Here is a 138,528-nt window from a genome sequence, read left to right on the forward strand (position 1 = left end):
CATTGAGAGCAAGTCCAGGACTTTAGTTTGACTGTAGTGGGCAAGAAGTTTTGTATCCATACAGGCATGATGCTCTTCACATGAAGGAACCAGGACACCTGCCTTGCTCTTCACCTTCTTCATTGTGGCCTAGGGTCCTCACCTGAGTCATTCAGCCTCCACAGGACTCAGTCTCTACATCCATTAAATGGAAGCAGTAATGGACATAATTTTCCAACACCTTTAATGAGGCAATTTCTTATTCCTACAACGAATTGTGATCCTATAAGGAACTTGTAGGTTCTAATAGCCCAAACCAGCAGACATCATAGTTCCCTCAAAGGACAGAGGCCCAACCCTCACTTCCTGTACCCCTTCCTCCCTGCCACGTTTCAAGCATTCCTGTGAGATTACCAGGCTGCTGCCACGGGACAGTGGCATAAAGGCCTGTCACCTGGGCAGACCATAGACACAGCCCCACCTTCTCAGGGTTGGTATTTTTAGACAAAGTCCTTGGCCCTCTTATCTAAATGGCCTGACTGGAGACCTTGACTTCTCAGCTTTCCCACCATCCAGCTCCTCCTCTCCCCAAAGTGCTGGGCCGGTTCCCAGCTCCCTCCAGTTCAGTGTCCAGGCCCACCTCCACAACTGTCTTGACAAAAGCCCCCTTTCATCATAATCCTTTGTTCAATGAGCTCTCTCTTTTTTTTTTTTTTTTCTGTCTTGCAGCAAGTGCAGCCAAGCACTCACTGCTAAGAAGAGACGTTTTCTTCCCGAAGACTGTGAAATCCCTACACAGAAGCCATTTCCTGTATGCCAGGCGCTGAATTTCCTAAGCAACCAGAGAAACCTCTTGTCCCAGCTCACGCCGGGTAAAAAGAGGATCCGTAATTTTAAAATGTATCCAATTACTTTCGGAAAGGGCTGGGGCGCCGGGGTGAGAGAGGAGAGAGGGACACGGGGCCGTACATGTGGTAAATGGAGAAGGGGGGCCCTGGCCACCCCCTACCTCCGCGGGCAAAGGTGCGTTAGTCACAGTCACGGGACTGCCTCCTGTGCGTGGGCGGGCGGGGCGGCCTCCACAAAGCCAGGAGCCCCCGCGACACTCACCTTTGGCCAGTGTTCAGGGAGGTCGCGGGGACGCCGCCACGCCCGCCCCGCGCCCATAGGCCCAGGCATCCTCAGCACCACGGACAGGGAAACTGAGGCTGCAGAGGGTTGGGCCGGCGGCGCGGCCTTGAACCTGTCTTCCCCCCTTTCGGGCCTCGGCTTCTGACCCAGGGACAATAATTTCTCACGCTCCAGCTTGGACGGGGCGTGGCCACGCCTCGCGGAGAGCGGAGCCGGCGCCGGGAAATGTTCTAAAAACACACGTACGGAGCTGCAGAAGGAGGTGCCTCGCTCCAAGGTCGTGGGGAAAGAGAGGCCGGCCTCCGGGCACCCGCTTCCTGCCTGCCCGCCCCCTGCCAGGCCTCAGCCTCTGCTGTCCTGCAGGTTTCGAGGGGAGTCCAAGCAAAGTTTCAGCCCCCAAAGCCGAGGTCTGGCTCTCCCGAAGTTCAAGGGCCGCCCGGCCCCCGGCCGCCCTCGGGGAGCCCCCAGCGGGTTTACTAGCTTTCTGCATCCTTGAGACCCCAGGAGCCGGCTCGACGCTCCGCCCCCTTGAGGCCCCGCCCCCTCGAGGGCCCGCCTCCTTCTCCCACAGCACCCGGGAGGCGGGGCGGGGCCGGTGTGCTTCCGCAGCCAATGGGTAGGCGGCGTGGAGAGGGCGGAGGCGGTTGTGATGCGCCGGGGCCGGAGGGCGGCGGCCAATCAGCGGCGAGCGCGAGGGCGGGCTGTGACGCGGCCGGCGCTCCTCGTGCGGCAGCGGTATAGGAGCGAGCGCCACGGCGAGCGGGACCAGCGGAGTGCAGCCGCTGCCGCCCGCGCTCGCTGCCTCTGCGCCGCCGCCGCCCCGCACCCGTCCGCCGCGCCCCCAGCCGCCCGCGCCCCGGGCCTGCCCGTCGGCGAGGGGGCGAGCGGCCTCGGCGCCCGGCCTCCGTGAGGGGGGCGTCCGGCCGGACCCTGAGCTTCGCCCTCACGCGCTGCGGCCGACCGCGCCTCCTCGGCCGCCTGCCCGGCATGAAGACCAAGTTCTGTAACGGGGGCGAGGCGGAGCCCTCGCCGCTTGGGCTGCTGCTGAGCTGCGGCGGCGGGGGCAGCGCGGCCCCGGCGCCCGGCGTGGGGCAGCAGCGCGACGCCGCCAGTGACCGCGAGCCCAAGCAGCTGGGCGGGCGGCAGCCGCCGCTCGCGCTGCCCCCGCCGCCGCCGCCGCCGCTGCCGCTGCCCCCGCCGCCCCCGCCGCCGCCGCCGGCGGACGACCAGCCCGAGCCCCGGACGCGGCGCAGGGCCTATCTGTGGTGCAAGGAGTTCCTGCCCGGCGCCTGGCGGGCCCTTCGCGAGGACCAGTTCCACATCAGTGTCATCAGGTCGGTGGCACGGGGGCGGGCGGGCGGTCAGGTGACGCCGGCCGGGGGCGGGCCCGACCGGGGGGGGCTCTGCGGCCGGCTAAGCCTCCTTTCACTGTCCCTTCTGAAATAGGGGCCAGATCCAGTAAAACGGACCCCGCGGCCTCTCAAGGCCACCCCCCGACCCCCCGCCTAAGGCAGGCTGTTGAAAACATACCGGCGTCGTGGGAAAGCAGGTCTCTTCTAAGGAGAACAATATTGTTCAGTCACAAAGTACACTTTGTACAGAAGCTTAAAATAGGTCTGAAAGAAGTGAAAGTGTTGGTCGCTCAGTCATGTCCGACTCTTTGTGACTCCATGGGCTGTAGCCCACCAGGCTCCTCCGTCCATGGGGATTCTCCAGGCAAGGATACTGGAGTGGGTTGCCATGCTGTCCTCCAGGGGATCTTCCCGACCCAGGGATCGAACCCGGGTCTCCTGCATTGGCGGCGGATTCTTTACCTGCTGAGCCACCCGGGAAACTTGAAATATGTCTAGCAAGTCCCTTTGGGTTTAGGGCCTTGAATGAAGGAGGCATATTGTGGCGCTTAAAAAAAATCACTTGGTGACTTTTGCTTTTCGTTTCTCTAGTCCAAGATTAGATCTCTTTCATGCTGAAAGAGACATTTGTATGTGGTGAAGGGGTGGCCTCTGTTCATTCCTCACTAACCTTGCAGACATGTTGGTGGGTGACAAGCCAAAATTAGGATGTGTGGCTCTAAAAATAGCTACTAAGAGAAAGGTAAAAAGATTTTGCCCCCTTTTTTAAGCTTAGAAAACACAATCATAAGTTTAAATTACAAGAAATGTATGTGTACGTATTCAGGCTTAACCAGAAAACATAAATTTGGTTTTTGTCAATACTACGCCTTTGAGATGACCACTTACCGTTGAGTAGGTTTCCTTCTGTTGAGACATTTAAAAATGTGTGGTCTTTTACTGCTAATTTTCTTTTAACTGTTTGACCAGGTTGAATGCAGTGTCTAGAAGCTGGCTGGCTGGCTGCCACCAATAATGCTGAAATCCAGTTTTCGTCATTTGATTCCTTTTCTGTGCCCAGTGTTTCACCAGAGCCGCAAATGCAGCAGAATTAACTGACCTTCACTTTCTGTTTGTGCCAGTGGCCTTCCTTACAGATATGCTTAGGAGCAGTGAGAGTCGAAGAGAAAGGAAAGCCCAAGAATTGCCTAATTAAACATTTTGTTTTTTTTTGTTTTTTCTCCCCAAATGAAACTTTTTTCCAAGCTATCACATTTAGTTAGGCCTGAAAATTCTCTGTGAGAGGATTGTCCCATGTGATGCTCAGATCACCCAACTGTAAAATGGAAGGTGTAAAGGGGCAGCGGCTTGCCTGAGGTCAGTGGCTCTGAGCCGACCTTAGAGCAAGCTGCCCAGCCTCTTGAACCCACTGCCTACTCCAGTGCTCTCGCCTTTTGCCTCTGAAAACATTTGGACAGCCCGGATCCAGCCGTAGGTGTTTTTGTGGCCCCTTTCTGGCGAGTGTCACTCGTTAGCGAAACCTTTTGTGTTTTGTGCAAATCTGACAATATAAAAGCTTAGAGGATGTCGATGGAAAAACTAATCAATCGTCAATCTAAGAACGAAATGGGAAGTTTTATTTGAGCCAGGCTGAACCTCGTAACCTGGAGACAGTCTCTGAGAGCTCTGAGAACTGTTGGGAGTGTGGGGGGCTGTGTGTACGTGGCCAAGAGCGACCTTGCTAACAAGTACACGTGTCAGCAGAAGGTTCCTTCTAATCAGGAGGAACAGACATCTGTGTTAATGATCTCAGTGTGGGAAGGTGCAGGAATCTGGCTTTGTGAAATATTTCTCCTGGAAACAATCCGAGGGCCAATTTGGTCATTTTTCCTAGAGCAAGAAGTACCTCATCCTAATCTTTGCCCTGAATTCCTTTTGGGATGTATGCGAGTCAGTGACTACAGTGGCTAATGATTTGATGCTTATAGAACTGGATGGTGGGCAGGGTTCTCTGTAGTCCTTTCCCTTTCAGTCTTAATTTGACCAAGGTTTAGGAGGCATTTGGTGAGCAATTCCATGGTGCTAGCCATGCTGTTTCCCAGGTCAGGGGAGGATTTCCTTGATAAGCCCCTTGATGGGTTGTTGGTGGACTAGAGCCTGTGAACAGTAACCAAAGGCCTCTGGACCACTATCGTAGTAGTCTGTTATGCTCCAGGAAACAGCTGCCTCTTGTTGCTTCTTCCCACATGTGGAGCTATGCTACTATATTCACTGGTTTTACAGAGCTGTATACTTAGTCAATCATTTCAAGTTATCTAACGGCCATTAATTTTATTGGAGGCTTAGTCACACATTTGGTAATGCAGGAGAGAGTAATCTTATAAAATAGGCAGAATGAAAGTAATATAGCTAGTGACATTAACAAGGTCACGAGTGAGTATTTAAACTAAGAACTTGCGTTAGGTGCAGCCCAGTCTCTTCTGGGCCAATTGCCGTCTTGAAGGGAAATGATGTATTGGCATTGTAAACGTGACACATGCATGTATGATGTACTTTAAGGGAAACGATAACGCTGGCACTGCACAGATGTCTGCACATGCAGGGCAGTGACTCCTGAGAGGACTGAGGGGAAGGAAGGGTTGAGAGGAGTTTTGTGGTTGGCTCCAGAATAAGGAAAATTGATCTTTGTGGTTGAGTGGGTATTTCTGCCACCGGGGAGGGCTGGTTAACAATATAACACTCCAGGGGGTAGGGAGGAGGCCGAAATGGGCAGAGAAGAATTTTATGTTTAAATTTTTCTTGTCTTGCCTTAAAATAAAAATCTTTATTTCATCAAGAATGTTTTGTTTCTTTTCTCCAAGAATCAGTAATCTTGGAAGACACAGCTTTCCTACTGGCTTGGTGGACCTTTTAGAATGATGTTGTATGGTGTGGTGTTAGTCCTGTTTTCTGGAATAATGTAGTTATGGAACGAGTTGAATGTGGAGAAGGAGGTGTTTTAGGGTATGGAAAGCGGGTGATGTCTAGTTTAAAAAAAAAAGACAATTCAGAGTGGGGAGAGGGCTACACCTGTGAAATTCAGTGGCCCTCCACAGCCAGTTCCTTTATAGGTTCTGGTGATGGCGTCTCCCTGGCCCAGGCCTCCAGCCCCGGCTTTCTGCTGGGTGCTGGGCCGTCTTCAGTTTATGAGAGCTTGCTCAGCTCAGTCCAGCCAGTCTGTCCCACGTTTAACCCTTTTGCTTCTCCCCACCCTGGAATATGCTTATCCTGCTTTTTTTTTCCTTTTTCTTTGAACTGTTAATATTAACAGCAGCCGGCTGGTGCCCCAGGGTTATTTCTCAGTCTTCTCATTCTCTCTGGAAGCCTTTGTCAACACTCGATGGCAGCTAAACCCTGGTGCCCTGCTTCTGCGCCCACACCTCGCTTCTGCTCCTGCCCTGCTGTCCTGGCTTAGACCCTGTAACAGGAGGTGCTTGTGCTGTGGGTTGCCTCACCCCCGTTCAGTACACCATTGCCAGGGATTTCTCAAATATCCCAACTCCTTTGTTTGAAAGTTTACTGTGGCTTCTGTAGCTGAAGAATAAAATCCAAACTTGTTTGCATGTGTTACACTTGGGCCCCAGCCTTACTTTTTCAGAGTGGTTCTTTTTTTGTTATTGTTTTATAAATCTCTCCTTTCCTGTAACCAGCGACAACTAACTGAGCTAGTTAGACTTGACCTTGTATTTCTTGAATGAGCTTTGTGTTTTCAGTCTCCAGGCCTTTCTTTGCTCCTACACTCTACTTGGCAGCCCGGTGTCTGCTTTTAAAATACCTCCTTCAAGCCCTAAGTTAGAGAGCCAGAAGAATTTCTTCCTCACTTAGGTTTCTTCTAAAGCACTTTCTGCATAGACACCTTTGTGTCACAGCACTTACCGTATTGTGTGTTTATTCGTTCAGCTGCGTTAGATTGAATGTTTAGAGGGAGGTCGTGTTCATCTTTACATCTCCAGCTGTAGAAAAGCGCTTGACTTTAGCCCCTGGATTTTAGCTTAAATTGGCTTCTTTTCTGTCCTTCTAATGTGATGACGGGGTCTTTGTCATCAGACTTCTGGTTGCCGAAGTCCCTCTAGCTGAGAGTGGTATAGGGAAAGATAAAAATGACTGTAACATGACAGTTGTCCATAATGAGCTGACCACTTGGGCGTTTTCTCCGTGCCTGGACATCGTAGCTGAACACCAGCTCATACCTCTGCCCATCAAATCAATGTCACTGTCACACTCAGCGCTGCCTGGTAAAGCAGCCACGGTCGTGAGTGTAATTGTTAATCTTGCAAAAGATGCACAATGTCTTTTAAGTTTGAGGAAGAAAATGTTTGAGGACTAAAAGTTTCACACGTGTCCCTCTACAGCCCACTACTAGTTAAGAAACGATGGGGTAGATGATACCACGAGCTCTTCAAAATTGAATCGTTTGAGTATCAAGACAGAGAGGCCCTTGAAAAAGACTGGCAAAATTCTACAGCAGAAGTTAAAGAAGGAGTGAGTTGTGCTTTATGCTGCCATCATAAATGTTTTTGGAAAAATTAAGCCAAATTCCCTACTTGGTTTCCTTTTTATGTCATAGTTCCATTTATAACCTACATTATGTTACATGTAAGAACATAAACGATTCTGTTTCATTTTTCAAGATAAAGTTTCATTTACACTTTGTTTTTACTACACACTGAAAATTTGGTCCCTTAATTGGCTTTACTTCTTTCAAAAAAAAAAAAACAGAATAAACTTTAGAGTAGTTTTGGATTAGCAGCCAAATTGGTCAGAAAGCACAGCGTTTGCTTTTTACCTGCCCCTCCCCCACAGCCCCCATCACTTGGTCGCTCTCCTCCCCGAGTGGCGCCCTTGGTACAGTGCGGGCCTGCACTGACCTGTCCTTAACCAGGGTCTGCAGTTTATGTTAGGGTTCACTCCTGGTGGTGAACATGCTGTGGGTTTGGACAAATGCATGATGACGTAGTGTATCCACCACTGTAGGATCCTACAGAAGAGCCTCATGACCCCCAAAATCCTGTGTCCTCTGTCTATCCCACCCTCCCCTCCACCCCTGATCTTTTTAGTGTCTCCATAGGTTTGCCTTTTCCAGAATGTCATATGGTTGGAATCATGCAGTACAGCCTTTGCAGATTGCCTTCTTTCACTTGATAAACATTTACATTTACTCCATGTCTTTTCATGGCTTGATAGTCTTAGCGCTGAATCATTTCCCATGGTCTGGGTGTACCACAGTTTTATCCATTAGCCTACTGAAGGATATTTTTGATTGCTTCCACGTTTTGACAGTTATTAATACAGCTCTTAGGAACATCCTTGTACAGGTTTTTGTGTGGACATAACTTTTCAGTTCGTTTGGGTAAATAGCAAGCACAGTTGCTGGATTATATGGTAAGAGTATGTTTATGTAAGAAACTGCCAAAGTGGCTGTACCATTTCTCATTCCCATCAGCAGTGAATGAGGGGGATGTGGAGCAGTGAATTGCTCCACACCCTCATCAGTATTTGATGTCAGTTTTCTGGATTTTGGCCATTTGAGAAGGTATGTAATGGGATCTGGTTTTAATTTGTGATTTTCTATAATGACAAGGAGGTCCACCAGTCCATTCTAAAGGAGATCAATCCTGGGTGTTCATTGGAAGGGCTGATGCTAAAGCTGAAACTCCAATACTTTGGCCACCTCATGCGAAGAGTTGACTCACTGGAAAAGACTCTGATGCTGGGAGGGGTTGGGGGCAGGAGGAGACGGGGACGACAGAAAATGAGATGGCTGGATGGCATCACCGACTCGATGGACATGAGTTTGAGTGAACTCTGGGAGTTGGTGATGGACAGGGAGGCCTGGCGTGCTGTGATTCATGGGGTCGCAAAGAGTCGGACATGACTGAGCCACTGAACTGAATGACAAGTGATGTGAAGCATCTTTTCGTATGCTTACTTGCCATCTGTATATCTTCCTTGGTTAGTTGTTTGTTTAGGTTTTTTGCCCATTTTCAATCAGGTTGTTTTCTTATTGTTGAATTTTGAGAGTTCTTTGAATATTGTAGATAGTAGTCCTTTATCAGAGGACTTCCCTGGTGGCGCCAGTGGTAAAGAATCCGCCTGCCAGTGCAGGAGACACAAGAGATGTGGGTTCATTCCCTGTGTCGGAAAGATCCCCTGGAGGAGGGCATGGCAACCCACTCCAGAATTCTTGCCTGGGAAATCCATGGACAGAGGAGCCTGGCGGGCCACAGCCCGTGGGGTCGTAGAGTCGGACACGACTGAGTGACTGAGTACCACCTTTATCAGATTTGTCGTTTGCAGATATTTTCTTGCAGTTTGTGGCTTTGTCTTCACATTCTCTGGATAGTGCCTTTTGCAGAGCAGAATTGTTTAATCTGAATGAAGTCCAGCTTATGAGTTATTTCTTTCATGGAGCCTGTCTCTGGAGTTGTATCTAAAACCTCATCACCATACCCAAGGTCTTCTAGATTTTCTTCAGTGTGATTTTCTAGTTTTCTAGTTTTGCATTTTACATTTAGGTCAGTCATTCATTTTGAGGTTCTTTTTTGTTTTTCTCTCACTGCACAGCTTGCAGGATCTCAGATCCCCAACCAGAGATTGAACCCAGGCCCATGACAGTAAAAGTGTCAAATCCTAACCACTGGACCACCAGGGAACTCTCTATTTTGAGTTAATTTTTGTGACAGTATAAAGTCTGTATCTAGAGTTCATTTTTCTTTTGGCTGGGCTGCGAGATTTGGGGGATCTTAGTTCCACAGCCAGGCATTGAACCCATGCCCCCTGCAATAAAAGCACAGAGTCCTAACCGCTGGATCACCAGGGAATTCCCAGGGTTTCATTTTTTTCCTTGTGGATGTCCAGTTGTTCCAGCGCCATTTTTGAAAAGGCTGTCCTTTCTCTACAGTTTTGTCTTTGCTTTTTGTCAAGATCAGTTGACTATGTGGGTCTCTTCCTAGGCTCTGCATGCTGTTCCATTGATCTTTCTTTTTTTTTTGGCCAGTATCATAGTGTCTTGATTACTGTAGCTTTGTAATAAGTCTTGAAGTCTGATAGGATTAGTCCTACGACTGTTCTTTTTCAATATCAAGTTGACTATTCTAGGTCTTTTGCTTCTCCGTATAGCTTTAGAATTAGTTTACTGACGTCCGCAAAATAACTTAATGGGATTTTTATTGGGATCATATGAATGTATAGACCCAGTAGGGAAGAATGGACATCCTGACAGTATTGAGTCTTACTCTTCACAGACATGGGTCATGTTTCCATGTATGTAGTTCTTCTTTGATGTCTGTCTTTAGAATTTTGTAGTTTTCCTCATATGGATTTTGTACATATTTTATTAGGTTTATACCTCAGTATTTAATTTTGAGGAGTGCTAATGTAAATAATATGTTTTAAATTTCAGTTTCTTTGTTCATTATTCATATATAGGAAGGCGACTGACTTTTGCGTATTAAGCTTGTCTCATATAACCTTGTTGTAATCGCTTAGTTGGTTTTTTTTTTTATCAGCCTGGTCTCTGGCTTGCTCAGCTCTGACCCTGATGCCCATGCTCTCCTTTCCAGTTTTCTTCTCCAGTGGAGCCCTGGCCACCAGCCTAGACCAGCCACCACCCCCCGATCTCAGCGTCCTCCGCCCACTGGCAGGGAGTCTTGTACTGCCCTAGGACAGCCGTTGTCTTCAGTTTTACATCAGCCTGTTGTGCATCCATGGCTGGACTGCCAAATCCCTGTGTATCAACATTCAGTCGTCTCACTGCGCCTAGCCCTTATGGCACCCCACTCCAGTCCTCTTGCCTGGAGAATCCCATGGATGGAGGAGCCTGGTGGGCTGCTGTCCATGGGGTCGCTAAGAGTTGGACATGACTGAGCGACTTCACTTTCACATTTCACTTTCATGCATTGGAGAAGGAAATAGCACCCCACTCCAGTGTTCTTGCCTGGAGAATCCCAGGGACAGGGGAGCCTGGTGGGCTGCCATCTGTGGGGCTGCACAGGGTCGGACACGACTGAAGCAACTTAGCAGCAGCAACTGTATCACAGTAGTCCAGGGGCTGGTGATGAAACAATAAAGTGTAAGGCTGGGAGGTCTGGGTGGGCTGGAAGGGATGTGGGCACTTTGTAGAGAAAGTGAGAGCATCCCTGAATTCACTCTGAAAGTTGGAAGGACCTAGCAGGTGGGAAGAGAAGGCAGAGACGGGCTGTGTCCCAAGGATGCTCGGGTTGGTGGCTTGAAATGGGTATCTTCAGAATACTTTTTGAGGGACACCTAGTCATGTCTGGACACCTTTTGATTGTCATGGTTTCGTGGTGGTGGTGGTGACCCTGGCGCCTGATGGTTATCCTGGTAGAGGGCAGGGACACTGCTGAACGTCCTACAGTGCACAGTGCAGCCCTCTCCTCTCTGCCCCCAGTAGCGATGGGGCTGAGGATTGTGCAGCCTGGGGTAGAGGACTGCAGATGGAGCTTTCTCCACCCGGCACGCCCTTAATAAATGAACTTTTGGCGCTTCCACTGCAGGGCACACGGGTTCAATTCCTGGTCAGTGAACCAAGATCCCACATGCCATGCAGTGTGACCAAAAAAAAAAAAAAATTAACCTTTGCTTTGAAATTGGTGATGGTAACCAGCCGACGTCATCCCGCACTGACGTCATCCCGCACTAGATACCATTACACTGTTCTACCTGGCAACGTGCCGAAGGTTCTGCAGCCGTCTGCAGAGCCAGCAGCTCGCTGGGGACAAAGCTTCTGCCTTAACTGTGCCCGCAGACTCGGTGCTGAGAGGGCTGGGCGCTCAGAGGCCTGTCCCTGATGACAGCACAGCCGTGCTGTCACTGGGCTGAAGTGGCTTTTCCCCCTGAGCTGTGGTTGGTTCACGTTAAAATTTAGATGGTTAGAAGAAATTTTTCAAAAATGCACTTTTTTCCCCCTTGTGTTCTAAATTCAGGTATTTAGGAATTTAGATATTTAGATTTCAGGAATTTAGATATTATCTAAATATGTTTCGATATTATCCTGTCTTCCATCTTCTCTGCTTACAGCCCTATGGACTTAAAGATACTTTTTTCTGCTTAGGTATTGGTTATGATGTTAACTTTTTTCTAGTCATCTTGACTTTTATTTATTTTATTCTTTATAATTTTATTTCATTTTTTTCTTTTGGCCACACCGTGCATGCAGCATGTGGGATCTTAGTTCCCCAACCAGGGATCAAACTTGTGCCCTCTGCAATGGAAGCATGGAATCTTAACTATTGGACCATGAATGAGGTCCTTTTGACTTTTAGATGGTGCTCTTGCAGCTCCTGGGTGCAGGCCCTGAGCCTTAGGGAGGCAAAGTCCTGTGTGTGCTGGGTTTTGCAGCAGGTTACTTGTGGACAGTTTGCAGAGGTTTCAGTAACTTTTTGGTTTTCAGCAGAGTACAGTCGGTTTGGTGCAGACCAGAAACTAACCACTGCAGTTTAGCAGGTGAAAGCCTTTGTATTAAAGGCTTCCCTGGATCAGGCAGTATCTTGGGTTTCTCATTATTTAAGCTGACTTTTTACAAGTGATTAAAAATTTTTAGATGTTTTTGAGCAGAGTGTGGCATATACATAAAATCAGATATTATCCAGCTTTGATAAAAAGGAGATGCTGAAATGTTACAACGTGGTGAACCTGGAGGACGTTATTCTAAATGAAATAAGCCAGTCCCCAAAAGACAAATATTGCCTGACACCACTGCTGTGAGTTCCCGAGAGGAGTCAAGTTCGTGGGGACACAGTATCCTGGTGGGTGCCAGGGACTGGGGGGTGGGGAATGGGGAGTTCCTGTTTAAAGGCAGTCAGCTTTATGAGATGAAGAGCTCTGGAGGTGGAACGTGATGGTTCGCAGCAGTGTGAATGTACCTAATGGGCAGTCACAAATGGTTCAGATGGCAAACTGTGTGTTATGTGTATTCTACCTCAAACTTACAAATTGGAAAGGAATACACTCTGGATGTTTGACATTAGGAATGGCGTATTGCAGACCTTGGGCACTGCACCAAAGTGCAGTATCCCCACAGTGTGGATTTTCCCCAAGTAGAACGCTATAAAATCAAACCAATAACCTCATTAAGACTTGGTTAAGTCTACAGATTAAGGATACAAGCCATTTGTAAAGCTACTTGAACACACGTTGCTGGAACAAAAGCTGTGTTACACAGTGAGCCGCTGTCTAGTGAGGTGACTTTATTCCAGAACTTGCAGATTGTTCCTCTGGGATGGAGCCCACACGCTGGACACAGGCTCTCCCCCGCGCTCTCTTTGTCACTGTAGGAAACACTGCCAGCCACTTCCTGTCGCCAGTGAGTGCTCACCGTTCCGGGTGCGACAGTCTTAGGTGCCCAGCGCCTGCCCCGCGTAGACCAGCTTTCTGCTGCCGCGTCAGTGACTCACACAGCACAGCGCGGATGAGTCACATCTGCTGGGCTGTTCAGCCTTTACGGGCTTAGCGTGGACTCAAACTTGACCTCCTTTCTACACGTGGAGGATATTTTCAATCTATGAGAACTTCCCAGAGCAACCAAACTTGACTGACAGTCTTAACAGCTGATACCTGACGGTACGAAAAACACCCAAAAAAACATTTCAGTGTTTTTTCACAAGGTGGGTGAAGAGTCAGGGAGGATTTGTGAAGCAGGCGTGCAAGCAAGATGCCATCTTGCCCTGCAGCTTCCTGGCTGGAGAGGGAGTGAGGAGGGCAGGGCTGGGCCAGGTGTCCACCTCGAGAACTGAGCCTTAGAGGGGCCGGGGGGCTGGGGGGCTGGTTTTTCCCGTTGCTGGGGCTGCAACTGCCTTCCTTTGCTTCCCGGTGTTCCAGTGGGGTTTCCTGGCTCTCTGTGTTGGAGTGGTGAGTGCTTCTGCCACCTCTGGCCTCCCGGGGAAAGTGCAACAGTGCTATAAGTGGTGAAAGTGAAGTCACTCAGTTGTGTCGGACTCTTAGCGACCCTGTGGACTGTAGCCTACCAGGCTCCTCCATCCATGAGATTTTCCAGGCAAGAGTACTGGAGTGGGCTGCCATTTCCTTCTCCGTAAGTGGTGAGCTGATAAAAAGTCAGCAGTTTTTTCCTCATTTACCTCATGGCAGGGAAGTGTTCATCTTCTTCTCCCTCCTTAAAAATCTCCACTGCCACTGGAAATTAATTGTACTTTATCCCAAATATGACAGTAACCTGTTTGAAATGTAGTGACCTAAGCAGGCGACAGGATGAGACGGTTGGATGGCATCACCGACTCAATGGACATGAGTTTGAGCAAGCACCGGGAGTAGTAAAGGACAGGGAGGCCTGACGTGCTGCAGTCCATGGGGTCGCAAAGAGTCGGAGAGGACTGAGTGACTGAACAACAGCAGCAACAACAATTAGCAAATTAAGGCGGTCTTGATTAGTTTTGTGCCTTACCAGGTTTGGGGGCTCTGCGCTGTGTGTAGGTAACATGTAAGTTTCCTCGGGCCCTTTCATTGTGTAACATGGTCGACTTCCATTGGAAAGGGTTATGCTATAGGTTCTGGAACAGGGGGGCTAATGTAGAGAAAGACGAGTCAGAGAAAAATCAAGTTGGCTGAGTCTTGAAGTGGCTCTTGAGTTGAAGGTTAGAAAAGTGACCAAGAAGCAGATTCATCATTATTCTTATAGAGTGCCATCAGCGAAAAATACTTTGTTTTTTTTAAGGACTCTGCCAGGAAATTGAGGGCTGAAAATGAGGCCTGGGCCTAAAAATCCTGAAACATACCCAGGGTCTTATCTGTTATGTGACTCGAGAAAGGAAATCAGTGGGAAATGTTCAGTTAACTGGAGCCAAAGTTCCTAAACATTTCCTTTAATTTTCTAAAGCGAGAGTGTGAAAATGAGGAAAAGCGAGACTAAGAATTGAGAACGTCTCCCGGCCTGCTTCGGGAGCTGCTCACAGCTGAGCTCCTCTGTGTGCGCGTCTCCCTCCTGGGACTCCTCAGCGATGTTTCATGTTCCTGCTCAGGGCCGCAGGCCAGTGAGGGGCTCAAAGCATCAACAGGTACCTCGTATTTGCCGCCCTAGATTTAAGGCAGGAGTGGAGGGGAGGTATGAAGAGCTTTTAGATTTTACACAAGAATATTTCATTTGTTAACTTCTGATTATCTTGTGGTTAGGATGGTACTTCATTTGAATTGGTGATTAACCAGGAAATTCAGTTGAGTGGGATAGCTCCCTTCTTTTTGTTTGTGCAGTGATTAGAGAAGACAGTTGGAAAAAGAAAATAAAGATTATTTTTGTTTATTATATTAAAAAAAGTCTTTGAGTAGGTAATCGGTGTACTGGTTTTAACATTCAGACTTTCCGGAAGGGCGTCTTTCCCACCGCTGGCCCCAGCGCCTCTCCCTGGAAGCAAGCATTGTCCTTCCTTCGTTATCCGTTCTTCCAGAGAGACGTCAGGCATAAGGCAAGTGTGGGTATACCTGTTTCTCCAGCAAACCCAAGAGCTGCAGTGTGCCAGGGGCTGGGAATGCCTGGCTTCCCCTCCCGCTTTAATGCTAATGCTCACAGTAGGTTACTTTTTTGCGCTAAAAGCAGCACTGTATCTTAGAGATTGTTTTGTGTTGGTATTTATTGAGCTGTCTTACTCTCTTGAATAGCCATATAGTGTTATATTTTAGTTGAAGTATTTTGATTTTTTTAAGGACGGTTAAAGACTAGAGCTTCTACTTTCTTAAGTTAATCATGATAATAAAAGATTCCATTCGTTAAGTGCCTACTGTTGCCAGGTACTGTGGCAGTTGTGCTTATCTCAGTTAACCTGGGCACCAGGAGAAGTGTTATTCTTTTATTCTTTCTTGGCCAAGCTACATGGCAGGCGGGATCCTCCTTCCTGGACCAGGGATCAAAACTGTGCCCCCTGCAGTGGAAACACGGAGCCCTAACCACTGGACGGCCAGAAAAGTCCCTCGAGGAGGTATTCCTTACCATAGGGGCCCAGAGAGGTTGAGTAACTTGCCAGAAATTAAAGTGTTAACAGGTGGTGATTCCTTGCCAGTTGTAACACAGTAAGATGGTTATTTTAGCTGTTTGCTCAGGCATGCACTTGAGTTTTGGCAGAGATTACATACACCTGTCTGTATTTTTTTGCCCATTTTTTAGTGACAAGCAGTTCTCTACAACAGTACCTACTGCTTGTGAGATATGTGCAAAAGTATGCTGAGACTATGATGTCTGGCAAGAACTTCAAATGAACTTGAGTGTGCTGATGAGTCCTGTCTTTCAGGTGAGAAATCCAGTCAAGGGACAGGTCTGCCCTCAGGCCCAGTCAGTGCTCCCGTGGGTTAGAAGCCTATGGATAGGCCTGCTGTCCCAGTCCAGGGCCATGTGACATTCGTATGGACGCGTCACATGGAGAAGGCGGGGGTGTCTGACCTTGCCAGGGGCCCTGTTTTACCAATGAGAACTGCAGACAGACCGCGTTTGTGAGTCGCCTTTGTCTGTTTGTGGATTGTGGATAAGGATGCTGAGGGTTCTGTTGGGTACACATATGATGGTGGATAATTAACACCAGAAGCGATGGTGGGGGCGTTTTATTTGTTCTCCCCTGCACATAGGCTGTTGGAAATTTCATTTCTTCCAAGTCTTCCTCTCTTAGTTTTCCTGCACTGCATTTGTCCTGGCAGCGCAGGGGTGGAATTCAGGACACCGCATTAAAGAGTACTGTAGAAGTACTGCCCCCAGGGCAGAGGTGGTCACAGCTACTAAAGCATAATTTTAAAATTTTGAGAAGTCCAGAGATTATGAACACATGGAAGTATGCCAGTCAGCAGGAGGAAGGCAAAGGGCAGAGGAGGCAGGTATTGGCAAACCTTCCCTCATGGGCTTGATTCTGAAATGTTTTCTCTTGAACAGTTTTTACAATGGCCTGGATACCTGGCTTGTGAAAGGTGACTGGGTTGTGGCAGAGAAGGCTCTGTGTGAGGGCGCTCCCTGACAGGCCTCAAACTGAGCAGGGGTGGGGAGGGAAAGGCCTTGAAAAGATACGTGGGGAGGAAAGCAAGAAGTTATGGCAGGACTGGAGGAAAGGACCTCTGGTGGTACTGGTGGGGGACAGGTGCCACCTCCAAACAGAATTACAGATCGGTGTGGGAAGCTGGAAACCCAGCGCAACCACAGAGGAAGGAACTTGGTAACTTTCCTCATTCCAAAACCCTTAGTAGCACTTCTTTCTCCAGACCCTAAAATCAGAGGCGTCTTCTTCATGGGCTTTCTCCTAAGCTCTGGCAGTTTCTTTGAAAGTGTTCAGTACTTGGGTGCAGATTTTAATCAAACAGTGATCGCCGTGGATCCTACACAGGGAGCTTAATATTAAAGAGGATGGTCATTCATAGATTCAGATAAATCAGTGAATGGTTGATCTTAATAAACTGTCTAAGGCAAGTTATCACTGGTTTAGAAAAGGAAAATATAACAGCTTTATTGAGATATAATTCACATAGTATGAAATTCATTCTCTTAAATGGTACAGTTCAGTGCTTGTTAGTATTTTTACAGTTATACAGCATTCACTGCGATTTTTCTAGGACATTTTCATCATCTCAAAATGAGACCCTGTACTGTGTTAGCAGTCTCCTCCCATCCTCCCCTCTCCCTAGCTTGACAACCACTGACTGATTTTTATCTATTTGCCTCTTCTGGACATTTCATATAGAAGGAATCGTACAGTATGTATGGCCTCTTGTGACCAGTTTCTTTCACTTAGTATAATGTTTTCTAGATTTATCCTTGTAGCATGTATTAGTACTTCATTCCTTTTTATGGCTGAGTAATAGTCCATTAACATGATATACCCCAATTTGTTTATTCATTCAGTAACTGATGGACATTAGGGTTCTTTCTCTTTTGGGGGGCTGTTACAAAATTCTGTGTACAATATTTGTGAGAACATATGTTTTCGTTTCTCTAGGTATATGCGTAGGAGTGGAATTGCTGGATCATTCAGTAACTCAATGTTTAACTTTTTGAAGATGTTCCCAGCTGGCACTAGTGGTAGAGAACCCCCCTGCCAGTGCAGTAGACGGAAGAGATACAAGTTCAATCCCTGGATCGGGAAAATCCCCTGGAGGTGGGCACAGCAGCCCACTCCAATATTCTTGCTTGGGAAATCCCATGGACAGAGGAGCCTGGCAGGCTATAGTCCATGGGGTCACAAAGAGTCGGACGCAGCTGAAGTGACTTAGCACCCACAACAACATGCACTGATTTTTTGAGGCCTGTGTCAGAGGATCCCCATGCTGCTGCTGCTGCGTTACTTCAGTCGTGTCCGACTCTGTGTGACCCCATAGACGGAAGCCCACCAGGCTCCCCCTTCCCTGGGATTCTCCAGGCAAGAACACTGGAGTGGGTTGCCATTTCCTTCTCCAATGTGTGAAAGTGAAAAGTGAAAGTGTGAAGTCTCTCAATTGTGTCCGACCCTTAGCGACCCCACGGACTGCAGCCTACCAGGCTCCTGCATCCCTGGGATTTTCTAGGCAAGAGTACTGGAGTGGCTTGCCATTGCCTTCTCCGGAGGATCTCCAATGGACCCCCACAAATACCCCTGTTGAGATCAAAGAGGTCATTGCTTTGACCCATTGTGATCCTTCACCAGCATCTTTTTTTCCCTCTTACTACTGGTGATCTTGGTTTTATACACATGCTAAATTGCCAACTGATTTTTGAGAAAAGTTCATTATAGCATATGCTGGTGATTGTGTTTTAGATGCCATGAAGTTTTATGCAAAATAACTTCTCTTTATTAAAAATTACGTTTGTAAAGTAGTGAAGACTAAAATTTTTAAAAGAATAAATTAGCTTTATCAAATCTGAACATTTTGCCAAATTGGCCTCGGGTTCCTTTCCTTTGTCTGTTTTACACTGATGTTAAAATTTGCTTGTTTCATTCTGAAATGAGTCTGATCTTTAGAGCAGACTTTTGAAATCTTTCATAACCTGTGTGTTTGGTGTAAGTGCTAAAGTGTTAGAGCATTTTGTGTGACAGGCGTACTTGTAATAGGATGGTTTGTCATAGGAGGGTTAATAATCTGTATGTTTTGAAACATTTTGGTTCCAGTTTGACTGAATGGAACTGGTTGATCTAGTCTTCTGTTTTAAGAAGACCTTTCATATCAGGAAAGCATAATGATATTTCCTGCTATGAGAAACCTTGAGATTTGTAAGTATCATCAGATGTCAGATCTTAGTTTCGTGGAGTGGCTTTTGTTTTGCACTGATTTTGTGGAATTGGTCTTGGTTCTTTTAAAGTCAGTTCTAAAGCCTATTGAGACACCGTTTCTTTGACCCATTTTTGGATCAACTACATTTTTAGATTATCTGCTGTTTTACGTTTTCCAGTTCTCTTTTCTCAATGATTCACAATTAATTGTATGACTTTGGTTGAGGGGAGTAATGAATTGATGTTTATCAGTTTGCTGCTAAGTCACTTCAGTCGTGTCCGACTCTATGTGACCCCATAGATGGAAGCCCACCAGGCTCCCCCGTCCCTGGGATTCTCCAGGCAAGAACACTGGAGTGGGTTGCCATTTCCTTCTCCAATGTGTGAAAGTGAAGTCGCTCAGTCGTGTCCGACCCTTAGCGACCCCACGTACTGCAGCCTACCAGGCTCCTCCATCCATGGGATTTTCCAGGCAATAGTACTGGAGTGGCTTGCCATTGCCTTCTCCGGTTTATCAGTTTAGGGGGAAGTTATTTAGCATAGATCACTAAGATGTTTCAAGAAATCCCTTTAGGCAGACGCGAGAGACGCCCGGCTCCCGGCGGCGCAGACGCGAGAGACGCCCGGCTCCCGGCGGCGCAGACGCGAGAGACGCCCGGCTCCCGGCGGCGCAGACGCGAGAGACGCCCGGCTCCCGGCGGCGGAGACGCGAGAGACGCCCGGCTCCCAGCGCAACCGACCACGTGTAGAATCGTGGCTGAGAGGAGCTGCCCCGCGCCCAGGGTTAGGGCGGTGGCCGAGAGGAGCTGTACCACGTCCAGGAGGCGGTGGCTGCTTGGGCACCGGAGGGCCGAGAGGAGCTGATCCACATTCAAAGCAGGAGGGGCAGCCTTGAGGAGATACCCCTCGTCCGAGGTAAGGTACAGCGGCTGCGCCTTGCTGGAGCAGCTGGGAAGAGGTACTCCACGACCAAGTGGAATATAAGAATCCAGTGTTCTGGGGAGGAAGGAACAAGATGGCGGAGGGATAAGATGACGAGACCACTTTCTCCCCCACAAATTCATCAAAAGAACATTTGAATGCGGAGTAAAGTCCACAAAACAACTTCTGAATACTGGCAGAGGACATCAGGCTCCCAGAAAAGCAGCCATTGTCTTCTAAAGGAAAGAGAAGAAATCAAGCTCCACCCACCAGAACACTGACACATGCCTCCCTAACCAGGGAACCCGGACAAGTCACCCGTCCAACCCCACACACAGCGAAGAAACTACATAATAAAGAGAACTCCACAAACTGCAAGAAGAGGGAAAGGCCACCCCAAGCAAAGCAATATAAGCAAGATGAAGAGGCAGAGAAATACCCAGCAAGTAAAGGAACAAGATAATTGCCCACCAACACAAACAAAAGAAGAAGATATAGGGACTCTACCTGATAAAGAATTTCAAATTTTGATGGTGAAAATGATTCAAAATCTTGAAAGCAAAATGGAGTTACAGATAAATAACCTGGAGAAAAGGATTGAGAAGATGGAAGAAAGATTTAATAAGGACTTAGAAGAAATAAAAAAGAGTCAATATACAATGAATAATGCAATAGATGAGATCAGAAACACTCTGGAGGGAACAAACTATAGAATAACAGAGGCAGAAGACAGGATTAGCGAACTAGAAGATAAAATTGTAGAAATAAATGAAACAGAGAGGAAAAAAGAAAAACGAATTAAAAGAAATGAGGACAATATTAGAGACCTCTGGGACAATGTTAAACGCTCCAACATTCGAATCATAGGAGTCCCAGAAGAAGAAGACAAAAAGAAAGACCATGAGAGAATACTTGAGGAGATAATAGTTGAAAACTTCCCTAAAATAGGGAAAGAAATAATCACCCAAGTCCAAGAAACCCAGAGAGTCCCCAACAGGATAAACCCAAGGCGAAATACTCCAAGACACATATTAATCAAATTAACAAAGATCAAACACAAAGAACAAATATTAAAAGCAGCAAGGGAAAAGCAGCAAATAACACATAAGGGGATTCCCATAAGGATAACAGCTGATCTTTCAACAGAAACTCTTCAGGCCAGAAGGGAGTGGCAAGACATACTTAAAGTGATGAAAGAAAATACCCTACAGCCCAGATTACTATACCCAGCAAGGATCTCATTCAAGTATGAAGGAGAAATCAAAAGCTTTACAGACAAGCAAAAGCTGAGGGAATTCAGCATCACCAAACCAGCTCTCCAACAAATGCTAAAGGATCTTCTCTAGACAGGATACACAGAAAGAGTGTATAAACTTGAACCCAAAGTAATAAAGAAAATGGCTACGGGATCGTACTTATCAATAATTACCTTAAACGTAAATGGGTTGAAATTTTCAAAAAGGCTAGGAAACAATTCTCATAGCCATCAATAGTTCAGTGTTGAGTTCATGAATAGTTTTTAAAGTTTGGGACAAACTGTAGTATTTGCTATTTGAAGTACTATTTGTAATTGGCATATTACGATGTAACATTGGTCTTCATTTCCAACTTAAAACGCCTAAAAATGCCTAACAGATTTTTAGATTTGTGAATTTTAGTTGAAATGTATTTTACGATGTTACTAAACCTGCAGAAATATTGAAATATTTCAGAGAACTTATTCACTATACATTTAATTTATTTTATTTATAAAAGTTATGAACTGTAGAAAGTTTTACTTGTTGGGTCAAATGCTTGTTGCTTCAAATGCTTGTTGCATTTGAAGTGCTAGTTACAAGAAAATCAAATACCTTCAGTGTATAAATGCTATTAAGTTTTTAAAGGACTCTGGAGTATAAGTAAGTTTGTTTAAAGAAATTTAGTCTATTCAACCTGAATCAGCTCTGTCAAACATTAATTAAAAGCCTCATTTTAAATAAATAAATAAATAATGGTGGTGGGAGGGAGGGTTGGGAAGCTGGCTGGAGGTGGAGGTGGTGAAGTTTATAAATCTAATTAAAAATGAAGTTGCATTTTCATTTTCCAAATCCACCCATCCACCAGCGTACTGTGTCACTAGACATTATGTACGATTTTACTTTGCGACAGAAACCATTACATTTAAAAATTCATTACAGCAAGGTGAGTTAGACACATGATGGATGCAGCTTTAATTCTGCCATATATTATTACAGTTAAAATGTAAATGATGAAAAATATTTTGTGCTTATCAGCATTTATGTGGAAATGTGTTTTACAGTGATATATGATGTTATATTTCTATTATTGTGATGAAAAAAAAAAGCAATACAAAAAGACGAAGTGTTTATTAAAACATGAAAAAAAAAAAAGAAATAAATGGTTTTGCAGCACTGAAGAAATTATAGAAAGTAAATAAGCTAGATCAGACCTGTTTTATGTAGTAATTTTATAGTTTATTTTAATTATTTCAGTTGTAAAATATTGTTATACTGTTAATTAGTTCTGATTGTTCATATTAAACTATTGTAATGCAAAAAAATAAATAAATAAAATTAAAACAAGAAAAATAAATAAATAAATAAAACAGGGGGAAAAAAAAAAAGAAATCCCTTTAAATTGGCTAACGTTCAGTATGTTTCATTATTTATTTGAATTTATGGTTTTCCCCATATTGATGTACTTACAAATATTCCCTTTGCAGTATTTTTTTAACTTTAAAGTATTTCATGCCATGTGTTAACTTTATATATATCTTTAAACATTAAAAAATTTCGTTATGTTCACTATCAATTTAATGTTTAAAAAAGTTATATTCTGCTATATCAGGTTTTAATTGATTAAAAAACAACAGGTCCATCTAGATATGAGAGGCATTCTGACACCACTGTTGGGTGAAGAGTGGCCTGGTGTGGCTCTTTTGTGGGGCACTGTGACAGCAGCCATCAGGAAAGTTTAAAATGGTAGTGCCCTTTGGCCCAGAAAACCCAGCTTTAAAGGATCTCCTCAGATTGCGCATAGAGGTTGACATGTAGGTATGCATTTTATAGGGTTGTGTATAGAAGTAAAAAAATAATGGAAAAACTGTTTTCTTCAGCAGTAGGCAGTTAGTTAAACCATGCTGTGTCTTTAAGGTGAAATTCTGTGCATAATTAAAAATGATGTTTTTAATACTGAATTGATGGAAAATGCTCATAATAGAAGTGGAAAAGCAACTTAACAGAGCAGTATATTCACCATGATTCCAACTTTAATAAAAAGAAAGAAACTGGGAAAAGGAGCTTGGGAAAATGACAAAAAAATATATATACCACAGTATTCAAAGTGGTTATATTTGAATAATAGAATTTGGGCAGGAAGTTATCTTTTTTATTTTGAGGAGGTCTTTCAGCTCCTTGTACGCACAAATTTTTGGAACCTAGATTTTAAAGTCTGAAAGTCAAAAAAATTTTAATACATGTTAAAACAGCCTACTTTAGTTGCTTCAACAACTGATAAACTTACTTGAGTTTTAAAAGCTATGCCTGGGTCACCCGGGTTCTTTGTCACTTGTGTGTAGGTGACGTTGAATGTGCCGGAAGCATCAACGCCCTCCTAAGTGCCTGCTCTGTGGCTCTGTGCTCACAGACTCCTTCTCTTTAGCATGTGATCCAGTTAGCCATCTGGGTCTTCGGTTAGCGCTGTGTCTTCAGTTTGTTTCTGCATTTTTTTTCCAGATATCATTTATGTTCTGTGTGTATTGTTTGACGCATCAAATTATTCTTAATTGTAAATTAATTCTTTTTTTAAATAGTTGATTGGCTCGTATCCTTTTTTCTTTTCTGTTTATTATCTATTCATTTATTTTTGGCTCTGCTGGGTCTCTGTTGCTGCGAGGGCTTTCCTCTAGTTGCCGGGAGCGGGGGCTGCTCCCGTTGGGCGCACGGGTTTCTCGCCGCAGGGGCTTCTCTTCTGGAGCGCGGGCTCTAGTCGCGTGAGCTTCCGGAGTTGCAGCGCGCAGGCCCAGTAGTTGTGGTGTGCGCGCTCATTTGCTCTGCGGCCTGTGGGACCTTCCCAGATCAGGGACCAAACCCACGTCTCCTGCATTGGTAGGCAGACTCTTTACCACTGAGCCACCAGGGAAGCCCGTAAGTTAATTCTTATTAATATCAAGAGAAATTGAATAGAGAAATTGTACATCTCAAGTGAAATCGAATATCAATTTCAAGAGAAATTGAGATGATTTTCCTATGTGATCAACAGTCTGTGAAAGCAGCTCTGTTCTCTCTTGTGGTCCCGTTGGTGCTGTTTGAGGGACCGTGGGGTGGAGATTAGGGGCCACACTCAGCTGGATCCCCAGGGTGCTGGTTAGAATTCCCACCACAGGGACCTCTCTTCAGCATCCTACCTGCCATGACTTGCTTACTTACATGTGTTGAATATGAAATAAAGGTGTTATTTTAATTTTATTTGATATTTTGCTTATGTGAGTATCTCTTTTACCTCCTAAATTGAATTATGGCAGATATGTTTATTATAAAGCACTTCTGCCGCTTGATAAAATGTATGGCGTTTCAGACTTCTCTGGAGTCCTCCAGCTTTCCTGGGGTTTTGTGCGGGAGGATATGTCTGACAAGTCACATGGTAAATTGACTGTTGTATTTCTGCTGCCGTTTCTGTGGCCTGTCAGGATTTCATTTGATTGTCACCCAAAAAAAAAAAAAAAACATTGGTTTACTTCCTCCCACTAGAGCATATTGTGCAAAAGGCTACAGAAAATACAAGAAATAAAGGATTTCCAGGTTGTGGGCCTGTTTCTGGCCAAGCTGGCCCGCCAGTCTTTTTCAGGAGTCTAGGGATAAACTTTGAATCGAGTTACACAGCTTAGAACAGTAGCTCATCTGTTTGCTCTCACTGTGAACTGAGCTTCGGAGAGTATGTGACAGGAAGGAAAACTAAGGCTTTTAGCTGATGTCATGCCGGTCCTGTTGCTTGGCAGCCAGATGCCTGTGGTGGCCAGCACTGGATGTGGCGGACCCTCGTGATGGAAGGTGGAGGCTGCTGTGCCAGCCTGTCTCTGGGTCTGTCTTCTCTCCTGTCTTTCAGGGCTTCCCGAACTGAGGTGCACAGCTAGCTTGCCTCCTGGAAAGTTCAGTTCAGTTGCTTAGTCATGTCTGACTCTTTTTGACCCCATGGACTGCAGCACACCAGGCCTCCCTGTCCATCACCAGCGCCTGGAGTCTGCTCAGACTCATGTCCATCGAGTTGGTGATGCCATCTAACCATCTCGTCCTCTGTTGTCCTCTTCTCCTCCTGCCTTCAATCTTTCCCAGCATCAGGGTCTTTTCCAGTCAGTCTGTCACATCAGGTGGCCAAAGTATTGGAGCTTCAGCTTCAGTATCAGTCCTTCCAGTGAATATTTAGGACTGATATTCTGAATATCAGACTCCTGGGAAAATTGTCCCTTATTCTTATAGAGGCTCCCAGATGCTGCATGATTGCTTTTCTTTAAATAAGCTGTTGAAAATATTTTAAAAATGACTTATTTATATCTGTAAAATGTTTATGTGGAAGCACATTCCAGTTTACTTGGTTCTGAAAAAATCATTACATAGGACCAAAGTTTTTTTTCCCTAAAAACACCTTTGTTGAGATACAGTTCACATATCATATAATTCACCGACTTAAATGATAGATTCAGTGGTTTTTAGTGTATGGTTTTGAATATTCCCACAGGTATATGCAGCCATCACCACGATCAATTTTAGAACATTTCCTCACCTCAAAAGGAAATCCAGACCCCTTCAGACCCCTTCTCCCTCGCCCTAGGCACCCACTCTGTAGGTCTCCTGTTCCGGACATTGCATATGAATGGAATCATAGTATGTGGTCTTTTGTGCTAGCTTCTTTCATGGAGGGTGTTTTTAAGGCTCATTTGTGTTACAGCATGTAACAGGACTTCATTCCTTTTTTAAAAATTATGGTAAAATATACATGGCGTAGTCATTCAGTCGTGTGTGACTCTTTACAACCCCGTGGACTGCAGCACACCTGACTTCCCTGTCTTTCACCATCTCCGGGAGTTTGCTTAGACTTGTGTCCGTTGAGTCAGTGATGCCATCCAACCATCTTGTCGTCTGTCATCCGCTTATAACAGTTACCGTTTTAGCCATTTTTACACGTACAGTTCAGTGGCATTAAGTCAGTCAGTTGTTGTTCAGCCATCACCACCATTCATCACATGAATGTTTTCATCTTCCTAAACTGAACCTTTGTGCCCATTAAATACGGACTCCTCATCCCAGCCTGTGACCCCTATTTGAAATTCATTTGTTGTTGTTCAGCTGCTAAGTCTTGTCCGACTCTTTTGCTACCCTATGGACTGTAGGCTCCTCTTCAATGGAGAGGAGCCAAGCTCCTCTGTCCATGGGATTCTCCAGGCAAGAATGCTGGAGTGGGTTGCCGTTTATTCTTCAGGGGATCTTCCCAACCCAGGGATTGAACCCGTGACTCCTGCCGCTCACTCCAGATCTGTTTCAGCTATGTTTTGTGTTCCCTGGAATGTGGTATGTCCTTTTGAAGTCTAGCCCTGCTGACTCACTTGATTTTAGCCCCGTGAGACCTATTTTCAGGCATCTCACCTCCGGAACTGTAAGATAGTGTGTGTTGTTTAAGGCCACTAAGTTTGTGGTCGTATGTGACCACAGGAACAGTCATTTGTTTTATGCAAGACTTCTGCAGACTCATTCTGACATCAGGTCCCTGTGAACCACGGTGGTGCCCAGACCTGCTGTGTGTCTGACGTGGCGTGTGGAGCCCTCCTGCTTTGTCTCCCTCCTCTCTCAGCATCAGAGTTAAACCCAGGGACTCTGGAGTCCGACACCTGCCTTCCCTCCTGGCTCGGCCACCTCCTTGCTTTGCACCTCTGTTTCCTCCTGTGTGCGATGGAGGCAGCCCAGCATCTGCCCTGAGGTTGTCGGGAGGTTGAGATGGTCCTGCTGTGTCAGATATGCGGAGCATCTCAGTCCCCGGGCTCCGTGACCTTGCCCCCTGCAGTAACTACGTGAGGTGCTGCTCTTTGACCGAGCAGTGGATTTTTGCGAGTCAGAGAGCTTTAGTGCTGTGCCCAAGGTCTCACTCACAGTGAGTGCAGAACTGGGATTTGAATCCCTGGCTCCCTGACTCTGAAGCCTGTGGTTTTTCTCTTAAATGACGCCCTCCCTCAGGAGAAAGGGACTGTCCCTGGGGGAGCTTTCAGTCTCATTAGAGAGCCGGGACAAGCTGCCAGCCTGTAGAGGACAGCATCTCTGTCCATTATGATGCGTAGCAGGGAGGAGACCAGTGAAGGGAGAGTGCCGCGAGCCTTGTCGTTTTCAGAAGGTGTCTGCTGAGTGTCTGCCCTTGGGGGCCGTGGGCCTGGAGAGCTGAAGCTAGACATGACCCCTGCCTTCACGGAGCTAGCAGGAAGATGGCAAAAGCTTCCTGCGGAGGTTGGGCTTCAACTTTGTTTTAAGTAGTAGGTAGTTAGAACAGCAGAGGAGAGTGAGGAGTTTTGACTGGAAGAACAGGAGTCAGGGGGTGAGGTGGTGAGTGGTATCAGTTAGTGCTGGGCTTAGCTGCTTGTGACAGAGGACCTCAGAGTCACAGTGGCTTAAACCACCCGGAAAGTCACTTCCCTCTTACATTGAAGAGGCCCAGAGTAGCCAGGCTGAGCCGGTGCAGCAGCTTCCTGGGCTCGGTGGGGATGCGCACCCCTCACGGCTGATGGCTGCGCCGTTCCTGGGATGTGGCCCTTAACCTCATGGTTTAAAACGCCGCTGCAGCTCGGGCCACTTGTGCTAGTCAGGATCCTGGCAAGAAAATGGAAACAGCACTGGGTATTTCAGCAGACCTAGAGAATTTAATATAGGAAATTGGGCGAACAGGCAGAGAACCAGAAAAGCAACAAAGGAAACACAAGTGAGTACATTAAGGAGTACTAAGTGTGCATGGCTTCCCTGTGGCTCAGCTGGTAAAGAATCTGCCCGCAATGTGGGAGACCCGGGTTGGATCCCTGGGTTGGGAAGATCCCTTGGAGAAGGAAAAGACTACCCACTCCAGTATTCTGGCCTGGAGAATTCCATGGACTATCCAGTCCTTGGAGTGCAAAGAGTCAGACACGACTGAGCAACTTTCACTTTCAGGTATGCAGGGGGCAGACTCCTGGGGCTGGGGAAACGAGGGAAGAGTGATACGATGCTGTGAGCTGAGAGGAGGGGCCCGCAGAGTTGGGACCCCGACCTCCAAGGGCACTGCTAGGCTGTGCCGGGGCCCTAGCCTCTGGACTGGTACCCTGGGGGGGACCACGAGGCTGGTGCTGAGGTTGACCAAAGAAGTGAGGACGGGAGCAGGTGGGTTGGTACCGCAGCCTGTGGGCAGGAGTGGCAGGCAGACCGCCTGCTCCCAGAACCCGGTGACACAGGAGCCGCTGCTCATGGAGGGGTGTCCCTGAAGACGCCAGCATCATCGCAGAACCGACCTGGGAGTCTGTCCACACTGCAGGATGGACCGGGGGAGGGCCCCAGCGTGTGAGCAGGCCCGTCGCTGGTTTCAGACCCTTCCTTTCCGTGCTCTGTGCTGGCACTTGGTCACACAGGCCTGGATGGCTGTAGAGGCGGCTGTAATACAATCCTGCTGTGAGGCAGGCTGCCCCCTGGCAAAGCCCAGCTTCTCTAACCCAGGAAGGGCGGAGAACGTCCGCCACAGGAGCGGAACCAGGCAAGACTATGCCACCGTCAGTGCAGCAGCGTTAATGCCTCCAGATAAAAGTTCTCCCAGTTATCTCTCTTCTGCACACAAACTGAACTCTCTCTCTTGGACTGGTTTTAGACGGTACGTTTCACCATGTGCCATGAGCCCTGTCTGGGCGTGTGATGGTTCCGTTATGGTTTGTATTTTAGCCTCTGGACTCTTGGTGGGTAGAGCAGGGAGAGAGGCAGCTGGCTCTGGAGACTGGGGGCTGTTCTGGAAAGCCGTGCTCCAGCTGGCTCGTGACTTTGTCTCCAGAAGTGGCACAGGCACAGCGTTGCTGTGTGATGCAGCTGCATCTGGCGGGCAGGTGTAGGTCAGGGTTTGCTGAGCATCTGGTTTAGACACTGTCCTGCAATTTTGCAATCTCTCTTATAGTTTTATGTCTGCTTTCTTCCCTGGAGTGGAAGTTTCTCGAGGCAGGACCAGAGCCTGTTTCATTTGTTATCTGAGCTTCCAGCATCGTGCTTCCCTCAGGTGATAGCTCTTCACGATCTATTAACTAGACTCTGAAGCCTACTACAGTTGAGGTGCCTTGGATCTTGAGTTCCTAACTGTACAGTCTCCAGTATCTGTACAGTCTCCAGTATCATTTCCAACCCAGGCAGGTGATTTGTCCCCAAAGCTACACTTTCCTGTTAAGTGTCCCCTGTAACGTGTTCCTCATCTTCGGTAGTCATGTGAGAGGTTTTGGGTGTTGAGGTCTCCCCTTTCCTCTGAGAGCTCCAATAATTCTTAATGTTGCAAATTGTTTGAAAGGGCTGTTAGTCAAATCTGGTTGAGAAGGGGTGGATCTTGCAACTTCAAGTGGAAAGCCCTGGGGGGATGGTTTAGGTATTGGTCCAAGGTTTAAACTCAGCAGTGACAGGAACAGGATGGGAATTTGGGGTCACAGATGAACATGGACTGGAAGGGATACATCTGAGATACCCCCACCCCCAGCTCCTGTGGCTAGGGCCTCTTTGCCTCTTGTCCCTCTCTGAGGCAGATGCTACATGCAAGTAAAAGCCGTTCTAATGAGGTAGATGAACCTGCAGCCTATTACACAGAGAGAAGTAAGTCCGGAAGAGAAAGATACTATATATTAACGCATATATATGGAATTTAGAAAGATGGTACTGACAGTCCTACATGCAGGGCAGCAAAGGAGACACAGCTGTAAATGACAGACTTTGGGCTTCAGTGGGAGAAGGTGAAGGTGGGATGATTTGAGAAAATAGCGTTGAAACATATACATTGCCATATATAAAATAGATGACCAGTGTAAGTCCGATGCATGAAGCAGGGCACCTAAAGCCGGTGCTCTGGAACAATCTAGAGGGATGGGATAGGGTGGGGTTCCGAATGCGGGGGGGCGGTTGGGGAGGCACAGGTAACCTATGGCCAATTCATGTCGATGTATGTCAGAAGCTATCACAATATTATAAAGTAATTATCCTCCAATTAAAAAAAAAAAAACAACACCTCCCTCATGGCTGTCCTAGAAGGACCGATGGGGAGTTTGCATGTGGAATTGATCTGAGAACTGTGGCGTTCACCTGTGCTGCAAGTGCCCTGAGAGACTGAGTGGAGACTCAGGTGCGGGCGGGTACCGTGGGCGGGAGCCGACTTCTCAGGCCCCGCTGCTCACGGCCCTCTTGTTTCCAGCAGAGGCGGCCTCAGCAACGTGTTGTTCCAGTGCTCCCTGCCCGACACCCTGGCCAGCGTCGGGGACGAGCCTCGGAAGGTGCTCCTGCGGCTGTACGGGGCGATCCTGAAGATGGTGAGTCCCTCGGCTGCCTGGGGCGGGGGGGCCTCGCCACGGTTCTCATCCTCTTGGCCTGATTACCTGGGAGGAGATTTAAGACATGTATGTGGTGTTGTGGGAACTAAAGACACTGCTTTTATTGTAATCGGGCTGCACCCCTGGGTTTTTTTCTTTATTATTCCAAGTGAATTCTGTCTTACTATTTGTTAGCAAACTAGTACAAGTACCACTTTTATATCCAGGAAAAGTACAGTGTTGGTCAAATCTGTAATAGTGCTTTGATGCTGCCTAGATTTTCCCCACACTGAAATTTTCAGCTCAGACTTAGGTGGTAAGGTTCCAATGTGGGGAAGGTATGGTTTGTTTAGCATCATTAGAAAGGGGCTACAGGATAACCCCAGTGCAAAGGAACAAGCTCAGTGAAGCTGAATTTAGTAAGTACCTCCCTTTGAGATTTCTTTTAAAACTTTGAGTTTGTTAGGTTCTTAATCTTTCTGAGTTTTTATATGACTTAAATAATTGAATCTAACTTTCAGTTAAAGTGCCTTATTTGTTGAATTGTCTTAACCGATTATATCCCAAATGTCTGGATGAAAAAAAAAAAAACCTATATATGAATTTATCATTTTACTAAACACATATATAAATGTCTGTATATTGCAATGGCAGAATTTTTATATCCATTTAAATCTTCCTTGGAAGGGCCCGTTTTGATCCTCATGAAATGGAAAATTAGTTTTCTCACTTAGTTTTTTTTCATAAGACTAGTCTCTCTCAGCTCAGTCTAAAAAGCAGGTCATGTCCATTATCTGTGATAATCGATTATATGTTTAGAAATAATAAAGTTGGCATTCTGGATGTTAACTCACTTAAAAAATTGTCATGATGTGATCAAATCTTCCCATTGGGTAGCTTCCCCTTAGAGGTGAGGGTCTGAGGTTGGAAACAAGCCCGCACGTCTGAGGACACCTGAGCTGCCATGGAGTTGGGTTCTCACACTGACCTGGCCCTGCCCGCTGACCCTGCGGTTCAGTTTTTTTATTCAATCAAGTTGCAGTCTCAGAGAAGTTCTTAAAATACTCAATTTACGTCCTTTTGGGTCTTTTAATGAAACCAACTTGGAGCCATTTTTCCCCCCTAAGGACTTTCTGTAACAGTGAAGTTCCATTTCGGCTCTCTTGTTTTGTACGCTTTCATTTAAATAACACTTTAAAAATACCTTAATAGCCACCTCCTGGAATCGCAGGCAATAAGACTATTATTTACCTCTGACTCCTGAGGCTCCTGTTTTAACTTAAATAGGAGCGTGTTCAGCGTGCACTGTGTGCTCCCCCTGGGCCAAATGGGGTCCTGAGGCCCTGTCCAGAGGGGGTGATGCGCTGATCCATGCTGTCCAGGATGCCGGCCACCAGCCACCTGTGGCCGTTAGGCACACTTGAAATGTGGCAAGGGGAGCCACGGAATGGAATTTTAAACTTTATTTAATTTTAATTCATTTAAATGGACATCATCCCATATAGCTGGTGGCTGCTGTGTTGGCCAACATAGCTCTAGAGCGTGCCATGTTAAGGGTGGGCAACTTAGAGAAAGCCAGCTGCAACATAGCCCATGTACGCTGAAATTTTCTTTTCTCCAAATAAAGATTCACCATCTATAGTTAATATTCTGCTTTTTAAAAAATTTTAGCAGTCTACAACTATTACCTTACAGTACTTAAATGCAATAGACATGTCTGGAAATAGAATTTAACAGAATTCTCTATCCCTATTTATTTTTAAAAGGAAAGAAAGATTATTGGGTAACTCAATAGAAAAATAGAGAATAATGGATGCCACTTAAAATGAATTTAACTTTTTACTGAGCTAATGGATCAGAGTGTGTTCTACACGCAGTTCTAACGGGGGAGGTGGGGGCAGCGCTCTGCATTTAGCTTCTCAATTCTATTTTTACTAGGCTGTCAGTTTCCATTCCTAAAACTGCATCTGCTGATGAAGCGCAGAAGCTATCCTTGAAAGCGCATGGGTAGAGAGAGAAACAGGTTGCTCATGAGATGGGTACTGAGCACACATCTGACGGCCTCACAGTTGACTCATTAGACAACAGACTTGCTTTTGTTAAGTAAAGAGCTGTTTCTTTGCTTTCTAGGTGGGACTTAATGTTTTCACATAATTACTCAAGTTCAAGTACACTTTTGATTGAGGCCCTAGTTCAAGTACACTTTTTTTGTTGAAGTATGAACTTAGTAAAAACTGTAAAACCTACAGCCTCAAATATTTTTGGTTCCCACGTTCTTCTGGGCTTGGCAGGGGCCCTTGCTGCCAGTTAAGAGTTTCAGACGTTAATGGCCCTTGTCAACTGCTGGCCATTGAACACTTGGGCAGCATGAGGAGGGGGAGAGATTCAGGATCTCTGAGCAGGGACTTCTGTTTAAGAGGGAGGAGGAGTGGGGAGTCAGGGGTGGAGACTCAGCGGCCAGTAAGACTAGATCCAAGTGCAGTGCCATGTGCTTTAAAAGCTGGCTTTCATGGCATGGGGCCAGGATTTTACCACAAATGTGAGTTTTCCTGTTCTCATATTTTCGAGTCAGATTTTAAAATGTCTATTACTTATTTTCTTGCTGGGTCATATTGCTGATCAGCTGTTTGCAGTGAATCTGGCCTCTAATGGGAGGAGGGATATTCATAGTCTACAGGTTATATTCCCACCATAACCAAAAAAATGGCCAGAATTGATAGTAACTTGTCAGGATTGCATTCATTAAGAGATGTGGCTGAGCAAATATGGAACCCAGATAATAAGTCACATTACTTTCATGAATGCATGGATTAAAGACAGAAATATCATACAAGACATACGTCATGCTTGCCTTATATTTTGCTCTGCCTTAGAGGAGAGCATATACACGTCCCTATACATGTATGTGCATTTATGGTATTTCCTGCCTTGGCCATATAAATGCAGTTCTCACATCCTTCAGGGTGGGTTAGAATAAGCTCCTTCCTTGAAACATGACAAATCATGACAGCATGTGATGATCAGCTTATGTAATATTTTCTCAATGTTTAGCTGTTTGGCTTAATAACATGAGAGCCTGGTTGAATTTCACACATCCCTTCTTTCCCTTTCTCCTCCTTGATTTCAGCTCTGGGACTTTTTACATCTGTGAGAATCGAATATTCAGTAATACTTTTAAAATTTGCATTTACAATCATTCAGAAGTAACTTGGTTTAAAATAATTAGATGCTTCTCGACTTTCTCATTCTTCATCTTGGTATTGCGAGATGTCCGACCTTGTTTCCATAGCAGCCCTGAGATGCTCTCTGGTGCAACTCACCACGGGCTAAACAATAAGACGACCAAGGTGAAGCCTCCAGGCGGGTTTAAAGCCAACAGTTCTGTCCCCACACAGCTGTCTCTGCCAGCCCCCATTTCTCCACGAGATGAATCAGAAGCAGACTTCCCAGCTGAACCCTGGAAGTTCTATTCAGGATTCGTGTTAATTTTAGGGTTGCATGAAAAGTCCTGCATTGGACAAGAGGAAAATGGGCCCTTTTGAGAATGAAACAAGATCAGGCACACACAGCTTGAAAAACTGCCACACCACACAATATTATTTGTAGGAGATTATTAAACATAAAAATATTGGTTTGATCTTCAAACTGTACGTCAATAGAATTTAGTGTCTATTTCCCTTGGGCCAGCTCTAACTTTAATGAAAAGGAGGTTATCCTCCTTAGCTGGATACACGATGGAAACTGAAATTAACCATAAGATCAACTTAACTAAAGCAGGTAGGATAGCTGAGTAGAAGCCTTGAGAAGTCCTGGTTTAGTCTTTGCCATTGTGGGAAGAGGTATCATTGCTAGAAGAAAGCTTGAACTGATGACGTCAGCTGCCAATGTAACGTGATTTTTTTCCTTTCTGGTTTCTGGGAAGGAACATGCGCTCTGCACCGTCCAGCAGCAGCCTTTTCCCAGAAGTGAGTTTGGCTGATTACAAATAACCAGTTTGCTTATTTATCATGAATTGTGGAAGACACAAATGTCAGTACGTATTGTTCCTTCAGTGTGACCTGTGCCAGTGGGCGGAAGTCTCAGGAGGCTTGGTCCCCGCCTCTGTCGGAGCAGTGACTGTGTGGAGCCGGCCCCTTCTCTGCATGAATGGAGAGGTTCGGCCTGGCCTTCCCCAGTCCTCACAGGCCTGAGCGCTTGTAACACACCCTGGGTCTCTCGAGTGTTGTCTGGGGAACTTTTGGTTTTGTTCTCTGAGTAATAGAAGGCTAATATTAGTGCTTGTTGGAGTACTAACCAGAATAAAATGAAAGACATCAAGGCACAACGCAGATATGTCTCGGGGACTCAAAGAGCACCTGGGGCACAGTCTTTTTTGAATCCAGAAAACCAAATCCACCGTCCCTGTCTTCTCTTAACCCCAGATTAATTGAAAATTCAGGCACGATAAAGTCCGGAGCCGCCCACAGGTAGTCAGCAGTAAACTGCTGGCCCCCCGAGAAGCCGCCTGATAGCAGCACTTGGCTCTGGAGCCAAGATGGGGTGGCCTCCCTGCTTCACGCAGAGCCCAACTTGGTCCCCAGTGGCTGGGCACACGTTCCCGCCAGAGGAACACGGTGCATTGGATTTTTTTTCTCATTGTATTAGGTCATTGTGACCTAATTTACTCTACTTTTAAAAACTCCCGTTATATGTTGAGCATGGTGTAATTATATCTATTGTAAAAGCAACTGAACTGAACTGAAAGCAGTCAAAACCTGCCTCCCAGAAGTGAAGCATCTTTCTAGTATTGCGTGTTCCCATTTGGTCTCACCTAGCATTTCTTCCATGAATCCTCTCCAAAGGCAGTTGCCAAATTACCCCCTACCATGGTACCACCTTCCATACCTGCTTTGGTGCCTTCTTTTGATAACGAAATAAACCACAGGCTACTGTGTCTAATTTTGACATATGCAAAGTGTCTTTTGTCTTGCTGGTCTTAAACGTTTGGGGTTTATGGCATGAAGCCAGGACAGATGTCTGGCCCCTGGAACGCTGGTGTGACTGCGGCCCGCCCTCTTGGGAAGGAATGTCTGTGTTGGGTGGCGTGAGGGCATGGGGTAATGTACGACTTCAGCTGTCTGTGCATGTGTTCTCTGCTGCAGGCTTGTCCATGCGATCGTGCCTGGAGCACTCTGGTTTCCAGGTGACAGACACGATTCACGGTATAGTATGAGTCCTCTGAAGTTGGAGCATTCTCTACAGCCTTAATTCTTTCTTTTAGTTCTTGGTTTCAAGAAATGTTTTTTAAAAAAACAAAGTTGTAATGCTTTTGTTAAGTAGCACCAGCTACAGTTTGTGCTTGCTTAAAAAGCTACAGTAATTAAGATTTCAGAATGTTATGTATTGAATATATCATTTTGGGGTGGTGGTTTTTTTTTCAGTCCCAGGCAAATCAGATCCCTTTCTTCTGTTTCCTCAGTAGAAAATGACATTTAGTAATTATAGACGTTTATGGGCCTCAGCTTGAAAATTCATTTCCAATATTCAGCTGCTGCTTCTCTCATGCCGTTTTCAGCCTTTAGGAAATGCCACGTACATATTGATATTGTGGTTGGAGTTGGAAGCTCCCTTTTCTGCCCTTATCATGTAGCGTCCTTCTCCCCACCCTGGGCCTTTACGAAGCTCAGTGGTGCTGCTCTGACGTGGGAAGATGCACAGCATCTGTCCCTGGAAACGTGCTGCCTGCAAGTCAGCCTTGGGGTGCTCGTGCTGGAGAAACCCGAGCCTTCAGAGTCCTGGGGTGGCAGGTCACCTGGGATCAGACCTGTTTTGAGAAAGTCACCTTCGGAAAGCCACCTTCTTTACCTGGCCTTGCACTCACCTGTCTTCCTCCTAGTTCAGGTCTGCCTGGAGGCTTTTAAAAGTTCTAGTCTCCTCTTGATGTTCGTCGCATCATCTGGTTTTGCAGAGTTCAGCGGGATCAGACTATCTTCGATTGGTCCTTGAGTAGATGGAACACACTCTAGAGACTCCAATGAAATGTTGGAAATCTTTGTCCATTTCAATTCTCGCTATCCCTATGTGTTCAGTAGATAATCACACAAGCTGCACTTTAGATCATTGGATTATCACCTCACATTTTAATGTGTTCTGTAAAATATTTTCAGAAAATGGCGGAAGAAGCCGTAAGAGCAATAAATACAGAATGTTTTCATAGAAATCAGGAAGCAGGAGGGTTAGGGTCCATGATATTGAGGAGAAAACATACTGCAAACGGTTACTGAAGAGCCGCATTCCTGCCGCCTTGGTTAACGGGGCCGGCAACAGGTGTAGCCCCCACACTGAGCCTCTTCTCTCGTCTTAGTCATCTTCACAACTACAGGCAGTACAGTCTGGAAGCCCGTGACCCTCCAGCACCTGACGAGCTTCGTGGCGACTGAATTCTCAGGGTGGTGCAGCTGTCCTGTGACTCAGGATGAAGCCTGGTGGCCCAGAGTCCCTCGGGGCTCAGTTCAGCAGGAGACCCTCTGGTTAGTGGAAAGAGGGAAGGTTTTCCCATACTGAATCTTAGATGCCCTAGAAGCTGAGTCTAGCTACCATTTGGCTTATTCTTTCTTAATTACTCATTTATGGATCCCAAAGCTCTTTTATTAAAAGGCTGCAGCCAACTTAATCTTTTTTTTTATAAGAGCCTTTAAAAGGGACGATAGCTGAGTGATCCTTGCCCTTATTGTGTGTAGATTCCCATTTGGATCTTTTTATCTCTGTAGCCACCAGCATATTTAACATGGTGCCCCTTCCTCCTTCTCACATTATCTGTAATTGATGATTTGATTTTAAACAGCATTTCCAACTTACTGTCCTGGTGATGGCGTGTCACTCTTCTTTCTCAGTTGGTTCATCACTTTGCCCCAGCCTACTGCACAAGCAGCTAATGCAACAGTGGGTCTTTAAATGCACTGTGAAGATAAACGTTTCAGGTTTTACACATGATATTGAAGTAGCTGTATGCCACTCTCGTTTATATTTACACACCCAGCCACACATACACAGACCAGGGAAAATCCAGATGCTGCTTTTGTTTCATCCAGCAAATGTGGCTTTATTAAAGTAGTTTAATCATTAAACTAGTTCCCTCATCATTAGCAGAATCTTTTATTAACAACTGCCCGAGCAATGAGAGTTTATTTGGCTTAAACAAATGTAAAGAAATAACCCTGTTATATTGTACAATATTAGGTAACTTACTTTCTTCATAGTCTTTAAAGTATGAAATCCTTTAAGTGTGATTTTGTCAGAAAAGTAACATTTGAAACCTTGTACCAAATATATTTACTGTAGAAATAGCATACCTTTAAATACTTTCTAAGTCTAGACGTATGTAAAGTGAAAAGTCAGAGTCCTATTTGGTCTCATTACCTAGCCAATAGTGTTCAGGCTTTTAGAAATTTAGGTTTTAAATTTAGAGGTGCTTGGCCAACCAAAATTCTGCTTCAGCTTTTAAATTCTTCCATGACTTTAAAACAAAATATAAACCACACCCCCTTTTTTATTACTACCACTTTAGCCTGTTTCCTTCAGGAGAGCTGGTGAATACTTAGATTATAATGGATACTTGTAGATTCTCTTGGAAACCAAGCCCAAACTAGGGAGAAAAGAAAAGAGAGATGGCAGGCAATCAGTGGCAGTGTGTTTTTATTATTACTGGATATCTTCTCTCTTTGTAGCATACAGTCACTTATTTAAGTGTACAATTCAGGAGTTTTTAGTTTATTCCAGCGTTGGGTGTCTTCTTTAGCATTCGATTTCTTAGGTCTTGAAGTTTCAGTGTTTATTTTGAAGAACGCTTTATTAAGGGGAATCTCAGAAGCATGGAGAAGTAGGCCAGAAGAGCAGCGAACCCCAGGTGCCCGATATTCGCCTGGGTCTCTGCCCAGCGTTCTTTCGTCCTTATCCTCATTTGTTCTCTAGGGTTCTTCCAGATTTCTTAGTATTTCTTCCATTCAGGTTTCAGTCTGTTCTCGTGTAAGCTGATTGTAAAAATCCATGACCACAATAGTGTTGAAAATGAACATTTTAAAACAATTATTTAATATTAAATAATGAGTTCGTGTCCAAATTTCTAATAAATGTGAAAACTTACCTTTACTTTATAACTTATTGAAAGCTAATTTTTATTAATGTACAAGCTAGTTGGTGAAGAACTCAGTCATGTTAAATATTTCTATATGGTATTTTAATATCTTCTTTGAGTAAAATCCCAGAGATTCCAAGTTAAGTTTTACCTCCTTTCTCCCTGGACAGAGAGTCCTCTTCTTCGGTAGCTCTCTCTGCAGAGGCCGCTTCCCTCACCTTTCTCTGACTGTTCAGCCTGCTTGGTTTTTGATTTCCTGCTCTTCTTACCTGCAGGATCGAGGGACCCTGAACATTCTGTACTGAGGAAACAGAACAGAGGGCTGGGTGTGGCACAGGTCCATCTTGCCTTCCTGATGGTGCTCTGATGGGAGGAGTAATGACTCACTGGGGGCAGAATGGAGTGGGCAGGGTGGGGAAATTATTCATAGAACTTATTTCTACCTAATGACGCTACTTTGTTAAAAAGAAATGGCCTTGGGAACTAAGGCAATTGGTAAGTCAGGTGAGGTGACTCGCTGTTATTGAGAGCACCATTAGGCAAGGGAGAGGGACTTGTGTTGGCTCAATAACTCCTTAACTGTATCTCCCTAAGAAGATACAGTTCAAGTAATAACAGCTTAGAAATAACCACAGTTGTCTAGAAGTGTGTACAGGTTAAATCCCGTTACTGCAGACTTCTGTGGGGTCTCCAAATTCCCTTTTTGTCTCTTTTTATGAAGTATCAATATGCAGAATATCAGATCATAGAACGTGTTCTGTTCTTAGTGTCCTTTGGGGAGAAGCAGCACAAGAATTTAATCTTTAGGGGGCGTTGCGGCCCACCGGGCATCCTACCTAATGCTGTAGCCCGTTTCCCCACTTCTGGGGTCACAGACCTGGGTCTGGACATACCAGGCTCCTTTTCCCTTGGTCACTCCTTGAGCTTCACGGCGCAGGAGTGTTTATTTAGTCCAGTCATCCACAAAGTATCGTGAGCACCAGGATTTGTTGGGAAAGGCCAGCAATAAAGAAAAGGTGGAGTCCCTGTTCATTAGGAATTTGTGGACCACTGGGGAGAGGGGACAGTTGGAGTGTAGGGCTAAGGCCGTGGTGTGGTCAGGAGGGCGTTTTGCAGTTAGGGAAGGAGTGACTGTACCTAATACTCCTCCCTAGGGTTTGTCCTGCCCCACATCAAGCCATCAGCAAGAGTCAAAAACTGTCTCTGTAGTACTTTCATTTTGTAGTTTTCATTGTAACGGGATTTAACCTGTAACATCTTTACATCAGAGAAATGCAGATTACACAAAAGAAAATAGCCTATATCCCCATTTGTACTTTCTGTACTTTGTACAAAATGTACTTCATTGTGTGCTAAGGATATTACCAAGTATGTATAAGTGCAAGTCTTTTGCAGATAACTTCATATGAACATTATTTTGTTTACTTTTTATATTGAGTAAACTGGAACATGTACTATTTATACATAACATACATTAAAATGTCTTTGGGTTATTATTTCTGTGTTGACGGATGGGAGTGGTTGCTCTGTATGGCTAGGTGTTTTGAATGGTGCTAGAGTAGCTGGTGGTACTTAACGTGGCATTTTTTTTCCCCTGTCCACACTTTCTACCCTTGGTACAGGTATTTTTGATAAAGCTGTGGAATGGAAAGGTATGTTTTTCATGGGATGTTCAAGACTCTTTTACCTTAAATTTCTGTAAGAGCTTGCTTTATGGGCCTCCGTGTCTGACTTAAGCAGACTTAGTTTAATAAATTAAATAATGTTTTTCTAGGGGCAATATTTGAGTATAAAATTGGACAGGACACGTAAGTTTCTTGCTTGCTTTCCCCTGTCTCCCGATACACACCGTGTGAAGGTTTTTAAAGCACCTGGGGTGGGGGATGCTTTTAAGAGCTCAGATCTGCCGTGAGGGGACGATGTGGGCAGACAGTGGCTTGCGGAAGGTCAGCGTCCGAGTGTGTCACTGATAGACTCCTGGTTACCGCTAACTTGCAATTTCATTGAGGAAAGGGGTGTAGAAGTCTCTCTCAATACATTAACAGATGAAGTAAGTTAGGGCCTGTATTAAATTGGCTTGGGCCTCTCTTGTGTGGAGGGACTCCATGCTGAGCTAGTGGCGGCCCGACCAGCAGGCCTCCTGCCCGCACGGGGCACCCTTGTCCACCCAGTGCTGACCTCGGTGGCCATGGGCCTTGTGCCCTTGGCCTTGTGGGACAGTTTCATCCTGGGCTGGCGCTGCCTTGAAAGACCCACCTGGCTAAACTGATGAGCCGGCTGAGCGCCCACGGGAATGCTCCCTCCACTGACTTTCCTCCAACGATGAAATTGTAAAAAGGTACCAGGGTGGTGGTGAGGTGGCGGCTGTGTGTACCCACAGCACCTCCCTTTTCTCGTAAAGCAGCGAGGCGCTTCCTCAGGTGTTGGTCCGAGTGTGGGACTCTGGTGGTGCCTTTAGACTGTGCGAGAAGCTCTCGTTTAAAGATCTGTGATGTCTTGTACACCCTGACTGTTCTGATGGTTGCTGAGTGAGTGTCTGCTCAGCGTTCCCCATTTCACCGGAAGTGTTTGCTTTTTCTCGTTCGTAGCGGTCCTGTAATAAAGAGGGATCCGAACAAGCTCAGAAAGACAGTGAATTTCAAGTAAGTAATTCAGCCCGCCCTGCGTCTGGTGTGAGGTGTGAGCTGGTGGTGGGCAGGGCAGCGCTGGGTGGACAAGGGTCCCTGTGCGGTCAGGAAGTGGGCACAGGGTCTCCGGGCCTTGCCCCGTGCTCCGGCTGTGCCCCTTCCTGTCCCTGAGTCCTGGTTGTGTCCCAGAGCGGGGGCTCCGGGTACTGGGAGTCACCTCAGGAAGAGGCAGCGAAGAGCCCGTGTTCCCGGCTCCTGCCGAGGGTGTAGGGAGGGCTGTAGGGAGCTGAACGACTCTTGGGCTGCGAGGAGACTGCGGCTTGGGTGGCGGGCGTGCGTGATGTTCCGACCTGGAGGCAGCCTGGCGTCCGCGCTGCCCTGACTGTCGTTGCCCAGGGGTCTCAGGGGCCACCCAGCCCCGGGCAGGCGGGAGTGTTTTTCCCTCTGCACCGCAGGTGGACCCTTTACTGTCTGAGCCACCGCAGTGGAAGCCCTCTCGGGGTGGTGCCCAGGTCCAGAGGCTGCTCCTGAACTGCGAGGTCTCACTCTCAGCAGGGCGTATGCTCAGAGGAGCTTCAGGTCAAGAGCACCTGGCCCTGAGACTCAGAGGCGGGGAGTCCAGTGTCGTGACCACACCGCAGGGAGTGACTGCTGTGGAGCCCACTCTCCCAGTGCGTCGAGGTGTGTGTGCAGTGCGTACACCCACACATGCTGAGGATGAAAGAAACACCAGCACGCTTGTGAATAAGCTGGCTTTGTTCATTGTACACTTACTTGTGGCATGCAGGATCTTTAGTTATGACATGTGGAATCTAGTTCCCTGACCAGAGATCAAACCTGGGCCCTCTGCATTGGGAGTGTAGTCTTAGCCACTGGACCACCAGGGAAATCCCTCTCTTATTGTCTCTTATTGTCAAAAAAGAAAAAGTGCTTTAAAAGTTAGTATTCAAAAAACGAAGATCATGGCATCCAATCCCATTACTTTATGGCAAATAAATGGGGGAAAAGTGGCAAGTGTCAGATTTCATTTCTTGGGCTCCAAAATCACTGTGGACAGTGACTGCAGCCATGAAATTAAAAGGCGCCTGCTGTTTGGAAGAAAAGCTATGACCAACCTAGACAGTGTATTAAAAAGCAGAGACATCACTTTGCCAACAAAGGCTAGTCTAGTCAAAGCTATGGTTTTTCCAGTAGTTGTGTATGAATGCGAGAGTTGGACCAGGAAGAAGGTTGAACACCAAAGAATTGATGCTCTTGAACTGTGGTGTTGGAGAAGACTCTTGAGAGTCCCTTGGACAGTAAGGAGATCCAACCAGTCAGTCCTAAAGGAAGTTAGCCCTGCATAGTCATTGGAAGGACTGATGCTGAAGCTGAAGCTCCAGTACTTTGGCCACCTGATGTGAGGAGCCGACTCATTGGAAAAAGACCCTGATGCTGGGAAAGATTGAGGGCAGGAGGAGAGGGGGAAGACAGAGGATGAGATGGTTGGATGTCATCACTGACTCAACGGACATGTGTTTGAGCAAACTCCGGGAGATAGTGAAGGACAGGGAAGCCTGTCGTGCTGCGGTCCATGGGGTACCAAAGAGTCAGACACAACTTAGTGACTGAACAACAGCAGCAATACTAATTATTAAAATTATCAAGAAACAGGAGTTTAAGAGAGCTGAGATTATAATGGAATGAAAGTATTGACCTTCTTTCTTGAGTTTCCATGGATCTTCTGCCTGGGCCCAGCTCCAAAGACCGTGGTCTGGAGGGTCTGGACTGGGTGCTCTCAGGGGAGACCCTGAATGAGCCGCTGTCAGAGGGAAGTAGCTGATGTTCTGTCTTCAATCTCCTGGGCATTTGTATACAGACCTCTGTCTATACTGGGATTGAAACTGTTGGGTTTCTAGGACCTCCATGATGCTGAACCTAAGTGTATTTTCAGTTCTCGTTTCCCCTTGACTTCTTAGCAGCCAAGGGGCCAGGACTCAGGGGCACCAAGCAAAGGCCCTCCCTTTACTCCATCCCATCGTTGTTTTCCTTCTGGGCTTGTTCTCCTGTTGTCTTTTTATTTTGCCCCAATATTTATTTCTTTGGCTGCACCGGGTCTTACTTGTGGCACACAGGATCTTTAGTTGTGACATGTGGGATCTAGTTCCCTGACCAGGAATTAAACCTGGGCCCTCTGCATGGGGAATGTAGGGTCTTAGCCACTGGACCACCAGGGAAGTCCCTCTCTTCTTGTCTTGAGTACGAGGCCTGACGCCCTATCCCACCCCACTCTTCCCAGACCACCTGATCCAACCCTGATCCTTTGTTTCTCCTGGAGGCCAGGGATCTGCGGCTCCTCCAGCCCATGGAGCTAACCCCAGCTGCTCCCTGTCTCCCGGGGTGTCTCGCCAAGTCCAAGACCAAACCCACATTCTCTTTCAGTCCGTCCTTTCTGGGCAGACCGGAAGCAGGAAGTCACCTCCGTCGCTCTTAGCTCCCCTCACCCTGTGTCCCACCCACAAGTCTGTTGGTTGTTTCCTTTGAATCAGACCTTGGATCTGTAAGTTTCTCTCCACCCGGCCTGTGAACCTGGCTAGTCCACGCTGCCCCAGCTCCCCTCGGGGCTCCCACTTCGACTCTTGCTGCCCACAGACCATTTCCTTCGTCATCACCAGAGCCATCTTTTTAAACTGTTCATCTCATCGTGTCGGCCTTTTGCTTACAGTCCTTTGGTGATTGCTTTCTCTCCTGATCCAAGTTAGGTGAGCTTTAAGAAAGAAATGGCAACCCACTCCAGTGTTCTTGCCTGGAGAATCCCAGGGACAGAGGAGCCTGGTCGGCTGCCGTCCATGGGGTCGCACAGAGTCGGACACGACTGAAGCAACTTAGCAGCAGCAGCAGCAGCAACCTGCCAAGTCCTGACAGCCTGACCCCACAGAGCTTCCTGGCCAGATTTCCACTGGGGCCAGTTGGTGCTGTTTGTTTATGATCCCCTTGGGTCAGAAGGTGGGCAGCCAGAACAGGGAAGGTGTACAGAACAGGCAGCCAGTACACAGTCAGAACAGGGAAGGTGGTTGGTCTTTGAGCCTCTTTGAACGGCTGCTCTTTGTCTCCTCTCCTCCAAACCAGCAGGAGGCCTGACTCCATTTCTGCTTAGGGGGCCTGAGAGTCTCTGGTGGGCTCACCTCCCCGGCCTGCAGTGGCAGTGTGTCCCACCTTCTTTCCTCTTCAGACTCCCCCTCCCCACCAGGGAAGTACTGTTGTATCTTCTCAGGAGGGTCATATTGTTGTTACAATCTGGGTATTATTACTGGATTTAATTTTTTTCAGAGATAAAGCCACATGGATAAAGTGTAAAGGCAGTCTCACACTTCCTCCCGCCCCCTGGGGCCCCTGTGGCCTCTTCTGCTCGCTCTGCCCCAGCTGCATTCTGAGCCCTGTCCCCGTGGCTTCCTGAACCACTCCTGGTTTTGTTACCAGCGACTTGTGTGGCCAGGTCCAGTGGCCACTTTCCTCTGCCCCCTGTTCACCGTCAAACACTGCTGCCCCATCCTGGCAGCAGGCATCTCCCCTCCCCCCACCGCCCCGTCTCCATCAGCTGTTCATGGGGTGGGCTGTAAACCTCCACTGGGGCGTCAGATGTCAGCCTTCTGTTGCTTCCTTAAGTGAACTGGAGTAGAAAACATTAGAAAGCATTGCACAGCTGTGAGCTTGTATGGTTTGTTTCAGACACGTGTGTACGTGTGTGTGCGCACACTGGGTTGCTGTGTACAGTGTGGAAGCGTTGCTGTAAACATGGGGCGTCCTCAGGCTCCATGCTGCTTCCTCCTCTTGGGCCAGTTCATTTAACGCTGTTCGGACGCTGAGGGCTCTCTGGCCTAGACCCCTGGGCAGCCCAGGGGGCCCCTCCAGGCTGGTTCCGTCCTCTTCCTGGGTTCCTCTGCTCCGTGCATCGGCCCCTCCCAGGGTCCCAGTCTCTACTTGGGGGTGGCCACCGCCCTCACACTCCATCAGGATGCCCTCTGCTTCTTCCCTGCGTGTGCCCCAGTCTGCCAACGGCCCTGCTCAATTCTGGCTGCTTCTGTCCCTGGAAGGCAGGCGCCATCCAGGCAGTGGCCACGTGTGTCTAGTTTTTGTTTCCCTGGGGCTGGAGTATATAAATGTATATTTCTGAAGCCAGTGTGAATCGTTTCCAGTGGAGGTATTGCCTTCTCTGCTGAGAAAGCAGGACCAGCTGTGGGTTGACAGTCAGAGTCCTGCCCAGGTGATGGGCACCAGACCGGGTCACGGCCCCTGCACCATGTTTCACCGGGCACGCTTTCCTTGAAGGTTTGGAGACCCGAGGTTACCTGCGCTCCTTCGTGACCTACCCACTTTCGTTCCGGGACTTGGTGTGTTCTTTCATTTTCCCCCTCTCCAAATTCTTCCCTCCGCTTCTCCCTGCTGTGAATAAATATTGACCTATGACATCACAGAAAAACAGGTATTTCTTGTTCACAGTGTGCAGAGCAATGCCAGGGAGAACTGGGACACTCCAGAGTCTGTTCGCTCTTCTCTCTGCCATCCTGGCGCTGGTTGACCCTGCTCAGGAGGGTCCTGACGGTGTGGGCTCAGCATGGGGCAGGGGCACTGGTGACAAGGGTGACGGCAGCTCCCACTCTCTGCACTGCCTGGGTGCCACGAGCAAAGCGCCAAACTTCCTGAAGTCAAGGCATGGGTTAAATCCGTGTCCAGAACTAGACATTTCAGACAAAAAGGGCCATTTCCGATTGGGTGCACGTGTCCCCAGTGCCCTCCAGCTTAGTCACTCTACACACAGAAAGTTGAAAAACCAAACTTTAATTCTGACAGAATTCTGGCTACCTAGGACAGAGGATGGAGAAGGCAATGGCAAGCCACTCCAGGACTCTTGCCTAGAAAATCCAATGGATGGAGGAGCCTGGTTGGCTGTAGTCCGTGGGGTCGCTAAGGGTCGGACATGACTGAGCGACTTCACTTTCACTTTTTACTTTCACATATTGGAGAAGGAAATGGCAACCCACTCCAGTGTTCTTGCCTGGAGAATCCCAAGGACAGGGGAGCCTGGTGGGCTTCCGTCTATGGGGTCACACAGAGTCGGACACGACTGAAGTGACTTAGCAGCAGCAGCAGCAGGACAGAGGATACCCTGATCCTGCTCTTGGAAACCGTTGGGAGTGGGTTGGATCTTTGAAGCGGGAGGTTGTACAGAGGGCAGGGGGCTGCCAGGAGCCACTGCCTGTGGACGGCCTGCTCCAGGCCTGAGCCCAGCACCCCCTTTCCATGATGCCAGCCTCCATTCACTTGCGGGGTATCTCTGAGGCTGAACTTGAGGTAAACAGGCCCACGCTGACCGTACGTACGTCCTGCAGAGGTTTGCTGTGAGGTCAGATGAGAGAGAGAAAACATTCTGCCAGTTCAGTAGAGCTGTTAGGAATTTGTTGTTATTCTCTAAAGGTTTAAGGAGTCGAACTGGTAGAAATCCTGTCTACCAGTAGACATCCTATAGAAATCCTGTCTGGTAGAAATCCTCCTCAGATCCATGAACCTGACAGATCAATGCTGTGTCTGGATGGTGTTGTCTCCATCTGCTTGGACTGCCAGGAAAAACTACCCAGGTTTATTGTTCATGGTTCCAGAGGTTGGCGGGCCAGGGTCAGGGTGCCAACACACAGCTGGGCTCTGGTGATGGTCCTTTCCTGGCTTGCAGATGCCGTCTTCTGCCTGTGTCCTCACATGGCAGGGAGAGAGAAATAAAGAGGCTGGGAGAGGGTGCAAGCTCTCTGGAGTCCCCTCTTAACAAGAATGTTGACCCATTAGGGCTCCACCCTCGTGGCCTCATCTAAACTCGGCATCTCCAAGAGCATCTCAGTAGGGGTGAGGGCGTGAACTGAGGAATTAGGGGAGGACACAGTTTGGTTCATTGCAGTTGTAGGTATAGAACTGCCAGGTAGTGAGATGGGGCCTCTCAAGGCGGTGATGGTCAGACCGGCAAGGTGGTGATGTCCTAACTCACAAGGCGGTGATAGTCAGACCACAGTCGTGGGGATTACACGAGTTAGTGGATGGATTACCCAGTCCCCCAAATGTGAAAGTGACTGAGTCACCTTTTACCTTAATGTGTGTCCCATATCCTTTGAAAGCAGTTTTTCCTTTTTGTTTTCTTCTCACCAGCTTCAGAATCCTGTCCCTGCCTGGTGAGTTTGTCCAGTGAAGTCTCTCCATCGTTTTGGTAAAATGATTATATTTTAAAGGACTGTGTTTTACGTGAACAGTGTTTCTCTGAGATCCTGTCCCCACAGCCCTTTTCTGAACAAGGGGTAACCTAGTGTCACCTGAGAGTGTTTTCAGACCACACCTGCCGCCCCTCCTGACACATCGACCCAGAAGCTCCACCTGCAGAAGCTCCTTTGGAGAACCGGATGTAGGGCTCCTTCCCACCCATCCACCCCAACAGATGGAAACTCTTAAGCTATGATTTGCTGCTGAAGGGAAGAGAACTAAGGAATAGATTTGAATTGAGAACAGAAGATGGATTTTGAAGGCAAAATGACTCTCGATCCCACTTAGTTATTAGGACTAATGGCAGAATGTAGCAGCGTCTGTGACTTGGGGTGTTCTTTCATTTTCAAACAAACATTAAATGACAGGACTGGGGGTGAAAGCAGGAAACAGCAACCTTGCTTGCTTTGTGCTCGCATGCAGGGCAGGTCTGAGCCAGTAATCCCAGACAGAGCTTCCCAGGCAGAGGCCCTTTGCCCACTTACTCTCACTGGGTGCTCTCAACCGAAAAGCAAATCAGCCTTCTCCAGGATGGGTGGGACTGTGTGGCCTTTGATGAGATGCCAAGAGTGAGACTAAATTGAAGTGGTAAACTATTGATGCTGTTCTATTTTAGGAACCAGTGACCTAAATTCAACCAGAATTTTGACTCATCAATAGAGTGTGATGCTTACCAGCATCCTAGTGTTAGTCATTCAGACGTGTCCGACTCTTTACGACCCCATGGACTAGAGCCCGCCAGGCTATTTAGTCCATGGAATTCTCCAGGCAAGAATGCTGGAGTGGGTTACCATTTCTTACTCCAGAGGATCTTCCCAACCCAGGGACTGAACCTGTGTCTCTTGTGTCTCCTACACTGGCAAGGGGTGTTCTTTACCACTGAGCTACTTGGGAAGCCCTTGCCAGCATGGATCCTGCAGTTTACCAATCTGTTTCTTCATATTTAAAGTGGGGGCGATGAGGATAATAACAAGTATAGTATTAATAACAGCAATAGTAGCAACAGCGCCCAATCATAGAGTCGCTGTGAGAGTAGATGAATGGCTCACATGGAAGGACTTGTGACACCTGGCACGTGGCTGACCCGGTAACCGTCTGGCGTGTCACCTTGTGTTTCAGGGCGCCGAGGCCATGGTCCTGGAGAGCGTCATGTTTGCCATTCTCGCCGAGAGGTCGCTGGGGCCGAAGCTCTTCGGCATTTTCCCCCAAGGCCGCCTGGAGCAGTTCATCCCGGTAAGGAGTGCAGGAGAGCTGGTAGGGGCTGGGGGGAGGCCCACAGAGGAGGTGGGGTCTGTGTCGTCTCCGTAGGAGCCCAGGCACCATGATCTGAAATATAAGTGTGGCCTGTGTTACCATAGAAGGAAACAAAAACAGAATTTCTGTTGAATTTGCATCAAAACCTCTGTCTTTCCTGCAGAGGTACATTCATCCAAATCAAAACACACAGGCAGACCTTGTTTAACTGAGCTTCACGGATACTGCGTATTTTACGAGTTGAAGGTGTGGGGTGGCTGTGCACTGTCAGACAATAATGGTTAGCACTTTTGAGCAATAAACTATTTTTTGATTAAGTCACTGTGGGACTCTTCGACGTAATGTCATTGCCACTTAATGCACTGTAGTATAACGTAAGAATAGCTTTTGTACGTGCTGGGAGACGAAAACATTCACGTGACTTGCTTTGTTGTGGCATCAGTGTGACCGTGGTGGTCTGGGACCGACCCCGGTATCTCCAAGTACAGCTGTTCGTGGAACCTGGCACTGCATCGCCCTCTAAAGCTGCTTGCCTTAGAACCAAGCCCAGTCACCGAGGCCTCATCTCCCTGGCCCTGGTCAGAGAACCACTGCAGGAAGTGGTCCTGACCACTCTGCCATGTGTCTATGCCCTGCAGGGGCGGGGCCGCCGCTGTTCTCCTCCTTGTCTCCCGCTGCCTGCTTCACTGTCGAGCCTCCCCTGCCCCTGTGTGCCCGTCAGATTCCTTCACATTGCCAGGCCTGGCTCAGATCCTGTTTCCGAGAGTCAGGGCTGTGCTCTGTTCTCACTGCGCTGGCCCGTTGTTAGTGTTGCCTTAACATCTGCCGGTGTGCCTCGCTTACAGTCACGTGTACATAGTCCCCACCCAGATCAGCCGGGAGCCAGGCTGCCCCAAGGCAGGAGTGGGGAACACTTCCAGTGAGCAGCTGCCTTGAGTGCCGCACGCCTCGTGGGCCAGCTGTGCAGGCAGAGGGGCCGAGCTGGCGGTAGAGCTGGGTGCGGTCCCGTCATAAACTGCTGGAGACCTGGCACGTTGAGCCTGGGGAAGAGGCCCCCTTCAGCATGGGGTGGGGTGACTGGAAGGCAAGCCCGGGGATGCTACGATTGTACGTGGAAGGACTTTCTCTCCAGGAAGTGGACCTTTGCAGGTGGCCTGCCCCTCCCTGAGCAGTGCTATCTGTGGGCACTGTGCCCTTTCAGGAGGAATTTTTCTCTGGACGAAACTGAGATGCCCCCAAAGACACTCTAGGTCTAGGGTCATGTGACCTCACGTGTCAAGGTTACCTGGATAAATGCCATCTTTTCACTCTTCTTTTATTTCAGAGCCGGCGATTAGACACTGAAGAATTAAGTTTGCCAGATATTTCTGCAGAAATAGCTGAGAAAATGGCCAGATTTCATGGTATGAAAATGCCATTCAATAAGGAACCAAAATGGCTCTTTGGAACAATGGAAAAGTAAGTGCTCAGGCGCTTGACTCTCGGGTGGCTTTCCCCGGGGTTCCTAGAGTCTCCGGAGCAGTTCTTATTTGCCCTGAGGGTCAGAGGCCTTTCTCAATCCACTGGCGCACAGGCTGTCTGCTGACACTTATGGTCTCGTGAATCATTCTATTCTAGCATGTAAAAATCAATTCCTGAACCAGAAAAGAAGAGTGTTTGCAGAAATGCTCCTGAACAGGCTGGGCGGGCAGAAAATCAACTTCCTACACTCTGGGGTTGGGGGCCCTGAGGATTCTGTGTGGTCCCTTGAGTGGGAGCCCCAAGCTGAGGCCACGGTGAACTGAGCCCTGATCCTCTGCTCCCCTCTCTTTCAAGATACCTGAATCAAGTTCTGAGAATTAGGTTTACGGGGGAGTCCAAAGTGAAGCAGCTGCACAGGTTCCTCAGCTACAACCTGCCTTTGGAGCTAGAAAACCTGAGGTGAGTGTCTGCCTCCGAGTCACCGCATCTGCTGCCAGTGACCATTGCAGGCATCATCTCGGGCCTGATAGCTCACGCTGGGGTGGTGGGATGAGTTTAAACAGGTTAATTCTGCCGTCTCAGTTTTACACGAGCAGCGTCACCTTCCTCTGATCATCCATGAAGTCTTCACGGAGGAAGTGAAGCGCCCAAATCCCAGGCCTGGTCAGTAACTCGGGCAGTAGGTTTTTCCTGAAACAACAAAAAGCAGGAACCCTTGGGACAGGCCAGAGGGCATCGACAGGGGGTACAGCTGAGCCCAAGCTTGGGCGGGCGGGAGGGCACGGAACAGGAAGCTTGACACAGGTTTCTGAGTTGAGACTGTAGGGCATCCCTAGGCTGCGGGGCGTGCAGGGCTCTAGACTCTCACCCACAGCCGAGTGTCGGCATTGCCACTTCTCATTTCTCACGAGTTTGAGCGTCTGCTGTACCAATGTCAGGAGTGGCTCTGAGCTGTTATGACCCAAACATCCTGCAGGGAACTTCTCTTTTGTTAGGAGAGAGAGGAGACAAGTAAATAAAATAATGTCAGGTTGTGATGAGAGCTATGAAGGAAACCAGAGGGCCAAACAGACCCAACACAGGGCTCTGCGGTCAGAGAGCTCCAAGGAGGAGGCCCCCCACTCCACCCCCGGGCAGGGAGGGCGTGCTCAGAGGCCCTGCCAGGGGAGGGAGCTATAGGTCTGAGAAGTAACAGCAGAACCTTTCTCTCTCAGGGCATTGCTTGAATCCACTCCATCTCCCGTTGTGTTCTGTCACAATGACTGTCAGGAAGGTAAGAAACGCTGCCCACGATGCAGAACCTGAGCCCTGTGTGTCTGCTTAGAAGGTTCCCTCCAGTGTGTATGTGATAACCGCCAGGGGCCCATGGTGGGGTGAGATACATGAATTTATGGCCCAGCCGTGCATGTGTGTTGTGCAGCTATTAAAATAATGAGGTTGAATTCTATACAGACCAACAGGAAAACCTCCAGGATACATTTAGCAGAAAGAGAAAGTTTTAGAAAGATGTGTAAGATCATCCCATTTCTATAAGAAAAAAACTTCTGAGAAGATCCACTAAACCGAGATCTGGGATCGACAAAGCTACATATTTGTGTAGTGTTTAACCCCTTTTGGTCAACATGTGAGCTTGTTGATCTGAAGAAGCATTAAAGAGCAAGATGGCCTCAACCAGCCCGGGGGCCCTGGCCCCTGCACCTTGCGTGCACTGCGTTGGCCAGAGCCCCTGCTCTCTCAGCGCTGGTTCAGATGCTTCTAATGACCTTGGGTTTCTCCGCTTTAAAAAACTGCAGGGACTTATCTGGTGGTCCAGTGGCTAAGGCTCCACACTCCAAATGCAGGGGGCCTGGGTTCGGTCCCTGGTCAGAGAGCCAGATCCCGCATGCTGCAACCAAGACACAATATAATCAAAGAAATAAATTTATTTTTTTAAAAACTATTAAATTTTTTTTAAAATTGCAATTCCAGGTACCTCTGACTGTAACCAAACTTCACTCAATGTTATTTCAAACCAAAACAGTTTACTCCGCGGCCCCATCTGGCAGGCTTCCCTCCCCGACACTGCCATGGCACCTGGCTTTGCCGTGCTGTCCTCATCCTGATCTTCCCAGGACAGCTGGCTGAGGTCCACCCTTGGGCCCTTTCCAGGCTCTTCAGGTTGTTTTTAATTTTGAGAACAGCCCCTGGTGAAGACTTGTCATCAAGATGTCAGTTTGAGCCAGAATACCTTTTACTAATTAGCTGATGATTGCTGGACAAGTCAGATCAAGCAGGGTGTGGGCAAGGCAGCCTCGTGTGTAGGAAGCCTTGAGCAGATCAGAACCACTCTTGGCCCAGCTCATGGAGGACCTGTGTCTTCGGTGACAGAACATGCCCAGAGTAAAGGTCTTGCCAAATCCTTTTGCAGGTAACATCTTACTGCTGGATGGCAGGGAGAATTCTGAAAAACAGAAACTCATGCTCATTGACTTTGAATACAGCAGTTACAACTATAGGTAATGTCAGATGTTTTTATTTCTGTGAGCATTTTAATATGTGTATGAAACAGTTGAAGGAGACCTTGGGTCATGGTACCACCCCGAGCTGCAAGTTTCCTCGCTGGGGGCTGGCACTTTCTGTCCCAGCGGGTGAGATGGGCGCCTACCCTGTTCTCAGTCGAGCTAGTGAGGAGCAGGCCCGGGCTCCTCAGAGTCCAAAGCTTGGCCTGACATTGGCTCCTCAGAGTGCTGACCGCAGGAGGGCTCCCGAGCAGTTGCTCCAGATGGTGGGCCCAGGTGCTGTCGTTGCTGGGGCTGCCCAGTTGGTGGTCCTATCGCTGCCACAGTCGTGTTCTTGGGACCCCCGGGTCCGGGGAGGGCTCATGGCAGGCCTGCTGCCTCATTCTCTGCCTCTCTCTCTTTTTCAGGGGATTCGACATTGGGAATCATTTCTGTGAATGGATGTACGACTATAATTATGAAAAGTATCCTTTTTTCAGAGCAAACATCCTTAAGTACCCCGCCAGGAAGCAACAGGTAGGCGCCCCGTGCGTGCACACCTGCTGAGGAGTGAGTGAGTCATACATGCATCGGTTTACCCGGTTAGAGCTGACGACAGCTCCACTTCTAACGGTGCTTGTTGTGGTTCAGCAGGTTCTTTTGCTTTAAAATGTTGTGTCAAGATACAGACAGTATTGGAATCCAGCCTTTTAAAGTCCCTTTGCCAAAGGTGGCCTGTAGCTAGTCAGAGACGATCACAGCCTCGTTGGTAACTCCTCCCAGCGTTTACTGCCCTGCCTTCTGGCCTTTTGGGGGTCACTGACTTCGCTCTGTGTTTCACTTGGTGCAGACAGAGGTGGTCTTGGGGGCACTGGCTCAGCAGCTGTTGCAGCACCCACAGCCCCCTTTTCTGTCCTGGGTGAGAGGAGTAGTCCAGTGACTAGAGTCAGTCCTGTGGGACTCCTCCCGGGAAGCTCTCTGTTCCATTCGTCAGCCATGGCCAAGCCTTGGGTTGAGGATGAGTAAGTTGTGATGTGGAAGCAAACAGGCTGAGTAGAGGAAACACTACCCCCGACTCTCCCAGTCTTGCAGGCCCTCAGCTCTGTCCATGCTGGGCAGCCCTGCTTTAGGTCAGCTTTCTCCCAGGAGCCCTGCCTGATCAGAGCATTGCCCAGGGGCTGGGAGCGAGGACACAGATGGTCAGTCACTGCGGTAGCTCACTCAGGAGAGGTTTCTTGAGTACCTGCAGTGTCTCTAGCAGGTGCCCATGCCCAGGGGCAGCCACTGAAACGCAGCCAGAGCTGACCCGCTCTCCTCTGGGCACATTTCAGGCCAACCTGATGACCTTGCATATGTCCAGAGTGACCGGGATGGTTTGGAACCTCAGGGTCATGCTATGTGGGCAGGAAGGCTGGTGAGCCCAGGGAGGAGAGCACATAGCAGGCTTCAGGTTCCTGCTGTGACACTGGGCAGGTGTCTCCAGAGAAGGAGCTCTCAAACCACTAAGGGGGGATTTTCAGTAAGAAAGATTTCATTCTAGTGGAGACAGAGCTGTGGGGCCACCCTCACTGCACAGCAGTGGAAATGTAAGGAAATGCCATTTCTGTTTTCTGAGAGGTTTTAATAATCACATACGGTGTCCATCTTGATTACCTACCCTGTCGCCATCTCCTGAGGTCATCTCATGCTTTTCTCTCTTTAATGCATTGAGGTGTTTTAAAATGTTAAATGACACTGGAATTCCTAAAATAAATTATTTGAATGAGTTATGTTATTTTGTGATGCTCGGTTGGATCCAGTTAGGCAGTTTCTTATTTCGCAGTTTTACATATATGAAACAGGACTCTAATGTTCATTTAAAAAATTATTCATACCTGCTTTTGGAATAAAAAATTATGCTAGTTTATAAAATGAGTGTCCCTTTTTATTTTCTGGAGCAAATTTTTATAAGATGGTGCTGTTTGAAAGTTTGGTAGACTTTGCCCATAAAACCATCTGGGCCTAGAACTTTTTTGGGAGGGAGCACCACTGATTACCACTTTGTTAGGGTTTCAGTCTCCAGATTTTCTATCTTCATTTGCTACCTTCAGCATTTAGAGTCTCCCAGAAATAGCCATCTAGGGTGGTGGCTCCACATGGGTTTTAAGAACTAATAGGCCTGATTGGAATCCCAGGTCTGCCACTGCTGGTCGCAGCCTGCTGTTTGCGTGCTTCAGTTTCCTCATCCGTGGAGATGACTGTGTCGTGGGAGTGAGTTGCTGTGCAGGAACGATGCTCAGCTTGGTGCCTGGCACACAGAGTTTAATAGGTGCCTCTTGTACCAAGTTTACTGCAGAATCCACGGCCCCCTGCCTGGAACAGTGGTAGAATGTGAAGGATGATTTCCGGTGGAGGAGGGGCAGAGTGTGGGAAGCAGATTTCAGAGCAGGAGGATGAAAGAGGGGCAGGTTGGGGAGGGAGAGGTACTGGTTACTTCTAGCCAGGTAACCAGTTAGCAAGGGTTCCTACCTGGAAGAAAGACTCTGATGGCTGTTTTCTCACAAAAACAAACAGGCAGTGGTTGGCCATGTTCTGTCGCCTTTTGATACAGTGTGAAATAGTGAAGCACAGGGACTCAGAAACGCTTATTCACACACAGACTCGTGGTGCCGCCTGGTAGAGCATCAGGGTAACCGTGTCTCCTCCGGACTGGAGTGAGGCGCTGCTAGTGCACGGACGTGAGTGTACAGTGAAGGCGTCTGATGTGCTCGCTTCGGCAGCACATATACTAAAAAGCATCTGAGAGGTGGACAAGGCCCCTTCTCGACGCCCGGGCCAGCTCCTGCCCTGAGGGAGTGTTTAACTGGTGAAGGTCAGGGTGCCCTGGCGCCTCAAGCCCATGCCACGTGGCGTGCCACCCCGGCTGGGGGTGTGCGGTAGGCCGGCCCTGCTTTGTGGGCAGACAGTGGGAGACAGGAGTGGGTGAGAGGAAAAGAGCGGCTCCACCTAAACAGCCCTCTGCAGAAGCAGCAGTGGTCTCAGCGACAGCACGGCCTGGAGAGGCCTTTCGTCCTCTGTCACCCCGGCACCCCAGCGGGGTGAGCGAGCTCCCTGGATCCCTGCCCCTGGGCCCAGGCGCATGCGGGCTTCTCTGATGTCTGGAAGAATCACGTGAGCTGTGCGCTTAGTGACAACTTCGACATCGTTTATTTTTGCCAATCGTTGATCCTAACGTCATTACTTTTTTTTAAAGCTCCATTTTCTTTCCAATTACTTGGCTGCATCCCAAAATGAATTTGAAAACCTCAGTAACGAAGAAAAGTCTGTTATAGAAGAAGAAATGCTCCTTGAAGTCAATAGGTAACTTTTCCTTTGTTGATCTGTTATGATAGCTTCCTTCTAACTTCTGTGATAGCGTGCACTTGGGATGCTTCCTTGCAAATAAGAGTATTTTAGGAGCTTCTTCATAACCCTACATCTCTGGGTCTTGTAGTTTGCCAAAAAAAGGAAGCGAGAACATTTGGTTATGGCCCACGTGGCTGAGTGTGTTAGGGTCCTTTGGCTCTCAGCACACGGCAAGTTAGGAGAGGGGTCTGTGCACGGGTCAACGCGTGGGGGTGGCATTCCGAACCGTCATCCCCGCCACAGACTCTGCTGCCCAGCCCCTGCCACCAGGGCTCGTGCCCTCCTGTCACTCGTGCTCCTGGAGTGGGGGCTCCATCAGGTAATACGAGGAACTAACTGAACGTCTGTGTCCTCAGCAGCTCTCAAAGCAAGGCTGAGAGACCCCCAGATTCCACAGAGGTCTCGAGCACGATGTGTTCACCCTCTCTCATCTCTTTAGTCGAGAGGCCTGAGTTACCCCTAGCCTCTGGGCTCTCCCATGAGATTCCGTGGTACCAGGGACGGCTTGAGTCCCTGTGACCCACCCCCCTCGGCATAGAGCCCCCTCCTCGCGGGCCTCAGAAGTGTCCACACTCTGCTCTCTGAGCTGCAGCCACCCTGGCAGCCCCTCAGCTCCTCCTGCGGCAGAGAGCGTCCCTCTCTGGTTCCCGAACAGATGGAAATAGGAAAGGGGGCATGGAGGAGAGGCCCAGACAGAATGGTGGTGCCAGGGGATCTAGTGGGTCAGGGGTGAAGAGTAGCAGAAGCCCCGAAGTCCTCGTTCTCCAGTGAGAGCTTGTCTTCGTTGTTGGAGGGGAGTATGGGTTCGCGGTGGCGGGAGGCACGGCACAGCCTAGAGGTGGGACCTGGCCGCACCTCCCCTCAGTCCGCTTCTGGGGCAGGAGGGGCGGGAAGGGCAGCAGGTCCTCCAGGCCCGGGCTGTCTGCCTGTCGCTGGTGTGCGCTGGGGGCTGCTGGTGCCCACCCACATGTAGAGGGTTTCATTCCCCGTGTGACCCCTGTTTCACCAGCACGGCTGCCAGGGCCCCCATGTGAGTCCCGTGAGTGTTGGCCCATGTGCCCAGGACAGGCTGCCGGGGCTTCACTCCTGCGGGGCCTCCAGCTGGGGGCGAGGACAACGTAGGGCTCCGGCCGCCGTCGCTGGGACGTGTTGTCCCCTGCACCCCACCGAGTCAGAGCGCCGCCGGGCAGGGAGTGACATCCTGGCCCCGTCTCACTGCACGTCCTGCTTGTGTCATTACAGGTTTGCCCTCGCGTCCCATTTCTTCTGGGGACTCTGGTCCATCGTTCAGGCCAAGATTTCCTCCATTGAATTTGGGTACATGGTATGTGTTGCGGGTGGGTTTTCTCTACTCCCAGGGGAAAACGCCTCCTTGTACACGAGCACCTGGCAGTAAGTGGCTCTTCCTTCCAGAGGGTCACCGTCCCTTCCACGTTCCTGCGCCAGGTGACCAGCACCAGGACAGCAGGCTCCCCCGGCTGCATCGCGGAAGCCTCCGTCACAGGTGCTGAGTCTGCCTCTGGAAGCTGCCCTCCCTCCCAGGGCCCGCAGCTGCCGCCTCCCCGCCTCAGGGGAATGCCGTGTGGTCCTGTGACTGACGGCAGATGTAGAAATCCGGACCCTCGAGACCCATCCCCGGCCTCAGTCCCCCTGACACAAAGGACACTGAGCAAAGCGGGAGGGGGCCTGTGCCTCCCACGCCTTAGTTTATCCATCTGTTCCCACCCGTCCTCCAGCCTGCAGGGCCTGGCGTAAGAGTGGAAGCTGGTGCTGAATGAATTAGCCCCCTTTTGCAGCGAGTTTGTATCATACTAGGCTGTCTTTTTATTCTAACCTGAGAACTGTCCTTGGCACAGACACTGCATTTAACTCCACTCCATAGTGCATGGTGGGGGTGTCCCGGGCAGGGGTGCTTCCGAGTGCAGCGAGCACCTGGCTTTGGGACTTGAGGTGGGAAACGGCCAGTTCCTCTTGTCCTCAGTCCACCGTGAGGATGGTTCCTGCTGCTGGGCAGAAGCTTTGGTAACGCACAGACACTCATAGACAAGAGAACATTCAGGTTTTTAAAGCTGATTTGGAGTCATGACTAGATGTTACTGTAAGACTGAGTGGACTTCAGAACAGGACCACCAAAGACAGAGAAAGGGGTCACATCCTAGAACAGGCATCAGTTCACCCGCAGGACACAGAGGTCCTGAGTGTGTGTGCCCCTGTCTCCTTCAAGAGACACAGGGCAGGGGCTTTCCTGGTGGTGCGGTGGTTAGGACTCCGCGCTTCCATCACGGGGGGCGTGGGTTCAGTCCCTGGTCAGGGAACTAGGATCTCACGTGCCTCACAGCGTGGCCAAAACGAAAGACATAGAGCAGAAACTGACAAAGCTGAGAGAACAGAGGGACACGTTCACCTGGTTCACTGCACACCTGGTGGTAGCGGGTGGAGCCAAGAAGCCCTGCCATAGAGGAGTCTGACACCTGAACATCACCCCAGCCAGCTTGACCTGACGAACGTGTGCGGAGCCCCAATGGCTGCGAGACACACACCCTTTTCAGAGAATGGGGAGCCTTCATCAGGATAGGCCATGTTTTGGGCTGTGAGACAGCCCTCAGATTTGCTGCAGAGTAAGTTCTCTGACCACGGTGCAATTTAATTGGAAATCGCCAACCACCGCAAAAATATCTGGAAAATTCTCAATTTGGAAATTAACTGTATACTTCTAAATAAACTCTGGGTCAAAGGAGAAAATAAAAGGACAATTAGAAAACATTTTAATTGAGTTAGACTGGAAACACCATTTTTTTTAGAAGAGGAAAAAGTAGAAGCAGTGATAGATTTTGTTTTCTTGGGCTCCAAAATCTCTGTGGATGGTGACTGAAGCCAGGAAATTAAAGAAGACGCTTGTTCCTTGGAAGGAAAGCTTTGACAAACCTAGACAGCGTCTTAAAAAGCAGAGACATCACATTGCTGACAAAGGTCCATATAGTCAAAGCTATAGTTTTTCCAGTAGTCGTGTACAGATGTGCATGTTGGACCATAAAGAGAGCTGAGCACCAAAGAATTGATGCTTTTGAACTGCGGTGCTGGAGTAGACTCTTGAGAGTCCCATGGACTGCAAGGAGATCAAACCAGTCCGTCCTAAAGGAAATCAGTCCTGAATATTCATTGGAAGGTCTGATGTTGCAGGTGAAGCTCCAGTACTTTGACCCCCTGATGTGAAGAGCCGACTCCTTGGGAAAGACCCTGATGCTGGGAAAGATTGAAGACAAAAGAAGGGGGCAGCAGAGCACAAGATGTTTGGAGGCATCAGCGACTCAGCGGCCATGATTCTGAGCAAACTGGGAGACTGTGAAGGACAGGGGGCCTGGTGCGCTGCAGTCCATGGGGTTGCAAAGGACATGGCTTAGCAACTGAACAAGAGAGGAAACACAACATCCTATAGTTTGTGGGATGCAGTTAAAACAATGTTTGGAATCTCTTGGTTTTGTATCTTAAACATTTGTACTGGGTAAGAGGAAAGTTCTCAAACTAGTAACATAAGCTTCTACCTTGAGAAGCTAGAAAGTGAAAAACCAGTTAATCCCAGAGTAAATAGAAGTAGAATAAAGGTAAGAGCAGAAATCATTGAAATATAAAATGTTAAAAATAGAGAAAAAAATCAATGATACCACAAAAATATTTATGAATATCTGGCTATACTGAGCAGGAAAGGATAAGGCAGACATGAACAAAACCAGGTACAGAGAGAGGCCATCATCACGAAGTCAGTGGGTGGTCAAGAAGAAACGTGCGACACCACTGTGTCTGGGCCCTGACAACTCGCTTGAAGCGTGCCAGTGGCTTGGAAGATACACATGGCCAAACGGCCTCATAAATGGCCGTGTGTTTATTAAACTGAACTGATAACTGAAAACCTGCAGACTAAACTTCAGGTCCTGGTGAATATTATCAAACATTTAAGGAAGCAACAACAGTCTCACAGAAACTTTTAGAAGGATCATTTCTCAGCTCGTTTGATGAGACTAGCGTGACCCTGACACCAAAACTAGATATTTCAAGAAGACTGCATGTCAGTGCCCTTTATGGACATCACACAAAAGCTGTTAGCACAGTACTGGCAAAAGTAAATCCAATATATATATAAAAGGATAATGATTTTATGACCAAGTGGCATTTATCCCCGAAATGCAGGACCAACAGTGACGCTTGAAAACCCATTAGTGTAAGTCACGATGGTAACAGAAGAAAGGAGAATCATGCAGCCGTCGCAGTGAACGCAGGGGAAGTGTTTGACAGAAGTCAGCCGTGTGGAACACCTGTTCACGCCAGAAAGTCTCAGCAGACTAGTAGCGGAGAACTTCCTCAGCCAGGTAGAGGGCTTTATGGGAGTCTGCAGGGGGCCGTGATGATCGACAGTAAAGGCCCAGACGCTCCTCCCACACGTGCCCCAGGTGGAGAGCACGGCCAGGGTGTGTGTGCTGAGTTCTCGCCCGTACAGGAAGGTGAGAAAAGAAAACTGCCTTTATTTTATGGGTGACATGATTGTGTACATGGAAAAATAGAAAAGAATCAATAGAAAAGCTGTTTAAATTACTGAGTTTATCAAGGTCATAGGTCACAAGGTCAATATAGAAAAGCTAACTGCATTCCGATGTGCTGGAAACAATTTGTAAAAAAAAAAAATAGTTTGGTGTAAAAAATGTGAAATACTTAAAATAACGTGCATGATCTATACACTGACAATTATAGATAGATACCATATGTATGGATTTAGACTTAAAATGTTCATTCTCCCCAAACCAATATATGCATCTCCGTGACCCCATCGAAACCCCACAGGCTTTTGATAGACATTGACAAGCTGATTCTAAAACTTACGGGAAAGTGCAAAGGCCGTGGAATAACTGAAACACCAAAATTATAGAACAGAGTTGGAAGGCATGCTACCTGATTTCACAGTTTACCAAGCACAATAATTAAGACCATATGGTGTTGGTGTAAAGACATACATAAATCAGATGGAATAGAATCGAGTTCCCAGAAATGGACTCCTTCATATATAGGCAACTGGTATTCCCCAGAAAGACCAAGATAGTTCATTGCAGGAAGGGTTAGATTTTCCAACTATGACATGAGAACAACTGAATAAGCCGTATGGAAAAAAGATAATGAACTTCAAACTTGTACCATACACAAAAATTGACTTGAATAGACCTAAATGGAAAAGCTGAAATGGGAGAAAAGCTTCATGACTGTGGCAAAGATTTTCTGAGGTTACATACAGCACTCACCATCAAAGAAAAAAGATACAATAAATTGGACTGAATCAAAATTTACAACTTTTTGTTTTTTGAAAGACATCATTAAAGTGAAAAGCCAAGCCACAGACTGGGAGAAAATACTGCAAATTTACATCTGACAAAGACTTGTGTTTAGAATGTCTAAGGAACTCATAACTCAGCAAGAAACCAAACAACTTACTTTATGAAAGGACAGAAGATTTGAACACAACGCAGAAAATAAATGACAAGTAAGCATCTGTTCATCTGCCGATATAGTCATGAAAGAGATGCCAGTTAAAGCCCAGAGAGATGCCCTCCACACCCATGTCAGTGGGTAGAACTTAAGCCGACAGTGCTGAACGTTGGCAAGAAGGTGATGTCACATACACTGCGGGTGGGACTGCAAGGGGGGGTGACCAGTGTGGAAAACAGTTGCCTCTCATATAAAGTCAAATACACACTTAACCATGCAGCCCAGCAGTCCCCCTCTTTGGTGGTGATCCAAGAGAAATGAAAGCCTGTTTCCACACCAAGACCCGAATTCACATCCTGCGATAGCCCCATACTGGACGCATCCCACGTGCCCAACATCAGACGAGTGTGTGAACACACTGCATTGGGGCGTGTCACAGAGAACTACTCCGCACCAAACGGACGAACACCACCCTCCCCGGCCGCACAGGAGTGTCCCTGACGCCAGAGGGGCCGGGTTGGATGATTCCGTTCACGTGGAAGCGTTCTGTCGCGGTCTGGAGGGCTTGACTGCGGAGGCCCTGGAGAACTCGGAGGGTGACGACGGTGCTGATGGTAGGCCGGCTGTGTGCTTTAGCCAACACCGCACGTTTTAGATGAGTTCGTTTGTGTTGGTTTATAAATTCTCCCTCAGTGTGCAGTTTTCTTCCGTTCCGTCGCTCAGTCGTGTCCGACTCTATGCGACCCCGTGGACTGTAGCCTACCAGGCTTCTCCGTCCATGGGATTCTCCAGGCAAGAATACCGGAGTGGGTTACCGTTTCCTTCTCCAGCAGTTTTCTTAGGGTGATGCTATAATCTTGGTGGTTGGCATGGCAGACTTCCAAGTGTGGAGTGGTCCTTCAGAAACTGCCCACACTGATGGACAGACAGGGAGCAGACCGAGCGCGCGGGGGCTGGCAGGTGTCCCGGTGTCCTCTCAGTAAGCATGCAACAGTGACCCCAGCACACACACACACACTACACACACACACACACTACACACACACTACACACACACACACTACACACACACACTCACTCACTCACTCACTCACTCCACCTTGGTGCAACACTTGCTGACGCCCAAGGGCCTTGGGCTTGGAAAGAGGAGCCTTTGGGGGCTGTCAACCTGTCTGTGAGGTGAATGAGTTGGTGCGCCGTGGCAGCGCCCGGTCCATAGACGTACGTCCCGTATCCTGTCCGGGTTGGCAGGGCCAGGCCAGCGCAGTAGGCCGCGGTGGGGAGCTGGGCTGCTGGCAGGCGAGGACGACCTGGGGGCAGCGCTGAATGGAGTGGCTCCGCTCTGTGCCAGGGGCAGGTGGGACCCTCAGTGAGGCCGCTCTTCCTTGTGTCTCCTAGGAGTATGCCCAAGCCAGGTTCGATGCCTACTTCGACCAGAAGAGGAAGCTTGGGGTGTGACCGTGTGCGGCCTTCCTGCCTGCATCCCTGGATGGCGTGGGGGTGGCTGAGCCCGCGGCCCCTCTGTGCTCCGACTACTGTACCCACGGCCGGAAGGCTCAGACGTCTCGCCGCCCAACACAGATGTGTATGATACGAAAGACTGTATTAAAATTGAGTAACATTTATTTCTTATCTCGTTTGCGACCTCACTAGGACTCTGACCTGAGACTGGGAAGCAGAATTAGAGTACACTAGTGCGACAGTGCAGTGTCTCAGACCCCTCTCACCGAGGGAAGGCGTTTCTGTCGCGGTCAGATGCGGCGCCCGGCAGTGTCCCTCCAGGTGCCTTTTGCGGTTAATGTTGGTCTTTACACGGTGTGAACGGCCATGCTGGCAGACAGTGCTGAGCGGGCCCGGTAGCGGGCATGCAGAGCTGCCCGCTCCCGAGGGGCCGGTGACACTGTGACCATGCTTCTTGGCTTGACCGCCCCCGATGGTGCGGGGGGCGCAGGGGCTGGGAGGAACGTGGCTACCTGCTTCCTGTCGTCTGAACTTCCCTCCGCCGGTGAATCTCGCCCTGACTGGATGTGCCCCGCCCTGTGCCCTCTAACAAAGTGCTTTATTAACCCCGGCTTCGGGGCGGGCAGCAGGCCATGGCCACCGAGGGCCACGTGGACACACCTGCCCCCCAACATGCTCTCTGCGCCCCCACTCCCACCCCCCTGCTCAGCCTGGAGTTGGGGCTGCTCCGGCAGGGCCGGCCCCCCACCCCCAGGCCTGGTCCTGCCCCGTGCCCTCGGAAGCCTCCTGCTGCCCCCGGTGCTGGGACCTTGGCGTGCCCACGCCTGCTGCCCGCTCATGTGGTCATTACACGGCCCTCCCAGTGGGAGACCACAGCCCGTGTGTGGAGTCTGGGGGCGTGGATAGAGTATAGCTGTGAAGTCCATGTATATTAAATGTCCTTTGGGATAAATCCTTTTGTTTTTTACTCAACTCTTATTTGAATTGTTTTTTTTGTGCATACATTCCTGCTACCACAAAGATTGTACTATACAAACAATAAAAAGTATAAAAGCCTGTCTCTGCCGTCACCCTGGGATGTGTCCTGAGTCTCGGGGTGGGGGGGGGCGTGGCTGATCCCGACCCAGCAGGATGGGTGGGATGGCAGGGTGGCCAGGAGGAAAAGAATGGCTGGGCCAGTGGAGGGAGACCACCGCCCGTCCTTCCAGACATCTGGAGCGTGGCTGGGAGGGGGTCTCGATGCCATTCCATCTGTGCGAGGTCTCGGAACACAGCCCCCAGCTGCTGCCTGTGCCCACGAGGCCATCTGCCTTAGACCTCAGGGCTCTGCCAGGCGGCGCCCTGCAGGGTCAGGTCAGCTCCGAAGTCACGGCCCAGGTGGCAGCCCTCCTCCCAGCCCTACCCTCGCCCTGTCCTCCCTGCTTTCATCCTGGGTAGCATTCCTGGCTTCCCATCTCCTCAGTGTCCTCCTGGGCCAGACCGCACGCTCGCCTGAGCAGGGGTCAGGCTTTTCCCCTGGGCAGGTGGCCTCCCCCGCCCCATCCCTGCATCTCCTGAGGGTGACCTCCAGCCCCAGGGTTCCCCCCCAAGCCCTGAGTGTGCTGGTCCCACAGTGCCCGGTGCTCTCAGCCAGGCTGCCAGCTGTCCGTGCGGCCAGCCTCTCTCTGGGCTTACACCTCCCTCCCCACAAACACGCCGGCTCTCGGTGCTGAGCACCTGCCCCACCTGCAAGCACTCAGCTCTGCTCCCCAGGAAGGTGAGGCTCAGAGTCCTGGGCTTGGGCCAGGCCTGAGACACGCCGCCCTCTGCTCCTAACCAGACGCTGCTCTTTCTTAGAGCCCAGTCTCCGCCAGGCGTGTGGGCTGCAGCCCAGCGTCTGGGGGCCCTGAGCCGGGGCAGCCCTGGACTCCAGAGGGACAGGCTCCTCCCAGCAGCTGGCCAGATGGAGCCACAGTGGTGGGGCCTCCTCCCCGCTCGCTGTGCCTGGGGCATCTCTGCCTTCAAGGCAGCGTTTGTTCCTGGGGCCTGCAGCCGGAAGAACCGCTTGGCAGCTCCTCGGCAGGAGAGTGTGAGGCCGCTGGGAAGCACTGGCTCTGTCCCCCAGCCAGTGGTAGGACCCAGGTCAGAGACGCCCGCAGGGTGCCACCTTTCCCCCAGCAGCTGGACGGCCGGGGGGCAGGACTGCCCACCAGATGGGGACAGGGAAGATTGTGGCCTCTGGGGACTGGAAGAGAGGCAGGGCGTGGGGTCTGGTTCAGTCCTTTTTTGACTCTCAGAGCCCTGGGCAATGCTTGGGGTGCCCTGGACACCCTCTGCCCACGTCTGCAGGAAGGTGGCCTCAGGTGTGACCCACCGTCCCCCGTGCAACATGGGTCTCACACACACAGTGCCCAGGCTGCTCTCTGATCCAGAGCATTGTGAGTGCCAGTGGCCAGCGCCAGCATGAGGACATGAGAATCTGGCCAATTCATGCCAAGCACCTCCCTCCACACCCCGAGTATCCCAGGCATCATCCTACAGTTTGCATACCTCTAAGGACAGGGAGCTCACTCACTTCCCCCGGTCCAGCCTGGGACGACAGTCACCCTGAGCTAAAATGTGCTGGACACATCTGTTCTCTGTCCTAGTTCTGCCCTCTTCCCCCCTCCCCCGAGTCTGGGGGTCCTGTAGATGTGCTTCTTGGGCCTCTGCTGACATCTTGAGGCCCCAGATCCTAGATCAGTGCCTCCCACCTCTCCACACCCCGTACCAGCTTCAGCTGCAAAGACAGACCTCGGAGAGACACAGGCTGGGACGGTGTCCCTCAAACCAGAAGAGGCTCCCGAGGAAGGACCAGCCCAGCGAGAGCCCAGGCTCCTGCACACCAGCCTCCCAGGCCCTGCCTCTCAGACAAGACCAAGACACGGGTCCTAGGCCTTCTTCATCTTTATTATTTTTTAAACTTGGTGGCACCACGTGGCATATGGGATCTTAGTTCCCTGACCAGGGATTGAACTGTATTGGAAGCACCATCCCTGTATTGGATGCATGAGGTCTTAACTGCTGAACCACCAGGGAAGTCCGCCGCCTCAGTATTTGTTTCCTGCTTGGCACGGTAAGGGCAGGTCGTGGGCGTTACTCATCCTCCACGGCAAAGGTGAAGGGGCTCAGCTTGTAGCCGGAGCCCGAGTAGAACTTGTTCTGGAACTCCACCCTGGGGGAGGAGAGCTGGTGAGAGGACCCCTGCCCCTGGCCCACCTCCCGCGCTGCCCGCACCAGCCTGCGGCCTCTCACCAGTGCAGCCTCAGCGCGTGCAGGAAGGCCGAGAGCCCCTCCATCACCAGCAGGATGGCCACGGTCATCACAGCGAAGGCAGCAAAGACCGGAACCAGCACCACAGCCTCCACGCCCATCTCACCGCCCAGGCCCAGGCCAACTCGCATCACCATGGCCCACAGGACCTCCGACAGTTCTGCAAGTGAGGGAGCGAGTGGTGGGAACCGCCTTGGCGTCCCTAAGCCCATTCTCCCCGAGGGTCAGCAGGGGACCTCCCCCCCAACCCCTCCTTTCCAGACAGGGACACTGGGAGGTGACGGGAGGAGATGTGTGGGGGGAGGCGCCGGACTCACGGGCGTGGGCCAGGCTTAGGGCCCAGAGGCGCAGGTAGGAGGCTGTGTTGGAGATGCAGCCGAGACAGAACTCGATGGTGTGGATGGCCTGGTGCATGAAAACCTCGGACAGGACAAACTAGGGGAACGAGCAGCAGTGAGGGGCAAGCCAGGCCGCTGGCCTCCCGCGACCCAGGGAGTCCCCACACCCACCTCTTCCTCCTCTTGGTCCCCCAGGCATCCGGCCTTCTCCTCATCAGAGTTCTGGCTGGCCACAGACACGTCGGGCTGGCCCAGGAGCCCGGCCTTGTCCTCATCCTGAAGCTGGAAGCAGCAGCATCAGCAGGCGCACGGGCCCAGGTGGGCTCTCTCAGCCCGGATGCGACTCTCCGCGCCCACCCCGCACGCCTCCCCTGCCCCTACCAGCGGTCGCCGCCTCTGAGACTGGTGGCGCTGGTGCTTCCGGCGCAGGAACAGGGGCGTGCCCAGCAGCAGCACGGGCACCGTGGCCAGGGCCAGGACCACCAGCGTGGACTGCACCACCTCCTGCGAGGGAGGGGCGGGAGTCAGGGTGCCACATGGTTCCCAGGGCCCAGGGAGCCTGCCCCTCACTTCTCCGCCGGGGCCCTAACGGAGCAGGGACGCCACCCCACACGGAGTTCCGGGAGGGTGGCACCCCAGACTTCCAGCACCCCTTCTGCTAGACCATCTCTGCTGGTCTTCCGGCCTCCCTCCTCGTCTCGGGGCCTCAGGTCTGCATCCCGCTTTCCAGACCAGGATCCTGCACCCAAGGGGCGGGGCCCCGTGGTGGGGGTGGGCCCACCTGGCCCCGCCCACAGGCGCTGCCCCCACCCACCGGCCCTTCCACGCCCCGCCCACCGGCCCCGGCCCCGCCCACCTGCCCCTGGAAGAGCTGCCGGTTGGTGGGGCTGCGCGAAAAGAGGAACATGTTGATGAAGTGGATCAGGATGCTGGGCGCGGTGGCAGCGCTGGCGGCCGTGACACACAGCCACTTGTAGACCACCAGGAAGACCAGGTAGCCGAACAGCCCCAGCAGGAAGACCAGCTCGGGGAGGGTCTCTAGCAGCAGCCGGTGCCACTGGCCAAAGTGCCTGGGGCAGGGGCGGGGGGAGAAGTAGGGGGTAGCCGGGTCACCAGGCCACTCTGGCCCTACTCGGGCCCCCCAACCCCAGGACCCCGGCCCTCACACGTGGTTGAAGACTCCCAGGACCACCCCGAAGGTCATGTGGGTGACCCCCAGGATGACGGACATCTTCATCTTGAAGGAGTTGAGGAAGCTCAGGTGGTTGACAGCCAGGCTCCAGACCTGAGGGAGCAGGAGGGCCGGGGGTCACGAAGGGGGCTCCCCACCCGAGTCACTCTCACCGGTCTGTGTGTGCCCCTCCAGGGCCCCCTGCGCAGTCCGTCACCCACCCGAGGAGGAGCAGCAGAGCGGCATGGTTAGAGCACAGCCTGGGCCCCTGCCCCAGTGCCTCTTGGCCAGGCAACCCTGAGCATGTACCCTCAGCTTCCTCACCTGTGCAGTGGGGAGGGTGGGCACTGACATGCACTTCATGGGACTGTCACAAGGACTGGACACAACATCGTTTCAACAAGAACGGCGCCCGCCTGGCAGAGGGCTCCAGAACACTGTCCTTATCAGGACTCATGTCTCTGCTTTTCAAGTGGCTGCAGCATGGGCCCTGCCAGGCATGCCCTAGTCTGGGGGGCCCTGAGCGGGGAGCCCAAACCCACCCTCCCGCCCGCACCACCCTGGACGGATGGCCAGGACTCACAGGGTCGATGCCGAAGGGGTAGGGTCCCAGGAAGACGCCGGTGACGTTGGGGTCCAGGGCAAGCAGCTGGTGCTGGGCCAGGAAGGCATCGCTGTGACAAGAGTGGGGAGGGGGCGGTCAGGGGCCCAGGGGCCTCGGGGCTGCAGTAGGGGAATGGCTGGGCCTCACCTCCAGCCGGACTGGTTGGCCATGGCCGCCACACTCCAGCCCGAGGGGAAGATGGCCGTGGCGCGGCTGAAGCACTCGTTGTAGATGAAGCCGGTGTAGACAGAGAACAGGCCCATGAGCAGCAGCAGGTAGCGACCCCCGAAGAAGGTCCTCCAGATCTGGGGGTGTGGGTGCAGTGAGAGCCGGCCCCGGGCTCTGGCCGTGCCTGCATCCCTCTTCTCCCTCCAGCCCCACCCCACCTCCACTCCTCACCTCGTTCTGCGCTGACTTCACAGCCGGCTGGTTCTCGGCCAGCACCATGGCCAGGGCGAAGAGGAACATCAGCAGCCCGTGGCCCACGTCACCAAACATGACAGCAAAGAGGAAGGGGAAGGTGATGATGGTGTAGGGCGCTGCGGGCAGAGGGGCCACGCGGTCAGCCAGGACCCCGGCCCTGTATAGGGGCCCCCAAGCAAGGGTCCAGGGCTACAGGAGACACAAAGGTGGTGTTTGCCAGGCAGGGACGCCACACTGCTTGCCCGCATGCAAGAGCCAGCCATCTACTAGCCGTGCAACCTTTGGCTAGTGTCTTAACCTCTCTGAACCTCCATCTCCCCATGGGCAAAATGGATATAATAATACCACTACTTTCTGGGGCTATTAAAAATGAGACAGCAGGCCATAAATAACAATATAAACTCATTAGTTCTAGCTATTATTTATGAGAAGAGCTTTACGCAGAAGCACAAAGAGCCCAATGGAAGTCCTGGCTGGCCTGTGGCAAGTTCCAGAAGGCCAAGTTGGTCACTTAATCTTTGAGGCCTCAGCTTCCCTTTAGCAAATGGGGAAAACTTCTCATAGATGTTAGGATTCTAATGCACATCCCAGTTATGGGTCAAATTGTGCCCCCCCTAAGGTAGGTTGGAGTCCTAACCCCCCAGCTCCTTAGAAAGTGACCTCATTTGGAGATACAATCTTTACAGATGTAACGAAGTGAAAATGAGGTCATTAGAGTGGGTCCTAATCGAATATGACTGCTGTCCTTATAAAACGGGTGAATTTGGACCTTAGACACAGACCCTGGAGAAGGCCATGCGAACATGAAGACAGCTGCCTCCCAGCCAAGGAGAGAGGCCTGATCAGAAGCCCCTCAAGCTCTCAGGAGGAGCCAGCCCTGCCAACACCCTGATCTCAGGTTCCCAGCCTCCGGAATGGAGAGATGATAAATACCCACTGCTGAAGCCGCCCCATCGATGATGCTCTGTTAGGGAGGCCCGAGCAAATGAACACCCGCCGGAGCTACTGCTGAGAGCTGGGGCCACATCAGCAGCCACAGATATCTGGGGATCAGGCTGCTCCAAGCACACTGCCATCTGCCAATGCAGAGGAACTACGGGCAGGCGAAGTGTGTGTGGGGGGCGCGCACCACGCCCCCAGGTGCTGTCCGGAGGGTCAGCAGGCCCCAGAGGACACGAGATCCGGGCCTCGGTCCATACAGCCCCAGGTTCCACCCTCAGATCCTGCTCGTACCACCTTGGGGGCCCCAAACCCTTTCTCTTGCCCACCAGCTGAGGCAGGCCCCCTCCCTGGCCTCGGACTAAGTCCCCCCCCTGAAACGGCTCTCCTCATGCTTCAGCCCCAGACCCCTCCTGGGGCTCACACGGAGCCGCCCTGCAGCCCTCACCCAGTGACACCGGGGACACTGGGCCACTGGGCACACCTGCCACTGAGCAGCCAACCTGCCTCAGGGGGAGTGCTGTCTGGAAGAAGAGGGACCGGGCGGGTGACAGGCCAGGTCCCACAGGCCTCAGGAAGGTGGCCGGGGCCAGGGAGGGAGGAAGCCAGTGCCCGCCGGCCCCAGGATGGACCCAAACGGGAGGGGCAGCCACACCCAGCTCCAGCCTCCTGGGGGTGGGCACCATGCTGCCAAATCTCTCACTTTTTGCCAAAGTCTTGGGAAAAGGCAGACTTTTGCCAAAACTCCCACTTTAAACCCTGGTGCCTGCAGCAGATGCTTGGCCTGGGTGGCACGGGGCCCTTGGCAGCTCTGTGTGGGCCCCTGTTGGGTGCACCACTCTCTGAGCAGCAGCCTCGCCAGGCTGGTGAGCACCCTGGGTATGCCAGGAGCAAACGGCCTCGCTGCCCACCCGCCAGGCCTGGCCGATAGCTGGGAGTGTTGGGTGTGGAAGCCCTGCTCGTTGGTCTTGAGACAGACACGCTCCAGTGTGCTTTATGCTTCCAGGGCTCCCTGCAGGCTCTGGCTGTGGCCAGACTTCACCCTGCTCAGCCGTGCCTTCCCCACACACCTCCCCATCCCCTGAGGTCCTTTACTGGTTTCTCCCAGGAGCACCTCTCTTAAGAGACCACTTGCACCAGAGACCCCATCTCAAGGCCTGCTTCTGGGAAAACCTGAACCAACTCAAACCTTTCAACATGTCTGGACAACATGGCCAAACAAAACATATCAGCAGACTGATTCTGGCCTCGTGGGCCACTGGTTTGCAACCTTTGGTGATCATCTTCCCAAGACTGCTCAGAGTTGAACTGTTATCTCCATTTTACAGATGAGGAAACTGAGGTTCAAAGAAGCTAAAAAACTCATCAAAGTAAGCAAGTAGGATCTCAAACCCAGGCCACTCCTACTGCAAAGCTATTGTTCTCTGCACAACTTGGCTGGCTCCCTTGTATGTGTAACAAGGTAGGGTTTGCTGGGGGTAAACTCGAAGCCCCCGGGCTCCCCCGAGAGCATGAGAAGCAGAGCGTCTCTCATCCCAGGAGGCCGGGGCAGCCCCAGCGTGGAGATGCAGCCCTGCCAGCCTTCCACCCAGAGCAGCAGCAGACCCTCCCGAAGGTTAGGGCTGTGGGAGGTGGCGGCCCTCACCGGGGTTGACCTCCTGGTAGCGGCCCACACCATAGGCGTCCACGATGCCCTGGAAGCTGGCCGTGAAGCGGTTGGTACGGATGAGCGTGGGGGGCATGTCCCGGCAGGGGATGCAGTGAACCACGGCGCTCACACCCGCCTCGCTCTGGGGCACCAGGCAGGCAGGCAGACAGACAGACAGAGAAGGCTGATTGCAGGGGCCTCCAAGGGCCTCGGACCATCCTCCCTCCCCAAGCCAGGCAGAGCTGGAGAGGCAGAGCACTGTGGGGACTCACTGGGTGGCAGCCCAGGGACCCGGGGCAGCCCCTTCTCTCCCTGTGAAACCGGACGACCAGCCCCACCCACCCCCTGTTCAGGGGGCTTTAGAGACCGCCAGAGACTGGCCCAGAAGCCACCTGGGAAACACAAGCAAGCTTCTCCCCATCCAGGTGGCTGGGGAGAGGGGCCCCTTGTTGCCACCGGTGACCCTGCCTACAGTGGCCACCCCCTAGGAGGCAGGGTTGGCACACCCATTTCACAGATGAGCCCAAGGCTCCCTCCAATCAGCCCAAGGTCACAGGGTTGGGGCCTGCAGAACCGGGATCTGAACGTTCTAACAACACCCAGCACAGCAGGGTACAATGGCCCATCCCAGGGCCTCGGGGTAAGTGGGGGTGGGGAGAGGGCTTGCGGGGGCTAGAGCCATCATGGAGAACTCCCTGGAGAAGGGTGAGCCCCGGCAAAGGCAGGGCACCCACGGCACCGGGAATGGAAAGTGTGTTGTGAGGAGGAGCCCCTGCCTGGCAGCAGGGGCAGGCAGGAGCCCCCTGCTCACCGAGCTGTCCTGAAGGGCCTGCTGCAGGGCAGGCAGGTCGCATGTGGCACACCAGGCCTCGGCGATGAGGCACTTGTGCGTGGAGCTCACGCTGCACTGGTTGAGGGCCAGGTACACGGCCTTCATCTTGCGGATCTGCACCTGCCAGGGTGGCAGCAGCCTCTGCACACGGCCCAGCACCTGGCTCAGGAAGCGCTCTGTCTCCCCCAGGACCTGTGGCCAGAGCGGGCGGTCAGGGGGCGGTGGGCTTGGGGGAGTGGCAGCCTGAGGTCCACCACGGCTGCGGCACCCACCTCCTGCAGCTCCTGGCTCTGCTGTTGCAGCTGCTGCAGGGCTGCGCGCCGGGCTGCCTCATCCTCCGCGAACGGGAAGACGTGGCAGTGGAAGCTGGCAGAGAGCCGGGTGGTGAGCAGGTGCCCGGGGTCCAGGCCACATGCGCGGGAGTGTGGAGGATGGCATGGGCTTGGCGTGGGGGGTGTCACCCAAGGCCCAGGGGGGCTCACCAGTCAGTGATCTTGCGGATCTTCTGCCCGATCTGCCCGCCCCAGTAGGAGATGAGGAAGGTCATCCACGTGGCAGGCTCACCCTGCGGAGTGGGGCCCAGGTCACACTGCAGTCCCCGTCCCCGGAGGGCTGCACCCCCGCCCAAGCCACCCCCGGCCCGCGCCCGCACACCGTCACCGGGTCCTCCAGCTGCTGCTCCGTCTCCCGGAAGCTGGCGATGAGGAAGCCGCGGCAGGCCCTCCAGAGCAGGCGCTCCAGGGCCGCGGCCTTGTGGGGTTCCACTGCACCGGCCACAAAGCTGCGGGGCCAGGCAGGGCTGGGCAGGGGCTGCGCCAGCCTCCCCTCCCCTCCACCCTGCCTCCCCATCCCTGCCAGGCACACCACCCCTCAGCCCCACGGGGAAGGCAGGAGCCCACCCGGCACACGCCAGGAGGGGAGAAACCTGCAGGGCAGCGGGGAATCCCAGGCCTGAGGGAGGAGGAGGCAGGGGGCAGTCTGAGGGAGCACTGGACAAGGAGTCCGCACTGGGCGAGAAAGAGCACCAAGCTGACCCTCGCTTACTTGACCCGCAGGTCCTGGTGCGGCCCTCCGGGGGCCTGGAGCAGGGGGGTCCTTTCTGAGGGCCCATCGGTGTGGATGGCCGCCAACTAGGAGCCGAGAGGCCCCATGAGCCCAAGCCCGGAGGTCCCCGCACCCCTGCCCCGCGCCCCCACCCAGGGGGCTACACTGACCGGGGGGCTGTGGCCCTGGCCCAGCACGGCCGAATGGAGCTGCAGCTGGTGCCACTGGGCCCTCAGGGCCTGCTGGTTGCCCCGCACGTCCCGGAGCTCCTGAGCCAGGCGGTCAGTCTCCTCCTGGATGCGCAGAAGGTCGCGGGGTGGGGGCGCCGGCAGCCCTCCCTCGGGCAGAGGCAGCGGCAGCCCAGCCCGCCGCACCTCCTCCTGCAGGAAGGCTGGGTGCAGAGGGGAGGAGTGTCAGGGGGCGCCGCTCGGGGGCCGCCACCAGCTAATGGCCACTACTAGCCAGGGCTGGAGGGTTTCCCCAGCGGCTCATCGGGCAAAGAATTCCACCCGCCAGTGCAGCAGACACAGGAGACCCGGGTTCGATCCCTGGGTCAGGAAGATCCCCTGGAGGGAGAATGGCAACCCACTCCAGTACTCTTTCCTGAGAATTCCACGGACAGAGGAGCCTGGTGGGCTGCAGTCCACGGGGTCACAAAGAGTCAGACACGACTGAGCGCACACAGCCAAGGGCTGGCTAACATCTAGGGGATTCGAAACGTCACCTCAAATGCCCCCGGCCACCAGCCAACTAAGTCCAAGACCCCAGAAACACCTCAGGCTAAACGTCCAACCCTGCGTGTTTACTCTGCTTCCCCACCCTGGTGCTCTTCTGGGCTGCTCTCCGTCCATCCCCAGCCCCTGGCCTGAGTCCCACAGCGGTCTTCCAGCAGGCGGCCTAGCGCTGCAGGGCCTCGGATGGCAGCTTGCATGCAGGCCCATGGAGGACCTGCCTGACCACTTAAAACCCATCAGGCAAGCTAACCACTAACCAGACACGCTCTATCTTCCCATTGTGCCGGGTCCTCCTGGTAGGGGTTTCTGGAACACAACCCAGGGCAGGGGTCCTTCTTGCCCAGGTCCAAGGAGAAGCTACTCCTTGGGGCACCGAGCCAAGATTGGTGGCCTCTGCTCACCCCAGTCCACCTGCAGCAGAGAAAGTTCTGTCCACGCATCTCTCCTGCTTAGAGACCTACGGGTGGCTCTCAGCATCTGCAGGATGATGTCCCGAGTCCTCACTTGGCACTCAAGGGCTTGTCCAAACCCTGGCCTGGGCATCAGCTCAGCTCACTCAGGAACACCCCACAGATCCCAGCTGCCCTGGCCTGGCTCTGCAGGGCCTGGCCTGGCTCTCCCTTCTCTGCCTTGCAACTAGGTGCTTGGGACTCTTCCTTTCAGACCAAGCTCCACTGGCACCTCCGCTCAGAAGCCTGCCTGGGGTGCGCAGGCCCAGGGCCAACTCACTGAAGGTCTTCTCCAACTCTTCGCAGCGCCGAACATCCACCACGAAGCGTCTCTGGAAGGCACTCACTGAGGCGTTGAGCTGTGGTTGTGCATGAAGGGGTCAGTATTCCAGGCCGGGGGGCCAAGGAGGTCCCCCACAAGGGCCAGACTGGCTTTCCTTAGGCCAAAGCTGCCTCCCCCAAAAGGTGCTGACCACACCATGACCCTCCTGATGCCCAGGTGAGGACAACCAGGCCCTACGCGGACCAGGGCCGAGAGGCCTGGCTAAAGCCAGGCGGGGGCAGGTGTGAGCAAAGACAGCCTTCCTGAGAACAGAGCACCCAGGGGCAGAGGCCGCCGGGATTCAAGCTGGGCTGGGAATCAGTACAGGGCGATGGTCCACCCTCTGGGACTCCCAGGGACGAGGCCTCCCCACACCCATCCCGGTCCCACTCACATCCCTGAACTCCACCAGGCCCAGCTCCCCGAGCTGGCTCACACAGGTGTAGGCGGCAGCTGTGGGCAGGAAGAGCTGGACCAGCGCCACCTCCTCGCTCCGGAACATGGAGCCCATGGTCCTGCGGGGCAGGCAGGCATGGGGGCTCAGGCCAGGAGGCAGGAAACAGGCAGCTGCCCACCACCTAGGAACTCCATGCTCCTATGATCCTCCAAGGTGCTGTGACTACCCCATCTGACAGATGGGAAAACTGAGGCCCAGGGAGGCTTGGCGGGGTGCTGAGGTCACACCGGAAGTAGGCGGTGCAGCTGACCCCACGGCCAGACCCAGAGTCCAACACCAAGCTCCTTCCCAGCTGGGTCTGACTTGTCTGAGACCCCTGCAACCCCTGTCCTGGCATCTCCTGGCGACACTGGCTCTTCTCACACCTGGCCCCATCTCCTGTCATCCCCTCTCTGTGACCTGCCCTCACCTCTTCAGGGCCCCAGGTCAAAGGCCACCTCCAGTGCTGGCCCCGTGACCCACTGTGGCCAGCTGGAACCCTCGCCTTTCCACCCCAGGGAGCGCCCATGACAAGGACACGGGGTGAGGTTGGGCCTGGCCCCTCAGGCAGTCGGAGCCTGCCTCTTCCCTGCAGCATCTGTGTGCTGAGGGGGTGGGGGCCACCCCCGGGCCTTGGGGAGGACACAGGGGACGGGCAGGGCCTCTGAGCAAGGAGGACCTTCCCCTGGGGCCTGGGCAGCCCCGCCACAGCCCCGGGAGCAATCCTGCAGGTGTCGACACCACTGAAAGTGAAACTATGCAAACGGGATGGGCAGGAAGGACCTGGCGGGGCCCGCTCCAACGTCAGCGGGGAGGCCCCCTGGCCTCCGATGGGCCCTGTGGACGCCCAGCTCCCAGGCCAGGACTCCTCGGCCGCTGCCCTGGGGGCCCGGGGCTGGCCCCCAGTCCCTCTGTGGGACTCCATTTCCTTAGCTCTCCCATTGAGGGGGGGAAGGGGCAGGGCTGAGCGAGGGTCCCGCTGAGGGTAAACGTTTGGCGCCAGAGCGCCCCGCCCGCTGCCTGGCCTGGGGCCACCTAGCGGGTCACTTCCTCCCCTGGGTCTGGTTAACTTGAGTCAATAGGAAAAGGAGCCCCTTCCCCAGCTGGAGAAAATGGTGAGAGTCGGCTGGGGGCCCTGAACAGGGGAGGGCGGGCGGGCGGCCCAGGGATGGAGGCTCTGAGCCCTGCCCAAGCTGTGTGTCCGTGGGGGACGTCTCCCTTGGAGGCTGGAGGCTAAGGCCAGCTCCTCCGGAAACCTCTCCTCTGAGCCCCTGGCTCGCCACGATGAGCCGCGCTGCAGGCGAGGGTCTGCGGTCTCTTCTAGCTCTGCCTCTTCCTAGTTGGGTTGGGCCTCAGTTTCCGCACCTGTAGAATGGGTCCCTCCCTCCCAGAAAGATGCAGCAGAGAAAGCTCTGAGCACAGCCTGGCCCGGCAGAGCTCAATACGAGGGGTCACAGGCTGTTAATACCCCCATCCTTCTCCCCCAACAAGGGCTGACACCCGCGAGCCTGCGGACTGAGCTGCCTCTACTGATCCACACGGGTGGAGGCGCCAAGACTCCCTTCCGGGGCGGAGGGAAGCGAGGGCGGCAGGCAGAGCGGGAGGCCCTGCAGCCCGCGCTGGGGCACTCACCCCGGGTCGGCCACACGCGGCACCGCTCGGATCTCCTGGCTCAACTTCTCGCTGCCTCCGCGGCGCCCACGCAACTCACTTTTCCCGACGGGCGGGGCCGGGAGGGGCGGGGCCAGGGAAGCCCCGCCCCCAGGCCGCCCTGGACCCGCCTCCGGAGTCTTGGAGCCGGTACGCGAGCCCCGGCCGGAGGGCCGGTGGGAGGCAGGCCTCCGACTGGGTCCTCGCTTCCTCGCCCCCCGGGTGGGAAACCGCTCGGAGCCTTGAGCCGCCTAATCCGGGCGAGGAGGCCCAGACCCCAGGGCAGACACTGGCGCCCACCGTGCACGTCTGCAAGGCTGGGGTGTGGGGAAGTGCTCAGCCGCGGCCCAGGGGCTACCTAGCGGGACCTCCACCACCTGGGCCTGTGGCTCACAGGACCCCCAAGAGGCTCAGACCTGGGGCCCGAGACCCACGTGTCCCCACTTCTGGGACCCTGTCCCTCTTGAGTGAGGCTGTAGTCACACAGGTCCTGCTATCTTCCTGTTTCCGGGCACCCGGCTTGACTCTGGGCCCAGTGCTCTGGGCACTTGGGTGGGCAGCTGCCCTTCTCTGGGCCTCTTCCCTCAGTGGCAGCAGGACCCGAGGGCCAGGCAGCAGGCCGCAGCCAGCAGGCACTGGGCAGTGCTCTGCCCTCACTGTCACTCCTCCTGTGACTGGACTTGTCCCTGTGTCCTTACTCCTAATTAGCTTCATGCAGCACGTCCAGTCCCAGCCTATGGGTCACCACTCTCCAGCTGCCTGCACTTTGGACTGGCCAAGACTGTATCCACTGCGTCAGCTCTGGTGATCCTTGAACCCCTACAGCAGAGGAAGGGCCTCTGGTGGTGGTGGTGGTGGTGTAGTCGCTAAGTCGTGTCCAACTCCTGCGACCCCATGGACTGCAGCCCGCCAGGCTCCTACATCCATGAGATTCTCCAGGCAAAAATACTAGAGTGGGTTGCCATTCCCTTCTCCAGGGGATCTTCCTGACCCAGGAATCAAACCTGGGTCTCCTGAATTGCAGGTAGCTTCTTTCCCAACTGAGCTATAAGGGAAGCCCAAGGGCCTCTGAGGGATGGGCAAATGTAGCCCCAGAGGTGGGAGCTGGAAACTGAGTCACAGCCAAGGTGTCTTCAGAAGAGTGGGGGACACTTTTGGTAGGGTTACTTTCAAGGAGAAACTTCGACGCAACTGAACTGAGTACCACTGGGGGCCTCAGGTCAGTGCTTCCCATGCAGGGCAAACTGGAACTCTTGACATGTTTCAAAATGGCCTTAGAGCTGACCCGGCAGTAAGGGAAGGAATTAAGTCAGGAGCTGGACAGGCTCATCTGTGGTGCTAGAGAAGGTTCTTGAGAGTCCCTTGGACAGCAAGATCAAACCATTCAATCCTAAAGGAAATCAACCCTGAATATTCATTGGAAGCACTGAAGCTGAAGCTCCGGTATTTTGGCCACCTGATGCAAAGAGCCAACTCATTAGAAAAGACCCCGATGCTGGCAAAGATTGAGGGCGGGAGAAGGGGGCAACAGAGGGCAAAATGGTTGGATGGCATCATCGACTAAATGGACACAAGTTTAAGCAAACTCTGGGAGCTGGTGAAAGACAGGGAAGCCTGGTGTGCTGGAGTTTATGGAGTCAGAGTTGGACACGACTGAGTGACTGAACAATTTTCCTGTGTACAGATACAGACTCCACGCCAAGCGTCTAATACTGGGTATGTCTAAAAAAAGCGAAACTAGAAGTGATTTAGGATATTCAAGCCTGCCTCTGACAGCTGGCCTGTTTTTCGGAGTTCCTGCTCCCAGCAGCCACCAGGACTAGCAGCGCTGGACTCACAGATGCTCCCAGGGCTCAAGTTGTCCTTTCTGGTCCTATACTTCTTACTTCTGAGCCACTTCGTGGATTAGAAGGGCCCCAAACCTTGGCCAATGGTGGGACTACACAGGTCCTGGGAGATGGCCCAGCAGGGCCTGGTAAGCAGGTGATGTGAGAAAGGAGGCTCTCCAGGAGTGAGTTGGGCAAAGTCTGCTGCAGGCCTTCTCAGAGCCTTGAATATGCTCCCAGGCAGAGCCTGTCCCGCTACTTCCTACACTTACTGATCCAAAGAACACTCTCCCCCTTCTAAGAAGCACCTGGGGAGATTAGTGTTTTGTAAAAAAGCACTTTTGGAAATGATGAAGGGAATTCTTGAGATCTCTCAGACCTCAGTTTTTTCCTCAAGATGCGTGCTGTGTGATTCTGAGCAAGTCACTTCACCTCTCTGAGCCAGCTTCCTCACTGCTGAGAATGAACTGAAATGCTCTCACACCGCTCAGCACCAAGTCAGAAGGGGTTGTTGTGGGGGCTATTCTACTGGCACTGGGCTTGCGTGTGGCCCCAGAAGGGACCACATCGCTTTGCCGGGGCTACAAAGCAGGAAGTCCTGAGCAGCAGAGGCCACACCAGCATTCTGCCCTGAGGAACTTGGGGAGGAAAAGGGATGTGGCTGGAGGACCGGCAAAGCCAGCTCACGGGCAGCAGGGCTTGTGTCATCTCCTCGTGACTATTACCCCAGAGCAGGCTTCCCCCACCCCGCCCCCGGCAAGGATGCCCGGGCCTGTGCAAGTTCCTGCTACTTGATGTACTTCTGCCTGCGGTTGGGCAAATGAGACTTTGCCCAGCTTATTCCTGGAGAGCCCCCTTTCTCAGCAGACTCTAGGTTTTCAAGAGTCTCAGCTGTGGGTGGTCTTCAGGAGAGGACAGGCCCCGGCCTCACCAACTGATCACTCAGGATTATGCAGTGACCTGAGCTGACCTTCAGCTAAGCCTTTGCAGAATATGCCCGGGAAGACGTGTGGGCTGCAGCCTGCTGTGGGCTGGGGCCCAGCGGGTCACACAGGTAAGGCAACTTGGTCCAAGAATCTGATCCACTGGAAGAATCCACAGGCTGTGGATGGTCCCGGCTCAGACAGCAGACACATGACAGAGACGGTGGGGGAGGTCCGAGCTTTTTATTGGGCAGGAGGGGCCGCGGGCTGGCCGGTCATCGGTAAAGGTAGTCGGCCTGGATGTTGGCAGCGATCTCGGCCTCCCACTTGTCCCCGTTGTTGAGGAGCTTCTCCTTGTTGTACAGCAGCTCCTCATGCGTCTCCGTGGAGAACTCGAAGTTGGGGCCCTGACGGCGGGGAGCAGGCGCAGTTGTGTCAGGCCCCTCCCAGGAGCTCCCGCTCCCTCCTCCCCCACCGTGGGGCCCTGCTCACCTCCACGATGGCGTCCACGGGGCAGGCCTCCTGGCAGAAGCCGCAGTAGATGCACTTGGTCATGTCAATGTCATAGCGTGTGGTCCGGCGGCTGCCATCAGCCCGCGGCTCAGCCTCGATGGTGATGGCCTGGGCGGTGGCACAGGGGGCTGTCACCTGCCAACCACACTGGCCCCTGGCACAGGATCCAGCCCTGCACAGGCCTACAGAGAGGCCCCTCTGTCGTCCACTCTCCATCTTCGTGGGCCTTTCCTGACTCCTCTCCTCAGAGGTCACCTGGCACAGCCATGACGCCGGCCTCTGCGTGCCTGCCTGAGCTGACACTCTCATTTGCTATCTGCCAGCACCTCCTGCCTGAGAATTCGAGTGCCACAAGGAGAGGGCTGCTGTGTTGACACTGAGGACCCCTGTGCCTGCTGGGTACCTGCCTGGCACATTCACCAGCCGAGCACCCCCACTTTGTCTGTTTCTGCACCCACAGGTCGTGACTCTCTGCAGTCCGTGTGGGACCCTCCAACAGAACCAAATGCCAGGGGCTCAAAGGAGCTGCAGCCAAGGGCAGCAAGAGCCCCGGCTGTGGTCTGAGTGTCCCCGGGTCTGGCCCTGTGAAGGGCACACACGTAGGCAGGGCTCCTGACACTGCTGCTGCACCATGTCGAAGTGGAGACTTTCAAGTGTCATCTCGTGCCTCCGGCCTGGCTCTCACACTTACGACCAGACCCCCAAGGGCAGGCCCCAAGTGTGTCCCATGGTCTGCTCAGGACTGGAAGCTTCCCTCCATTGACTCACCACCTCTGAGTCGGCTCCGGCAACAAGGCCTCATGGTTCCTATCACTGGGCAAGTGGCTCAGAGTGGGAGGGGACTTCCCTGGGGACACACACCCAGGAGGGGGTTGAGAATTGGGACCCAGGGCTGCCCACTTCTCTCTCTCTGCAGCAGACTGAGGCCTCCCCCTCCCAGCGGCCAGGGTCGGGGTGGTGGTCAGCTGGGGTCAGGGCGTACCTGGGCCGGGCAGACAGCCTCACAGAGCTTGCAGGCGATGCAGCGCTCCTCCCCGGATGGGTAACGGCGCAGTGCATGCTCCCCGCGGAAGCGCGGGCTCAGCGGGCCCTTCTCAAATGGGTAGTTGATGGTGGCCGGCTCGCGGAACAGGTAGCTCAGGGTCATGCCCAGGCCTGGGGAGCAGCACGGACACGGTGGGGAGGCCCCTTCTCCCTCACACATCTCTATCCCCCCTGAGCCCGCCTCGAGCCTCCCGTCCCCTGGGCCCACCTCGGATGAGCTCAGTCCACAGCAGGGTCTGTGCTGCCCGGTCGGTCACCGATTTCATGTCCATCGAGGGCTCCCGCAGGTTCACATATTCTGCAGGGGAGGTGGGCAGAGAGGCCCTCTTCAAGGACTCCAGCTCAGGAGATGAGGCCTGGCCTCCTAGACCTAAGAGCTGGGTCCCCGGGGGGCATGTTCATTCACCAAACGCCCCTTGCCTCAGTAAGCAACCCTCGAGGCTGTCCTCTGGCCAGTGGCAGTCCTGGCCTGCTTCTCCCTGCGCCTATTCGGCCGTCCAGACCCAGAGGGGATGCAGGTGGGGCTTGGGTGCTCAGGTCCTGAGGAGGAGGTACAGGCTCCCAGGACTCACACCTGGCAGCCCCCTCCTTGTTCCACACAGGGAGGGTCTGAGATCACATGTATAGCCACAAGGAAGGACCACCCCCCCAACTCCCTGCAATAACAGACCCCACCCCCATGAATCATCTTGATCACTCGCTTCATTTTACAGAGGGGAAACAGGCTCCAAGAGGGGGAGCCCCCAGCAAAGCCAGGACAAGAACCCAGGCCTTCTCCCCTGCCCCCGGCAGGACCATGATCACCAAGCCTGAGGCTCGAGGCACCCCGGGACTCACTGTAGGTGGCTGCCACTGCGCTGCTGTGCAGGCCCCGGCCACTGGCATGCCCTGCAAGGAGAAAGATTACGCTGTGCAGATGTGACCTCATGCCGGGAGGCTGGGCGCCCACAGCCAGGAAAGGTGCCCTCGGTCCTACCTGCACGTGTGGCCTGGGCCAGGGCCCGAAGCAGCATGGACACGGTCAGGCAGCGCATCTGTGAAAAGAGGGGCCGGCCCAGCTGGGTCCCGACAGCTGTGGTCCTCCCCACGTGAAACTGCAGCACGGCAGATGCCCTGACCCTTGACCCCAGTTTCACTGTGGCATCTTGTCCCCTGCTCACCCTCGTTCCTGTCAGAGGCACAGATGGCCTTCCTGTTCCCAGGAGCTGACGCGCTCAACCTCCAGGTAACACTGCCAACCACCACCATCATTTATTGAGAGCTCGCCGTGCCAGGCACAGTGCCAGGGGTCACAGATGAGACGCTCGGTCGTGTTAAGTGACTTGCCCAAAGTCGCACACTGAGGGGGGGTTCCTGATGTGAACCCAGGCCAAACCCCACCCTATACACCCCCCAGCCTTCCCCTGCTGGAACCCCTTAAAGGCTTAAATAACCCTCAAGATCAAACTCCTCTCCCCCGACCCCGCATCAAGGCCCTTCTGGAACTGCCTCCCTGCCTGCCGAATGACCTTGGGTTTTCCCATCAGTGATAAGGGGGTCACGGGGATGGAGGGGGGCTCGAAGAGGCCACTGGCTTAGCCCAGAGCCTGGCACTTCGCCAGAGCCGCATCCCGTGACCTGCGACCTCTGGCGGGCCCATTTCTTTCGACCGCTGACTTCAGGGCCAGGTGCCCAACCCGGCTCCTTCCGTGACTTTCCTCCCGACCTCTGACCCCAGGAGCCGGCGGCGCATGCGCCCTGGAGGCCGCCGGCGTCTCGGTTACCCCCGCCCCCGGCTGCACGCCCAAGGACACGGCGGCCGCGCGTGCTGAGCAGGCCTAGGTGAAACCTGGGCGCGGAGCCGGCAGGGCCCACAGGGGCCGCACCCGCGCCCCCCGACGCCCCGCTGCCCAGACGCGGCCTTAAGGGAAGAGATCGCACCACCCACCTTCAAGCGCGGCCGCTCCGTCCGGTGCAGCGCGGCCCGTCCGCCGAGAGGCGGAGCCTTTCTCCCGGGACGCTGCCATTGGGTCGTCTGGCTTCGCCATTTCCGCGCTTAGTCTCCATGGCGTGGTCTGATTGGCTGGCGGTACAGCCGAAGGAGGCGGGATCAAAAAAAATCTTCTTTCCGATTGGCTAGGGAAGAGCAGGCCCTGGAAGGGCAAAGGAGCCGGGACTCCCGAACCCTTGGGGGCGGGACATCCGAGGCGTGGTTTCAGGGTGCATCTCCCATTTGACTGGGTCTCCGGGTAGAGGGAGACGCGCTGCGCCCCAGCGGGGAAGGGCGATAACAGTGATTCCGCACCATAGCTGGGCTTTGGTAGGCTTTTGGGCTTCCCTTGTGGCTCAGCTGGGTTGGGAAGATTCCTCTGGAGAAGGAAATGGCAACCCACTCCAGTACTCTTGCCTGGAGAATTCCATGGACGGAGCAGACTGGTAGGCTACAGTCCATGGGGTCGCAAAGAGTCGGACACGACTGAGCGACTTCACTTTGTGGCTCAGCTAGTAAAGAATCCGCCTGCAATGAGGGAGACCTGGATTCGATCCCTGGGTTGGGAAGATCTGGAAAAGGCTACCCACTCTAGTATTCTGGCCTGGAGAATTCCATGGACTGTATAGTCCATGGGGTCACAAAGAGTCGGACACGACTGAGCGACTTTCACTTTCACTTTGGAGCCCTCCAGGCTCCTCCGTCCATGGGATTCTCCAGGCAAGAATACTGGAGTGGGTTGCCATTCCCTTCTCCAGGGGATCTTCCCGATCCAGCGATCGAACCTGAGTCTCCCGCACTGCAGACAGACGCTTTACCATCATAGCTGTGCTTCAGTTCAGTTCAGTTCCGACTCTTCGCGACCCCATGAATCACAGCACGCCAGGCCTCCCTGTCCATCACCAACTCCTGGAGTTCACCCAGACTCACGTGCATCGAGTCGGTGATGCCATCCAGCCATCTCATCCTCTGCTGTCCCCCTCTCCTCCTGTCTCCAGCCTTTCCCAGCATCAGGGTCTTTTCCAGTGAGTCAACTCTTCCCATGAAGTGGCCACAGTATAGGAGTTTCAGCCTCAGTCCAATGAACACCTTCCAATGAACACCCAGGACTGATTTCCTTTAAGATGGGCTGGTTGGATCTCCTTGCAGTCCAAGGGACTCTCAAGAGTCTTCTCCAACACCACAGTTCAAAAGCATCGATTCTTCGGCGATCAGCTTTCTTCACAGTCCAACTCTCACATCCACACATGACCACTGGAAAAACCATAGCCTTGACTAGACGGACCTTTGTTGGCAAAGTAATATCTCTGCTTTTTAATATGCTATCTAGGTTGCTCATAAGTTTCCTTCCAAGGAGTAAGTGTCTTTTACTTTCATGGCTGCAATCACCATCTGCAGTGATTTTGGAGCCCCCAAAAATAAAGTCAGCCACTGTTTCCACTGTTTCCCCATCTATTTCCTATGAAGTAATGGGACCAGATGCCATGATCTTAGTTTTCTGAATGTTGAGCTTTAAACCAACTTTTTCACTGTCCTCTATCACTTTCATCAAGAGGCTCTTTAGTTCCTCTTCACTTCCTGCCTTAAGGGTGGTGTCATCTGCATATCTGAGGTTATTGATATTTCTCCTGGCAGTCTTGATTCCAGCTTGTGCTTCTTCCAGCCCAGCGTTTCTCATGATGTACTCTGCATATAAGTTAAATAAGCAGGGTGACAATATACAGCCTTGATGTACTCCCTTTCCTATTTGGAACCAGTCTGTTGTACCATGTCCAGTTCTGACTGTTGCTTCCTGACCTGCATATAGGTTTCTCAAGAGGCAGGTCAGGTGGTCTGGTATTCCCATCTCTTTCAGAATGTTCCACAGTTTATTGCGATCCACACAGTCAAAGGCTTTGGCATAGTCAATAAAGCAGAAATAGATGTTTTTCTGGAACTCTCTTGCTTTTTCGATGATCCAGCGGATGTTGGCAATTTGATCTCTGGTTCCTCTGCCTTTTCTAAAACCAGCTTGAACATCTGGAAGTTCATGGTTCACCTATTGCTGAAGACTAGCTTCGAGAATTTTGAGCATGACTTTACTAGCGTGTGAGATGAGTGCAATTGTGTGGTAGTTTGAGCATTCTTTGGCATTGCCTTTCTTTGGGATTGGAATGAAAACTGACCTTTTCCAGTTCTGTGGCCACTGCTGAGTTTTCCAAATTTGCATGCTCTATGCCAAACCTCCACCTGGGCAGCTTCACTTAATCCTCACCCCAACCCTCTGTGGAGGAACGATTTACGAATGGGAAAACTGAGACCCGGGCTTGTGCAGGAACTTGGCCTAATCCTTGAGAGCCGCGCAGTGCGGCCGCCTCAACCACTCCTGGATGTATACGACTCAGGAGCCTCGCAACCCAAACAGCCACAAAAGAAACCCATGTTTCCTCCCAGTGAATTGTGTGGCAGAGGGAACTGGGAGGCTGCAGACACCGAGAAGACCCTTGAAGGCCGCCCGTGTCTTGGGTTGGGGGGGCCGGCGGGGAGTGGAAGGTGGACAAGGAGGTCTTCCTGGAAGAGCTGACATCCAAGCAGAGAGCACGGAGGAGTTGGGCAGAACAAGAAGGGCCAGAGGGCACACCCAGTGCGTTTGCAGAGGTCCCTGGAGGAGGATACATCAAGGGCATCAGAAGAGGACAAGGATGGCGGTGCGGGCATGCGCAGGGCTGTGGCAGAGCCTCCCAAGGAAGGCTTCCCGTCTAGACTTGTGGGCCAGAGGGAGCCAGTGAAGGGGTTCAGACTGAGGGCTGGCATGGTCCAGTGAGCTTTGGGAAGATCCGGGGGTGCACTGGGGAGAAGGGCTGGGCCTGGGGGAAGAAGGTAGGTGATGGATGGCCCTGGGCACAGCCTTTAGTGTGTGGATTGGGGAGGCCTGTGGCATCATCGAATCCTCAGGAATTGCCCAGAGATGGGACTTGGGAGGTAGAAGGGAGTGTCTAGCTGGAGGCCTGGGAGTTTGGCAGCTGAATGGGTGGGGGCTGCTCCATAGCATCGGGGTCCAGGAGGATGAGCAGGACAAGGAAGAGGATGAGCCCAGGGTGGGACATGGAGAGGGGAGGGTGCCCAGGGCCAACCACTTGGGGGACAGGAGCGTGTTCAGAGCTCCTCAGGGCTCAAGCTGAAGGGAAGGAGAATCTACTGCGGGTGTCTCATCGATCTTTCCTGGAGGGAGAGGTGGGGAGAGACAAGGGAGGCAGCCTCCCCCCCCCGAATGAGGAGACAGGAGCTTAGAGTCAGCAATTATGTTCCAAAATTTAATCCTTACAATGATCTCAGGAGATATTGTTCGTCACCCCCTCTGTACACCAGAGGGGAACAAGCTCTGAGAGGGCAGGGACGACCCAAGTCACGGCAGGTCCACAGCAGGCCACGGACCAGATGCCAGGGCAGAAAGAGGGGTCCCGAGAAGCGCCCACAGCCGCCCAACTCTCCCGGGACACAGGTGGCCAGCCTGGGAGCCAGAGAGCAGGTTACACAGTTTCCCACGCGCCCACACCTTGGCCGGTCCTGGTTGGGGGGAAGCTGAGGGCCTGAAAAGAGAAGCCCTGGGCGGGAGGAGGGCAAGCACTGATCTGGACTGTGGCCTTGGCAGGTCCTTTCCCCCTGCGTCGTGGATCCCAGGTCGTGCCTCCACCAGCCTCAGGTGGCCACGGCAGCAAAGAACTCATGGACGTGGGCTGGGAGGGACACTCGGTGCTCCTGCGCCTGGGGTGGGCTCACAGCAGGGTGCAGCTGCAGCTGCGGGTCTCCATGGCCATCAGCAGCACCCTCAGGTTGCGCGGAGTGTGGGGCGGGTAGCGGATGGCGTAGATCTTCTCCAGCCCAGGGGGGCGCAGCAGGCAGGCACGGTGGTGGGAGAAGGTGTCGAAGGAGAACTTGCCGTGGTAGCTGCCCATCCCACTGCTGCCTGCAGAGGGACAGCGGGCAGGGCAGTCAGGCCCCCAGTGGCCAGCCGAGGGGCGTCAGACACACCTGGGCTCTGCCGGTCACAGGGCATGACCTGGGTGGGCCGCTTCATCCCCCGAGCCTTGGTTTCCCCGCCTGTAATGTGGGCTAATCATGCTGTGGGTAAAGGGCTTAGCCCCACCCTGGCACCAGCACCAAGTCAAATAAATGTTGAGGACGCCAGGTCTGGGGCAAGATGGGTGGACAGTGGGTGAGTGGGTTCCAGGGTTGGGGGGAGGGATGGATTGGGGGTTTGGGGCTAACAGTGCACGCTATAGAAACTAGACAACAGGGACCTACTGTAGAGCACAGGGAACTATATTTAATATCTTGTAATAACCTATAATGGAAAAGAATCTGAAAACGTGTGTGTATGTGTGTGTTAGTTACCTAGTCGTGTTCAACTCTTTGTGACCCCATGAACTGTAGCCCACCAGGCTTCTCTGTTCATGGAATTCTCCAGACAAGAATACTGGAGTGGATTGCCATTCCCTTCTCCAGAGGATCTTCCCGACCCAGGGATTGAACCCTGGTCTCCTGCATCATAGGCAGATTCTTTACCATTTGAGCTACAGGGAAGTCCTGTGTGTGTGTGTGTGTGTGTGTGTGTGTGTGTGTGTGTGTGTGTAAAACTGAATTGCTGAAACCAACACATTATTGTAAATCAAATATACTTCAGTTAAAAGAGGGAAGCAAGATGGGAAGTAAAGAAAGCAACCCCCCAGGGATTCTGGGGGGACTCCCTAGGCTTGAACCCCAGCTTTGAACTGGCAAGCGACTTCACCCTGGTCTCCTCGTGACATGGGGTGAGAGTGGCACCATCTTCTAGAGTCACAGGGACAAGTGTTCAGCCCCATAGATACAGCGAGTGCTGTGTTGAGTCCACAATGTCTAGGTAGGGAGACAGTCAAGGACCAGGCAGTAGGAAGTCCAGGGCATGCAGCCTGGTGGAAGCCGGGGCAATCTGAGAGGGCTTCCTGGAGTGGGTGAGGCCTGAGGGGCATGGCATTGGCTAGATAAAGTGGGCGTTTGGGTGCAGGAAGGCCCCAGACTGAGGGACAGCTCGACAGAGCGTTGAAGGTGGGTGACCTGGATGTGCTGGGACTCAGGTCAAGTGCCATGTGGCTGGGGCAGCAGCTAGGGAAACGCAAGAGGAGGCTTGGGCAGGATTCCACAGCCAGGCCAGGCAGGGCCAGCCTCCAGAAGCTGAGTCGGGGTCCTGTGGCTCCGTCAGGGGCTGGGAGCTATGGGGGGCTTTGTCAGGGGAGGAAGAGGACCAGGTGCCCCCACTAACAGACCCCCTCACTTCCCTGAGGAGGAGGGACTGGGACTGGAGGTGGGGAGCCAGGTGGGCTGGGGGCAGGGCTTCCAGAAGGGGGCGGCGGTGCCCCGCCCTGGGAGGGCCTGGGACTACCAGGGCAGCCCGCCAGGCCCTGCTGGTCATTTACCCCGGTGCCCAGTGTGGGCCCTCTCGTCCCTTGAGAAGGAGGCCACTCAGAGAGGGGCCTTGGTGGCCCCACATCACACAGCCATCAGGCTTGCTGGGGCCAGCTTCAGAGGCCGGGACCTTGCAGCTGGCCTGGGGGCTGCTAGGGCCAGGTGGAGGGGAGAGCTGACAGCAGCCCCCATCTCCAGCATGGACCCGAGGGGGCGCGGGAGGGCTTGAAGGAGCCGCGTGTAGCCACGCGTGGCGCAGAGAGCACACCCGGGCCGCTCTGCGTGCGCCACCAGGCCAGTCAGGGAGAAAAGCCGCAGCAAGCACTGCGGACGGACATCACAGTGAGGTGGAAAACAACCTAAGTTGTGTGTCTGTGGGTCTGCCTGCGGATGGAAGTGCCAGGACCGCTCCAGGCTCTGCGGAGAGGAGCGGAGAGAGGTGAGAGACGGCACCTACCCACTCCTCCGAAAGGCAGGCTGGCCAAGGTCAAGTGCATGAAGCCGTCGTTCCCACAGAAGCCCCCGCTGCTGGTCTGGGCAAGGATCCGTTTGACCACCTGCGGGGAAGCAGCGGTGAGGCTGGTGAGAGAGCTGCCGGGGCTCTGCCTGGCCCGCCTGGGGTGCCAGGGTCCATGGCAGGGTCTGAGGCCACCATGTGAGCTGAAGAGTAGCCTGCCACCCCCTCGTCCCCACTGGAGGCGTGTGTCTCGAGCTTCCCGAGTGTGGTCCAGGCGGCCGTGGACACAGACACAGGCTGGCAGAGGAGGCGGGAAACCCAGCCTCCTCCTGGGGACATGGAGGGGCAGGCGATCAGGGAGATGCCCCGGGAGGGATGTGAGGTGCCTGCTGGGTGTCCGGGAGGACAGAGGTGAGTAGGAGTGGCCCCCACCCACCCACGGTGAAGGCCAGGTGGGGAGGCCGAGGGGCAGGGAAGCTGTGGTAGGCCTTGCGGTCTGCACCACCGGGAGGACACTGAGATTTGTACTTTGGAAACATGAACTTGACCCCTGCTTGACTTAATGAAGGCCCTTTTTCAGTCTATGGACAATAAAGACTCAGTTCAGTCGCTCAGTCGTGCTCGACTCTTTGCAATCCCATGGACTGCGGCACGCCAGGTCTCCCTGCCCATCGCCAAGATGAGTAAACACTGAAGAGTTGTTGCACAAAACCTTGGCTGTAGTTAGTTACAACGCGTGACCGTCAGGTCACAGCGAGGTCAGGGCCTCCCCGCAGAGAGGACCCCCATCCTCAGGGCCAGAAAATCCCGCTGAGACCAGCAGTAAGGACAGCAGAAGGCGGAGTTGGGACCGTCAGTGCCTAGTGAGGAGCCAGGGCAGGCCACGTGGGCTGGGATGAGGGTTTGTGTCACCGCGTATCCTGGAACAGCGCCAGGCAGTCAGAAAAGCTTGAAAGCCGATTGGCCAGATGGCCCCGCTCCCTGCTTCCAAACATCTGTGTAGCACTTTCTTTTTTGACTGCTCTGTGCAGCATGTGGAATCTTGGTTCCCCCACCAGGGAGTGACCCTGTGCCTCCTGCATTGGGAGCAGGTTTAACAGAGCCTTAACTACTGGACAACCAGGGAGGTCCCTGTGTAGCATTGTCTAAAGTTAACACTACGCAGATAAACAAGGTCTCCTTGGAGGAACAGCTGATTCTAGGGCCAGGCAGCTTGTAGACCCAGAAAGGAAGGAAGCGGTGGGAAAACCAAAGGATGGGCAAGTGTCTGGGACAGAGCAGCTCCCAGTGCCCAAAGGCCAGACAAGTTGAAGGAAAATCAGGTGGTACTGGGGACAGGTTGAACAAGGAAACAAATCAGGTGGTATTGGGTTGTAACCCAGAAAATAAAGCAGATGCACTGGAGTCCATGCTGATATAAAGAACCAGGCTTCCCTGGTGGGCCAGTGGTTAAGACTGCGTGCTTCCACTGCAGGAAGCGCAGGTTCAGCTCCTGGTTGGAGAACTAAGATTTCACGTGCCACGTGGAGCGGCCAAAAAGAAAAAAGGCACTGATATAAAGAACCAAGCCAAGATTCCAGGTGGGGTATGTAGATGTTCCCCCTCCAGCAGGCAGAGCTTACTCTCACCCCCTTCCATTGAAGGTAGGCTAGACTTAGTGACTTGCTCTCACAGAACAGAATAAGGAAAGGCAAGAATAATCCTTGGTGGAGACCTGTGCCAGACCTAACCTTGGCCAGGGATGAAGGTCAACCTCACCACTGATGCATGGATCTCATGGTCCGCTGAGGATGAGCAGAGATGGGCCCTTGGCCCTGTGGCTTCTTTCATGAGAGAAACAGCTGGCCACTGAGATGGGGGACATTCTGCAGGACAGATGGCTGGCACCCCGTAAGCTGAGAGATTGCCACAAGGGGAGCAGAGGAGCCATGGCAACTAAATGCAGCTCAGGACCCTGGCCTGGATCCTGGGGTGGAAAGAAAAACTGGCAAAATCTGTCTGAAGTCTGGAGTGTGGTTGACAGCAATGTGCCAATGTCAGTTTCTTAGGTTTGACCAACGTAAGGGGAGAAACTGGAGTATATGGGCCTTCCCTGGACTCTCTGCAACTTTTCTGTAAATCTAAAATTATTCCAAAATTAAAAGTTTATTTTAAAAAAGCCTTGCTAGGACTTCCCTGCGGAGAAGGCAATGGCAACCCACTCCAGTACTCTTGCCTGGAAAATCCCATGGATGGAGGAACCTGGTAGGCTGCAGTCCATGGGATCGAGAAGAGTCGGACACGACTGAGCGACTTCACTTTCACTTTTCACTTGCATGCATTGGAGAAGGAAATGGCAACCCACTCTGGTGTTCTTGCCTGGAGAATCCCAGGGACAGGGGAGGCTGCTGTCTATGGGGTCACACAGAGTCGGACATGACTGAAGCGACTTAGCAGAAGAAGCAGCAGGACTTCCCTGGTGGTCCAGTGGGTAAGACTCCGTGCTCCCAGTGTAGGAGGTCTGGGTTCTATCCCTGATCGGAGAACTAGATCCCACATACCTGCTGCAATTAAGAGTTTTCATGCCACAACTAAGACCTGACACAGCCTAAATAAATAAATAAAAATAAAAAGTAAAATTAAGAAAAGCATTGCCCAGGGGAATCCCCTGGAGGGTCAGTGGTTAGGACTCTGCGCTTCCACTGCAGGGGGCACGAGTTTTAGCCCTGATCGGGAACTAAGATACTACATGCTGCACGGCACTCCAGTGAGAGGGGTGGGGGTCGGGGAGAAGCATTGCCCAGTCTATGAGGGATCTCAGGAGGGCTGGGCGTGGGGGACATGTGTCCTGAGCTGGAGATCGCTGGCCACACGCACGTGAGTCTCCCAAAGGGCCCCCAGGGAGGGGCAGGGGACCAGGCTCACTCTCGGGTCTGCATGTTCTGGTCATTCATCCCCCGTCAATCATCCCATCCCACGTCGTGTGTGCCTTCCATGAGCCAAGCACTGAAGGGGATACTGCGGTCACCAGGCCGAGATGATGCAGAGCAAGAGAGGCTAGGGCTGACCTAGAGGGGATGCTGGACCCTAGAGGAGACCCTGGAGCTGCCCACTAAAGGCCTGGGAGAACGTGGCCTAGACTGAAAGGCAGCGGGGAGGCTCTGCTGCCCCCAGGAGAAAGGAGAGAGACAGAGCCAAGTATGCCACCTGTCAGTGCCCCCGAGGACCAGGACCCCCTGCCCCCCTGCCAGGCCCATTGGCCCACTCTGGTCCTGGAGCCATCCCCCTCTGCTGACCCCACCCCAGTCTCCACTGCTGCCACCTGCCCCCGCCTGCGTCCAGCCCCACCTGGCTGCTGTTGGAGAAGGCGTACAGGGCCAGGGGCTTCTCCCGACGGTTGATGAAGTCGATGGCCTGGCCCAGGCTCCTCACGTTCACGATGGGCAGGATGGGCCCGAAGATCTCCTCCTGCATCACCGGCTCGGTCTCCTGCACGTCCACCAGCACCGTGGGGGCTGCAGGGACCGGGGCGGCTCAGCCCAAGGGCGGGGCCTCAGGTAGCTGGGGTCTCAAGTGGGCGGGGCCTCCAGCAGGTGGGGCCTCTGGTGGGCGGGGCCTCTGGTGGGCGGGCCTGCGGGCTGTCAGGGCCCAGGGACCCAGATGTCCCAGGGACGATAGTCTCCCCGCAGCCCCCGGGAAGTGACCACGAGGGGCTCCCCAGCCTGACCGGGGCCCGTGGGGCCCAGAGAACCACTCAGCCTTGGTCTCACAGTCAGAGGGTGACCCGATCTTAGACCGCAGAGTCTGAGGCCCCAGGTCCCAGCCTGTTAGACCCTCCGAGTCGTTCGGCCCAGGAGACCAGGGTTCTTTGCTCACAGCAGAGCGGACGCTCAGGACGGGCAGTGGGAGCTGAGAACCGTGGGCGCGTAGCACTGGGGGTCGTGTGGCCCGTGGAGCAGCAGATCATGGGGCTGAAGCTGGGGACCTGAGCCTAGAACTCTGGGGTCTGAGTTTGGAGAACTTTGGCCAGAGTGTGGAGTCGTGGGGTCGCGGGCTCAGACCCCAGCAACAGGAAACACTGGTGTCACAAAGTTGGGGCACCAGGCTGGGCTGTAGCGGTGGGGTCGGGGGAGCCTCAGAGCCCAGCCTCGGGGCCTAGCTGTGGCCCCCAGTGTGGAGGGGCCTTTGCTGGGGTGGGGGTGGGGCACAGTGGCAGGGAGGGAGGGGCTCACCGATGTAGAGATCGCTTTCGTCACTCTGGCCGCCAATAACCACGCGGCCACAGCTCAGCAGGCCCCGGAGCCGCTGGAAATGCTTCTCGCTGACGATGCGGCCCAGGTTTGGGGAGCTCTGGGGGTCGTCGCCATAGAAACGGGTGATGGCGCTCTGCAGGGCGGGCACCAGCCGCGCCTGCATCTCGGGGCTGCACAGGACGTAGTCGGGGGCCACGCAGGTCTGACCAGCGTTGAAACAGCGGAAGAAGGCCACCCGGTTGGCCACGGTCTGGGGGTCGCAGTTGTCGTCCACATAGCAGGGGTTCTTGCCTCCCAGCTCCAGCGTGACTGGCGTCAGGTGCTTGGCGGCGGCAGTCATGACGATCTTGCCAACTTGAGGGTTCCCTGGGCAAGGAAGGAAACCATAGTGGTTCTCCATCACTTGACCAGGCGGGGCAGCCCCAGCCCAGGGCTGGGCGCTCTCAAGGGGATTCACTCCCTGCCCTGCGCGTCCCTGGAGAGGCCTTTGAATGGGGTCTCACCTGGCCTTTCCTTGTCAGTTGCTGCTACACCGGGACCTTCCTCCCATCATCTTCCCACTACCCCCGCCCTGACTAGCCCCACACAGTGGAAGGTCCCGGCTCCCTCACCTGACTTGCCTGCTTAGTCGTTCAGGAACACCCCCCACACACACACCCCCGCTACAACGTCTCCCGGATCCTGACCCCAGGCTGGGACCTGCAGGGACTCTTTCTAACCCGCCCCTCTGCACCCTCTCTTCTCTCCACTGGCCTCTGAAAAGGACCCTTGTGGCCCAAGGTCAGCATCCCCATCCAGCTGGTCAACATCTGGGTCTCCCCTCTCTCTGACCTGATGCGGCAGCCCTGGCACCCTCTCCCCACCAGGTCCCTGCCTCTTCTCTGTGTAGGTCTCCCTGGTCTCACAGTCCCCTCCTCCACTCAGCCACCCCAACTACTCCTGAGGCCCCCCAGGCCTTGAGACCTTCCTGCCCATGCCTGACCCAGGGTCCCACGCTGCCATTTGTGTCATGATGACCCTGGTCTTTCTCCCCAGCCATCACGGCCCGAGGGAACCCGAAGCCCAGTAACCTCTCTGGTCTCACTTCCTCCTGCTTCCCTGTCCTTGGTCCCCTCTGTCCAGGCCTCCGTCACCCCCCGGGTGCCCTCCCCTGACCACAGCTCCTCTGTCAGGGCCTCCTGTCTTTGTCAAACACCTCCCTGACTATGAGGCCATCCTGACCAATCCCCGCCATGTGCCTTCCCACCTCTGCCCTGATCAACTTGGAATGGGCTCCGTGACCACGCAGGAGACCTTGCCTTCCTAGCCCGGCTTCATCCCAAGGCCTGGCTGTGCCGGGCACGGTCTGCGCTCTAGTAAACATTCACTGAGCAAGCAAGTTAGTGAGTGAGTGGATGCTGACCAGGCCACGTGCTGTGACAGAGGCTTTCATTCATCCGTTTATCCTTAAGACAGGCCTGTGACTTAGGGATGGCCCCTGTCCCACTGATAAGGAAACTGAGGCCTGGACAAGTCAGGAGATGTGGCAGAGTACCTTCTGGTGGTCCGTCGGCCCCTGCACAGACTGCCTCGGGGGCCTGACCTGGACATTGGCCTCTGGGGTCTGCCTGCCTTGCCTTTGCACCCTCCGTCCTAAGGGGCCAGCACCCAAAGCCCATTGAGCTTCGGGGTGTGGCGGTGGAAGGTGAGTGGAGGGCGGGTGGGGGCCCCCCAGCTGCCTCCTCCTGGTATTCCCGTCCCCTGGAACCTGCAGGAATAGCTGAGGACCCTGCCTCCATGCTCCCCCCCGTCTCCACCCTGTCTGTTACGGTGGAGGCTGGCAGGCCTTGTCCTGGGCTCGTGGCAGGGTCTGGGGAGGAGAGAGGCCGAGACAGCCTCCCTGGCCAGGGACGAGGTGTGCCGTGGGGGAGTCAGGTCTGGCCTCCCTCCTCCAGGGCCTGGCCCACTGACATGGCTGTCTGCCTCCTCCACACTTTCTTCTCTTCTGGGAACTCTGCCCTGGTCACCTGAAGCTAGGTGGTGTCTGGGCCCCATGGGCACATGCCAGGGTGATGGCAGGTGACCTATGGGGGCAAAATTCAGCCTGCCCCAGTCCTGGCTAGTGAGGTGGGCACTTCATCTCTTTGTCACCCAAGTCTCCGGACCCTCATCCGTCCAGCCTTCCAGAAGGGCTGTGGGGTGGTGAGGGAGTGCCTGGCATAGCCAGAGCTCACTCAGCAAGGGCAGATGCTGTGACGTGTGAGGCTGTGACTGGTGGAGAGGCCTGTTCCCTGGGTCGGGGTCCAGCTCCCCAAGGGTCCCCAGGGGCCCAGGACCGCTCTCCAGCCTGCTTCTCCCGGAGCCGAGTGCAACCCCCAGCGCTCACCCCTGTGTCCTCCCTGGCTGGCTGTCTACCTCTGTCCTCTGAGCCTCTCTCCAGCAGCAGGGGACAAGGCCCCGAGGGTGGGGCAGGCCTCAGGCCTCTCGCCCCTCCCATCCCACGCGCTCCCCTGACCTGCCCCCCGCAGCCAGCCCCTCACCCGTGAAGAAGATGTAGTCGAACTTGTGCTCCAGCAGCCGCCCTGTCTCCTGGGGCCCACCCAGCACCACGGCAAAGCAGCTCTGCAAGCAGGGACGGACAAACGGAGGCTCCTTCTGGGGTCCCAGACTGAGAGCCCAGGGGGCTGCCTGCCTGCCTGGGGCCACTCCCTCCTTGCCTGACCTGACCCAGCAGTGCCAGGGCTCCAGGTGGGCTGGGTGGGGAGCAGGGAGCCCCCCCAGGGGCACTGGGCAGGGGCAGTACCAGCCCAACAAGTGTGAGGTTGGGCCCTGGCAGAGTTGGGGTGGGGACTGAGGACAGGGTGACCAGAGACAGACAGGGAGCCCCTGGGGACAGGCCCCACCCCTCTGTTTCATGCAGAGGGGAACAGAGAAGCCGGTGACCTGGCCAAGGCCACACAACCCAGAGGAGGTCGGAACTCAGGTCCTGCCCCGGGCCCAGGGGGCCGGCCTGGCCCTGCTCAGCCCCAGTGTGGCTGCCCGGTCTGCACCGGGCCCGGCTCACCTGGTCCACGTATCGGGGCAGCACCTCGGCCAGGACCTTCTCAGTGCTCTTGCTGATCTCCGAGGGCTTCAGCACCACGCAGTTCCCTGTGGGGCGGGGCGGGGCGGGGCCGTGTGTAGCCACGCCCCATCTCCAGTTGGTCCTCACACATCTGCAGGGCAGGAGCCCACCTCGCTCCCCCTCCAGCTGAAGAATACAGCTGGGCTAGGAGAGGTGCGGTGCCAGCCCCAAGGCCACACACACAGAAACCAGGCAGTCTTAGCCACCTGGTGCCAGGCCCCCCCAACTCCTCCCTGGCTCTGGGGATGGCTGTGAAGCCATGAGGCTGGGAGGGGATGGGCAGGGGGCAGGAAGGTGGAGGGTCCGTCTCACCTGCTGCGAGGGCGCCCACCAGGGGCCCCAGGCTCAGGTTCAGGGGGTAGTTCCAGGGAGACAGGATGAGCACCAGGCCAAAGGGCTCCTTCCGGATGAAGGCCGAGTCCAGCTGCGTGGCCTGGGTTGGGGCCAGCGTGATGGAGAATGGTGAGGGGCTGAGACCCCAGCCCCTCAGCCACCCTCCACCCAGAGAGGTGTCCTGACTCCAGCGTCACTCACCAGGTTCTTGGACACTTTCTCATCCTTCATCCAGGCCCTCAGGTTCCTAAGGGCCAAGTTAATCTCGTTCTGGCTGATGCTGATTTCAGACACCTCTGCCTCGAAAGCTGACTGCAGGGTGGGTGGGTGGGGGGAAGGGGCAGGGTCAGGACTGGGGTCAGGGACCCAGGATCCACAGGTGGCCGGAGCCCTGGGAAGGGCAAAGCCTGTCTTATTGACCCGTTCATTCAATCACTCCACATTCAGGGAAGGCTTACAGTGTATGGGTCCCATTCCTGTGCTGGGGATGTCGGGTGATGAAGCAGACAGAAGACCTGCCCACGGAGCTGACGCTGTGGTGGGGGGCACAGTCCTCGTGATGATGAGAATACTGACTACTCCATTAAGATGTGACCAGTGCAATAGAAAAATGAAACAGGGTTTCAGGGTGTGTGTGTGAGTGCCTGTGCATGTGTGTGTCTCTTTGCTCTATTTACACAAGATGGTCAGTACCAGCCTCTGGGATGGCGTGACATTTGAGCAGTGAAGAAAGAAATGGAGGGAGCCCATGGATACCTGGAGGCAGGATGTTCCAAGCTGAGGGTCTGGCATGTGCAAAGGCCCTGAGGCGGTGTAGGCTTTGCTCTCTTCCCAGTTAGTGAGCAGGAGAGTGGGTGAGGTGATGAGGCCTAGCCACTGGGGTGAGTACTGTTGAGCACAGCAGGGACAGGATCTAACTCAAGTTTGAACAGGACTGTCGTGTGGCCCCTGTGGCCTGATTTTGTGGATGTCAGTCTGTAGCAGACACTGGGGACAGGTGTCTCTGGATAATTGCCATCAGTTCCCACAGCCCAGGGGCCAAGGGCAGATTTCGAGGGCAGGAGTCAGAAAGAGGCAAAAATCAATAGGGACACTGTCCCGATCTCTGCCAGCTGGCAGACCTGCCCCACCCCCACGAGGGAAGAGGGACCCAGCGCGTGGGCTGCAGGCAACTGGAGGCCCATCACCCGGGACACAAGAGCCAGGCTATCCTCACACCTGAGACTCCGCTGTTACAGTGGGAGTGCCTTCCTGCCAGAGATGAGGGCGATGGGCCCAGGGGTGCCAGAGCTGAGCCTTGAGTGGGAAGGATGTGGGGACCCTGGAGAAGGAAGCCCAGTCCACCGGCCTGCTTCAGGCATGCCTTTTGCTGTGTCTATGCTCACAGACCACACTCCTGCCCAGTGAGATCTCCTGTGACCCGCGTGAGGTTTGGGCCTGTTTAAGGGGCTTCTCTGGTGGCTCAGATGGTAAAGCATCCACCTGCAATGCAGGAGACCCGGGTTTGATCCCTGGGTTGGGAAGATCCCCTAGAGGAGGGCATGGCAACCCACTCCAGTACTCTTGCCTGGAGAATCCCATAAACAGAGGAACCTGTCCATGGGGTTGCAAATAGATGGACACGACTGAGCGACTAACACTTTTACTCTTTTCAAGGGATGATCTGGACCCCATTGAATGCCAGGCAAGAGTAGGCTGTTTTCAGCAGGGGCTGTGTGCCCTCAGGCAAGAACATGCCCTCTCTCAGTCACGTTTGAGAGTGACTGGCTGTGACCACCTGTACCTGGAAGGGCTGCTGAAGGTTAAGTGGGAAGATTCGTGCAGGGCAGACAGGGCAGATGCTGCCTGCTGGGAGGGTGGGAACAGGACTGGCCGAGACCAGAGGGAGGGACAGATTGGATTTCCTGGGCTGCTGCTACCTTTATGGGGCCCTGGCTCCTGAAGCCTTGAGGGTTGGAGGCGGGAGGTGAAATCTGAGCTGTAGGGAGAAGAGGGACCAGATAGACTATCAGGTCAGGTGTCACAGAGGCAGACAGGCCAGGCCAGCAGGTGTGCAGGGCAGAGGCTCTGTGGGGGTGCCAGCCTCTAGGGAGCCCACTAAGCCAGGGTAGGGGATGGGAGGGTAGGTCATGGACCAGGTCCAGTGAGGGACACTCCACAGAGGGAGGCAGAGCCAGGCCCCTTGGATGTCAGAGAGCCAAGGAGAGGATTCTCTGGCACCATGGTTTCATAAATGGGACAACAGATGATTCCAGAAAGAGCTGATGAGGGAGCCCAGCTGTAGTCCCGGAGCCTGGTGATAAATGGAAGCTTTGAGGGCACTAAGAAATGGTCTGGGCATCACCAGGAGGGCACGGCCTGAGGACAAGTCCTTGTGCCCAGCTTTTTCTGCCCCAATAGAATGGGGGTGCCCTGATCCATGACCTCAGATGCCACGAAACCCCATAGTCTCTGAGTCCAGGCCTGCTCTGGAGCCAGGGTGGACACCCGGTTGGGTGTCTGCAAATCAGGTGGGTCCTAAGGAGGCTGCAGAGGCACCTCCAGGTCTGCCAGGGCAACACCTCTCCCACAGACTGGGTGGAGCCAGCAGGCCCAGCAGAACGGCAAAGATGGCGGTAAGGGATGACCCCAGGGTTCCCTGCAGGGTTCTGCTCGTGGGCTCAGGAGGGTTGAAGGAGAGCTCAGTGAGGACGAGCTTGGTGCTCAGCATGAGCCAGTGTGGGCCGCTGGAGCCCCTGGGGACAGCAGGCGACATGCACCCTGGCCTGTCCTGGTCTGAAGTATCAGAATAGCACCTGACCAGCTGGCAAACAGTCACAGCCTTGGCGGGTTATTGGTGGTGAGGGACAGGGCGGCACCAGGGATGAGTCTGGACACTGTGGCTTTGTGGCAAGCACAGGGATGTTTTATCCAGAGAAGAAACCCGGGGACAGCTGTCCTGGGGCAGCGGCAGCCACATTGGTGGGCCCTACTGGCTGAGAGTGTGGGAGGCTGACTACAAGGAAGGCTACTGCTGGAAACCAGAGGCAATGAGCCCCAGGCATCCAGGGTTTGGACAGAGGCCATGATGCCCACAGTACCTGGTGAAGCCAGAGTCCCCCCAACACATGTGGCCTTAGGGGTGCGACCCTCCTCTCCAGACCTCATCCCTCACGTGTCTCCACCTCTTGCCCTCCCCTCTAGCCATGCCTGCCTCCTTGCTGCTCCTCCAGCTCAAACACACCAAGCACCTCCGGCCTCAGGGCCTTTGCACATGCTTGGCCCTCTGCCATTTCCCCCCTTGTCCCTGGGACCCTTCTCCCTCCCCATTCACACATCACCATCTCCAGGAAACCTCCCCTGACCCCCACATACGAAACAGCACCCTGACCCCGGCCTGCTCTCACCCCCTTCACACTGGGAGTGTCTCTCCATGGTATTTATCACCACCCAACATGCTTTGTATTTATTTACTGTCTAATTGTGTCTCTCCCCAGGAGGCCAGCTCCCTGGACACAGGGACTTGGTTTTATTTGTTGTATCCCCAGAGCCTAGAACAGGACCTGGCACATAGTAAGTGTTCAATAAATAGCAGTGGAGGGGGGAATTCCCTGGTGGTCCAGTGGTTAGGACTCGGTGCTTTCACTGCCAAGGGCGCAGGTTCAATTCCCCATCAGGGGACTAAAATCCCAAAAGCCGTTCGTGTGTGTGCGTATGTGTGCTAAGTTGCGGTCCAACTCTTTGTAACCCTACGAACTGTAGCCCACCAGACTCCTCTGTCTATGGAATTCTTCAGGCAAGAATACACTGGCGTGGGTTGCCGTACCCTCCTCCAGCGGTCTTCCCGATCCAGGGATCAAACCTGTGTCTCTTATGTCTCTTGCATTTGTAGGTGTGATCTTTTCCACTAGCACCACCTGGGAAGCCCAGACAGCAATGGAGTGAAGGTAGAAATGAACGACTAGATGAATGCAGAAGAGTGGGTTCTGCTACAGGAAAGGAGGTGGGCGTGATGGCTTCTAGTTCCCCTTTGTGGAGGATGCAGCTGTCTCCACCTTCGCTGCCCACTCCCCCACCCTGCCCGCTTCCCCGCAAGTCCCCTCCCTTCACCCCTGCCCCCCTCCCCCACCCCTGCCCTCCTCCCTTCACCCCGCTCTCCTCCCCCACTCCTGCCCCCTCCCCCACCCCTGCCCCCTCCCTTCACCCCTGCCCCCCTCCCCCACCCCTGCCCCCCTCCCTTCACCCCTGCCCCCCTCCCCCGCCCCCCACCCACCTTGTGCAGGTCCTGAGCCAGCGCCTCCTGCAGAAGCTGCTTGTTCTCTCGCAGAAAGCGGCTCAGGCCCTTCAGCTGGGAGGCCCGGAACTCGGCCGGCCGCGTGCGCCCCGAGACGAAGGCCTCCCGCAGCCGCTGAAGGGTGTCCGCGAAGGGGTCCATCCTGCCAGGCGGGGCAGCGTGGGTTGGGATGCTCCCACCTCCGTGGCCCCCTCCACGGCCCCTGCCCTCACCCACGAGGGCCCACGGACACCCCCTCGGAGACTCACACGTAATCCCAGGGACCCAAGCTTCCCCACCTACACGCATGCACACCACACACACACACAGGACACACTTAGACACCCACTGACAGAACTACAGATCACGCCCCTCGGCCCGTGGGCAGGAGGGCCCTGGACCCCAGGGCAGTCACGGGACTGGGCCTGGGCTGGGTGGCAGCTACTCCACAGCCTCTAAGAGTGAGCAGGCGACCAGGGGACCACGCGTCTTCCTGCCACAGGGAACCAGCCTTAAGCCACGGCTGCGCCCTGCTCCGCACCCCTCCCGGAGATGGCAGCCCTGAGCCCAGCAGGCCTGAGTGGAGCAACCGGGGGGAGTGTGGTCACCAACAGCCACTGCAGCCACCTCGTTGGTACGTTCCTGACGCAGAATGGGCTGCAACCCAGGTCCCCAGGTGGGCCAGGCTGGTGGGAGGTGGCTCAGAGGCCGGGTGACAGGACCTCCATCCCTGCGGCCCAGCTCCGCAGCAAGATGGGGAAGGAAGAGCTCGCCTCCCACAAGTGCTGCGGCCCACCCCCGCTCCGCGGCCACGGTGCAGGAGGAACAGGGAGTGGGGGTGGCAAGCAGTGAGGGGCAGCCCTGCCCGTGTGCTGGCATCATCCTGGGCCGGCAGGCTGGGTAGGGGCCCTGGCATTCCCCTGGGCCCCAGCCTGTTTACCTGAAGCTCACAAGAGGAGTGCTCTGACGCACTCGGTCCTCGGCCTGGTGCCAAGGACCCATGGGGACCCTTTCCTCCTTCTCTTCTGACTCCCATCCCTCGGGTCTCTGCTTGGCTGATGCCTCCTTCAGGCAGCCCACCGTGATTACTCCTTTATACATTCTCACAGTGGTCCTGCAACCGTGCTCCCTACCACACCGCGTGTGTGTGAGTTGCTCAGTCGTGTCCGACTCTTTGTGATTCCCCTGGACTGTAGCCCGCCAGACTCCTCTATCCATGGACTGCTGCAAGCAAGAACACTGGAGTGGGTGGCCATTTCCTTCTCCAGGGGATCTTCCCAACCCCGGGTCTCCTGCATTGAGGGCAGATTCTTCACCATCTGAGCCACCAGGGAAGCCCACACTGTGTTGTACTTTGTGGTAAATACCTGGTTTCCTTCTGTCCACTTCTCTGTCTGCACCCCCCACCCCTCTCCTCTCCCACTAGACTGAGAGGCGGGACCCCACTTTGCCTTCTTAGCCCATCATTTGGGTCTTTGCCCTCCCCGTCTGTTAGGGTCTCCCTTCCATCTACCAGCTGACAGGGTTTTTTTTAATCAAGGATGAGACCCTGCCAGCCGGTTTGGGGCTCAGGGCGTGGCTTCAGTGCCCCCAGGGCTGCCAGCTACTGTTAAGTGGCCACTGCTGCCACAGCCCTAAGCTTTCTGGAGGGCTCCATGACTGCTAGGGCCAAGCTGCTCCAGCTGACAGGATGGCCTGGCCTGATGGACACTGTGCCAAGAGCCTGATGGGAGACCTGAGCTGTCCCCATCGATGTGATGGAGGCCAGACTGAGCCCACAGGCCTCCTGCTGCCATCAGGAGAAAGCGGGCAGTTGTCTGGGCACAGGGCGGGCTCCATGTCCTGCAGAGAGGGTGACAGTGCCCAGAGTGGGGACATTGTCAGGGCCTCTCTCAGCCTCAGGCTCACCCTCCGCTCCAACCCTCCTCCTGGGAAGAAGGCATACTGGCCAGAGGCCCAGGAGCCCAGAGCCTTGATGACCCCCAGGGCTGCCTTGTAAGCTCAAACCCTGATCCAGCCTTTTCTGCCTGTGTGACCTTGGGCAAGTCACTCGTCTTCTCTCTGCCTCAGTTTCCACATCTGTAAAATAGGGATGCCGATAGCACTTGCTCTGGAGAAGGAAACAGGAACCCACTCCAGTATTCTTGTCTGGGAAATGCCATGAACAGAGGAGCCTGGCGGGCTACAGTCCATGGAATCACAAAGAGCTGGACACAACTGAGTGACTAAACCACCACCACCAATAACACTTGCTACCGGAGGATTAAATGACATATCACCCTGGGAAGCAGTGGCTGTTGCCCGCATAGTTAATGGTCAGCTGTGGTTATTGTTACCAAGTGCTCGACAAATATTTATCCCTGTTCCCTCCCCCCACCTCCTCTCACCTTCAGATTCCTGCTGATGGATGCTGAGGGCGAACCACACCTGCCCCCTCCCTCCTGCACAGGGTTCCTTTCCTAAGAGTCTCCGCAGAACCCACAAAAATGTGAGGCATCTCACTTGAAGGGAGCATCTCCCAGTGCAGTGAGGGGCGGGGAGCTCTGCGGGGGTGGAGGTCTGGTTGGAACATTCCAGCAGCCTCTCCAGGCAACACTGAGGCCAACTCACACAATAGTGCCCCCTGCAATTTGGTCAGGACCGAGTCCCCGCCCTCTGAGGGGTGCCTGCTGGGGAGCGGGGAGCTTGACTCGACCCACGTGAGCAGGTGAGCCAAGGCTACCTGTGGGGCCTGGGGCCGAAGGGAACCCTGGGCCTGTGACCTCACAAGGGAGCGGAGGAGCTGCTGCGGACACACCAGTGCACGGGCTCCTGCACCGGGGGGTCTGAGCCCACCTCCCTGAGAGCTGTTAAGTCATTTGATGTGACAAGGGACGGCTTGTTCCCCGGGGACCTCAGGACCTTCCCTCAAGCCCAGGGGCCTGGGGATGCACTAGTAAGAAAAATAGCGACCAGGTGCTGACGCTGCAGGTACTGTGTCGGCAGCGGGGGCGCCAGCCGTGGGTACAGCATGGTGTTGGGATGGCGTCCCTGAAGGAAGCTGAGGCCCTGGGCCTATGGCATCAAGACACTGACAGGCGGGGTGGGCACTCAGGTCTGCCGCCTCCAAAGCAGCATTGGGAAGCCGCTGTTCCCCGGGGCCCGCGCCTGCACCCTGCCTGGTCCTGCTGATGAGCTGCCTCCCAGCCCCCACCCTGTCCACCCTCTCATGCTTTCTGCCTCAGTTTCCCTGTGTACCTCACTGTCCCTCTAAAACACGCTCCCAGTATGCCATGTCAGGGGCCCAGAGACCTGGGTCCAAATCCCAGGTTATCAGTTCGGGCCTCAGGCAGGTGGCTTGGCCTCCCTGTGGCTTTTCCCATCTGCGAAATGGGCACGATGCCTGTGTCTACCCTGTGGTGCTGGGAAGCGGTTGGTGCTGGGCTGAGCCCTGTGAGTGCTTGTGAGGATGTTTCCTGATGATTGTTATTCAGACCAGACCGCAAAGGACGGCTGTGCCGAGGGGACCGAGGGGAGAAGACCCTGGGGTGGGAACCCAAGGAGACCTTGGCCCAGCGTGGACACCCGGGAGGCAAGGATATCAACTTGGGACCCTGTGGGGGCAGGGAAGCAGAGCTGGCAAGAGTAACAGAGGTGACCTTGGTGGTCTGAGGGCTTGGGAAGCCCCTCGACCGTCAGGTGGAGGTCACAGGCCTGCCTCAAAAGCCCCACACACCCCAATACCCTAGAGTCTCTAATCTGACCTCACCCCCAGAGCCATGTAGCCTTAACCTGGATTTTCCAAAGGTCTCCCGCACTCTGGGCAGCAGCCCTCTCCCTTTCGTGGGGGCCGTGGAAGCCGGGGACCAACCCTTGGCCGTGGGCTGAGCCAACCCCAGCCCTGTCGTATGGAGAGGCTGTGCCAGCGGCTAGACTCCCTGATGCTGGTGAGGTCCATCTGACAACAGCTTCTCTGCGAGGCAGGGAGGGCGGGGCCTGGCTGACCTTTCTTCCTGGACGTTGGCAGGGTCCATTCCCAAGAATGTTATCTCTCAGAACCACTCACAGTGAACCCCACCCCAGCAGCAGGTACGTGAGGCCGATGCCCAGGGAATGTGTTGTCGGTTGCTTGACACCACCCCCATCCACCCCAGGGACAGGGGTGTATTCCTTCTGGGGCAGCTGGTCCAGAGCTGGGGCCCCTGGCTCCCTCAGTAACCCCAGCCCAGCTCAGACTCAGTACAAGTGCTGGCTGGCCTCAGGGACCCTCAGCTCCTCTCTTTCATCTCTGAGGATGGGGCAAAGAGAAGTCCCTTCCTCCTTCTTCTTTCTCCCCAGATGGGCAGAGCAGCTCTGAGAAGACAAAGCTAACTTCTGCCTGCGACCGTGAGGGGTCAGGCCTGCCCTGACCCAGAGCAGCCAGTCTCAACAGCAGCCCAGAGTCCCTGCGCCAGCCCACTGGCAGGTCCCCAGCCCTGACCACTGGCCACTATATCCCCAGCCGCCACGGATCACCATACCTGAGGCCCTGCCCAGCTGCCCGTCTTCCTGGTCGGCCGCGCTCTGCCCAGCTGCCCGCCCCGCCGTTATGAAATGTCCAGGGCTGGGCCGGCCCCTGGGGCGGGGCCACCCTGGCCTCGTGCCTGACTTTGACTCCAGGCTAGCCGGAGGCCAGAGGCCACAGGCTGAGATTTCACCAGCACTTCCCTCGGTGTTGGGGGGGGCCTCTAGGTCCTTCCCTGGACCACAGAGAGAGGGCCAGGGCCCAGAGAGGGCCAGCACCAGGCCAGTGCCACACAGCAGGCCTCGAGGGAGATCTGAGCTGAGGGTCTATCCCGAGGCCTTGGTGGGAAGGGTCCCAGGCCCAGCTGGAGGAGGAGGAGAGTCCAGGCAGTGGAATTCTGGTGTGGGTGGGGGCTGTGGCCTGGAGTGGCAGGGAAAGCCTGCTCCCCACAACCACCCCCCACCCCGCCCCTCTGAGCCTCAGTTTCCCATCTGCAAAGTGAGGAGGTCAGATCCAAAGACAGCTGGAGTCCGGAAACACAACCTCAGGGCCCAGGCGGGCTGCAGGCTTCGTCCTGACGGCCGCGTGTCTGTGCCCGTCAGCACTGCCTCCCCCAGCACCCCACTCATGGCGCCTGTCACCCCTGCAACGTGACATTTTACAAGGAGGAGACGGAGGCCCGGGGGGAGGATCTAACCCCACAGGGCACAGTGGCGGTCTGGGACCCACATGAGAAGGTTGTCATTCTGCACAGGGCTGGGTTGGTCTCCAGCCACCGCCTCCTACCTCCCGGGAAAGAGCGCCGCCCTCTGCCATCCAGGTGAGCCGCCATCGTGACAAGTGTGGCCCTGGAGGTTCCCATGTGCCTGCTCCTCCACATCACCCCAGCCCCCACGCCGCACACCTGTCAGAGCCGGCACAAAGGGGAAGATCCCCCCGCAGGTGCTGGTGTCAGACAGGCGGGCGGTTAGGTTACAGGTGTGGGGACAGGTGTATCCTCCGTGCCATCACCCCAGGCTGGTCGCCCTGGGCCCGCTGCTGCCCCTCCACCTTGGTGCCCTGGGTCTTGCCTGGGATCGTGGCCCAGGGCCTCTGGGCCAACCAGGCCCCCGGGAGATGCTCCTCACGGCCCCCGCCCTCCCCGCGGCCCCTGCCTACCTGGGAGGGCAGGAGAGGCCTCCAGGCCCTCCTGCAGGATCTGGTACCCCCCAGAGGCTTCAGCCACTGGGATGGGGTAAGGGGCTGCTGGGGCCCCCGTCCTCTGCGTGGGATGGAGCCCCCAGCCGCTGCCTGTCACGTGGCTCGGCATGTGACAGCCCTGCCCTGCTGCCTGGAGCTGAGCCAGGCAGAGGCAGAGCCAGCGGCAGGCGGGGCAGGGCTGGAGCTGAGCCTGGCAGCGGTCAGCCTGGAACCAGGCCCAGAGAGGGACAGTCACTCATCTAAGACCACACAGCAAATCAGGGACCCACCTGGGGAGACACTGATGGGTGGCAGGGGTATTGCAGGATCCTGAGGGGCCCCTCCCTGACCGGGGATCCCTCCTGCAAGGGTTACCCCTGAACTTGTCACGAATTCAGCCTGGGAAGTCCCCAGAGAGGACTGTCCTCCTGGCACAAGGGTCCTAACCTGGCCTGGGAGTGAAGATCCCTGATCCTTAAGGGGCACCGCCCCCTGGGAAGGCTCTCTGGGTTGAATGCCTCGTGTTGATCCTTAAAGCTCCAGGGGCTCAGTGGGACCTTGGGTGACACCCTCGTCCCAGAGAACTTGGGATAAATGAGGGGATATTGCCAAGGTACCACTAGACGCCACTCTCGGAGCCAGTCTGGTGGTGGCAGGGTATTCTGAGGACCCAGGTCAGCCAGTGGATCGGGTGTTGGGGGGCACAGGGGTTGGCGGCTGGCGGTGGGGGAATATCTGACCAGCCGGGCCCTGCCCTTCTGCAGCTCCTCTGGGTTTCAGATTGGAGATCTGGATGAAAAGACCCTCGTGATCATGACCCTTGGGCTCCCTCTCTGGGCAGAGAGACGGGGGAAGGTGAGCAGGTCATGGGCTGAGGCATCACGTTCCTTCGTTCATTCTGTCCCTCCCCTGATGAGCCCGGCTCACGGAGCCTCAGATCCGAGCACCTGACCACCTGACCTGCTGACAGATACAGACCAGGCTCCCCAGGTGACCTGAAGCAAGTCCCGACCCCTCTCCAGGCCTCTGTTTCCTCCACCTAAAACAGAGTTGATGCTCTCTGCCTCACAGGGCTGCTGTGAGGGTGAAATCCGAGCACGTCTGGAAAGCCCCCAGTATACAGTAGGTGCTCGGTAGGTGTGAAGGATTTTCTGCCCTTACCCCACCCTCCTAAGGGAGTGGCCACCCCAGGCCTTGTCCCCGGGGTCCTGCCCCCAGCTTTGAAAGCAGGACCTGTCTCCGCCCAGGCAGCCACCTCCATGGAGCCAGTGTGACCCTGGGGTGCAGTCACAGGCCACGGGGGTGCAATGCCCAGCAGTCATTTGTGTGCTCACTTAACAAAGCTTCACTAACACATGACACAGATTCTCATATGATTCTCAGATTGTGGTCTGAACTTCACAGATGAAACAGCAGACTCAGAGAGGGCCAGGGGCTGGGCCAGGGCCGCACAGAGGGACAAGCGGGGATTCTAACCCAGCCAGGTCTGAGTGCCAGGCCCTCGGCGTCTCCAGGGGGCCCCGCTGTGTTGCCTAGGAGCCAGGTGAGGGTCACCCCCACTCCCAGGAGCCTTTGGGCCTCAGTCGAAAGTAGCATCTATCCTGGACACTTGCTGTGTCAGGTGCTGGGCAGGGTCTTTGGCACATCCCAGCTCGGGACCTCCCAATAGCTTGTGACAATCGTCATCCCCGTGGTTCCTAGTGTTTTTTATGATTTTTAAAAATGTTTTAATCAATTTTGTTGGCTGCCCAGGGTCTTAGTTGCAGCTTGCGAAGATCTTCAATCTTGGTCAAGGCATGTAAGAGCTAGCTCCCTGCCCAGGGTTTCAACCCGGCCCCCCTCCACTGGAAGTGTGGAGTCTTAACCACTGAACCCCTAGGGAAGTCCTCCAGTGTTTTTTAGTTTTAAAAAATGGCAAAAACCTGCCTCAAGGCCACAGAAGCAGTGTTAGGGGAAATAGCAGTGGACCCTGAGCGCTCTTTTGGATTCCGTGTAGGGGTGACACTTCACAAGACCTCTGGAGCTGTTTCAGGGTGTTTGAATCAGGAATAATGTGTATGTCTCCTGTTTGCTTTTCTGTGAGGAGCATCTATTATTTTCAAATGAGATCAAAACTAGATCCTAGTACAGAAAAAATTGGACCGTCCCAAGTGGCTCGACAGTAAAGAATCCACCTGCAATGCAGGAGCCAAAGGAGACTAGGGTTCAGGCCCTGGGTCGGGAAGATCCCCTGGAGGAGGGCATGCCAACCCACTCAAGTATTCTTGCCTGGAGAATCCCATGGACAAGGAGACTGGTGGGCTACAATTCATGGGGTCACAAAGAGTCAGACGTGACCGAGCAACTTAGCACTCACGCCGCACAATGTGGGACATTTGAATTTGTACTCTTTGTGTCAGTGTTTTTTAAAAAAGTGATCGATTTCTTGTTATTTGGATGTAAATATGTTTTCTTTTTGGGTAATAGGATTAAGTTGTTGCTCAGTCAATAAGTCATGTCTGTTTGTGACCCCATGGACTGCAGCCCACCAGGTTCCTCTGTCCATGGGTTTTCCCAGGTAAGAATCCTGGAGTGGGCTACCATTTCCTTCTCCAGGGGATCTTCCTAGACCAGGGATTGAACCAGAGTCTCTTACTTGGCAGGCAGATACTTTACCACTGAGCCACCAGGAAAGCTTGATAGGATTAGGATAGTGTCATTAACCACTGGATGCCATAAAGTCAGATTTGGAAATGAGCTACCATGAGCTCCCCCTGCTCCCCAAAATGTTCTGAAATGAATCGATTTTAAGAAAGTAATTCAAAAGTAGAAGCTACCAAAATCACAGAAGGAGTCCACGTATAACAAGGACTCCAAGACTTAATTAAATATTTCTGGGACCCTACACTGTACAGTAACCTATTTTTAAGGCATGGCCCGAGATCCCACATAAAACAAGCAATATTGCAGAAAGCCAGCATCCAAGAAGTGATGCCAGGGACTTTCCTGGCAGTCCAGTGGTTAAGACTGTGCTTCCAACGCAGAGGGTGTGGGTGTGATCCGTGGTTGGGGAACTGAGACCCCACATGCTGTGTGGCAAGGCCCAAAAAAATAAATAAATAAATAAAAGAAGAAGTAGCTCCCAATGGCGCTCAGCACAGAGGAGGCAGGGGCCCACTTGCGCAGCAAACCACCCCCTTCCTAGAACAATGTGCTTGATCTCCTCTTACCTTCTCTTCGCTTTCTGGATGATTTGTAAAATACACTCCATCTGATGACATCTTGGGGGTCCCTCCTGGTGAGAGATACACAGCCCAAGGGTGTCTGCCCACGAGCATGCAAGCCCACCCAAGTGACCTTTACCCTTTCTTGGAGGACACACATCCACTCTGAGTAAATACCAGGCCACCTGGAACCTCAAAATGTGAATGGTGAGCTCTCGGCCAGAGGGAGCTTCCAGAGACTGCATCTCAGAGCTTCCCGGCCTCTTCAGAGGTCACCCCATCTTCCCTTTGTCCCTTTATAGGAATTATTTGGGTTTGTCCTTTTTCCAACACAGTGACAACTAAATATCTCCCCTGTCCGGCCTCTCTCTAAGAGCCACTGGGTCTGGGGCACTGCCCTTCTCTTTTCATGGGTGTGATAAACGCTCACATACTGAGGTTTAGGGAACCCATTCTGCCTTATCCATGAGTTAACTTGAATTTGGTGCTAACTAGAGCAGCCTGCTCATGGCCTATCAAACACTGTGCACTTGCTTCAATTGTTAAACAAAAGGGCGCATTGACCAGAAGAATGTCCACGTTAAAAATAAAGATGATATGCCTCTTCCCGGGATGTCCATGCTGGTAACTCCTTCAGTGATGAGACTCCGTTCCCAGGCGCCAAGGCCATACTGACTCACTGTATTCACCCTGATTTGTCTTCTGCGAAACCTTGAAGGAATGTCTCCTTGACTTGTTTGATATTCTGTGTTCTGACAAGACATAAAACTGTGCTGAAAACCCTGTTTCTCTGGAGCAGTTCCTCAGAGTACCCTGAGAGGCTGTCTTCGGGGCTATGGTCCTCAGTTCAGCTCAAATAAAGCCCTTTCCTATTCCTGTTACGGGAGGTTTATTGATTATTTTCATCCACAGCTGTCACACTCCGCTCTCACCCCTAAAGCTCTGCTCCAGTCTCTAAAATTCCTCTCTTCCCCCGGCCACCAGCTAGCCCCCCTCCACCCTGTTTTCAGTTGGCGGAAGCCTTTTTCACTTACACCTGTTTTCCAAGGGAGGAAATATTGGCGTGAGTGGAAATGAGGCAAAGGGACTTCCCGCATTAACACCCAGAGAAGACCGAGCACCCTGGGGATCCACCCACACGGAGAGAGGGCCCATCCCCCACCCTTCCGCCCTGGCTCGTCTGGGGTTTTCAGTTCTCTATCCAAGGAACTGGAGGAGTCTGGTACACTGGGCTGAGTGATTTCTTTCCTTAATTGCTTCAAGTGCAGAAGGCGGCAGACAGGAAGGTTATTAGCAGACTATAGATGCTAGTCTCCACCCAGGTCCAAGGGCCCCCTTTCTGATATGGCTTTAGGAGGGTGCACTCCTAGGAGCCGACAAAGGTCTGTGTAGTCAAAGCTATGGTTTTTCCAGTAGTCGTGTATGGATGTGAGAGCTGGACCATAAAGTAGGCTGAGCACTTAAGAATTGTGGTCCTGGAGAAGACGCTGGAGAGTCCCTTGGACTGCAAGGAGATCAAATCAGTCAATCTAAAGGAAACCAACCCTGAATATTCATTGGAAGGACTGATGCTGAAGCTGAAGCTCCACCTGATGCAAAGAGCTGACTCATTGGAAAAGACCCTGATACTGGGAAAGATTGAAGGCAAAGGAGGGGGGACAGCAGAGGATGAGATAGTTAGACGGCATCACCGACTCAATGGACACGAATCTGAGCAAACTCTGGGAGGTAGTGAAGGACAGGGAAGCCTGCAGTCCTTGGGGTCACAAAGAATTGGACACAACTTAGTGACTGAATAACTGCAACAAAATTTCTTCTAGTGGTGGAACAACTGAGATCTATTCTCTCAGGAGGTTTACTATTTATAATGCAGTTTTGTTGTGTGTAGTCCTTGCACAGCGTATTAGGTCCCCAGGCTTTATTTATCTACTAGCTGTGTGTTCCTTGAACATTTCTCCCATACCCCATCACCTGCCTTTGCTAATCACTATCCCACTCTGTTTTTTCAGATTCTTTTTAAGATTATACATAGAAGAGACATCATCCTTCTTTGTCTGACTTATCTCACTTAGCATAACCTCAGGATACAGCCATGTTGCCACAAATGGCAAGCTTCTCTTTTGTTCTCATGAACAGTATTCCATTGAACGTGTCTGTTGCATCTTTATCCACACTCATCCACTGATGGACACAGGTTGTCTCCGCATCTCGACTGTTCTGAAGAAAGCTGCAATCACATGGGAGCACAGATATCTCTCTGATGTTCTGTTTTCATTTTCTTTGGATAAATATCCAGAAATGGGATTGTCGGATCACACGGTGGTTGTGTTTTTAATTTTTTGTGGAATCTCCAGACTGTTCTCCACAATGGCCGGGCCAGCTTACATTCCCACCAACAGGGCACAAATGTTCTCGTCTGAAGGAGCTGCTGCGATGATATTTGGAAAATCAGATTAGGGATGCATGATGTCTCTGAAAACAGAACACTATGCCTGGGTAGAGCATGCCTGAAAACAAGGTGTTCTACCAAGGAGCCCGTACATAAAGCTCTCTGTTATGTGTTTCTCCTGAAAACAGGGAAATACGCCCTTCCGCATAGCTGGATGAGGGAGGGCTTCTGGGCAGGCTCCTTAGATAGATGATGCAGCAGCTTACTAGCTCCTCATGTAACCAATCTGTTTGCTTGAAATGCAAAATTGTATCCATGTATGGTAATAGAGCGATTGCTGTTGCTCCCTCCCTGCCTTACTGAAAGGAAAATATAAAATAAACCGCAACCTGTGTTGCGCAGATCTTTTTCTCCTCCGGCTGGAGTTTTGTGTGTCTGTCTTTTGTGTTGTCTGTTTTGTCCATTTCGTTCGCAGCATCGTCTCTCCACATCCTCTCCTGCACCGGTCATCTCTTGATGATAGCCGTTCTTACAGGTGTGAGGGGATATCTTAACTTGTGGTTTTGATTTGCATTTCCCTGGTGATGCAACGCTGTTGATGAAAAAATGGACAATCCCAAAGTTGAAAAGTATGTTTTATTCAATAGATCTGCTGAGGACCTAAGCCTGGGAAACAGCCTCTCAAATAAGCTCTGAGGGAATGCTCTGAAGAGGACAGGGAGGAGCTAGGATATATAAGAGGTTATGCAACAAAAACCACGTAGCGGGAACATCAAAATTTTACTGTTACAATAATGAAAAAAAAACAGACATGCCAAAGTTAATGAATTTAGTGCTGTTCTAGGTATGGGAAGCAAGAATCTAGGCTTAGTGAAGTCATTCCTTTGATTCGCACCTGAACTATCTGGGGCCAGCATCCTTCTTTTCCCCATCCTGACTCTCCTCGGGGAGCACAGTCTGGGGCCACGGCCGTGACTGAGGGCAGCAGCATCCTTTATTTACTGATATGGCAGGTGACCTTCTTCATCTACAGAGCATTTTTTTGTGCTGTTGGCCATTTGTATGTCTTCTTCAGAAAAAAAAAAAATCCATTTAACTCCTATTCTCTTTTTTTTTTTGGCCTCAAGGCATATGAGATCTTAGTTCCCTGAACAGGGATTGGACCTGTACCATCTGCATTCGAAGCACAGAGTCTTAATCACTGGACTGCCAGCAAGTCTCCCCTACCCATTTTTAAGCTGGATTTTGTTGTTGCTGTTATTGAGTTGTATGAGTTCTTTATGAATTATGGATACGAACCCCTAATCAGATGCACAATTTGAAACAATTCTCCCATATTCCATAGGCTGCCTTCCTATCATTAATTTATTATTTTATTTTTTGGCTGCACTGGGTCTTTTTTGCCATGCACGGGCTTTCTCTAGTTGCAGTGGGCGGGGGTTACTCTCGAGTTGCGGCACACAGGCTTCTCCTTGTGGTGAGCGTGAAGTGAAAGTCGCTCAGTCGAGTCCGACTCTTGGCGACCCCATGGACTAGACAGTCTATGGAATTCTCCAGGCCAGAATACCGGAGTGGGTAGCCTTTCCCTTCTCCAGGAGATCTTCCCGACCAGGGGTCGAACTCAGGTTTCCCGCGTTGCAGGCACATTCTTTACCAGCTGAGCCCCCAGGGAAGCCCTCTCCTTGTGGTGGCTTCTCTTATTTCAGAGCACAGGCTCTAGAGCACGCAAGCACAGGTTTCAGCAGTGGTGAAGCTCAGGCTTAGCTGCCCCCTCAGCACATGGAATCTTCCTGGACCAGGGATCAGGACTGTGTCCCCTGCATTGGCAGGAGGATTCCTAACCACTGGATCACCAAGGTAGTCCTATAGGTGCCTTCTTATTTTAATTGTTTCTTTTGCAGTATTTAGTTCAATTTAGTCACTCAGTCATATCCGAATCTTTGCGACCCCATGGACTGCAGCCCACCAGGCTTCCCTGTTCATCACCAACTCCCAGAGTTCACTCAAACTCCTGTCCATTGAGCTGGTGATGCCATCCAACCATCTCATTCCCTGTTGTCCCCTTCTCCTCCTGCCTTCAGTCTTTCCCAGCATCAGGGTCTTTTCTAATGAGTCAGTTCTTTGCATCAGCTGTAGAAACTTTTAAGTTGATATAGTCCTACCTGTTGATTTTTTTTCTTTTGTTGTTTGTGTTATTGATGTCGTAGCTGAGACATCATTGCAAGACCCATACTGAGAAGCTATTTTTTTTTTCAAGCTTAAAACTTTTTGTTTTGTATTGGGGATATAGCTGATGAACAACATTGTGGTAGTTTCAGGTGAACAACTAAGCAACTCAGCCATGCTTACACAGTATCTTTTCTCCCCCAACCTCACTCCCATGCAGGCTGGCATATAACATTAAATAGAGTTCCACGTGCTGCTATACAGTAGGTCCTTTTTGGTTATCTATTTTTAATATAGAAGTGTGTACATGACTCTCAGGAGCTACTACATTTTCTTCTAGGAGCTTTATTAGGTATTAGGTTATTAGGTATTATGTGTTTTTGGCTACAAACATCCATATAGTCAAAGCTATGGTTTTGCCAGTAGTCATGTATGGATGTGAGAGCTGGATGATAAAAAAGGCTGAGAGCCAAAGAATTGATGCCTTTGAACTGCGGTGCTGGAGAAGACTCTTGAGAGTCCCTTGGACAGCAAGGACATCAAACAAGTCCATCCTAAAGGAAATCAACCCTGAATATTCATTGGAAAGACTGAGCTGAAACTGAAACTCCAATACTTTGGCCACCTGATGTGAAGATTTGGCTCATTGGAAAAGACCCTGATCCTGGGCAAGATTAAAGGCAAGAGGAGAAGAGGGTGGCCGAGGATGAGACGGTTGGATGGCATCATCGACTCAATGGACATGAGTTTGAGCTCACTCTGGGAGATGGCGACGGACAGGAAGCCTGGCATGCTGCAGTCCATGGGGTTGCAAAGAGTCAGATGGGACTGAGTGACTAAACAGCAAAGTGTCTTTGATCCATTTCAAGTTAATAATTTCTGTGAGTACCTTCAGAGAGAGGTCCAATTTCATTTTGAGCATGTAGTTATCCAGTTTTCCCAACACCATCTGTTGAAGAGACTGTCCTGGAACCAATACTTTTAAAAACTTCCCAGGTATTTCTAACCAGGCAGATACCCAGAGCTGTGGAGTGTCACCTCCAGCAAAGCAGAAATTTCCTGGGCTCTCACTGGAACCCCGGACCCAGTGTCCAGTCTAAAGGAGGCAGGAGGCTCTGAACCCTGCTGCAGTGTGGTGCTGGGGGTGGTCACCCCACTGCAATCCAGCAGCCCCCACAACCTTCTGTCTCCCAATGACCCTGCAAAAGGAAGCTCAGGGTGAGTGGGAGGTGGGTGTGGGCTGCCAAGTCTTGTATTGGGAGCCTCTCCCGGGTGCTGTGGGGACTCTTTGAAGTGAAGTGTTAGTCACTCAGTCATGTCCAACTCTTTGAGACCCCATGGACAGTAGCCCACCAGGCTCCTCTGTCCATGGAATTTTCCAGGCAAGAATACTGGACTGGGTTGCTATTTCCTTGCCATTGCCAAGATTCCAGGGGATCTTCCTGACCCAAGGATTGAACTCAGGTCTCCTGCACTGCAGGAAGATTCTTTACCAACTGAGCCACCAGGGAATCCTTGGGGGTCTCTTTGGTGACCTGCAAACACACCAGATGGGGCCTGGAGATGGAGTAGGGATGACAGTGGTAAGGTTGAGGGGCGCGTATCATGGGCCTGGCACTTTCCTAAGGCTTTGCGCTAACCCAGCAATCCCGAAACAGCCCTGTGAAACCTTTGAACTGAGTATCCCGGGTTCGCTGTTGTTCGGTCGCTCAGTCATGTCTGACTGTTTGCAACCACATGGACTGCAGCACGCCAGGCTTCCTGGTCTTTCACCAACTCCCGGAACGTGCTCAAACTCATGTCCATCGAGTTTGTGATGCCGTCCAAACATCTCATTGTCTGTCATCCCCTTCTCCTGCCCCCAATCTTTCCCAGCATCAGGGTCTTTTTCAGAGTCAGTTCTTCACATCAGGTGGCCAAAGTATTGGAGTTTCAGCTTCAGCATCAGTCCTTCCAATGAATATTCAGGACTGATTTCCTTTAGGATTGACTGGTGTGATCTCCTTGCAGTCCAAGGGACTCTCAGGAGTTTTCTCCAACACCAGAGTTCAAAAGCATCAATTCTTCCCTGCTCAGCCTTCTTTATGTCCAACTGTCACATCCATACAGGACTACTGGAAAAACCGTAGCTTTGACTAGACAGACCTTTGTTGGCAAAGTAATGTGTCTGCTTTTTAATCCCTGGTTTACAGGTGAGGAAACAGAGGCACAGAGAGGTGGAGTTAACCTCCAGAGTCACAACACAGGGAAGTGGCAGAGTGGGGATTCGAACTAGTACCTCCCATCCCGAGGCCACCGAGGGACACGCGGGTGCTCCCCTACACACAGACACGCAGACACAGAGACATAGAAACAGACACAAGCGGACACACACACACACACACAGACAGACACACAGACAGACAGACAGACACACACACACACACACACACACACACACACACACACACACACACACACGCCGCCGGGCACGCCCCCAGCCGCGCAGCGCCTCCCCTAGCGGAGGAGGTGGCCCGGGAGCGGGGCGCGGCCGGTCCCAGCGCCGGGAGGAAGTGCCGGCCCCCTGCCCGGACTCCCGGGCGAGTGCTCCCGCGTGTCGGGCCATGGAGGCGGAGCCGCCGCTCTACCCGGTGGCGGGGGCCGCGGGGCCGCAGGGCGATGAGGACCGGCTCGGGGTCCCCGACGGGCCCGAGGCCCCGGTGAGCGGGGACGCGGGCGGCGTCGCGGCGCGGGCGCCGGGAGGGCCTGGGTCTCCCCGGCGGGAGTGGGATGCGGCCGCGGGGGCCGGGCGCGGCGGGGCTGGACGCGGGAGCGGCCGGGAGGCGCCTTTGCGAGCGGCCGTGGTGCCCCGCAGCTGGACGAGCTGGTGGGCGCGTACCCCAGCTACAACGAGGAGGAGGAGGAGCGCCGCTACTACCGCCGCAAGCGGCTCGGCGTGCTCAAGAACGTGCTGGCGGCCAGCGCGGGCGGCATGCTCACCTACGGCGTCTACCTGGGTAGGTGGCCGGCGGGGGCGGGCTGGGCCCCGGGCCCGGCGAGGCGGCACGGCCCGCGGGCTCCGCGCAGGGACCCAAGGCTCCCCCGCTTCCTCCGGCTCCGTCTGCGGACCTGAGGTTTCTCAGGGAAAGAGAAACCTCGGCCTCCGTTCCTCTTTCACTTCTCGATCTGCGCCCTCGCAGATGCAGCTGCGGCGCCCCCTCAGTGGGGGCAACCCGGGGCGGGGGACAGCCTCCGCCCTCGAGAGTATGTGGGCGGTGCGCTGGGCGCCCTGGGCGGGTCTGCTGCCATCCTGGGGGGAGGCAGGGCACGGGGGCGCTGGGGTCCGAAAGTCCTGCAGGGCGACGCAGGGGAGGGCGGTCTAGATTCAAGTCGCCGTCGTTGCCACTGGCAGGTGGACGCTCGACCAGCCTGGGCCTCCCCGCTGTCCTCCGGGGCATTGGAGTTAGGGATCCCTTTGGTGCCTGGAGCTCCCTGCCCGGCTTTGCGTTCCCGCCTCCGCTTGGTTGCCCCCAGAGCCAGGCGGCCCCTCCATGCCCGCTCCCTGCCGCCCCAGGCCTCCTGCAGATGCAGCTGATCCTGCACTACGACGAGACCTACCGCGAGGTGAAGTACGGCGACATGGGCCTGCCTGACATCGACAGCAAGATGCTGATGGGCATCAACGTGACGCCCATCGCCGCCCTGCTGTACACGCCTGTGCTCATCAGGTGCGCCGCGCCAGCCCTGCCAGGGCCGGGCTGCCCCGCTCCAACCTTGAAGGCGTGCAAGGGCTGCTGGACACCGGGGTCTCCAGCTGCTCTGGTGTTCCTGCGGGGTGGGGAGAGGCCTTGCTGACCTGGAAGGGCAAGAGAGAAGGGGTGAAACCCAGGTTTGGGGAAGAAACAAGAGCTTTGCCCCCAGACACCGTGGGTCTCAAGAAACAGAAATTTGCTCTGGCTCCTTCCCTCAGCTTGCCCATACCCCATGTGGCATCATTCTCGTGCCCTGCTTTGTGGCCTGGAGCCACAATGACTTTATAAGGTCAGGGCTGTGGTGTTTCTGGAAAGAATCTGATCAGCTAGCAAAACCCAGGGACACACCCCAGGACCCATCAGCGGTGGCAGTGTTGAGGGACATCGCTCACTGTAAAGGGCATGGTTGGGCAGGTGCCCTGGGGGTGTCTACTCCAGACCTGAGCCTTACTGGCATCTGGTACCGTCGCCGGGCCCTCCACAAGAACCTAACCACTAGGTGGTAGGTCTGTGTTCAGATGGGACCCAGAGATCAGTGCATACACTGGATCTGTTCCCCTGTCTTTCCAAAACAAAAGCAACCTCAGCCCCCGCCAGCTCCTGGGCTGTTTTCTTGTCTTAAAATAAAAAAGACAGAGGTGGTGAGGGAGAGAGAGAGGCTGAGAAAGAAAGGAAGGAAGGAAGAAAGGAAGAAAACCTCCTAGGATAAACTTTCAGAACTGCCCTAAGTCAGAAGCATCTAAAAGGCTTTATGGCTCTTGAAACCTATCACTATTATTCACAGGGACCTCCTTCCATTTCCGGGCACTTTATAACATATTGCATTCCCTACAATCCAAGGTGGATGCTCTAATCTTAGACACAGGGAGACCAAGAGATTGAACCCATTCCCACAGGCAGAAGTGCAGACTGAAAGTTTGAACCCAGGCAGAGAGACTCGGAACCGCCGTGCCTTCCCTACCCCATACTCCCAGGTGGACTTTCCAAAGGACTATACCACCTGCCTGAGCACTGACTGTGTCATTTTTTAAACCACAGCCTCATCAGCAATGAGTGTTAGTATTTTTACTTTTTGCAGTTTCAAAATGTACAGTGCAGTTTCCGTGCCCTTCCCCAAATAGATCAGAGGAGGCTGCCTGTCTGTTTATTAGATGGCAGTTCAGTTCAGTTCAGTCACTCAGTTGTGTCCAATTCTTGGTGACCCTGTGGACTGCAGCATGCCAGGCTTCCCTGTCCATCACCAACTCCTGGAGCTTACTCAAACTCATGTCCTGGTCAGCGATGCCATCCAACCATCTCATCCTCTGTTGCCCACCCCATTCTCCTCCTGCCCTCAATCTTTCCCAGCATGAGGATCTTTTCCAATGAGTAGACTTTTTCATATCAGGTGGCCAACGTAATGGAGCTTCAGCATCAGTCCTTTCAGTGAATATTCAGGGTTGATTTCCTTTAGAATTGACTAGTTTGATCCTTGGTGCGTGACCACACGATCATGGTTATCTAGATCATTAAGACCTTTTTTGTATAGTTCTGTGTATTCTTGCCACCTCTTCTTAATCTCTTCACAAGCAAGTATACTCCAATTAAAATAAAAAAAAGAACCAGGACCCTGTTGTAGAAGAATAAGTAATTGTATCAGAAAACCAGAGTCACTGAACTTTGAGCTTGCTGGAAACTCAAAGAAAGGAAATAATGAGCACAAATACTCAAAACAAACAAACAAAAACCAAAACAAAGCCAATTCCAAGATCAGAGGTTTCTAACCTGATCAGCCTCCACGCCCTGAATGGGCCCTTATCCTGTCATTTGTCAACCCCTTCCTAATACGGTGTGACATTTTCCAAGAGCCAGTGAGGCTGTTGTTCTAGGAGCCAGTGAAGAGGAAACTTCCCAACTGACCATGCTGGACCGAGAGGGCAAAGTGCAGAGGGGACGGGGCGCCAGGGCTCTCGCCACAGTCCTCAGCTTTCCTCCACCCGGTTACCGGACGAGTTCCTCGGACATTCACTTGGGTCCTGCAGCCTCTGCCTGTGGGTAGAGGAGGGGCCTCGGTAGTCAGCTCCGAACACAGATGAGGGCTTCTTGTGCCCATGGGCCACTGTCTCCCAACACCCTCTCCGCGCTTTGTCTCCCCTGTCCCTGCGGTGGCCGTGAGAAGCTCGCGCTGGGGCCCGGCACGCATTACATCTGTGTCACCTGAGGCCACCAGCAAGTCCGTATCTCTGGGACTCTAGTTCAGGTCCCTCGATTCCAAGGCCAGGGGTCTCTCCCCACCTCAGCCAGCCTCAGGAGCTGGGACCCAGAGTTGTGGCCCCTGTGATTTTGGGCTGAAGCTGTCTGGGTAGCCCGTGGTGCCAGCATCCTTCCTACCACTTGCAGGTTTTTTGGCACCAAGTGGATGATGTTCCTGGCTGTGGGCATCTACGCCCTCTTTGTCTCCACCAACTACTGGGAGCGCTACTACACGCTTGTGCCCTCAGCTGTGACCCTGGGCATGGCCATTGTGCCTCTTTGGGCCTCCATGGGCAACTACATCACCAGGTGAGTCTGCTGGACGGCAGGGTGGAAGACCGGGGACCCAGCAGAGCTGCATTGCGCACCTCAGCTGGGGGACCGTAAGCTAGCCTTCTTTGTCCTCTGGGCCTCAGTTTCCCCATAGGTGGGACACAGGCCAGGTGACACATATGCCCGGGTACAGAAAGTGAGGCATCTGGCTGGCATAGGGCTGGGGAGAGCCTTCTCCCCTTTGTGGTCCAGGATGGCCCAGAAGTACTACGAGTACTCCCACTATAAGGAGCAGGATGAGCAGGGGCCCCAGCAGCGCCCACCACGGGGCTCCCATGCACCCTACCTCCTGGTCTTCCAAGCCATCTTCTACAGCTTCTTCCACGTGAGTGCCATGTCTGGGGACCCTGGGGGCAGGCTATTCCAGGCCCAGAATCACATACTGCAGCCCATCCCACAGTCTTTCCAGCCCTATAGTCCACTGCCCTTTCTTAGGCCAACCCTTGCTTGCTTACCTCTAGTGATAGAGACCTCATTACCTCACTCTCCATGGTGCTGACCAGGAGGAAGTCCTCCTGCTTTGGGCACCCCTCACCACCGGACTGCCCCCTAGAGGTGGGAGGGCCCCTGTCCTCCCAAGGGTGGGCCCAGACCCCTCCCAGATGGTGCCTGTGCTCTCCACCTGGTTCCATGCCCTGCACCTGATCCACACCACTCTCCTGCCCACAGCTGAGCTTTGCCTGCGCCCAGCTGCCCATGATCTACTTCCTGAACCACTACCTGTATGACCTGAACCACACGCTGTACAACGTGCAGAACTGCGGTTAGTGCTCAGGGGGGTGGGTTCCCTAAGGTCTGCTTGCCTCCCCCACTGACTCACCCGGCAGACACTGGGCCCTCAAGGGCAGAAAGGATGCCCTTCCTCACAGGATCCAGAGCTGAGAGCCTGCGGTCACAGCTCTGGTGATCAGGAAAAGCAAAGGGCCTTGTCCTTAGGACATCTGATCCAACCTGGGATCAGGGTAGGGTGCATGAGGGAAGGCTGCCTAGAGGAGGTGCCATCTGAGCTGAGACTGCCTCTGGACTCTCTCAGGATCAAGTATACCCTCAATGCAGAGAGATGTATGGAGGTGGGAGGTGGGCTGGCAACCTGGGGAGAGGTACTTTCAGCCCCCTTGGCCCTCACCTCCAAAGGGCTTTCCAAAGGAAGCCTGCCTTTGCAGGCACGGATCCTCAGCCACCCCTTCTAACCCTCCCCTCACCCATCTGCTTGGTCCCATTTCTTTATGGCTGAGTTGCCAGTGTGCCCTGCTCCCTGCCTCACGATGCTCCCCCACCCTCCCCTTTCTCAGGCACTAACAGCCAGGGCATCCTCCTCGGCTTCAACAAGACGGTTCTGAGAACTCTACCGCGGAGCCGAAACCTCATTGTGGTGGAGAGCGTGCTCATGGCAGTGGCCTTCGTGGCCATGCTGCTGGTGCGGCCCGGGGTCGGGGTGTGGCGGGGTCAGCTCTGAGGCCCCTGGCGGGAGAGAGAGGCGGCTTCGTCTGAGTCCGGAGTCAGGGCTGAGACCTCGGGAGGGGACCTGAGCCTACGCGCTGGGCTTGAGGCTCGGAGGCGTGGCCGATGCCTGTGGACTGAGAGGAGTTGGAATACCGGAGGCCAGTGAGAGAGGGTCCAGGCCAGATCCGGGGTCGGGCTGGAGACAGGGTCCTGGAGGACTGGTTGTGACACCGGGCGGAACCGGGGGTGGGGAGAATGGGGGGCGGGGCGAGGGTCCGAGGTGTGGCTTCAACCTGGGGGCAGGGCTGGGACTGAGGGGCGGGGCCGAGTTCAAGGGGCGGGGCCAGGGCTCCCCCGCCCCGTCCCTCACCACCTGGCCCGCAGGTGCTGGGCCTGTGCGGTGCCGCATACCGGCCCACGGAGGAGATCGACCTGCGCAGCGTGGGCTGGGGCAACATCTTCCAGCTGCCCTTCAAGCACGTGCGCGACTTCCGCCTGCGCCACCTCGTGCCCTTTTTCATCTACAGCGGCTTCGAGGTGCTCTTTGCCTGCACTGGTCTCGCGCTGGTAAGTGCAGCCTGCAGAGGGTAAAGCCAGATAAAGTCCACGACATCCCGTTAAATTTGAGTTTCGGATAAACAACGAATAATTTTCGAATTTATCAGTTCAGTTCAGTTCAATCGCTCAGTCGTGTCTGACTCCTTGTGACCCCCTGGACCACAGCACACCAGGTCTCCCTGTCCATCACCAACTCCCGGAGCCTACCCAAACTCATGTCCACTGAGTTGGTGATACCATCCAACCATCTCGTCCTCTGCCGTCCCCTTCTCCTCCTGCCGTCAGTCTTTCCCAGCATCAGGGTCTTTTCAAATTTTGAGTTTATAAGTACGTGTAATACAAACACGGTTGGCCCTCTGCCTTCACGAATCCAGAGGGCCCACAGCACTGCCCCACTTTATGAAAGGGATTTAAGCATCCATTGAGGGTGTCTGCAGAGAGTCCTGGCGCCAACCCCCTGCAGACAGTGAGGGACAATCGTAGGCCCAGATATTTCCCCCCTTCTCCTTCTGCCTCTCTCCCTCAATCCCCGTGTACCTTGGGCAAGTTACTTTCACCTCTCCCAGACTGGTTCCTCATTTGTGAAGTGTCTAATGACTCACTTCCAGTTGAGACGGAATCGTGCCCAGAAAGTGTTTGGTTCCACGTGGCTTCCAACCTTGGTGTCCGGGGTCACTGTCCAAACATTTTCTCATGGTCTGTCCCTAAGGAACCTTCCCACAAGCTTTGGAGGAAGTTGGCTCTGTGGTGGCCGTTGAGAGGGCAGGATGTGGCCTGACGTGAGTCAAAGAGCCTGGGCCAGCTGACCACCAACCTCACCCCTGTCCCCCTAGGGCTACGGCGTGTGCTCGGTGGGGCTGGAGCGCCTGGCGTACCTCCTCGTGGCTTATAGCCTGGGCGCCTCGGCCTCCTCGGCCCTGGGCCTGCTGGGGCTGTGGCTACCGCGCCCGGTGCCCCTGGTGGCCGGGGCTGGATTGCACCTGCTGCTCACTCTCAGCCTCTTCTTCTGGGCCCCCAAGCCCCGGACCCTGCAGCACATCTGGATCCTCTACACAGTAGCCGTGCTCTGGGGTGTGGGCAGTGCCCTCAACAAGACTGGGATCAGCAGTGAGTATAACTGTGTGCCCTGGGTAGCTGGACAGGGGATCCAGTGGCTCCTCGGGGCAGTTGTGGGGAGCACAGACATCCAGGGACAGACTTGGGGCAATGAACACCCTGGAGGGCTGTCGTGGGGCCTGTGCACTTGCTGGGGGCAGGTGGGGATCCCTGTGCACACTGTTGGGGGGCAAGTCCCGTGGACACTGCAGGGACAGATGGGGGCTGTGGACACCCTCAAAGCAGGTATGGAGTCACCTTCATGGACATCCTGTCGACTCCCAGGGCAGGCATGGGATTCAGGGTAACATTGTGTGGTTCTGTGAACTGAGTATGGGGCTCTGTGGACACCTCTTCAGTTCAGTTCAGTTCAGTCGCTCAGTCGTGTCCGACTCTTTGTGACCCCATAAACTTCAGCACGCCAGGCTTCCCTGTCCATCACCAACTCCCGGAGTTTAATCAAACTCATGTCCATCGAGTTGGTGGTGCCATCCAACCATCTCATCCTCTGTTGTCCCCTTCTTGTCCCTCCTTCAATCTTTCCCAGCATCAGGGTCTTTTCCAATGAGTCAGTTCTTCGCATCAGGTGGCCAAAATATTGGACACCTCTTAGGGACCATGTGAAAAAAAAACACTAAGAGGCCTTATTTCATACTAGGGGACAGGGTCCACCTTGGCATAGTTTTCAGAACACTGGAAACATATCAAGTCTGTGCCCCAGAGCAGGTCCATTGCATCCCAGAATAATAACCAGGGTGTGTCATTAGGGGGCTCACTGGAAAAGTCCCTGATGCTGGGAAAGATTGAAGGCAAAAGGAGAAGGGGTCAACAGAGGATGAAATGGTTAGTTAGCATCACTGACTCAATGGACATGAGTTTCAGCAAACTCCAGGAGACAGTGAAGGACAGGGAAGCCTGGAGTGCTGCAGTCCATGGGATCGCAGAGTCGGGGACGACTGAGCGACTGAACAACAAGGAACCACTAGGGGGCAAGCCAGGACCGGTTCACAACAACTTTCTAAGCGCTCTTGCCAAGAGTTGGGACCAGCGCAGGGCATCTGAAGGTTCCCAGAGGGAGAACCGCAGCTCTGGGCCCCACCTGGCCCCTCTCCCCTCTCTGCCCTGCCCTGTCTGCAGCACTCCTGGGAATCCTGTATGAGGACAAGGAGAGGCAAGACTTCATCTTCACCATCTATCACTGGTGGCAGGCTGTGGCCATCTTCACCGTCTACTTGGGCTCAAGCCTGCCCATGAAGGTGAGGGCCGTCCCTACTCCACCCCCTAGACAAGAGATACTTTTGAGTGCCCACCCTGGCCTCACAAACCCTGAAAGGCATTCTCTGTCCAAGGGCCAGGCCCTGGGCAAAGCCCACTGGTTGGCTCCACACCCATCACTGGCTCGTTACTTACTGCTTCATCTCCTGCCAGCCTCAGTTTACCCGTGTCTGAAAGGGTTCATAGTTTGCCCTCCCCTGTGGGCACATCCCAGCTGCCTTGTGGGTTTGGTCACCTGTTCACTAGATGTTGGGCTCTGAGGTGGATGCTGAAGGTCCCTCTCCCCTCAAGGGTCCTGGCCAACTTTAAAAACAATTAAAAAAAAAAAAGGTATTCACTTGGCTGCACTGGGCCTTAGTCGCAGCACACGGGATCTTAGTTGGAGCACCTGGGATCTAGTTCCCTGGCCAGGGATTGAACCTGGGCCCTTCGCATTGGGAGCACAGAGTGTTAGCCACTGGACTATCAGGGAAGTCCCTGGCCAACTTAAAAAAAGTGAAATAGCATAGCAAGTTGCCTGTGAATATGTGTGAATGTACTGCCTTATGCTGTAAAATGATTTCTGACTGCCTGTTACAGTCAAACCCTGTAACAAGTGTCACTTATGGTCCTCACGTGTAAGGGACAGAGTAATCTAAGCCCTGTTAAGGTGGGCCAAGCCTCCCTTCACATCTACCCCGGGAGGCAAAAGGATTATCATTACAGTAAGGGAAACTGAGGCCCTGAGAAGTAGGGTGGCCATAAGCGGCAGAGCTGGGGTTTGGGCCTTGCCGGCAGGACGGCACCCAAAGAGCTTGGCTGGCCCCCAGGAGGAGGGGAGGGCGGCAGAGGAGCTGGCGTGCTGTGCGGGCGAGGGGCTGGGCCAGGAGGGCGCGGGGCCGTCGGCCGCGGGTCCCTGCATTCCCCCTTGTTGGCCCAGGCCAAGCTGACGGTGCTGCTGGTGACGCTGGTGGCGTCCGCGGCCTCGTACCTGTGCATGGAGCAGAAGCTGCGGCGGGGCGTGGTCCCGCGCCAGCCCCGCATCCCGCGGCCCCAGCACAAGGTGCGCGGCTACAGGTACCTGGAGGAGGACAACTCCGACGAGAGCGACGCGGACGGCGGGGGCGGCGGCCGCGGGGACTGCGCGGAGGAGGCGGGGCCGCTCGCGGGGCCGCGACCCGGCCCGGAACCAGCCGGCCTCTCCCGCCGGCCCTGCCCCTACGAACAGGCGCAGGGAGGCGATGGGCCGGAGGAGCAGTGAAGGGCCAAGCCTGATCTCCGGCCTAGGTTGAACGCGTCTTAGCTCGGGGCCCCTCTGATTCCGCGCGCCGATTTCAGGAAGGACCCTCTGCGCGGCGCCCCGGGTTCAGGAACGCCCCTCCCAGAGCCTGGCCACCTGGAGCTCGGGCCTCCCCGCAGCCTCTTCCAAGGCGGACTGGGTCCTCGAGGCCCCTCCGCCGGGCCCAGGGTTCAAGAGACTGCACAGCCGAAACCTTCCTCCGACCTTAGGGGCCCGCTCTCCACGACCCCCTCCGCGGCCCCAGCCCCGGGGCAGGGACCCCGCAGTCCAGCCCCAGCTCCCGGCTCCAGGACTGGGCCGATCGCTGTGTCGCCCGCTTTGCACATCCCATCCCCACGGTCCGCCAAGATGTACGACTTTAAGAAAATGGGCAATAAAGAGATTTTTGTCTTGTCCTGACTGGGAAGCGTGTCGTGGGTGAGCGGAGATGGCCCGGGGTGTGTGGCCGGGTGATCCAGCCGACTGGGGCACTGGGGTCGCCTGCCTTGAGCTGAGATTGGGGAGGGCGGGTCCCCTAAGCCCGGCTCCCCAGGCTGTTCCCTCTCCTGGAGGCACTGCTGCTCCCCACAGCCGCGGCCTTTGCCAGTTCTACCCCACTCACCCAGGACAAAGAGGCGCCTGGGGGTCGTCAGTAGGGACCTCAGGGGAGTGTGATGGGAGCAGCCAGCTCCACGTTGGGCTAGAGGAGGGGATGGAGCCCCGCAGCCCCGGTCGCACTGCCCTTCCTCTAGCATCCCCAGCCCTCCTGCTACACCCCCATCCTTTCCTTACCCCTTGGGCAGCTTCTGCCCACAGCTCTCCAAGGGACTCCTTTTGGGGCCAAGTCCATTTCTGAGCCGTGCGTGGGTCACCCCGTGTCCAGTATGGGCCTGGGGCTTTGATGTCTGAGCCCAGCTAAACTTGGCTGCTGATCTTCCGGGGTGACAGCCTACGCTGTGGTGATGTCCATGACGATGCAGACGCTGGTGGGAGAGGCAGACCCCTATCCCCAAGGTCGCCCACCACTGTGGGGAGAGGGAACTGAGATCCCACTGTGAGGAGAGGCAAGGGGACCACAGGAGGGTCCTGGAGCCCCCAGCTGCACCCCCAGGAGATCGGTACCAGCAATGCTGGAGCCAAAGCATTCCTCCTCACACCACATCCACCCCTGGCTGACTCCCAGACCCTCGTCCACACCCACTTCAGCATTGGTCTCCTGGCTTCTTCCACCCACTATGGCCCTCTCTCCTCTGCCCCACTTGAGTTTGGTTCCAGGAGCCTCAGCCAGCCCTGGAGCCAGGCTCTTGACCTCAGACAGGTCAACCCGTCTGAGCCACTTTCCTGCTCTGTAAACTGTATCTGTGGTGGCACCAAGGTCCCCAGAGCCTGTAGGAGACTCACAAGGGCACAGACGATATTTTAAATTGTCTAAAATGTGGACATCTCCCTGCTCTGAGCAAATTAACAGGTTCAAGTGGTTCGTAGTTTCAGCATTAGATGACACCACAAATCCTTTCATGTCATATCTTTGAGAAGGTGGGTTTCCTGTGGTTTCGGGATAAAAAAATGGACATGACCATGGAACAAGAAATGAGACCGGGGGTGTCCCGTCTGACTCCAGGTTTGAGAAGCTGGCTGGTGCACATAGCCAGTTTGTAAGTCCCGGTGGTTATTGTTGTCGAGTCATTACGTGGTATCCAGCTCTTGTGCGACCCCATGGACTGTAGCCCACCAGGCTCCTCTGTCCATGGGATTTTGTAGCTAAGAATACTGGAGTGGGTTGCCATTTCTTTCTCCAGGGGATCGTCCCAACCCAGGAATCAAACCCAAGTCTCCTGCATGTGTCTCCTACATTGTAGGTAAATTCTTTACCACTGAGCTACCAAGGAAGCCCGGTGGTTATTAGAGAAGGAAATAAAAATACCATTTTTTTTCTTTCTATTGGTGTGTATTATTCAGTATATTTTCTAAGTGACTACTAAGTTATTAGAACATACATACTTATTGATTGGACCTAAAATAATTCACAAATAGAACAGTAAGAGACTTCTTTTGGCTTAGGAGCACCATGAAAAAATTACTGAGGCACTGAGGGTTTCAGGACCAGGGAACGCTTGGGCAGCTCTGTGTTAGCAGAGGGCTGGCACGGAGTTGGACCCTGGGCCCCCCTCCTGCCTTGTCCAGAGAACTGCAGCATCTTTTCTGGCCCCAGCCTGCGGACGAAGATTAAACCTATGGTCTGTGATGCCCCAGGCCCTGCTCTGAACCAGCATAAACTAGTCACCCAGTCCTTTTTTGCAGATTCTAGGATCCTGCCTTTATGGGGGGCAGCGAGGCCCACACCTCTCCACAGCCTCCCCAGCAGGTGATCTCTAGACTCAGACAGATGAAGGGGCTGAAAACTGCCTGCCTCATACACAGACTTCCAATGACAAGCAGGCCCAGACTGGGTCATGCGGGGTGACTGGCCCTCTGCCCTCCCCATTCCCCAACAGCATCTGGCATGGAAGGCAATGTTCTCTGAAGGCAGATGTGCTGACCTCCTTCTGGCAGGGTTCCAGCCAAATTCCGGACAGAGCTGGGCAACCAGATGCTTGAGCCATAAGCAGGGCAGGGCATCATTTGGAAAAGTGTGGTCATCTGGGCGTGCCAGGCAAGCGGGGAGAGGGGAAGACAATGGTTCTACTGCTGGTCACAGTTTCAAGTCATTTTCAGGGATGAGTCCAGGCACGCGGAGCAGCCACCTGGGAGGCAGCATGACTTTCAATGACACGCCTTGCAGGGGGGTAGGCTCCCTGTCAGAAGACTCCACACCCCCTCTTACTGCTCCTGGCACATGGACAAGACCCACAGACAGACACACGAAACAGGCCACACCTATGACAAGCAATGCGCACACACACACACACACCCAGAACAAGCAGGATAACTGTCACGGCAACAAGTCCCAGCAGGTCAGCTCACAGCGACGCCTAATTAAGCCATCAGATGTGGATGCTCCAGCCCTTGGCAGCTTCAGGTCTGGTTGTAAAGTACACTATTGATGTCTCTGTCACCTCTGGATAAGGGGACCGGGTGGCTGTCTGGACTCCAAGGTGGAAAGTCAGACTCAGCATCATGGTCTTGGCTTCTGTGATTCTGTGTCAATCTGCCCTTGGGTAATTTTAAAAATTATATGAGTCCAAGACTCTATAGTGTAAGATTTTAACTGTCTTCTCAATAGCAGATGAGAGAGCCTAAAAGTCTCCTTCTAGAGTCACCTAGAGATGCTGGAGCAGAAACAAACTGGTTTGGGGACATCCTTGGCGGTCCAGTCGTTAAGACTCTGTGGTTTCTAGGGGATGTGGGTTCAATCTCTAGCCGGGGAACTAAGATCCCACATGCCATGGCATCCCACATGGCATGGCCAAAAAATAAAATTTGATAAATTCTGCAACTGAGGTAGATCTACGTCAGCAGGATACAAAAGTGAAGGTTGCTATTTAGAGGGTATTTGAGTTTATATTCAGAAAAATGAAAGTTGCTCAGCCATGTCCAATTCTTTGCAACCCCATGGACTATACAGTCCGTGGAATTCTCCAGGCCAGAATACTGGCATAGTCTTTCCCTTCTCCAGGGGATCTTCCCAACCCAGGGATCAAACCCAGGTCTCCCGCATTGCAAGCAGATTCTTTACCAGCTGAGCCACCAGGGAAGCCCAAGAATACTGGAGTGGGTAATCTATCTGTTCTCCAGCAGATCTTCCCAACTCAGAAATCTAACCGGGGTCTCCTGCATTGCAGAGGGTCAATCTAAATGCAAGTTTGCAAATGTGGACATTCTCCTGAGTATCTTGTTCAAGAGATGAGGCTTTTTTTATGAGAAGGCGGGATCTTATGAGAGTTGTTGAAGTTGGACAATTTGGCATGAGCTGAATCCCTTTGTGTTATATGTTCCTGGTCATGAGGCAATACACATCATGGTTTTGTTTTTACAGACGGCAAACCCAGCAGCACAGCTCTGGGGTCAGGAGCAGTGTGGCTGTGGTCCGGGCTGGTCAGGGTCCTGCTCTGGTGCTGACAGTCGTGCCCAGTTCGGCTGGCTGAGAGGCCTGTGTTGCCCAGGGAGGGCCTACGAGGGATGAAACCGCTGCTCTCAGTGAACCCCTGTCTTGTTTACTGTCTTATTCCTGTGCTATCGCTCAGTCATGTTCGACTCTTTGCAACCCCATGTCTGTAGCCCACCAGGCTCCTCTGTCCAAGGGATTCTCCAGGCAAGCATACTGGAGTGGGTTGCCATTTTTTAGGGGACCCCAAAGTGGTAATGACTCTGGGACAAGAATGGCCTTCCAGAGCATCATGGTCCTGGGCAAGGGACCAAGGGTGGGGGTGGGGATGGGATGGGGTTGAGACTATGCCCAAAGACCCAGGTCTGACTTTACCCTAAAGATGTCATCTTTACTCTAGCAAGGAGGCTTCTATGGCCCACTTTCCTGACCCAAGACATAAGTACAGGGAATTTCCCTGGCGGACCAGTGGTTTGGACACCAAGTTTTCACTGCTGAGGGCCTGGGTTCAATCCCTGGTTGGGGAACTAAGATTCCACAAGCCATGTGGCACAACTGGAAAAAAAAAATAAAAAAAGCCATTTGGACATTTATGTGGAAAGTGTTGTCAATAAAATATCACACCTGGATTCTGGGGACAACGACATGTGACTGAGGGCCTGTGGGTTTCACACCACAGTTGAGCTCTTCAGGCAACCTGGGGAGCTCAGCTGTAGCTCAGGATTTGCTGTTGTTCAGTCGCTCAGCCCTGTCCGACTCGGCGACCCCATGGACGGCAGCACGCGAGGCTGCCCCTGTCCTTCACGATCTCCCGGAGTTTGCTCATACTCGTGTCCGTTGAATCGGTGATGCCGTCCAACCGTAGAGTAGGACTCACTTCAGAAAGGCCTGTGGGTGCACCTTTCATCACACGCACTGAACTTCAGCGAGAGTCACAGAATTCCCACAAGGTTTATGAGAAAGTTCACCAGCTTGGACTGAAAGGACACAGATAATACAAAAGAAAAAGAGGCCCTCAGAATGCCCCCTCCCAGTCTGCCAGATTCTACCGGCAGGAAGCAGACTGAGAAAACCACTCGGCTGCAAACACATGCTCCTTTATGGGAAAGGAGACTCAGACGACCAGGACCCAGAGATCAGAGCCGTGAGCCTTGGAGAATTCTTCCCAAACCTTGGAATCCAATTAAACAACTTCCCGCATGTTCCTGGCTGGATTTCAGAACTGCTTTGGACCAGCCCGGTCCCCTGTGCCTCCTGTTTTCTGTCTTTTTGAACAGGAATGCCTATGGCAGTTATCCTGTACTGAGATTATAAGACTACAGCCAAGGCATCAGCCAGAATTCCAGTCATCTCAGGGCTCCAATGGGAAAGGACCCACTTCCAAGCTCCCTCCCCTGGCCATTGGCTGGCTGTGGTTCCTTGGAGGTTGTTAGGTTGAGGTTCTCAGCTCCTCGCTGGCTATTGACGGAGGCTGCCTACAGTTTCTGCTGTGTGGGCCTTTCCATAGGCGGCTGGCTTCATCAGAGTAAACAAGAGAAGAACCAGAAAAAGCATGAGCAGGTGGAATAATAACCTTTACTTTTGTGGAAGTGAAATTCGAATAACACAAAACTCACCATGTCAAAGTTCAGTGGCATTTTCTGCACTTGGCATATTATGTAATCAACATCTCTCTCTTGTTTCAAAATTTTCATCACCACAGGATGAATATCCTGTACCCACAAAGCAATCATGCCTGGTTTTTCCTGCCCCCAGACCTTGGCAGCCACCAGTCTACTTCCTGTCTCTATGGATTTGCCTCTTCTAGACATTTTATGTAAAACAAATCATTCAACACGTTCCCTTTGATGTCTGTTTTTTTTTTCCACTTGACCTAATGTTTTCCAGTTTCATCCGTATTGTAGCACATGTATAAGGACTTCATTTTTAAAAAAATAGACCTTTTTAGAGTTCTTTTAGGTTCACATTCCTTTCTAAGGTGGAATAATATTCCATTGTATGGATACACCGTATTGGTTTATCCATTCACCCACCGATGGACATTTGGGTTGTCTCCACATTTTGGCTGTTGTGAATAAAGCTTCCATGAACATTCATGAACAAATATTTGTTCAAACACCTGTTTTCAATTTGGAGAAGTATACACCTAGGAGCTGAATTGCTTGGTCATGTGGTACCTCCGCTAAACTTTTTGAGTAACTGCCGAACTCATTTCCACAGCTGAGGCATCATCTGCCAGTCTCACCAGCAGTGTGCGGAAATGCTGATGTCTACACACTCTTACCAAGACTCATTCTTCTCTGTTTTTATGGGGTTTTTGTAGTTGTTTTTTCACTGTAGCTACCCTGCTTGGGTATGAAGTGGTATCTTATTGTGGTTTTGATTTGAAATTCCGTAATGATCAGTGAGACTGGACATCTTTTCATGTGCTTTTCAATCATTTGTATATTTTCTTTGGAGATAGTGTTCTGAGTCTGGTCTCCCCATACTGGTAGAATAAGACACTGGCAGCAATGTAAAAGCAAGAATGGGGTTTATTTTTAGCTTGAGCTAGGGCTTATGCCTCTTTTAGCGCAGTGGAGTGTGGACAAGAGCCCCGAGCCCAGGTCACAGCGGTTTTTATAGTCTTAGATTACATAAGCACATATTTTTGTTTAAAAGATCAAACTGGCAGAAGCTCATAGGCCAGTTTATGCGCGTACAGAAGCTCATTGGCTAGTTTATGCGCGTGCGGGGGTTTTTTGGGGGGATTTTTTTTTTTTTTTTGATTGGCCTGATTTTTGGCACCAGCGGGACTTTTTTAGGGAGGAGTTTTTTAATTTTGGCGCCAGCGGGATCTTTTTAGGGAGGAGTTTCTGTGAATTTAGCCTCCACCCTGTCTCCAGGAATTCGAAACTTAGGCCTAAGCAAGGTCTCAGGCCTATCACAGCTACTCAGATGTTAGGGCTCCTAACATCTCTCCCCTTTTTTGTTGTTTAAACGGAGGAATCTTCTTCCGTGGGTAGTTTGATCCAGGGATCTTTATATAGCCTTATTTAAAACAATTTTAGGAATCTTTACTTAAAAACAACTTTATCTAAAATGGAGTAACTGGTTTTATGAGCAGCAAGCAAAGTACAGAAGTAAAAATGTATTATAGAAGTATTAAGTTTTACATTAGGTTACAGCGTCTAATCTGAAATCACACTCATAATATTATTTTTTACGATATCTAGGAACTAGTTATTTTTTAGGATGTCTGAACCATAGCTACTTTATTTTGACTTTTAATTGTAAAATTTTTTTTAATAGCCAAAGCAGATGTCACCATTAATGACGTCAGTGTTTTTTTAGGTATGAGAAGATGCAAGAATTGGAACTCATAAAGCTTTTTTTTGAAAAGATTTGACTATTTGAAGGCTTGTTTTGTCAGTTTTCTTAGAGCACAGAGTGCCTCATTTTTGATTTTTACCCTGAACTTTTTTTAGGGGGTGTTGAAGTTCAGCAGCTTGTAATGGTCATGACATAATCTTCATAGAGGCAGCTGGCAAGTACCAACTTTTAGTCAGCAGGGTTTTTTTATAGCCACATATCTGACCATGTGACACCATTTTATGGCCATTGTGTCTCGCGATGCTGGGAAGGCTCATTTTCAGGTCTAGGGAATCAATGGGCCACTCAGTGTGTTAAAATTGGACCAGGCCTTGTAAGTAGCAAAAGTCTCTGGACCACTGTTTTACTAGTTTCTTGGTCTAGGAAAATACTTTTTTTGTTGTTTTTTTATACCCAGAGTCACATTATTATAATTATTGATTTTATATGGAACTGCATATTAACATTATATTACAGGCTCAGTGAAACAAGTGACATAGAAAATAATATAGCCATAGTTAGTAGTTATTAGTAAAATAAGAATTATAAGTCAAGAACTTTTATTAGATAAAGCCTGGTATACCCTAAGTCACCTGACTTTATTTGTTAAATGACTATAGCCTGGTGTTAATTTTTTGGTTGTATATTATGGAGCATCTGACCTTTATCTGAAGATTGGTTACTGAGATAAGCTTTAGAAACTAACCTAGAGTGTCTTTTTTAATAACTTAATTAAATTTTTTAGCAGTATTACGTAACAATTTACAAACTTAATATTTTATGATTTTTTATTATGGAGGCATTAACCCTGTAGCCAGGAAGGCTTTAACCCATCAAATAAAAAATGAGGTTTGTCAGGGAGCTGGGAAAAGCCAAGCAGCCATCTTGGATTTTTTATAGCCCTGACTCTGATTTTTAGCTATTTTTTTAATTTTTTAATTTAGAAGCAGACTGTTGTCATGGTTTAAGGACATTAGGATGGCACAAGTCTAACAGAGTTTTTGTATAAGCAGAATGAGCTTTTATATGTCTACAAACCCAACTGGATTAATTTTTAAAGCTAGCATAGGATCAGGCCTACGGTAGAAAAGCATTTGATTTGTATGCAGAGGGCTAAGAAGTCAAGAAAACATTATAAATGATCATATGAATCAAGTTTAGCATCTTGGGCAAGCTGTCTACCTCTGATGTCGTCGCCTTTTTATCTTGGTGTAGTGTAGTTTTTTTTGAAAGAAGTCTTTTTATCTAGGTTGGAGACAGTCTTTTAAATTATGTCTTTTTTTAGTCTTGGTTGCAGGTCATAAGGTATTTGATCTTTATCCAAAGATAGATCACTGAGACAAGCTTTAGAAACAAACCTAGGGTGTTTTTTAAGAACTCAACCAAATCTTATATTAATATCACACAACAGCAAAGATCTATTTAAGAAATGAGTCTTAGTAGAAACAGATTTTTATTAACAAACTGGGATTTAACACTTATTGAAACATCTTTTTTTAAAATTATTTATTTTTATTAAATATAACTAAGTTAAGACTTGTTTACAAAATAGATCTGTTTTTAATAAATTTGACCTGATTATTTATTTAACCATAGACTTTTTTTTTTTTTTTTGCTTTGTTTTGTTGAAACTTTTATGGAGTTTTAAACTTAACTTTAAAAACTTTTAGGGCTAGGAAAGTCATTTTAAAGGCTTATCACAGATTTTGCCTAACAGATATGAGTGAATTTTTTTCTTTTTTAAGGTCTCTAAAACTGAGATTTTTGTACCTGTTAGTGAGATAACCTTTTTAGTTTATCTGATAAAGTTACTGGAAGCCTAAGAATTTTTAGTCTCTGAAGGGGTCAGATAGAGAAAAATGTTAAATGTTTTAATTTGTCTGTTAAATATTATTTTATCAAATTATTATTAGTTTGAGGGGAAGGTTTTTTAAAATCTGAAAAACACCGATTTAAACCAGTAATTTTTTAGAAACTATAAAAGTTATAAGCATATTTGCCAGTTTATTTTGTCTTTTTGTTAACCTTTGTACAGTCATCAGGTTTTTTACTAGAATTTTTTAATTTTTTACCCAGTTTAGAAACTTGTATTTATTTAAAAGTCCTTTTTATAAATTTTTTGGAAGAGGAAGCATTTTTACAAGAAACTTGGTTAATGTTGTGACAACACTTTAAGATAGTAATCAGAATTATGGCAACATTTTACCTGAATATATCAGAATTTATATATAAATTGTTTTTAGGATATCTGTGTTAGTAACATTTACTACATAATATATCCGAGACTTATTATTTACTTGAGAGTACTTTTTATGTAATTTAACATGGAAGTTGAACCTAATTAGTGTAATATCTCTCTTTGGGATGTTTCAGGGGCCCTCTGAAGCATCCCAAAGTCAGCTAGAAGCCAAAAGTGCTTTATCAGATTGATTTAGGAAGTTTTGTCAACAAATATCAGAAAGGTTTAGAGCACTCAGTCAGATGGGATTATAGGTCACTGTGAAACAATAGTTATTTACTCAGTCATAGTAACAATATAGGATTTTAGAGGCAAATATAGAACAGACCACTTAAGAGGCAAATAAACTTAAATCTATTGTCAAATGTAGTTTAACATCTTAAGAAAATGTTTATTTATATACAAAACTCTTTTTTTGGGGTCTACTTTTTACAAAACTATTTTATTACTTTTTGTACCCATTTGTTTTTTTATCTTGGAACAGCCAACTGTAAGTCAGACCTACTATCTTTTTTTTTTATAAAATGTAATTTTATTTTTTATATTTTTATTGAACACACACATTTTTTTTTAAGCAACCAAGAATTGACTTTTATATTAGCATTTTATAGATTGGTGAACATAAATACCAGTGATAAAAAATTTTAGCAAACATTTTAGGATGGCATCAAACATTATTTATTAATAGTCTAAAATAGTTTTTCTGTAAGTTAGTATTTAGTAGTGAATGTTTTAGAATCTTCTTTTATTTGGAAATGACTTGGCCATTTAATAAATTTTGTTATTTAATTTAGCACAACCTTAGAAATTTAGGTTACCAAAATCTAGAGAAACTGTTTTAGACAGACATTTTTAATTTTAATAGAGTTTATTTAAAAGCTCATGTCTCATTTACATTTTTTAGAAGTTTTTTTTTTTCACTCAAGGTAATATTTTTGTCGACAAACTTGTAACAGATGTGATATTTAATTTATATTGAACCTAGGTGCAATGAAAATATTTTACTTATTGTTAATTATTCTAAGACATGTCTATATTAGATAGATTAACAAACATTAATATCAGGTATTTAATACTGAATATTTTCCAGTTTACTTGAACCTGGAATTTATTATTTAATTTAGAATTATTTGATTTGTAAGCGCTTACCCTTTTTAAAGCCAATTAAATAGAGCTCATTTACAAATTAACTTCAAAAATATTACTCAGAGACAAAGACATACCAAGACATATTAAGACAGACACAGTGCGAGGCTTTAGTCATGAATTAGATATTATAATATAAAATTTACTAGTTTATAAAAACAGTTGGACCGATTTTATAGGGGGTCAGCGGAGGGATCCCATAAACAATAAAAGGGCATAAGGAAGGAGAGTCACCCAGTCCCCGCCAGTCGCTATTGCCAATTTTGTCAATGTTTTTTTTAGGGTCCGATTCATCCTTTTTACTTGACCCGAGCTCTGGGGATTGTATTTGCAGTGTAATTTTTATTTAATATCCATAGCCAAAACCAATCTCTGAACAACTTTATCTTAGCCAAATTCCTTGGTCTCCGGGCAGCTGCTCGGAGGCCTGCCATAAGAGTCTGGCGGTACACTTGGAGATGCTCTCTACCTTCTGTGCACTCAAAATCCCACTGGGGCCGGGTCAATGGAAATCCCTCATCAATTAGGTTTGGCTGCATGGTGGGCCTCCCGTCTACACCCGGGACATGTTTTCCAGCTTCCGATAGAATCCGCTCCCGTTCTTCCGTGGTGAAGAGCACCTGTAACAGCTACTGACAGTCATCCCAGGTGGGATTATGGGTGAAAAGGATAGAAACAAAATGCTTTATCCATGCTGGTGGGTTTTCCACCAGATCTTGCCAGACCAGGATATAGGGCATCTGGTCCGGGTGGCCGGAAGGGCCAGGCTCGAGAACCTTCCCCCAACAGCCCGGATGGTGGTCAGGCTGAAGGTTCCCTCTCTTAGCCACCTGACATTAAAAGTGGGCCACTCCAAGGAGCAGAGCGTCACCAGCTTATTCCTCTTCACTAGCAGAGACAAGCCTTGCACCCTAGATTTAAAGTCAGAGAAATGATCCATCATGAGGGAGAGCGGGGTAGAGCTTCCTTGACCCATGACCACAGAATAGATTACGGAAGAGAAAAGTCACAGGAGAGAGACAGAGACAGTGCCAGCACACACGACAACACGACAAACGGAGGACAGACAAACGTCCGCCGAAAACACACTACTAGGTCTCTGAGACCTCTGAGGCTTCCTGCAGTTTAAAGTAACCTTACTGAAGGGCGTCCACTGCCCACCAGATTCCGGATCGGGAGAGACCTCCTCTCTCCCGAAGAGCCAGCTGCCTTCCAGCGCGAATGCTGAGCCTCGGCCTTACGCTGGCTATGGCGATCAATTCGCCCCTGAACAGACCTTGCACTGGTGCTGTAATCAGCCCTCCTCCAGGCTGATGAACCCCTTCTGCTGGGAGAGCGTTATTCTCCCCAGTCAAAGGGATCCCGGACGAGCCCCCAAATGTTATGCCCTGAGTCCGGTCCCCCCATACTGGTAGAATAAGACACTCGCAGCAATTCAAAAGCAAGAATGGGGTTTATTTCTAGCTCGAGCTGGGGCTCATGCCTCCTCCAGCGCAGTGGCGTGTGGACAAGAGCCCCGAGCCCAGGTCACAGCGGTTTTTATAGTCTTAGATTACATAAGCACATATTTTTGTTCAAAAGATCAAACTGGCAGAAGCTCTTTGGCCAGTTTCTGTGTGCGTGCGGGGGTTTTTCTGGGGGATTTCCCTTTTTCCTCTGATTGGCCTGATTTTTGGCGCCGGTGGGATCTTCTTAGGGAGGAGTTTCTGTGAACTTAGCCTCCACCCTGTCTCCAGGAAATTGAAACTTAGGCCTAAGCAAGGTCTCAGGCCTATCACGGCTACTCAGATGT

General features: G+C 52.6%; 5 protein-coding genes and 1 non-coding gene across 18 annotated transcripts; 2 read left to right on the plus strand and 4 right to left on the minus strand.

The window, feature by feature from the left end:
- Positions 1-1,829: 1,829 nt before the first annotated feature.
- CHKA (choline kinase alpha) lies at positions 1,830-63,712 on the plus strand. 10 transcript variants are annotated; one of them, XM_088832364.1, is made up of 13 exons: positions 1,830-2,444; positions 30,017-30,131; positions 40,833-40,886; positions 48,270-48,383; positions 49,729-49,862; positions 50,220-50,324; positions 51,080-51,138; positions 52,273-52,360; positions 52,771-52,879; positions 55,575-55,681; positions 56,969-57,050; positions 57,140-57,230; positions 62,594-63,712. In XM_088832364.1, exons 1-13 carry the CDS (start codon positions 2,098-2,100, stop codon positions 62,701-62,703), a joined length of 1,515 nt encoding a protein of 504 aa, XP_088688490.1. In that variant the 5' UTR covers positions 1,830-2,097; the 3' UTR covers positions 62,704-63,712. The 10 variants fall into 10 exon arrangements, with proteins under 10 accessions (XP_088688490.1, XP_055271324.1, XP_088688495.1 ...); XM_055415349.2 differs by having other exon boundaries at positions 30,020-30,131; XM_088832369.1 differs by lacking the exon at positions 57,140-57,230 and adding an exon at positions 39,867-39,896 and having other exon boundaries at positions 30,020-30,131; positions 62,594-62,790.
- TRNAK-UUU (transfer RNA lysine (anticodon UUU)) lies at positions 9,060-9,132 on the minus strand. Its single transcript has one exon. It is a non-coding gene; the product is annotated as a tRNA-Lys (tRNA).
- Positions 63,713-65,563: 1,851 nt separating the features above from the next.
- TCIRG1 (T cell immune regulator 1, ATPase H+ transporting V0 subunit a3) lies at positions 65,564-76,607 on the minus strand. Its single transcript, XM_055415354.2, has 20 exons — positions 76,520-76,607; positions 74,846-74,966; positions 74,410-74,488; positions 73,117-73,337; positions 72,947-73,032; positions 72,557-72,683; positions 72,385-72,467; positions 72,175-72,268; positions 71,882-72,094; positions 71,068-71,212; positions 68,460-68,599; positions 68,208-68,365; positions 68,040-68,130; positions 67,452-67,570; positions 67,142-67,355; positions 66,667-66,789; positions 66,457-66,567; positions 66,265-66,382; positions 65,930-66,107; positions 65,564-65,849 (listed from the first exon to the last, which is right to left on the minus strand). The coding sequence occupies exons 2-20, from the start codon at positions 74,960-74,962 to the stop codon at positions 65,771-65,773; spliced, it is 2,496 nt and encodes an 831-aa protein (XP_055271329.1). The 5' UTR covers positions 74,963-74,966; positions 76,520-76,607; the 3' UTR covers positions 65,564-65,770.
- A 2,907-nt stretch (positions 76,608-79,514) lies between these two features.
- On the minus strand, positions 79,515-82,863 carry NDUFS8 (NADH:ubiquinone oxidoreductase core subunit S8). Of its 3 annotated transcripts, none has more exons than XM_088832228.1 (7): positions 82,771-82,863; positions 81,820-81,877; positions 81,681-81,731; positions 81,052-81,141; positions 80,782-80,954; positions 79,779-79,934; positions 79,515-79,693 (listed from the first exon to the last, which is right to left on the minus strand). In XM_088832228.1, exons 2-7 carry the CDS (start codon positions 81,875-81,877, stop codon positions 79,562-79,564), a joined length of 660 nt encoding a protein of 219 aa, XP_088688354.1. In that variant the 5' UTR covers positions 82,771-82,863; the 3' UTR covers positions 79,515-79,561. The 3 variants fall into 3 exon arrangements, with proteins under 3 accessions (XP_088688354.1, XP_055271330.1, XP_088688355.1); XM_055415355.2 differs by having other exon boundaries at positions 79,779-79,907; positions 82,771-82,862; XM_088832229.1 differs by lacking the exon at positions 82,771-82,863 and adding an exon at positions 82,004-82,008.
- Positions 82,864-86,091: 3,228 nt separating this feature from the next.
- On the minus strand, positions 86,092-106,401 carry ALDH3B1 (aldehyde dehydrogenase 3 family member B1). 2 transcript variants are annotated; one of them, XM_055415358.2, is made up of 10 exons: positions 106,252-106,401; positions 100,611-100,773; positions 96,560-96,670; positions 96,338-96,458; positions 95,966-96,051; positions 95,442-95,523; positions 92,902-93,288; positions 92,018-92,184; positions 88,691-88,790; positions 86,092-86,758 (listed from the first exon to the last, which is right to left on the minus strand). In XM_055415358.2, the coding sequence occupies exons 2-10, from the start codon at positions 100,770-100,772 to the stop codon at positions 86,568-86,570; spliced, it is 1,407 nt and encodes a 468-aa protein (XP_055271333.2). In that variant the 5' UTR covers position 100,773; positions 106,252-106,401; the 3' UTR covers positions 86,092-86,567. The 2 variants fall into 2 exon arrangements, with proteins under 2 accessions (XP_055271333.2, XP_055271332.2); XM_055415357.2 differs by lacking the exon at positions 106,252-106,401 and adding an exon at positions 105,110-105,217.
- Positions 106,402-116,528: 10,127 nt separating this feature from the next.
- On the plus strand, positions 116,529-126,375 carry UNC93B1 (unc-93B1 regulator of TLR signaling). The gene is made up of 11 exons (XM_055415359.2): positions 116,529-116,729; positions 116,885-117,026; positions 117,584-117,737; positions 120,141-120,302; positions 120,519-120,651; positions 120,996-121,089; positions 121,619-121,743; positions 122,154-122,336; positions 123,161-123,434; positions 124,560-124,678; positions 125,617-126,375. The coding sequence occupies exons 1-11, from the start codon at positions 116,634-116,636 to the stop codon at positions 125,935-125,937; spliced, it is 1,803 nt and encodes a 600-aa protein (XP_055271334.2). The 5' UTR covers positions 116,529-116,633; the 3' UTR covers positions 125,938-126,375.
- The last annotated feature ends 12,153 nt before the right edge of the window (positions 126,376-138,528 follow it).

Source organism: Moschus berezovskii, chromosome 25, assembly GCF_049115385.1.
Source record: "Moschus berezovskii isolate FMDL1 chromosome 25, NW_MosBer_1.0, whole genome shotgun sequence".
In the NCBI taxonomy this organism is placed as follows: Eukaryota; Metazoa; Chordata; class Mammalia; order Artiodactyla; family Moschidae; genus Moschus; species Moschus berezovskii.

Coding starts and splice junctions, on each gene's coding strand:
- CHKA (XM_088832364.1), top strand. CDS start 2,098: ATGAAGACCAAGTTCTGTAACGGGGGCGAGGCGGAGCCCTCGCCGCTT. Junction 49,863..50,219: donor CTCTTTGGAACAATGGAAAA/GTAAGTGCTCAG, acceptor CTCTCTTTCAAG/ATACCTGAATCAAGTTCTGA. Junction 52,880..55,574: donor ACCCCGCCAGGAAGCAACAG/GTAGGCGCCCCG, acceptor TTTTTTTTAAAG/CTCCATTTTCTTTCCAATTA.
- TCIRG1 (XM_055415354.2), bottom strand. CDS start 74,962: ATGGGCTCCATGTTCCGGAGCGAGGAGGTGGCGCTGGTCCAGCTCTTC. Junction 73,033..73,116: donor GCCAGGGCCACAGCCCCCCG/GTCAGTGTAGCC, acceptor CTCGGCTCCTAG/TTGGCGGCCATCCACACCGA. Junction 72,269..72,384: donor ATCCGCAAGATCACTGACTG/GTGAGCCCCCCT, acceptor GCTCTCTGCCAG/CTTCCACTGCCACGTCTTCC.
- NDUFS8 (XM_088832228.1), bottom strand. CDS start 81,877: ATGCGCTGCCTGACCGTGTCCATGCTGCTTCGGGCCCTGGCCCAGGCC. Junction 81,732..81,819: donor GGCCCAGGCCACACGTGCAG/GTAGGACCGAGG, acceptor TTCTCCTTGCAG/GGCATGCCAGTGGCCGGGGC. Junction 79,694..79,778: donor CCGTGGACGCCATCGTGGAG/GTGAGCAGGGCC, acceptor CCCCGCCGTCAG/GGCCCCAACTTCGAGTTCTC.
- ALDH3B1 (XM_055415358.2), bottom strand. CDS start 100,772: ATGGACCCCTTCGCGGACACCCTTCAGCGGCTGCGGGAGGCCTTCGTC. Junction 96,052..96,337: donor GGTGGGCGCCCTCGCAGCAG/GTGAGACGGACC, acceptor CCCGCCCCACAG/GGAACTGCGTGGTGCTGAAG. Junction 88,791..92,017: donor CCTTCTCCAACAGCAGCCAG/GTGGGGCTGGAC, acceptor GCTTCCCCGCAG/GTGGTCAAACGGATCCTTGC.
- UNC93B1 (XM_055415359.2), top strand. CDS start 116,634: ATGGAGGCGGAGCCGCCGCTCTACCCGGTGGCGGGGGCCGCGGGGCCG. Junction 121,744..122,153: donor CCTTCGTGGCCATGCTGCTG/GTGCGGCCCGGG, acceptor CCTGGCCCGCAG/GTGCTGGGCCTGTGCGGTGC. Junction 123,435..124,559: donor CAACAAGACTGGGATCAGCA/GTGAGTATAACT, acceptor CCCTGTCTGCAG/CACTCCTGGGAATCCTGTAT.